Source organism: Phocoena phocoena, chromosome 8, assembly GCF_963924675.1.
Source record: "Phocoena phocoena chromosome 8, mPhoPho1.1, whole genome shotgun sequence".
Lineage (NCBI taxonomy): Eukaryota > Metazoa > Chordata > Mammalia > Artiodactyla > Phocoenidae > Phocoena > Phocoena phocoena.
The window spans coordinates 71,761,883-71,906,061 of record NC_089226.1 but is presented as its reverse complement, the minus strand read 5'-3'; the positions used below and the strand labels follow the sequence as shown (position 1 = coordinate 71,906,061).

Here is a 144,179-nt window from a genome sequence, read left to right as displayed (position 1 = left end):
TTTGTTGCCATAAGCACAATACCAACAGTCTACTAAAAAAAATTGGTAGTAATTCCTCTCTACCATCAAATATCCAACAGTAATCAAACTTCCAATGATCTCAGATATGTTTTTATTGTTTGTTTGTTTGAATCATGATCCAAATTGGGCCTACACACTGTGATTGGTTAATCTTTTAAGTCCCTGTAAGTCTAAACATTTCTCCTCCGTATCTTTCTTCCTTTGCAATCAATTTATTAAAAAACAAAAACTGGATTGTTGGGCTTCCCTGGTGGCGCAGTGGTTGAGAGTCCGCCTGCCGATGCAGGGGACATGGGTTCGTGCCCCGGTCCGCGAGGATCCCACATGCTGCAGAGCGGCTGGGCCCGTGAGCCATGGCCGCTGAGCCTGCGCGTCCGGAGCCTGTGCTCCGCAACGGGAGAGGCCACAACAGTGAGAGGCCCGTGTACGGCAAAAAACAAAAACAAAAACAAAAAAAACTGGATTGTTTAGGGTATTCCCTGGCGGTCCAGTGGTTAGGACTTGGCACTTTTCACTGCCATGGCCTGGGTGTAATCCCTGGTCCAGGGACTAAGATCCCGCAAGCCGTGCAGCGCACCCACAAAAACCAAAACAAACCAAAACAAAATAACACAAAAAAACAAAGTAAAACGACCAAACAACAAACCAAACTGGATTGCTTGTCCTGCAGAGCTTTCTACAGTCTGGAGTTTTCTGATTGCATCCCTGTGGTGTGTTTTGTTGTCATTGTTGTTTTGTACACTAATATAATTTTTAGCCTGAAACATGACCAAGTAGCAGAAGACATTTTCCAGATTCCCTTGCAGCTATCTGTGTCCATGTGAATAAGTTCTGGCCCATGGGGTATGAATGGAAGTAATCTGCAAGCAACTTCTTGTTTATGAAGAGTCTTCTCCTTTCCTCCTCCCCATTGGTTGGAATATGGGTGAACAGCAGGAACTAGAGTAGTCATCTGTGTTACACGGAATAACGGCAGCCAAAGATGTCCATGTTCTAATCCCCAGAACCTGTGGGTTACATGGCAAAAAGGACTTTGAAGATGTGATTAATTTAAAGATCTTGATGGGGAGATTATCCTGGATTACGTAGGTGAGCCCAATGTAATTACAAGAGTCCATAAAGGAAAAGAGGGAGGCATCAGAGTCAGAGTCAGAGTCAGAGAAGAAAATTGTGATTACAGAAGCAGAGGTCAGAGTGATGTGGCCATGAGCCAAGGAATACAGGTAGCTTCTAGAATCTGGAAAAGCAAGGAAAGAATTCTCCTCTAGAGCCTTCAGAAAGAATGCCGCTCTGCCAACATCTTGATCTTAGCCCTGTAAGACTCAGGGCTCTTGTAAGATAATGAGTACATGTTGTTTTAAACCACCAAGTTTGTGGTAATTTATTTCAGTAGCAATAGGAAACTAATATAACCATTTTAGATCATGTGATGGAAGTTGTTTATTAAAGATCACAGAGCAACAAGATACAAAGAACCTGGGTCCCTCCTATTGTTAAGCTGCCATACAAGTCTTTGGCCACCTCCCTGGAATTTTATGTAAGAAAGAAATAAACTGCCTTTTTAGGTGTCTTTATTGTTACCGCAGCTTAACCTACGTCCTAATTAATATGCGTATCTACTATACGTATCTGGCAATGACATGGGTTGTGAAAAATAAAATGTATAACGCACATGGTAAGTGTGGTGGCTGAGATACGCCCAGGAAATTATGTGGACATAAAGAAGATAAGAAATATTTGTTGAACTAAGCTATCTGCTGCTAGGTAAGCAAGGATAGTTTTCTTCATTCTGCAGTGGTGGCCAAGAGGTTGGTGGCTCTCCCCCAGGCTAGCAGATGGTGTGCCCCTGAGAGGGAAGCGGAGATTCTGGGGTAACCTTTAAAGAAGATGAAAAGTAAGAGCCACAGGAAGGGAAGCAGTGAAAGTGATATGGTTAAACCTGTATGCTCTGGGAGTCAAGTCACCTAGGTTGTACTCTTGACTCTGCCACTGACTGTGTGACTTTGGCAAGTTCCTTCATCTCTCTGAGCCTCACTCTCCACATATGAAAAGTGGAGATGTTAATTTACATTTGTCAAAGTGCTGGTGTGGATATTAATAGCCCGCATGAAAAGTGGATTCAAAACTGGGAACACGGTAAGGGCTCAATAAACAGTGCTGTGTTTAAGGTCTCACCTGTCCACAACTCAGTGGTGGGGCCCATCTACTGAATGTTAGAGAGATCCAACACCCCTCAGTCTCTGTATTTAAGCTGGGGTCTCTCACACACAGACTTCTAGAAGAGTTATAGCTGCCATTTAATAGCCATGCCCAAGTAAGAGAGGAAGAAGTGAAGGGGGTCTGCCCTGCCTGCTCCCTCTTCTGTCACCTTCTTTTTTGTCCTACATGAGGATGGAGACTTAATAGCCTAATAGGGAGGGACTATCGGCAAATACGTAGGATCCAGTTGTAATTCTGTTAAAAATGTTTCCCAAGGGCAGCTCTCTGATGACACTAACCGCTAATGGCTCTCGGGAAGAGGGACAGTTTTATCACTTGTTGCAGATGGTTCCTGTGTACTTAGCTCACTCATACATTCTCTCAACAAGCCATGCATTTTTACGTAGTGCCCAGCTCTGGAAGATGTAAAATTGACCAAGTCTTGGTCTTTTCCTTTAAATCTCTTAATGTTCGAGGGAGGAAGGCCGATGGCGAAATATTTCCTGATCCCCAAGGGCAGAATGAAATTAGTGCCAGCTGGAGGGGACAATGGCAATCCTCGCGCTGAACAAGAATGATGGGTGGCAGGTCATCAGGAAACAACTTTTTTTGTGGGGGAAGGGTCTTCCATAATCCCTTTATACCTGCGCTCTGACGTGATAGCTCTTTTCCTGATCCTGGATGAAAACCGGAGCAGTCTCGTGACTTCTCTGGTCTGTTTAAGGTAATAAAAAGTCCTACTGTCATTTTAGATTGCGGTGCTGTGGAAGAATCTAAGATGTCCCCCAAGACTCCCCCTGTTCCCTCTGCCACGAACACATCCTTACTAATCTGTGAATCTGATTATTTTACCCTCATGAATAGGTTATGTTACATGGCACAGTTGACCTTAGGACTGGGAGATTATTTGGGTAGCCTTGACCTAATCACACGAGCCCTTTAAATGCACAGAGGTTTCTCCAGCTTTTGGCAAAAGAAGAAGTCAGGGATTCAAAGCATGAGGAGGACTTGACATGCCATTGTTGGCTGGAAGATGGAGTTGGTCATGTAGAAAGGACCTAAGAGAGAATTTTAGGAGCTGAGAATGACCCCCTTCCGCCCCCCCCCCCCCCCAGCCAACAACTAGCAAGCACACGGGGACCCGAGTCATAAAACCATAAGAAACTGGATTCTGCCAACAACTTGAGTGAGTTTGAATGTGGATTTTTCCCCAGAGCCTCCAGATGAGAACTCAGCCTGCTGACACTTTAACTTCATCCTCATGAGACCCTGAACAGAGAACCCAGCCATGCCACGCCAGACCCCTGACTGTAGAACTCTGAGCTAATGACACCAAGACACCAAGAGTAGACCCTAACATAAACTGTGGCCTTTGGGTAATTATGATGTGTCAATGTAGGCTCACTGATGTAGTAAATGGACCACTCCCTGCAGGATGTTGTGTGGCATTGTGTTAAGCTGCTAAGTGTGTGGTAATTATGTCAGGCAGCAATAGGAAACTAACACAAATACAATCTCAATTCAGAGATTACAATGTCCAGTCTCATGCAATGATCAAAACTCTGAAAACTGACATAAGTGGAGGTTTTCTCCCCTGGCCTCCTGCTTGGGTCTCCTGTGGGTGGGAAATCCTCAGTCAATGAGACCAGCTACTGGAGGAAGAGGAGACAAGAGGGGCAGGGACATTGTTGTTTTTTTTTTTTTTGGCCGCATCACGTGGCTTGTGGGATCTTAGGTCCCTGACCAGCAATGGAACCCGGGCCCACAGCAGTGGAAGTGTGGAGTCCTAACCGCTGGACGGCCAGGGAATTCCCAGGGCTATTCTTTCACTGGTACTATTACAGTATTCCGGTAGAAGTGCTCTCCAGGCTTAAAAGATGTTTTAAAACTCCCTCTTTCCATCTTGGATGCTTTCACGAGTCCTTTGGAGACCCTTCCTACCCTCGCTGCTGGGAACCTCTCACCCACATCTCTGTTCCACTAATCTCTCGCTCCTCTAGGATCTCAGTGGTCTACCTCCAGTTTTCTCCTGCTGAGGCCCCACTGCTCTCCAGGTGGCCTCTAGGGCAAGTTCTAAGGCACCCCATAACGGTTCTTTCTTATGTGGCGCACATATAGTCCACAGGAATCCTTGCCCAGACACTTCTGGGAAGGCAGCCTTCGACTCTGCAACTCCAGGCCATTTGAGCCATCTTATCACTCTTTAGGTTTTGTACGCACGACTCAGATGTCAGCCTCCTATGTCCCCCAACTGCAGGGGAGACGTGTTAAGATCCCCATGTGGTCTCCTTAAAGCCCCTCTTTCTTGACTTGAGGTAAAAAGGAAAGCATACCCCCATTCTACCCCATGGGGGAATCTTCATGGTCCCAAAAGCTCTCCCCAAAGGAAATCCTCCCTCAAACCCTCAGTGCCCTAAGACGACTGGTTCTCAGCCTCCTAGTTAGAAATGCTTGCATCTTAGTTTAGGATCTCACTCTGGAATGTGCCCCAGTGAGAACTTCCATAAACATCTTCATTGCAAACAACCCAAAGTGGAGACCTAGAGAAGAACTAATGAATACTTCGGCTGGATTGGGGAGGAGGGGTGTGAGGAAGGTCTCAGAGAGATGGACTCTGAGTTAAACATAGTTGAACAGAGAGGGAAGGAAGAGCATTCTAAGCTGAAGGACCAGAATAGGCAAAGGCAGAGAGCTCTAAGAGGGCAAAGTTCTTAAGGGACACTCCGACAGAACAGTAGAAAATTTATGATTTCTGGAATAAAACCTAAATTTGAATCCCAGACTTGTCACTTATGACTGTGTGTTTTTGGACAGACTACTTAACCACTTTGTGCTTCAGTTTCCTCACCTAAAAAACGGTGTACCAAAACTAGAAAGCAACCAAGGTGTCTTTCAGCAGGTGTATGGATAAACTGTGGTACATCCAGACAATGAAGTATTATTCAGCGCTAAGAAGAAATGTGCTGCCAAGCCATGAAAAGACATGGAGGAAACTTAAGTGCATATTGCTAAGGGAAAGAAGCCAGTCTGAAAGAGTTACATACTATGTGATTCCAACTATATGATAGCCTAGAAAAGGCAAAATTATGGAGACAGTAAAAAGATCAGTGGTTGCCAGGGGTTATGGGGAAAGGAGAGATGAATAGGCAGAGAACAGGGTTTTTAAAGCAGTAAGACTATTCTGTTTGAAATTATAATGGTAGATACATGCCATCATACATTTGTCTAAGCCCATAGAATGTAAGACTCCAAGAGTGAACCCTAATGTAAACTATGGCCTTTGGGTGATTATGTGTCAATGTAGGTTCATTGGTGGTAACAAATGTACCACTCTGTGCAAGATGTTGATAGTGGGGGAGATTGTATGTGTTGGGGGGACAGTGTGCAGACGGGAACTCTCTGTGCTTTCCACTCAGTTTTGCTGTGAACCTAAAACTGCTTTAAAAAACAAAGTCTATTTTTTGAAAAAGGTGTGTATCTGTTACCTATTCCCATGATAATGCTTATATGTAATGATTCACCTCACAGCTCAGTGGCTTCAAACGATAAGCATCTATTTAGTTTATGAATCTGCAGTTTGGCTATTTAGATTGGGCTGTTCTGGGTTCAGCTGGGCTCAGTCACCTGTTGTGACTGACAGGATCTTAGCTACTCCAGGCCGGCCTTGACTGGGGTGACTGGGGCAACTCAGTTCTTCCACAGGTCTCTCATCATCCAACAGGCTAGCTTGGGCATGTTTTCACAGTGATAGAAGTGGTGCAAAAGTGCAAGCAGAAGCACACAGCAATTTTTCAAACCTCTGCTTGAGTCATGTACGTTAATATCCCTTGGGGCCATGACAAGTTACCTGACTGAACCAAGAACTAAGGGATGGAGAAATATGCCTCTTGATGTTAAGAGCTGCAAAGTCACGTGACAACGGGCACGGACATAAGAGGAGTGAAGAATTGGGTCCATTAATGTAATCAGTCTACCACATGGGGACAATAGTGTGCCTTCCCCACAAAGATCAGATGTGGTCATATATGTGTTTACTATAGGCCTGGCCCATGTTTGGAACTTATAATAGCCCGGAATCTTAGGCTATTTCCGGGACTTGTCGGATAGACTAGAAGACATGGAGGATTCTGGAGACACAGCAGCAAGGGTAACACAAAATTTATGTTTTGCTCAGTAGAGCTACCAGTGGGGCCCTCCATCATGTACCTGCCATGGCTGTTATCAAGTTTGGTCTTCAGTCATAAGTACACAATGCCACTGGTTGGCAGACATTCGCTCATCATTTGTAGCATTCTGTTCATCTGAATAGACTCCTATCAAATGAGAGGAGTCACTGAAAGCCTTTCAAACCATTAGCTTCCCTACTACTACAGGGACACAAGTCCCTGACAAATATAAATGGATTCTCCTGCCTTCGGAGCAATAATGATGATGATGATGATATCAATAATAATATTCATAGCTCCCACCTACTAAGTAGGCAAAACAGAATCTCGTCTGATTCTCACATTAACTCACCAAAGTTAGTTGCTATTATTCAGCCCATTTTATAGATGAGGGAACTGAGGCTCAGAGAAGCCATTCAGCTAGCAAGTAGCAGAATTGGGACTTGAACTCGGCCGTCTTTACAACTCCGAGGCCAACAGTCTTAACTACTTCACTTTTTCTCCCTTAAAGATCTTGAATTTATTCTGCTCAAGTTAGAGGCCATCTGACATTTGTGTTACTTTTTGCGAGCCTGTTTCAGCCATTCCCCACAGGCTTCATGTCACACTCTGACAGGGAACAGCAGCTCTGCGGTGAGGGTGTCATGGTTGAAGGGATTTTTCCAGGTCTATACCCCCAGTTGTAGGGCTTCCTCTCCTCGCTCCCAGAGTTACACCTGAAACCTCGCCCTTCCCTTGGAGGCCAGTGCCTGCTAGTCATTCCTGGGGACAGCCTGAGGCCGTGGCCAAAGCCAAGGCATGGGGCTGGCCCTCCTCCCAGGGCCCCAACCTCTCATGGCTCGAATCGAGGGGTCAGTGAGGAACAGGACTCCGGGAGGGAAGACAAGGCCCCAAAGATCAGGACTGAGTTGGAGAAACCCGAGAAGGCCCCCGGAACAGCTGACCCTGGGCGCCACGTTTTGGAGGCGGCTTCCCCCTCCCCCAGACGTCACGGGTTTTAAGCTGAGCACTCTGGGAGATTAACCAGCTTTGTGACCAGCTGCTGGAGGAGGATACTTGGCCGAAAGAAGCAAGATAAAGTTACCCTCTCAGAAGTTTATAGGAAGGCCCATAAATGCCCCCAACTGCTTTGGGGCCCATGATCTGGGGTGCTTCTGCATGCTCCCCCTGCCCAGGCCCTCAGTGGCTGTACTCATCCCCCCACCCTAATCTGGCACCCATTGGGAATGCCTGCCACTTAGGGTTCCAAGAAGGGTCTTGGGTAATGCATCTTCCTTCCCCACATGACACACATTAGGAACAGAGCCTGGACTGGAGTCAGTGGGAAGGGCCTGGCTCCCTCCTGGCTCAGGCCTGGGCAGAGGTTGGTGGGAAATGCCTGGAACAGGATGGTGGGTCACTGGCACACAGGGCAAAATGAACAGGAAGGACCGTGTTGCATCATGGCCCCAGAATGCATCATGGTGAGGGTTTGAGAGGCTGAAAGGGAGCCCTGCGATGGGGAGTCAGGAGTCCTGGGTTCTAGCCCAGCTCTGCTACTGACCCTCTGGCCTTAGTGTCCTCATTCGCCAAAAGGAGGGCTGGTGTAGACAAGTTGTTTTCAAACAGTGCTCTGTGGAGTCCTGGGCCATTCAGTAGTGCTACAGAGTTACTACAAATGCTGGATTAGCGTTTCAGGCCAGTAGGATTCTCCAACTATCCTCATAACCCTTCCCCCCATTTCACATATTTGTATTCATCAAAATAACCTCATTTTTTTTCACCAATTAACTATCCATTCAGTCAACAATTATTTATTGAGTGCCTACTATGTACCAGGCTCTGTTGTAGCTGATAGAGAAAAATAGTGTTCTTTATAGAAATAAGAATTATACGTTTGAACTAATAAAATTAACTTATGACAAGAAAATGGCACTTCCATCTGCCTTACGTATCTGAAGGTAAGATTCTACTCCTAAAGAAGTTTGGAATGAGCTCCTGAGTGCCTTCCCATCCACCTGACTCCATTCCCAAAGCCCTAAGCTGCCAGTTCCTTGGGGAAGACCCAGGAAGGGGTGAGGAGGGGCATTTTGGCCCCAGAGTAGCCATTGGTATGGGGATTTCTCCACATGGTGGTGGAGGCACCGTCAGAGTGAAGCTCTGTCTGCCTCTGTACTGGGGCCTGAAGAGTATGTGGCCGGGGACTGTGCTGGTTGCAGCCCCTGCCCTGGATACAGAGATGGGGTGTCCATACTACTTCATATAAAATAGTAAACAACAAGGTCCTACTGTATAGCACAGGGACCTATATTCACTAGCTTGTAATAACCTATAATGGAAAAGAATCTAAAAAAGAATACATATATATATATGAATCACTTTACTGTACACTAGAAACTAACACAACATTTTAAATCAACTATACTTCAATGAAAAAAAAAAAGCAAAGATGGTGTGTCCAGGAAAGCTCCACCTGGCCCATCAACTTACCCACAGCCCTGCTGGTGCCACTACCAATGCCAGCCTCTGGCCAGCTGTTTTACATATAACCCTTTAATCCTGGAATTTGGATATCTTAGCCATGTTTTACAGATGAGGAAACGGAAGGACCCACTACAGGCCAGGCTAAGTGCTGGGGGTACAACAGAGAATGGGAGAGAGCTCATTCTAGTCTAGTGGTAATATCTAACACGTATACTACCTACTATATGACAGGAACTTTTCCTGCGTGAACTCCATCTCCTAACACCACCATACAATTATCTCTCCCGTTTTATAGATGAGGAAATAGAGACAGAAAGATTAGTGTCCCAAGGTCATAGAGCAAGTAAAATAGAGCTGAGACTTGATGCCTAGCACTTGCTGTGCTAAGAGCCAAGGCAACATCATCCCATTAGCATTTCTTGACACCTCCACCAGGGCAATCGAGAGGGAGCCCTCCCACAGGTCCCACCCTACTGTGGAGGGCAGAGGTCTAACAAAGTCACCACCCACGGTGAGGAGAGCAGCAGCCGGGGTCGGCACTGGGGGGCAAGGGCATGGAAAGATCTGGGTGGGAATGCCGGCTCTGCCTCTGACTAGTGAGGTGAATTTGGAAAGGGCATATGACCTCTCCGAATCACTACTGTGTGGTCAGAAAGATGGGGATGGTAACACCCACCTTTCGGGGTTGATTTAGGATTAAGTAGTGTACCTACAGCATCAGACACTGTGTAAAGCAGACAATAAGCAGGAAATGGTAACTGTTCTTATTAACAATACTAAGGAGGGGGCAGGGAGAAGGAGGAAGAGGAAGATTGTGGCACTTGTTTCTCTATGAGTCTGTTCTTGGCCAGAGGCTGGCCCGCTGTGCCCAGCCCTTCTCTCCAGGCCCACGTCTGTCCAGGCACCTGCTGTGGGTCCTGGCTTCCCCAGGCAGGGAAGGGCCAGGAGGGCAGATGAGGACAGCTCAGCCCAGCCCAGGACTGCTGGGGTGGGGGTAGGGCTGCTCCTGGCAGCTTGGTGCCTCCCTGGAAGGAGAGAGGACATGAGTGTAAGTGGAGGAGTGAGCCAGGCTCTTCTGCCTGTTAGAAATGAAGTCCCTAGCAGGCTCTGTCTAGGTGTTGGTGGGCAGGGGCAGGGTCCCTGGCTCTGCCCGACCAGTGCCTCCGCTCAGTGACAATTCTCTGCCACTTACCATGTGTCCAGACCTCTGTTCTCAGGGAGCTCCTAAGTCCAGGAGATGCAGATGATATTGGAATAGCCTAAGCCAGGTGTGACCCAAGGTTCTGCGAGCAGAGGGAAGAGTGGGCTGGGCTGGGGGTTCTACGGGGAAGGCTTCTCGGTGGAGGTGGCTCCGGAGCTTTAGGAAAGGGAGAGGCCTCCTTCCAGGCAGAGGGAACCGCAGGTGCAAGGGCCCAGAGGCTTATCTATGGCATTAGATAAGAAGAATTTTCAATTCTAACTTTGTCCAGATCTGGTTATTTTGGTAGAAAATGGGCACGTTAAAGCAAGTCTGGGGGCCCTGGGCTAGGCCTGAGTTCAGGATGGGTTTGAGGGGGCAGACCTGAGCTTAGGGAGCCCCACTCAGCACCAGAGATTCGGGGCTGTACAGGATACATGGCTGAGACACTGCTGTGGGGAAATAGACAGCTTGAGGGAGGGGGTTGTTCCCCAAAGTCTACATCTGCAGAGGGGACTTGGGCAGCCGGCCCCCGGAAGGTGGGCGTTCTTCCTGATATTAAAGGCGCAGTCAGAATGGAGGCATCCCATAGAGTCTGTCCAGAGACTCTCAATCTCACAGTAGCCTTAAGGTCCTGGACAGTGACACACAGCCAACCTAAGGTGATAATAGGGACTGTCATATCAGAGAGACACCCCCAGTCAGAGCCCCAGTGACACCCTCACAAGGTGGTAATTGCTCACAGTGGCACACAGTCAAGTGGCCCCCACCTGACCCTCAAAGCCCCGACACACGGCGGGACACCTTCAAGACACTGGCCCTCGGCAGCCTTACTCCAGAGACCCTCTCAGACCCGCGCAGCCGGTGGCCATCAGCGACAGCCCAGGGCCCCCAGCGGCACACGTGCGTACTCCGCCCACAGCCCGCACACCCCCTCGCACATGCCGGCGCGGGCTAACGAGTCCACAGCCCTTCTCGGCGGGAGGGAGCCAGTTGTCGGGCGGGGCCGCGCGGTCACACAGCATTAGCCCTGCGGCCGCCCCGCCAGGTGCGGCCACTGCCCCTAATCCCTGGCCCTGGCCCGCTAAGCCGGGCCTGAGCAATGCCACAGCTGGGGGCGGCCGGCCACGCGCCGCCCATCACCGCAGCCCCGGGCCGCCGCGGGGCCCCTCCCCACCCTCCACCCCTTTCGCACCTCCCCGGCCTTGCGCAAACTTCGCAGGCCTTCCGCCGCCACTGACCTTGGGCTCCCACCCCCGTGGATCTCCTAGCCCCGCACTGCCCCGCCCCCAGATCCTCCTGCGGTCTGCCCATCAGCCTCCGTGTGGGTCCTCAGGCTGGTTAGAGCCCAGCCCGCATCCCAGCCTCTCCAGTGCAGGACCTGCAGTGTCCCACCCTGCCCCAGAGGCAGCCACTGCCAGCTCCATGCCCACCCCTCCGCCGGCTCATGACTTGGGCTCCAATCTCTTCACTCTCCACCTCTTGCCTTTACCTGCTCTGACCGTCTCTCTGCTGTGGCCAGAGCTCGGGCCCCCTCCCCTACCTGGATTTGTAAAGTTCCAGGGTCCCCTCTTCCCCCAACACACGTATTTCCAGCCTCCAGCTGCTGCTACTGTTCCCAGGCAGAAGTCATCTCCCCCCAGGACAGCCAAACTTCAGTTCCAGCCTTCTGACTCTTGCTAAACCCTGGGATGGATCCCAGGACCTTTGGAGGGATTCCATGGCCTCTTTGCACCTCAGTTTTACTCGTCTGAAAAGTAAAGAGGTGTGATTCAGATGACCTCTGAGGACCCTTTTGTCTTTTCCTCTCCCATCACATTAGAAAGGTCATGGACTTCCCATCCTGTGAATGTTGAAGACAGATGAGCGTGGGAGGGCACCCACTGGCCATGTGTCCCCGCCCTGTCTCATCCCATCACTTAGCTCTCAGGGTCTGAGTCGGCCAAGGCAGCTTTTTAGCCTCTGGTGTGGAGGTGGTTAAGAGAGAACAAGGTGGAATCTGGGCGCCTAGGTCTTGGCCAGGGCTTGGGACTGTCTGTGGGGGGTCTCTGTCACCTTGGGATGCCCCCTGGAAGTGTGCGCATCTGGGACTGGCCTGCCGGGGGTCCTGGCTTCAGTCACTGCCAGCACTGGTGCTGACGGACAGCCTGGGCAGGTGGGAGCCGGCTGGTCACCCCTGACAGCCCTGCCCACCTGTCACCCTCCTGCTCGGGTGACCGGCTGCCTGACCCACTGACCAACTTCCTGCTGCTTCCCAGCACACTGGGCACTGTGCGATCAGGGCTGCAGTGCCCTGCCCCCTTCCCTTCAGGTTTTCCCAACAACCTACTGGCCCAGAGCACGCAGGCCCACGAATATCAGGCATATATGCACGTTCACACTGCACACACAGACGCACGGGGTGGGGGGTGCAGGCATGCATGCTTCATACGCATGCAAGCTGAGCCAAGGTGCTTCTCCCCAGGTGGGACGATATGTATTGCCTGCTCTGTGGTAATAGGGCCATGTGACAAAGGCGAAGGCATTAAGTCTGGGCTGCCAGCCCTGTGATATACTAACTGGGTGACTTTGTCAAGTGACTTAACTTCCCTGGACCGCAGGTTCCTCACCTGTTCAATGGAACTGGTTATAATAAATAACCATCTTATAGGATTGTTTTGAGAATCAGATGAAACAATCCACGGAAAGTAGTTAGAACGGTTCCTAGTACAATGTAAGTCCACAATACATGTTAACTGTTAATATTAACATAGAGTGGGGGCTGAAAGGCTCCTGGGACACTCTAGTTGATAATTTTCCTTTAATCAGTCATTTCTGGCCATAACTGTTCAAAATCTCCCTAAAAGTCTTTTTATTCCACTTTCCACATTATGAGGAGATGTCAACTGGCAGATGAAATCGGGATATGTCATCTTCACAGCCTTCCCTCGAGCCCAGTCAGGTATGATTGCTCATTTTTTGCTGTTTAAAAACTAAGAAAGCCCACGAGGCTAGACCTAAGTTGTTTAGGAAACGCTGGGCTGGGGACTGGGGCTCATACATCATCTCTTCAGAATCTATTCTAGACCCTCTTTCTGGGTCAGGATCCCCAGTCCGTGTGTCTATGGATCCTCCTCCTTCTTTCTGGAAATGAGGACAATGTCTGCCTCGTCCAACAATACGACCCCTTCCATCCCCCAGATCTCCCGAAGGGCCACCAATAACACCTCAACAATCTCACTTCACACCCTCTTGGGCCCTCAGAGTGGGATTTCTTGGTGCCTAAAGAGAAGACTGCCCTTGGCAGAGCTCTGAATTCTAGAAAAAAACCTCTTCAGCATCTCCTTCTTCAGTCTGCTCCAGCCAGACCTAAGTCTGCCCTTGGCAACATTTGCGCAATGAACGAATGAGGCTCACGTCCCCAGTGGAGGCAACAGAGGCAGGATGAAGTTGGAGGGGTTTTCCTGCTTTTCCACCACCCTCGGCCCCAACAGGAAGCCTTCTTTGTTCTGCTTCTAAACAAAACTCTTAGAAATCCTGTTTTCTACCTTTAGCATTTTCCCAAGTCTCACTCCGCATGGGTCCTCTCCCTTCCCGACTCCCTCTTCTGGAGCCCTCTCTTTGGTTTATCCTCAGGTGTGTGTCCTGCCTCTGATTCAGGCTATATTCTTTATTCATATTCTTTATCATAACTATTATAAAGTACTGTCACCTACAGTATAAACCTTCCTGTATTAGTTATTTATTGCTGCATAACAAAGTACCCCCAAACTTAGCAGCTTAAAACTATAAACTTTTATTATCCTGCCATTTCTGTGGGTCAGGAATCTAGCAGCAGCTTAGCTCAGGGTTTCTCACAGGCTGTAACTAAAGTGTTGGCTGGGGCTGCCGTTATCTTGCAGCAAGACTAGGGGAGGATCTGTGTTCAGCTCACTCATGTGGCTGTTGGCAGGCCTCAGGTCCTTGGCTAGCTGTTGGCTGGAGATGTCAGTTCCTTGCCACGAGGGCCTCTCCTTGGGGCAACTTGCAACTGGCAGCTGGCTTCTCTCAGAGCAAGTGAGCCGAGAGAGAGAAAGAGACAGAGAATGCACCCCCCAAAAAAGACGCATCTTTTTATAACCTGATCTTGGAAGTAACCACCATTACTTCTGCTGATATTCATACTCAAAGGGAAGGGATTATATTAAACCAGGAGGCAGGGATCATTGGGCACCATCTTAAGGGCTGCTTACCACATTTCCCAGCAGGGTTTTTCCCTGTATTATCCCACCTATCACTGTGCCCTCAGTAGATATTTGCTGAAAGAATGAGTGCAGTCACCAGAAGACACTCTGCAGAGGTACTATTATTCTATATTGTTCTCTTTGGATACTACCCTATCCCCTCTCCCACCTCCCACACTTTTCTTCTTCATGGGAGTCATTTGCAATTAAACTTAAAAAAAAAACGTTACCTTTGAATAACACATCTGCTCTTGGGGGTCTGTCTTCTCTCCCACTTTCTATAATTTGTCTTCCAAAAAGGGGTATATGCTTGGCATTTATCTCATGCAGCTAATCTCTATGGTTATCATAAGTTCTAAGGTGACTTGGTTACCTTCCTTCAGGGTTCCTATCTCTTTTATTCATCTAACAGGTCAAAACTAGTTTCAAAGAAACGACCTCCTGTGTGCTCCTAGCACTCGTACCCTCCTCTCACGGCAATCAGTCAGCTCCTGAAACTTTCTCGTGTGTGTGTATGATTCTGCCTTCTCAACTGAACAGAGACCTACCATAGGGTAGGGACAGTTCAGCAAACACTTGATGAGTATCCGTGGAGCACACATCCTGTGCTAGGACTGGGCTAGGGACCAGGGAGACAGGAGGGTCACTCATGGAACTCCCAGCATCGGAAGGGAACAGGTGCTCAGGAATGCTTACTCCTCTGGGAGATCAAACTGTCAGCAAGTCCACCCCAAATAGTTATCAGGTGCTGTCATGGCAGAATTTCTAGGAATGGCTCCCGAGATGCCACATCTTAATCCCTGGAATCTGTGAATGTGATACCACTCGCCTGATTGTATTATGCTATGTGGTACAGTTGACCTTAAAAGGGGGTGATTATCTGAGGGGGTCTAATCTATTCACATGAGTCATTAACAGCAAAGAACTCTCACACCCTGGGAAATCAGAGAGATTTGAAGCATAAGAAGGACTCGGTGCACTGATTTGATATGATTTGCTAGTTTGGAGATAGATGAGGCCACATGAGAAGGGATGCAGGTGGCCTACACGTGCTGAGAGACAGCAGGGAACGGGGACTCCAGCCCCATAATCACTAGGACTAGACTCTGCCAACAATCGAATGTGTTTCAGGTTCTTAGAATATGTCTCATGCCACCCTCCTACTGACACCTTCATTTCAGTCTTGTAAGCCCTTGAGATTTAGAGCCCAGCTAAGCCCCTCCAGACATCTGACCTACAGAACTGTGAACTAATTAATGGGTATTTTTTTAAGCATACAATTCAGTGGTTTATAGTATATTCACAAAGTGTGCAACCATCATCACTATCTAATTCCAGAAGATTTTAATCACCTCCCCCAAACAAAGCCTTTCCTGTTCCTCACTTCCTCCAGCCCCTGGAAAATACTAATCCATTTTCTGTATATATGCATTTGCCTATTCTGAACATTTCATATAAATGGGATCATGTAATATGTAGCCTTTTGTGTCTGGCTCTTTTTGCTTAGCATAAAGTTTCCAAGGTTCATCCAAACTGTAGTATATATCAGTACTTCACTCCTTTTTATGGATGAGTAATAGTCCATTGTACAGATATAGCACATTATATTTTTCCATTCAACTGTTGATGGACATTTGGGTTGTTTCTACTTTTTGGTTATTATGAAAAAAGCTGCTCTGAACATTCGTGAACAGGTTTTTATGTGGACTTATGTTTACATTTCTTTTGGGGTATATACCTAGGAGCAGAATTGCTGGGTCATATAATAAGTCTATGTATAACTTTCTGAGGAAATGCCAGACTGTTTCCCAAAGTAACTGCACATGTTTATACTCCCACCAGCTGTGTATGAGGGTTCCAATTTCTCCACATCCCCACCAACGACTGTTACATCTAATTTTTATTAAAACCATCCTAGTGGGGATGAAGTGTTGTCTCACTGTGGTTTTAATTTGCACTCCCTTAATGACAACTGATTTTGAGTAGGTATTGATTAAAGCCACTGAGTTTGGGGTAATTTGTTATACAACAGTAGAAATCTAATAAAGGTGCTTTCTCAAACCCAGATGGCAAAAATGGAAATGGGGAAAAAGTTGAAAACAAAATAAGCCATTTGAGTTGAGTGGCAAAGGAGTCAATAAATGACGTTCTCATAAGGTGGGCCTGGACTGCCCTGGGTGGGAGGATAGACATCTAAAGTTAAGGGGTGGGACTAAATCAAGAACCAAGACAGTTATCCCGTTACAACAGGGCAGCAGACATGGAGTAAACCTGAGGAATATTGCGAGTAAGTTGTTTCCAGATTTTGCCCATTTCTGTTGGATCAGCCATAATGGCAGCTGTGTTGAAGGCTCCTCAAGGCCTGCCTTTTAACCATAAGTCCCTTGTAGGAGGCCATCCAGATGAATGAAGACCTCTTCACTGCTTAAATGGACCTCTGGGACAGCCCTGGGACACGTTTGAATATGCCTTTGTAACATGCAAGTTAGTTCTTTATCATTCTTCATAGTTCATAATTCTTCTGATCAAAATTCTTCAAGCCTCCCCAATTCACTCAAACTAATATCCAAGGTCCTGGCAATGCCCGCAAGGCTCTGCATAAACTCGATCCATCAGCACTTGGCCCTCATCTCCTGCTCTCTTCCTCCTTCTCTGCTCCAGCTACACTGACCTCCTTGCTGTTTCTCAAACCTGATAGATAGGCTTTTGCCTTAGACCCATCTTTGTAATTTTTCTCACTGCTTGGTATATTATCTGGCCAGGTATCTACCTTCCTCACTCCTCACTGCCTTCAAGTCTTTGCTCAAATCTCACCTTTCAACAAGGTCTGCCCTGATTATCTTTCAATTGCAATTGAAGTTTCTCTCTTCCAGCTGCCTGATTTCCCTTACCACAATCAACTTTTCCTTTTTTTTTTTTTAATATTTGTATAACAGTAACACACTTAGAGTATATAATCCACTATTTATTACTTTTATGCCTGTTGACCATCTCTCCCAGCTAAAAGGTAAGCCCCACAAGAGCTTATTTTGTTCACTGCTGTATCCCAAGTACCAAGAACGCAACTTGGCCCGTTCGTGAATGAATCAATGAAATCAATGGTAAAGGGGAGAGGAATGTCCCCTAAAGCTCTCTGGCTAGATTATAGACATTTGGCTGCGCCAGGTCTTAGTTACAGCATGTGGGCAAAAGCATGTCTATCAGGTTTGAGAAACAGCAATGAGGTCAGTGTAGCTGGAGCAGAGAAGGAGGAAGAGAGCAGGAGATGAGGGCCAAGTGCTGATGGATCGAGTTTATGCAGAGCCTTGTGGGCATTGCCAGGACCTTGGATATTAGTTTGAGTGAACTGAGGAGGCTTGAAGAATTTTGAGCAGAAGAATTATGAAGAATTATAAAGAACTGACTTGCATGTTACAAAGGACTCCTCTAGCTGCTGTGCTCAGAACAGGTGGGGTGGGGAAGCGGGGGCAGTGGAAAGGGGCGGAGGTTAGAAACAAGAGGTCTTGCATGAGATTTCTGTGGTGAGACATGATCGTAGCTTGGTGTGCAGTGGTAGCAGTGGAGAGAGTAAGTAGTCAGCTTTCTGATACAGTATTTGAAAGTAGAGCCAATAAGATCGCGTGACAGATTGGATGTGGGAATGGAGAGGAGAGACAGAGAAGATTCAATGATAGTGGCAGGGTTTTGCCTGAACAACGTGAATGATGGAGTCACCACAAGCTGAGATGGGAAAGGTTTTATGTAGAGCAAGTTTGTGGGAGAAGATCAGTTCAGTTTTGAATAGGTTAAGTTTGAGAGCTCTTTTGGGTATCCAAGTGATGATATCAAGCAGGCTGATAGATAGAAGTTTAGAGTTTAGTTGAGAAATCTGGTCTGAAGGTAGAAATTTGATAGCCAGCAGCATATGCATGGTATTTAAAGTGAGACTGAAACACAAACATTCATGTTTTTGACACATAGGATTGTTTGTCCTTCTCTCTGAACAGACCCATTTTCTTTGTGCACATGACATATTTCCATCTGGTTTCTGAGGGGTGAGTCCTCATCCCACTATGCCTCCGTGAAGTCTAAAAGATGGTATTGACTTTGCTGACTTAACATCGCAAGCTCATGGGATTCATCGCCCAACTCTGATCTCTACGTTGAAAGCCATTGCGATATTCGCCAGCCCCTCCTCCCGCTATGCATCTCTGAAAAGCTGGGTAGCTCTTCTTTCTAGGTCGTACCAGTAGATGCCACACCAGTTTTTATCTGGCCATCTTTCTCCCTCTTCCTCCATTTTCAGTTTTTGGTAGATCAGGGTCAGACCAGGAAACTCTTGGTGTGAACCTCAATACCTCATATGCGTAGAGAGTCTTAGATGGTGTTTCTAAGTCAGAGAGTAATCGAATTTTAAGGTTGGTCCTCTAGATCATGCTCTCAGGGGCAGGAGGCGAGTATAGCTCCTCAAAATGCCACTTCCTCCACAGCCCCTCCACACAGGGATTCGGGCTGTGTCCTGGAGCGAGGTGTTCCCTGTTCTTGTCAGCTGACTATTCTCTGTCCATTTTAGGGATGGAGACACTGACAGTCAGGGGTGTGGCATGTGAAAGAGATGGAATTAGGGAGTCAGGGCATGACAGAGAAGCTGATGTGTGGGCTCCATGCCCTATCACTCTGCTGTATGGATTTGGGGTCTCACACAGGGTGACAGGGAAGGTGGTTGAGCTAGAACGCCTCTAGGAGCCCAGCCTGGTTCTTCTCTATAAGGCCTGCACCCTTCCTGGCTCTGGGCTCCTGCTGCCCTCTTCCCTTAGGCCTGGGTTCTCCCTGCCCCCTCCTCCCTCACCCCAGGCAGAGAGGGGCCGGTTCAGGGCCCTGTGACTCAAGCACAGGGTGGTGGCGGATGCTTCGGATGCCGCTCTGCTGACGCTGGTGCCCTCTGTTCTTACATCCTCCTTAATTTACTGCCTGAGGAGGGGGCCAGGGCTCTGGAGAGGGGATTAGATGGTCCACACTGATCTGAGGCAACAGCTGCTGGGCTGGCGGCCGAGGAGCGAGGAGTGAGCAGGAGGCGGGGGAGGCTCATGTCTCCGCCAGGGCCGGAAGGGAACTAGGCGGGCATCTGGATGGGGCCCCTAGGTGAGGTTGGCTCTGGAAGAAGCTGCCCTTGGTCTGAGGGGTAGGGCTGCAAGGTCGGCCTGTCCAGTAAAGTCAAATCTAGGAGTTACACAGGAAGTCGAAGAGGGCCATCTTGTCAACCATCTTGCCAGCTTTCTGGAGAAAATTAGGAAGTGTTTTCTTTAGCTTCCTGCAACCCAGGGAGGGAAAGATTGGCTCTGGGGCCTAAAAGGCCATCTTATCGAGCCCTAAGTTGCCACATAATTGTGTGAGACGCTCCCTAAAGTTAAGGGCGCCCCACATCAGTTGGAGCAATCCCTTACAAAGAGAGAAATCTCTTTACCCTCACTCACCGTCCACTCACTTGTTCCTTACAAGGCAGAAGGCACAGCAGTTAGCAGCATTCCCATGTGACAGCTGGGGAAACTGAGACCCACAGAAGTTCAGTGCCTTGATCCAGGTCACACTTGGGGTCAGTGGTGTGGCTGTGATTAGAGTCCAGTGCTCTTAACTAAATCAGTCTACATCTTGAATACCTGGGCACACATGTTGACATTTAGCACTGAAGACTGGCCTCTTTCCTTCCTTCTAGTCTGTAATTCCAGGTGATAGCCTTGTCTAATGGAAAATGGCCCAGGCATGAAAGCCATAAACCTGGACTCTTTGGATCAGTTAGTGTCTCCTTTTGGGGACTTTGGTTTTCCCATCTGTATAATGGACAATATCTTGAATAGCCCCATGACTATTTCTAAATGCCTAACCGAGTATTGTTTTAGTTAGCCAAAGGACAGGAAAAGCTTTGGGGGTCATTAAAGAAGTAAAGATTTGGGGTCTGGAGTTAAAATATCTGGGATCAAATATAATTTCTGCCACTTAGCATAATTTCTAGTAAGTTTCCTCCTCTTTTCTTTTTTTTTTTTAATATTTATTTATTTGGCTGCACCAGGTCTTAGTTGCAGCACACGGGGTATTCATTGCAACATGCAGGATCTGTAGTTGTGGCATGCGGGCTCTTAGTTGCCACATGTGGGGTCTAGTTCCCTGACCAGGGATCGAACCCAGGACCCCTGCATTGGGAGTGCGGAGCCTTAGCCACTGGACCACCACGGAAGTCCCAAGTTTCCCCCTCTTTGAATTCAATTTACTTCTCTTCCGTAGTCAAGAGAAAACAACACCTACCACAAATGGCTATTATGAGGATTGAAAGAGATCATCTATTCTAAAAGCCAAGCGTTATTCTTGGTGTCTAGTAAATGTTAAATAAATTACAGAAAGAGCAGTAGCAGTAGTAGTTGTTGTTTCTGGGTATTACTTATTGCTTGCTGTTACAAGCAGCCACTGAGATTGGGCCAAGAGATCCTGGGCTACTGGATAGCTTAGGGCAGTGGTTCTCACCCTTGGCTGACCAGTCAGGATCACTGTTTTGGAGATGGATGTTTAACAAGGTTCCTGGGTGACCTTGAGGATCACCTGAGGTTGGTAATCACTACCTTAGGGGACCTGCTTTGATGGTTGAATAATTGACATATCAGTTGTTTGTAAGTAAACAGGTGCTTAGCTATTTAATAGTTTAAACACTTTCCCCCGATTGGCACTCTACTACTAATTAACTCCTAACAAGCCCTTCCTTCTCTGGATCATGAGCAGGAATTCCCCACTGGGGGTTCCCAATTAATGAGGTTTACTTGGCTTGAGGGCCTCTGGGAAGCAGGCAGGACTAATTATGCTCTAGTCCCCCAACCCCCTGGCCAAATCCTCTCCCTGTCCTTCATCAATCTTGTCCTTGCCTCCAGCTGGCTTGCATTAGCTCTGGTTTTCCAGCCCCCATGGTTGTAGCTGTAGCTGAGAGATTGAACCAGTCCAGGCTGGATGGATCTGTCACCCGATCCTGGGTCTGTGCTGCAGCCAGTCCTGGAATCTGGGGCAATGTGATCCTGCCCTGCGGGAGCCCCTAGCCAAGCCAGGGACGCCATGGCAGGGCTCAGAAAATCCCATCTATCCAGGGACCTCTGCCTAGGTCCACAAGGATCACATCCACTGATTCTCAGAGCACCTCCTGTCTAAGTACCTTGCCTTAAAGAACAGGAAAACGGGGACCTAGAGATGTGAGGCACCTGCCCAAGGTCACACAGCCTGTTCACAGCAGAGCTTGCAATAGAACTCTGATCTCTTTGCTCCTAGCCCAGGCTCTTTCCCCGGATCCTCCTGGAGAAGTTCTTCTGCAGACCTATTGTCTGGGTGATGGGGTCTGATATGGGGGCTCCTGTCCAACCCCTGACAACAAGTAGAGGAGATCAGGGGAGGGAAGCATTTGAACCAAAGCACATGATCCTTTTAACCCAGATTAAAGAAGTCCAATTTCAGGTCATTTGAAGCTGGAAATTTGAGGAGTAGCAGGAATAAAAATATGGGAATAATTGAAATAAGGGCAATAAATACGTTTTAAAAATGTATTTTACAGACATAGCACTTTTTAGCACAATTGAGGAACACAGATGGCTGGATTGGACACATAGGAACACTCACCTCTGGAATCTGAGTTTGCTTATTATCATGTTCATCCAAAGGTATGGAAACCTAGACTATGAAACAGAAAATTTTATAGAGAAAAGCTTGCACTTTTTCTTTAGTAGTTGAGAGAAAAGTCAAGATAGTTTTCTACAGACTGATTTTTCCTATATATTTCCATTTTTTTATATATATATATTTTTTTTTTTTTTTTTTTTGCGGTACGCGGGCCTCTCACCGTTGTGGCCTCTCCCGCCGCAGAGCACAGGCTCCGGACGCGCAGGTCCAGTGGCCATGGCTCACGGGCCCAGCCGCTCCGCGGCATATGGGATCTTCCTGGACTGGGGCACGGACCTGCGTCCCCTGCATCGGCAGGCAGACTCCCAACCACTGCGCCACCAGGGAAGCTATATTTCCATTTTTTTAATACCCAGATTTTACACATCTCACTCAGACATGCTTCCCTTGTACCTTCTAAATGATTTGAACCAAATCTCTAGGATAAGAAATGATTCTGTTAAGGTTCTGAGGGTGGGGACAGCAGAGGCCATATAGCTATCTGGTCTTGGCCCTCAAAGCGCCAGGATGTCAGGCAGCTCTTGCCTAGAGATGAGACAGCCACCTTCTCTCAGAGACAGCCTGGGGCTCAGAGATGGCTGAGGGTGTGGAAAACATGCCAGCCCTTTGGTGAGAGTTGCCATATGTTGAGAAAGGGCTTACTATGTCCCAAGGGCTTTGCACACTACTGTTTTATAAGGTAAGTATTTTTATCCCTATTATACATTTGCGGAAACTGAGGCTCAGAGCAGTCAGGTGGCACACCTAAGGTCACTAATTTACTAAGTGGCAGAACCAGGGTTTGAACCCAAATTTGTAGGATTCAGAAGTCAGTATGTTTTTCTCCAATGCCTTTTGGGTAGAAGTGTGAAATACTATAGGCTTCAGTTTGGATGAAGTAAATTGGTTCACATTTCGTGTTCCTTTTCAGTTTATTTCCCTGTCACTCTCCCTCACAGTTCATAAAATCGCTCAGGAAGGCTGCAGTCATACCACAAGCGCCTGGCCCACCTCTGATTTCAGCCACAGCCGAAGAGGACAGACCTATGCAAGCTCAGACTCATTCTCAATGTCCTCCCTCAAGCAGAGCCAGGGTCTTTCCGATTCTGCTTCAGGGTTTCTCCTACACCACACAAGCTTGCTCACAGCCTGCAAATACTGCCCGGAAGGATAAGGGAGCTAACTTCCCCAGGAACAATTTCCAATCAGTGAGGGGGGAAGACAGAGACTCCAGCTATTATCCGTCTGGTGGACACTTCCAGGGGGCATCTGCACATTTCTGGGATGTTCCAGTGGACTCGAGCCCTCTATGCCTACAGACCTCAAGGAAACACACTCTCATCTCGGCTTTTCCTACTTCCCTGGTTCACTCTCCCTACTCCACACGTCTGCTTCCTGGGCTCGCCTTCTGAGTAGACCACCTCCATCAAATCCTTGCCTTGTTTGCTCTGCTTTCAGGGTGACCCAAACCAACCCTGTGTGGTGTCTGGAAGGCTGCTGTGAATTGGGAGCAGTACCTTGGTGGGTGTGCGGGGGCGGGGGGACACACGGTGACAGAGAACTTTGAACAGAAAGTAAACTTTGAGGGACACAGCAGCCAGGATCTCCTTTACTTCCCTGGAGATTCTCCATATGTAAAATAACGGGTGCTCCTGAAGTTTCTGTCTAAATGGGAGGCATCACCTGGTTTATGGGAGCTGGCAGAGACATGTGATCTCTTGAATTTGTGGCCATGGGCGGGGTCATCACTCAGTGGGGTGTTTCAGGATGGGGCTGTCCCTGTGTCTAGTTAGGGCTGTACCTCAGTCATTGGTGGTGGCTTCCCCAGACTGTCACCAGTGGGGCTGTCTCAGCTGGGTCACTACCTGGCCACAGTTTCAGTGAGCCAGTTTCACTGGTCACAGAGGCTGGATCTTGCATGGAGTGGGGGACTCTTTTACCTGGTAATATCTTTGGAGCTGCTATCTAGCCACATCCTAAGTCTCTGTATAGAAACCAAGGGGAGAATTTAACCAGCTGTAAAAATCAATTTAAATGCTTACAGAGAAACAGTAAGGCTCGACACTGCCGCCTCATTTTCACGAGGTGAGTCACTGAAACGGTTGACCTCACGGCTAATCTATGAGCAAAGGCGCGCTGGCCCTTACTGCTGGCATGGGAATGGCTTCAGACCTGTTTCCTGGAACCCTGGCGCCAGTCAGAGCCCAGAGTGGCCTTTCGCCATTTGTTAGTCAAATTACCTCTCCAAGGAGCAAGTTCCCAGCTCAGAGATGTAGGTCTAGCCGGTGCCCTTTTCGAAGTTACTGATTGGCCAGATCCACTGCCCACTCCTCAAAATATGCAGCTTTCATTGGTCGAGTCCACCATGTGCTCACCAAAGATCACTTCCTCTGGTTGGTAAGTCCCACCAGCCAGTCAGTGGAAATGACTCTGCTCTCACACACCTTCTGAGCAATTTCTACTTAAAGGCTAATTCCTGCTATGACCTTCTGCATTTATGCTACTCTAATAAGCCTGCCTTAAATATGCTTGCTCCCTGTCCTGTAGGGTGAAGAACAAAAGTTGGAGATGGATGAGATCTGGATTTGAATCCCAGCCCAGACACTTATTAGCTTTATGACTGTAAACCAGCTATTTAACTTTTGTATGCCCCAATTTTAATAGCTAAGAGCACTACAGTTAGATGGGTTCAAATACAGCTTTATTGTTTGCTGGCTGTGTGATTTCAAATGGGTTACTTCACTTTTCTGAGCCTCACTTTCCTCATATAAAATAGGGGTAGTAGTAGTACATACTACCCACATGCTGTGAGGATTAAATGAAATAATGAATGTAAAGTATTTGGCACGTAAGTTCTCAACAAATTTTAGCCACTCCTATTGTGTATTTAGAGGGAAGGGAACTTGCAAAATAATAAAGACCCAGTCTTGTCCTCGAGTGGCTAAGGATTTGGTCCAAAGATCAGCCAGTGTGCAGAACTGGGTGATGGTCAGTGATCTCAGGGATGCAGTTCTTATCTTCCTGGGTGAGGACAACCCCAGTGGCTGGTCTTACCTGGGCCTGTCCCTCCTGAGGAGCAGGCAGAGGCTTCATGTGTGAGCTAGAGGTCCAGGAGGGAGAGGAGGAGGTAGAAGAACGTTGCATTAAGACCAGTGCTCTGAGAGAACCATGTGAATCAGATGTGACAAGCATATTAATTGTGGCTATTAAATACGCTAAAGCATTTTTAAAATAACAGAAAAGCATTAACAAAGGAAGAAATGCATATTTACATAGGATTCAAATACAGGATAAAGGATCTGGATTCAAACACACAACTACAGTATCATGATGTGCAACAATTATAACAACAGAGGAAGAAAGATCTAAGGTGTTTTAAAGTGTATCTTTGCACTATTCCATTAACATGATTTTCTGCCAATTGCCCATTAACACTTAATAACCATTCTCCTGGTCTTTACTTGGCTAAGCAGTTACAAGAGCAAAAATGCATTGTACAGTACTGATAAAAATAAAAACACCCGTAAGTTAAAAAAAAAAAGGGTACAGGAAATTGCTGTATTGGTCAAATTCAGCTTTTGGAATTCAGACTTTGTCAAAGAATGTTTCACGTATATTTATTACTCTAAAATCTTAGGATTAGGTTGTCCTATGCAATTATTTTCATATGCAAAAATAACATACATATATCTGGTCAGGATATTGGGAGACCCTAAGTAAACTGGTCATCGCCTGCCGTCTGCCGGAAAAACCTGGAAGCTTGTGTGAACAACGACAAGGATAGACTGCTGTGTCAGTAGTTGCTGACAGCAGTTGTTGTGACTTGGCTGATTGTTAGCTGACAGTATATGGAAATCTGTCAGAATCATTTGTCAGGGATATATATACATATATATATATTTTAAACACCTCCTGATATATTTTTCTATTCTAAGTGGTTTGGGCTTGTGCCCTACAGCATTTCCACCATCAGCCTTCATGCTGTGGGGCTGGAGTGGGAAAGGAGAAGGAGATGATGTAAGAACAGCATTGTCAGACAGGAAGGGGAAGCTGAGAGCCCTTCAGTTGCTAGAAAAAGATGCCATAAGATCAGGGTGCTGCCTTAGCCCAGGGATACAGAGGAGAGGGAAGAAGAAAGATGCCCCAGAGGAAATACTCATCTGCCACCAAGTTCCGGAAATGCTGCAGGCATTCATGCCATTGTTGTACTTTCTTCCAGCCTCACCCTCTTGCTGCAGGATGTGTCTAGACTGGTAGCCTGAAGGGGTCTTTATGTGCTATGGAAGAGATCCAGAAGCCTCTGCATGACTATGGCAAACAGAGAAGGTGGCTGAGAATTGAGAATCGGCGGCCATGGCGTGGAGACACAAGGACACCCCCATTGCGTGGAGGTACATGGACCCCCATGACAAAAGGCTGCAGGTAGTAGCCCAAAGCTGGAGGTCCAGGCAGCAGCTGGAGCAGGAACCCAAGAGCAGGGTGAGAGGACCATCTCCCAGAAAGCAATCACTGAGTGATTTGCCTGTGCTGAGAGCATAGACTGTGAGATCTCCAGCCTTAGACTCCTATGGATGAGGCTCATGTCCAGAAACCAGGTGGATTGAGCTCCCCTTTTTCCAGGTGAGCAGAAGCCAGACCAGAGATCTTTCTTCCTCTGGGTGTCCCTGTAGCACTCAGGGAGCAGAGAGGCAGGTATGAGTGGGGAGCGCCTTGAAGGACTGAGTAATTACTGCAGAGAGAACTTAGGTACAGGCTATTTTAACAGTTGAGTACTGTTGAGTAACTGTTGAAGAGTTGAAGTACAGTTTTTCCCCCACCAGCATTTTGTTTGGAGACTTTGAAGCAAGATAAAAAAATATTTAGAGAACAATAAAGAAAAGTATATTTTCTTGCATATCTGAACTGTAATGCATAAATTGTAATCCAGTTACCAAAGTGTACAGTGGCCAGTGGCATTGTCTTAAAGCCTATGCAAAACCCAACTGTTTTAAATCACGTTTCCCACATTGTAAAACTCTCTTGGTTGAAAGGATAATACTTTAAACATTTTTGTGTCATCTGCTCCAGAGCATATGATGGTTCTCTGATCTGCAGATTCTTTAGAGGAAAGGATTATAGTTCATCATTTTTCATCCTGTAATTGATACATTAACTGCCTATTGAGACCCAATATTTCAGAGGCAAAGTACAGCTTTGTTTGCATGTCTTACTCCAAACCCACTAAAAATGGGTGAAAAATCCAGTGTGGCAGACACACTAACAATGTAAAAGGACTTCTCAAGTGATCCTTCGGAGGTATTATCAATGCTGCTTCATTAAATGCTAAACCGGCAAAAAATTAAGACTGAATTTGCTGGGATGGTTAACTATGAAATGCTACAGCCCAAGTGCCTGCTCTTCTGAAATGTATTCTGCAGTTTGAACAATTTCTATCCCTTTTCACTTTGGCAGAATGTTCCTTCTCCAAATTAAAAATAATTTGAGACCCTTTAAAGAACTATGGGAAGCAGCATCATTTGTGAGTGTAGCACAGCTTATCAAAAAGGCTCAAATAGCTGAACCCTCTCTCACCCAGAGGCACTGCAAAATCAGAGCGTACCCTTTGTAATTTGTATAAAGTTCTTCATAGCAACAGAATGTTGTTTGATCGTTATATTGTCGAGATTTGTTTTACATTTTCAGGGTTCTTTTTTCATGAGGCATATTTTTGTTTTAACCAATTATTGGTCATTAATAAAGTTACGTGCCTAGTATTTACAATAAACCTTTTTTATTGTGCTCAGTCCTGGGTGGAGGCACATGAGGCTTTGCCCTGGGGTCTATTTTTCCTGCCAGAAGGTCTTGTTATTCCCCAATATCTGCCTGGAATTCCCACCCTTGGAGTCTATGGGTTAAGGCCCCTCCTTTATGAACTGTGCTTACCTGGGCGGTGGGGACAGCACAGGATAGAACCCGACTGAAGAGTAAGACAGGAGACAGTCACAGACATAGAGAAATGGTCTTCCTGAGCCTTTATAGTACACTGGGCACTGGGCCAAGTTCTTATGAGCATATCGTTACTTCTTTTTCTTTTAAAAAACCCCTTTTTATTGAAGTATAATATACATAGACAAAAATACACATAAGTGTACAGCTTGATGAATTTTCACAAAATGAACACACTTGTGTGGTTAGTCCTCAAACTGAGAAACAGAAACAAATTGAGAAATGACAGCACTGCAGAAACCTCTTAGTGTCCCCTCCCAGTCACTGTGACTCTCCCAGGGGAAACTACTATCCTGACTTCTAGCACAATTGATTAATTTAAATAATCTTAGACTCCTAAGAAGTCGCAAAAGTAGTACAGAGAGTTCCTGCATACCCTTTACCTAGCTTCCCCCAATAATATATTACAGAACCGTAGCACATTAACAAAACCAGGAAATTGACATCAGTACAATAATAGTAACTTAGCTACAGATCTTATTCAGCTTTCACTAGTTTTTGTGTACACATTTTTTTTGGGTGCATACTTCTATAAGATTTTATCACATATATGTAATCACCACCACAGTCAAGATACAGAAATGTTCCATCCCTGCAAAGAGTTTTGCCTGGATTTGGACTTGATCTGAATGGTACTATACAGTATACTTTTATTTCTGGCTTCTTCCATTGAATATTATGTTTGCAAGCTTTATTTTTGTTGCTATGTGTATGTTAATTTGTTTATTCTCATTGTTGTGTTCCGTGGTATGCATAGCTCACAATTTATTTACCTGTTCTATTGTTGGTAGACATTTTTGGTGGTTTCAATTTTTGTGTGTTATGAATGGTGCTGTTATGAACATTCTGGTTTATCTTTGGGTGAATCTACGTAAGCATCTCTGCTAAGCGTATACTAAGGAGTGGGATTGCTGGGTCTTAGGGTAGGCATATGTTTGTCTTTGATACATATTGCAAATCAATTTTCCAAACCGATTCTACCAATTTACATTCCCATTAGCAGTTCACAGAGTCCTGGCTTTCACATCTTTACCAAATCTTGTTATTTTCTGTCTTTTTCCGTTTAGCCATGCAATGGAATGAGTGTGGTATTGTGTGATGGATTTAATTTGCATTTTCCTGATGACTAGTGGAGTTGAGCACCATTTCATACATTTATTGGCCACTTGGAAGTAATTTGTTTGAGAAGTGCCCATTCAAGTCTTTTGTACTTTTTTGTAAAAATTAATTTGTCTTTTTTTTCCTCATTGATTTGTAAGATTTTGTACATGAGTGCTTTCTTGGATATATGTGTTGCAATATCTCTCAGTCTCTGTGTTGCCTTTTTTTTTAAGACTTTTTTTTTTAGAGCAATTTTAGGTTCTCAGCAAAATTGAGTGGAAAGTACAGGAAGTTCCTAAAACCCTCTGCTCCCACACGTGAGCAGCCTCCCCACTACGAACATCCTGCCCCATAGTGGCACATCTGTTATAATCAATGAACCTACATCGACACATCATTATCATCTAAAACCCATAGTTTACATGAGGGTTCACTCTTGGTGTTGTAAATTCTATGGGTTTGGAAAAATGTATAATGACATATATTCATAGTATCATACAGAATAGTTTCACAGCCCTAAAAATCCTCCGTGCTCTGCATTTCTCCTTCCCCCCAACCCCTGGCAACCACTGATCTTTTTACTGTCTCCATAGTTTTGCCTTTTCCAGAATGCCATGTTGTATGTGGCCTTTTGAGATTGGCTTCTTTCTCTTAGTAACATGCATTTAAGTTTCTTCCATGTCTTTTCATGGCTTGGTAGCTCATTTCTTTTTTAATGCTGAATAATATTCCATTATCTGGATATCCCATAGCTTACTCATCCACTCACCTATTGAAAGACGTCTTGGTTACTTCCACGTTTTGGCAAATGAATAAAGTTGCTATAAACACCCATGTGCAGTTTTGTGGTGTGGGCATAAGTTTTCAACACATTTGGAGGAATACCAAGAAGTGTGATTGCTGGATTGTATAGTAAGAATACATTTAGTTTTATAAGAAACTGCTAAACTGTCTTCCAAAGTGTTTGTACCATTTTGCATTCCCACCAGCAATGAATGAGAGTTCCTGTTGTTCCACATCCTCACCATTATTTGGTATTGTCAGTGTTTCGGACTATGGGCATTCTAATGTTATATAGTGGTATATCACTGTTGTTTTAATTTGCAGGTCCCTAATGACATATGATGTTGAGCATCTTTCCATATGCTCATTTGCCATCTCTATATCTTTTTGGTGAGGTGTCTGTTGAGAATTTTTGCCTATTTTTAAAATGAATTGTTCATTTTCTTATTGTTGAATTTCAAGCATTCTATGTATATTTTGGTAACAGTCCTTTATCAGATATGTCTTTTGCAAATATTTTCTCCCAGTCTGTGACTTGCCTTCTCATTCTCTTGATGTGTTGCTTTTTCACTCTCTTAATAGCATCTTTTGATAAATATTCTTAATCTTGATATGGTCTAATTTATCAAAAAATTTTCCCTTTTTGGTCAGTGCTTCTTACGTTCTATTTAAGAAACGTTTACCTATCCCAAAGTCACAAAAATGTTCTATATTTTATTCTAAAAGCTTTGGTGTTTTACATTTCATATTTAGATTTGTAATCCAAATGGAGTTGATTTTTGTGTATAGTATGAGGTGGGGGGCAGGGATTCAACTTTATTTTCTTTTTTCTCTGTGGATATCCAAATGACCCAGCACCATTTATTGAAAATATCATTATTTTCCTGTTGCACTGCAGTGGCGTCTTTGTCATAAATCAGCTCTCCTTATATATGTGTGTCTGCTCATATATATCTATTTTATTCTTTGCAACAACTCTTTGTGAGGTGGGGGGTCTGCACTCAGGACTCCCGCCTTCCAGAGCTGCTCAGCAGATACCTGGCCTGAGACTGGCTGGAAGTTGGGAAACTTCTGTCATTGGACTTAATCCTGTAGACTTTGTAGTCTACAGATCTGCATTTGAGTCCTTGTCGTGTGGCTTAGAACAAGTTGGCTGACTTCTTTGAGCTTGTTTTCAAATGTGTGAAATGAAGATAAGAATAACATCGTGGCTCAGAATTAAGAGGCTTAGACAATGTTTATCCTTGTTGTTTATAAATGTTTATTATTGTTATTATTACTATGTATTATCTGAAGAATGATGAAGGACAGGGTGATTCCACTGCATCCTTTAAGTGCCTTAGTTCCCACCACTTTTCCCTCTGCTATTCCTGTCTCCCTGGGGAAACCCCTAGTTAACATCCTTGTGAGGTCAGGGGAATGGAAAAGGTTTTGGAGGTCTGCCTCCTAGGGGGAGCCAATTGCTCCCTATCCTCAAGACTTCTGCTTTCCCCAGAGCCTCTACTCTTTCTTGAGACCATCTCTAACCTTCCCCTGGGCACTTGCTAATTGCCTGCTATTCCAAAGAATGCATGAGACGCAACAGCAAGGTGTGGCAGTCAGGAAACCCTTGGTCTCAGGCATGGCCCTGTCTATCAGGTACTTGAACAATCTTGGAGGAGCTGCTTTTCTTCCCTGAGCCATACATTCTCACCCACGGTGCCATGGAATCATTCTATCATGTCCCCAAGTCTCCTTCGCACTCATATTCTGTAACTTTTTTTTTAAACATCTTTATTGGAGTATAATTGCTTCACAATTGTGTGTTAGTTTCTTCTGTATGACAAAGTGAATCAGCTATACATATACATATATCCCCATATCTCCTCTCTCTTGCGTCTCCCTCCCACCCTCCCTATCCCACCCCTCTAGGTGGACACAAAGCACCGAGCTGATCTCCCTGTGCTATGTGGCTGCTTCCCACTAGCTATCTATTTTACGTTTGGTAGTGTATATATGTCCATGCCACTCTCTCACTTCGTCCCAGCTTACCCTTCCGCCTTCCCATGTCCTCAATTCCATTCTCTACATCTGTATCAAAAATCTACAAACAATAAATGCTGGAGAGGGTGTGGAGAAAAGGGAACCCTCTTGCACTGTTGATGGGAATGTAAGTTGGTACAGCTACTATGGAACACAGCATGGAGGTTCCTTAAAAAACTAAAAATAGAACTACCATACGACCCAGCAATCCCACTACTGGGCATATACCCTGAGAAAACCATAATTCAAAAAGAGTCATGTACCCCAATGTTCATTGCAGCTCTATTTACAATAGCCAGGACATGGAAGAAACCTAAGCGTCCATCAACAGATGAACGGATAAAGAAGATGTGGCACATATATACAATGGAATATTATTCAGCCACAAAAAGAAATGAAATTGAGTTATTTGTAATGAGGTGGATGGACCTAGAGACTGTCATACAGAGTGAAGTAATTCAGAAAGAGAAAAAAAAATGGTTTTGAAGAACCTAGGGGCAGGACAGGAATGTAACTTTTTAATGAGGCATGATACCAGTGATTCCTGGTTGGTGGTACGTTCCAGGGTATGTTTCCAGAGGACCTGCAAAGAAGGCTTACCCCGCTCTTGGGGCCTATCCTTTCCCAGAGAAACTTGGGTAGTCTGATTGCTGTTCTTAGTTGTCCCAAGGAAACAATCCAAAATACAGAAATAGCTTTATGTACCAAGATGTTCACCATAGTATTGCTTATGCCAGTGAAAACACCCAGTTTGGAAGTAATTGCTCTGCCTATGCTCTATCCAGGGGCAGCCATACTGGTCCTCAGGATCCTACATTCAGCACAGTGAAATCTAATGTTGACTTGGTTTCAAGAAGGCAGCCACAATACCTGATATAGAATCATTTAGTCAAATATCAAATAGTTTTTCATCACCCATTAAGCCCTGGGCTACAGAATGGTTATATGAAGATGACGCAAACATTATTTCTGCTCTCAAGGAGCTCACAGTTTAGCCAAGGAAGGAGAAATCTAAGAGGTGAAATAGAAACCAAAGTAAATACTGCATTAGGGACATGTGAAAGATGCCGTGAGAGCTCATAGCAGAGAGTCATTTTTCTTGGGAAAATAGGGAAGTCTTCCTGGAGGAGGTGGCATCTGGGTTTTCCAGATGAAAAGCTGGAAAGTAATTTCAAGCAGTGTGAGCCAACGCATAGAAGGAACAGTACATCCCTGTGGCTGGATTGTAGGGTGCATGGGAATTGCATAACGGGTATGCAAGAGAGGTAAGATATCAATCAGGACAGTAAACTAGAGGCAAATATGTAGGGCCTTGAATACCAGAGTAAGCGGTGTCAGCTGCATCCCATGAATTGGGGTAGGGGCAGGGGTCCAATACAATAGCAATAGAGTGACGATCCAGTGTCGTTTTTGAAAGAGGGTTTGGAGAAGGCCAAAAAAGTTGTTTAATGGCTTTGGAGGAGAAGACATGTCAGGGAAAGTGTCTTGAGAGAAGGGAACTGAGGACAGTGCCAAGAGGAGCCCCCACCTCTAATGGAAGGGAAAGGAAGGCACTGGAAAGACAAAAGGAGAAAAGCCAAAGAAGAAGACAGACAAGGGACAGTCAGGAAACTAGGAGAGCTCCTCTGTAAGGAGAGGGAGGCTTGAGGAGGGAGCTGCCAATTTGTCTTACAATGTTGAGAGGTCCAGACCGTTGAGGACTGAGATGTGACGTGTCCCTTTAATTTAGCAGTGAAGTGGTCGGAACAGAATAGTTTCCATGGGATGGGGAGAGTGGAATCCAGACAGCAAGGAGCTGAGCGAGCGAGGAGTGAGGAAGTGCGGGACCAGGAATGGAGACAGCTCTTCTGAGGAGCTTGGCTAGAAAGAGAAGGAAAGAGGCGGGGCAGCGACTGGGCCTGGGAGCAGATGGAGGGAGGGTTTGAAGCTGGGATGGTGGCCACAACCTTCTTTCCACCAACTTCCAGCTAGAGAACAAGGGAAGAGTCTTCTTTGGGACCTTTCTCCTCTGGGCCAGGCTTCCCATGGAGGACAGAGCCTGGGTCAGCTGACTGTTCTCTTCCCCCTTCTGTGTGCGCGGGTGTCTGTAGTCATGTGCGTGCCCTTATGTATGGGCAGCTGGAATGAAGAGCCACTAGGTAGAGCTCTGACTCCCCAGCTGGTCTGGAGCCAGCCCTGGGGTAGCCCCAAGGTTCCTGAGGGGGTGAGCCTGCATCTCTTTCTCCAAGATGAGGGTGAGAAGTAGGAGGCAGGCTGTGGACCATCAGGATCTGTCAGCGAGCTCGGCAAGTCTGCCCACCACCTGGGCCCTATCAGATGAGCGGGGCTTTTCCTACATTAATCTCTGATGAGCTTGGCCCGGCTTTCACTTCAAAAGGCTCCACTTCTTTTCCCTCTTCCACCCAGCCCCTTCTTTATATCCCCTCCCCAAAACAGGACTAAAAATTATGCCTTCTCCCTTCCTCGGTCTCCCAACCCAGCTGGGGCTGGAGAAAGCTTTGAAATTGGAGCAAGGCTCAGTATGGGGAGGGAAGGGATGCTGATGTAGCTGCTGGGGAGGGGCTGGGGGACGAAATGGGCCAACAGAGCTCCCAGGTGATGGGGAGAGGACAGAGATCTCTTGAATGATCAGCCCTGCCCCCTTGGGATCCCTAATCCTCTCCTTCCCATCTCCCAAGTGTCCATCCATCACCATAGTCTTTCCTTTTCTCATCCCACGTCCCTGGCAATCATTTCCTGGCACATCTATTTCTCTCCTGGGTGTCTCTATAGACTAGGGACAACCCTCTTGATGTCAGGGAGTGAATCCTGGCAAAGCCTGCCCTGTTATCAGCTGCCTGAAGTCAGGGGCTTCCAGGACCATGAGCCAGGGGCTTTGGGAACCTGCTCTTCTATCTTCCTCCCTCCATGTTTGTCATATAGTGCAGGAGACCAGCGCTGAATGGCCGTGTGCCAAAAGCAAAATGGGGTACTGGGCTAACCAGGATAGGTAGAGTTTCCCATATCTCAGAGCGCAGAAATCCTAGAATGTCAGAGCTGGGAGAGACCTTGAGACATGTGGTCCAGCCCAATTACTGTATGTAGAGGAATGCGAGGGCCCAGAGAGAGGAGAGAGATCACACAGGGCCAGGATGAGAAAGGGCAGTGAGGCTCTCACTTATGAGTCTGCCTAGTGTGGAGCCCTACAACAGACATCAAAGATGCTTTACTTTCATAAGTCAGGGCCTGAATTGGCTTCATAGTCAGTGGGGGCCAGTGTTGTCCTGAAGGTGTTTCATGACAGTTCTGAATTCCACAGACTGGAGGTGAGGAGTGGGTGGGAGACAAAGTCAAGGACGAGTTTGTAAGGGGGGGGGAGTGAGGGGAGGATAACTGACTAAAGATAAAAGGTAAGGGTAATGGGAGTCTATTCTTTTTATTTTTTAAATTGAAGTATAGTTGATGTACACTGGTGTATTAGTTTCTGGTGTACAGCAAAGTAATTCAGATATATATATATATTCTTTTTCATATTCTTTTCCATTATGGTTTATTACAGGATATTGAATATAGTTCTCTGTGCTATACAGTAGGACCTTGTTTATCTATTTTATATATAGTAGCGTGAATCTGCTAATCCCAAGCTCCTAATTCATCCCTCCACTTTCCTCTTTGGTAACCATAAGTTCGTTTTCTATGTCCGTGAGTCTGTTTCTGTTTTGTAAATAAGTTCATTTGTATCATATTTTAGATTCCACATATAAGTGATAGCATATGATATTTGTCTTTTATTTCTGACTTAGTATGGTAATCTCTAGATCTGTCCATGTTGCTGCAAATGGCATTATTTCATTCTTTTTTATGGCCGAGTAGTATTCCATTGTATATATGTACCACATCTTCTTTACCCATTCATCTGTTGATGGACATTTAGGTTGTTTCCATGTCTTGGCTATTGTAAATAGTCCTGCTATGAACACTGGCGTGCATGTATCTTTTCAAATTAGACTTTTCTCTGGATATATGCCCAGAAGTGGGATTGCTGGATGATATGGCAACTCTATCTTTAGTTTTTTAAGGAAACTCCATACCGTTTTCCACAGTGGCAGTACCAATTTACATTAATGGGAGCCCATTCTTTTTAGGTTCTTCCCTGTGTGAGTCTGTCTCTTTATGTTTTCATGAAGCAGGGATTCACTCAGTAATGGAAGACTGATTATATGGGTACAGGATGGATCTGGTTACAGGAAAACCCAGCTCAGACTGGACCAAACAATAAGAGCATCTAGTAACTCACTAACAAGAAGTTCAGAGATCAAATGGGCCTCACGATTGGTTGGTTTAGCAGCTCAACCATGTCATCAAGGACTCAGGGTCTTTCTGACTCTCAGCTTTGCTTTACTCCGTGTCGTGAGATGGTTGTCTCCTCACAAGTGAGTATGCCAGTGAGTATGGACCACTACCTCACAAGGTAGCTGCCAGCAGAAAAGAGGAATTTTTACCCCTTTATTTAATTTAATGGGAAAGAGGAAAATAATCTCTCCTCAACTGTAGAAGGTAAGTCTTTTTCATAAGTCTAATTGAGCAACTTCGGGTCACATGCCCATCCCTGGACCACCAGCAGTTACCAAGAACCTGCATAAGTGAGCCTATGTAGTACATTCAAATAGATTTTTTTTAAAAACCACTCAGGTTTTTTATTTCTTGGAAATAGCAACCTGATTGGTGGGAGAAAAATAATGGAAAGCCTGATGGACATACCCAAGACAGAATCAGTGAACTGAAAAATAGTGCCAAGGAATTCTCCCAAAATACAGAGCAATAAGACAAAGAGGTGAAAAGCATAAGATATGAGTTTAAATATAGAGAGACTCAAGGCTTCTGCTTTTGCCTGGGATGTAGAAAGCTGGAAAGAGAGTCACTCACTGTTCCTGTACCAACAAAAAGAAAAAGCTGCATAAACTACAAAACCATATTTCTTGAACCTGTCTGTAGTGGCCACCTTCCAAGACGGCCCCCAGTGACCCCCTACTTCCTGGTATTTACACCTTCGTGTAATTGGCTTCCATATTGTACCAGGGTCAGTCTGTGTAAGCCATAAAATGCTACAGAAGTGATGATATGCCACTTCCAACACTAGGTTATAAAAGAATACAGTTTTCTGTCTTGGGTTCTCTCTTTCTCTCCCTCTCATTCCCTCTCTTTCACTCTCATCGCTTGCTCTGCAGGAAGGGAGCTGCCATGCTGTGAGCAGCCCTATGGAAAGATCCACGTAGCAGGAGACTGAAGTCTCTGACCAACAGCCAGCAATGAACTGAGGCCTGCTGACAACCGTAGGCATGAGCTGGGAAAAGTTCTTCAGCTCTATTCAAGTCTTGAGCCGTCTATAGCTCTGGCTGACAGCTTGACGGTAACCTCATAAGAGACCCTGAACCAGAACAGCCCCATTAAGCCACTCTCATATTCCTGAGACATGGAAACATGAGATAATAATTGTGCATTGCTTTAAGCTGCTTCGTTTAGGGATAATTTGTTATGTAGCAGTAGATAACTAATAACCCATCTAGAGTGGAAGTTTCAGGGTAACGAAGCAGTCTGAAATCTAAGGAAAGACAGGGGTCTCCAAGCAGAGGCAGGTAGTGAGCATTTGCTTACCTATGGTAGAGTATGAGAAGAAGACATCTAGGTGCCAGAGAAAGAGGTAAAAAGAAGTGAGATAATTTTTTATTTTTTTGATACATCAAATGATTTTATTTTTAATTTTTAAAATAATTTTATTTTATTTATTTTTTATTTGTGGCTGCATTGGGTCTTCGTTGCTGCGCATGGGCTTTTCTCTAGCTGTGACGAGCAGAGGCTACTCTTCGTTGCGGTGCATGGGCTTCTTATTGCGGTGGCTTCTCTTGTGGAGCACGGGCTCTAGGTGTGCGGGCTTCAGTAGTTGTGGCTCGCCGGCTCTAGAGCACAGGCTCAGTAGTTGTGGCGCACGGGCTTAGTTGCTCTGCGGCACGTGGGATCTTCGCAGACCAGGGCTCAAACTCGTGTCCCCTGATTGGCAGGCGGATTCTTAACCACTGTGCCACCAGGGAAGCCCCAAAATGATTTTATTTTTTATTGACGTATAATTGACATATAACATTATATCAGTTTCAGGTGTACAACCTAACGATTCAATATTTGTATATATTGTGAAATGATCACCATAGTAGGTCTTGTTAATATCTGTCACCATATATAGTTGCAAAAGATTTTTTTCTTGTGACGAGAACTTTTAAGATTTACTCTTAGCCACTTTCAAATATGCAATACAGTATTATTAACTATAGTCCCCATGACATTTATTTTATAACTGGAAAATTTGTACCTTTTCACTCCCTTCACTCATTTCCCCCATCCCCGTTCCCCCACCCCTGGCAACCGCCCATCTATTCTCTACATCTATGTACCTGAGTAAGATTATATAGTATTTGGCCTTCTCTGTCTGACTTATTTCAGGAGATAAAATTTTAAAACTGTTAAAGGCCAAATGTGGGTTAATGTGGAAGTATAGAAATTGTGGGAGCTGCAAACAAAAGGGTGGTTCATACTCACTGGCAGGCTCTTCTCCATCAACCTTCAGTGGTTGCCCAGGACAAAGATTAGGAACAATGCAGGCGAATGGAGAACCAAATTATCCTGCACCTTGATCTTGGGCTTCCCAACTTCCAGAACCATGAGAAAATAAATTTCTGGCTTTTTGTGTGTGTGTGTGTGCGGCACACGGGCCTCTCACTGTTGTGGCCTCTCCCGTTGCAGAGCACAGGCTCCGGAAGCGCAGGCTTAGAGGCCATGGTTCACCGGCCCAGCCGCTCCGCGGCATGTGGGATCCTCCCAGACTGGGGCACGAACCCGTGTCCCCTGCAGTGGCAGGCGGACTCTCAACCACTGCGCCACCAGGGAAGCCCTAAACTTCTGTTATTTAAGCCACTCAGTCTATGCTGGTCCCAGCTGATGCAATACTTGTTTTAAATTGTAATTTCAAATTCCTTATACGTTGACCTTGCATCCTACAGCTTTGCTAAACTCACTTATTAGTTCTAACACTTCTTGGTTGATTCTCTGGGATTTCTGCAGAGACAATTATGTCATCTGTAAATAGAGACAGTTTTATTTTTTCCTTTCCAATCTGTATAACTTTTATTTCTTCTACAATTTTCTTAAATTATATTTTTATTTTTTAATCTCAAACAATTTTTATTGAATGAAAGATTCTTTAAATTCTATAGTGCTTTACAGTTTTCAAAAGTTTCACACACATGATTTCATATAATCCCATAATAACCCTTTTTTCTTTTATACTCACCTCTATATTTCCTCTCCCTCCCGTCTCTCTCCCCACTGATAACCACTAATTTGTTCCGTCTGTGAGTTTGTTTCTACCTTTAAGTTCTTTTTCTTGCATTACTTCAGTGGATAGAACTTCAAGTGCAAGCCTGAATAGAAGTGGTGAGAACAGATATCTTTCCTTTGTTTTCAAATTTAGGAAGAAAGCATCGAGTCTTTCATTATTAAGTATGATGCAGTTTATACAGTTTATACGGTTCTGTAACCATCATTACAATCAGTTTCAGAATAATTCCATTACTTTAAATTTTCCTCCTGTCCATTTACAATCAATTCCACTCTCATCCCAAGAATCAGGTAACACTGATCTGATTTCTGTCTCTATAGTTTCATCTTTTCATATAAATGGAATCACAGTGTGGTTCTTTGTAGTTGGCATTTCACACTTAGCACTGTGTTTTTGAGGTTCATCCGTGTTGTATGTATTAATAGTTCATTTTTTTTATCCTTGAGTATTAGTCCATTGTATGTGCATGCCATTAGTTTATTAATTTACCTGTTAATAGACATTTGTGTTGTTTCCAGTGTGGGGTCATTATACATAATGCTGCTATGAACTTGTACCTACAAGTCTTTAGGGTACACAAATTTCCATTTTTCTTCTGTATCTACCTAGAGATGGAATTTCTGGGTCCTATGGAAGTATATGCTTACTTTTTTTTTCTTATTGGTCACCATCTGTTATCATGTTGTCTGTGCGTTTAATTTAATTTAATCAAATCCCCCGAGGAGCCTTAGGATGGAAGGTAGTACAATGGACGGAAGGGAGAATAGTTAACATGTTGAACAGTATCCCCCCTTAAAAGTCATAACGTGCCCTGGCTCTGTGCATCCTCAGATCCAGGTCTGCTCTTTGCACCCCTAGTCTAGGTTACTCAACCTTTGTGCTCAGCCCCTGTTCCCCACACCCCTGGCTTCATCTGGAACCCTCTCACATGGAGGCTTGTACTCAGCCATCCCTTCTCCTTCCACTCACAGAATTGTTGTTTTTTGTTGTTTGCTCCTGCAGTCGGATCCACACACTTCCTTTTCCTCCTCCTCGTCCCTAAATGATGTCTAAAACCAAGTCCTGCAGGAAGGCAACTTTCAGTGAATTTGATCTCCCTGAAGTGAATTATTTTGGAATTAAACACATGGTTGGTTTTGAAATCAAAACTCAGGAGCTGCTAAAAACTTCCATGGATGGCTCAATGTTCCAGCCCTGAACCTCAGGCCTCTGGACAGTGGCGGGAATCTGTCAATCCACTCTGAGGGATTAGGGCTTCCTTTTTTCAACTTGTGTATGTTTGTCTAAAACCTTTTCCTTCTCCTGAGTATGTAAAGCAACCTGAAAACCCAGGTCAGTCCCTGCAGGCTAACTTGAACTTTAAAAAGTTGGTGCAGATAAATTGACGTACAGATTACTACCAGTTAGAAGTCAGTCGAGTGGATGCAATGAGAATTTTTCAAAATCCAATGGATTTTAACATACCAGAAGGTGCTGCCGGCAAGAAGCGTAGCGTTGTGTGAGCCAGCTTTTTTTGCATGTGCATGTGCATGTGGGTAGGTGCACACACATGTGCTGGCTAGTGATGTAGACTGTATGTCAAGGGTGTTCGAAGATCACTGAGGCGTTGAAAGGTGGGTTGGGGAGTTTGGATGGACGGGAAAGAACAAATGTTCTTTTTTTTTTTTTTTTCCCCGGTACGCGGGCCTCTCACTGTTGCGGCCTCTCCCGCTGCGGAGCACAGGCTCTGGACGCGCAGGCTCAGTGGCCATGGCTCACGGGCCCAGCCGCTCCGCAGCATGTGGGATCCTCCTGAACCAGGGCACGAACCCATGTCCCCTGCATCGGCAGGCGGACTCTCAACCACTGCGCCACCAGGGAAGCCCAGAACAAATGTTCTTGATCAAGCAAACTGATCAAGGATTGTCTGTGCTTAACCCTTTTTTTCCCCCCAATAAATTTATTTATTTATTTTTGGCTGCATTGGGTCTTTGTTGTTGCGCACGGGCTTTCTCTAGTTGCAGTGAGTGGGGGCTACTCTTCATTGCAGTGTGTGGGCTTCTCATTGAGGTGGCTTTTCTTTGTTGCGGAGCATGGGCTCTAGGTGCACAGGCTTCAGTAGTTGTGGCATGCCGGCTCAGTAGTTGTGGCTCACAGGCTCTAGAGCGCAAGCTCAGTAGTTGTGGTGCAGGGGCTTAGTTGCTCCGCGACATGTGGGATCTTCCCGGACCAGGGCTCGAACCCGTGTCCCCTGCATTGGCAGGCGGACTCCCAACCACTGCGCCACCAGGAAAGTCCCGAATTTTTAAAACTTTAACTTTTCTAATTTGTTGGCGTAAAGTTATTCATAATACTCCCTTATAATTCTGTAGCATCTATTGTGATGTTCCTGCTTTCATTTATTCCTGATTTTGGTAATTTGTGCCTTCTCTCTTCTGTTCTTGGTCAATTTGGCTAAAGTTCATCAGTTTTGTTGATCTCATCAAAGAATTAATTTCTGGCTTTATTTGCTTTTGCCATTGTTTTTCTTTTTTCTATTTCATTGGTTTCTGCTCTGGTTTTTATTATTAATCTCCTCTGCTTACTTGGAGTTTGATTCAGGCTTCATTTTATGGCCTCTGGAGGTAAAAACTCAGATTATTGACTTTGAAGCTTTCTTTCTTTCTAAGATATATTTAAAAACTATACATTTTCCTCTAAAGACTACTTTAACTGCATCCCATAATTTAAAAATACATTTTGTTTTCCTTTCCATTCTGTTCAAGATATATTCAGTTTCACTTGAGATTTTTTGTTTGTGTATTTAGAAGTATGTTGTTTAATTTCCATGTATTTTGAGATCTCCCAGATTTTTTCTTTGGTTGATTTCTGACATGATTCCATGACTGGGGAAATCATCTGTATGACTACATTCCTTTTGAATTTATTGTGGTTCATTTAATAATATAACATATAGTCTTTCCTGGGGAATGGCCCATTTGAACTTGAAAATTGTTTATGTCACCACTGTTCATGGAATGATATATATATATACATCATTTAGGTCAAGTTGGTTGACAGTGTTGTTCAAGTGCTCTTATTGATGATTTTCTGTCTAATTTTTCTATCAATTTCTGAGGGAAGGATATTAACATTTTAAACTATATTTGTTGAATTGTCTATTTCTCCTTTCAGTTATGTCAGGTTTTGTTCATGTATTTTGGGCATCTGTTGTAAAATGCTTCCACATGTATAATTGTTGTACCTTCCTGATGTATTCAGCATTTTATCTTTATGAAACATTCTTCTTTGTCTCTAAGAATATTTATTTTCTTAAAGTCTATTTTGTCTGATGTTAATATAGCCTTTCCAACTCTATCATGGTTACCATTTGCAGAATATACAAATTTCCATTCTTTTCTTTCAAATTATTTGCCTTTTTGAATCTAAAAGTTGCCTCTTGGAGTCAGCATATAATTAGTTCTTGCTTTTCTTATCTGGTCTGACAATCATTGCTTATTGTATTTGAATATATATATATCAGCTTTATCTAGATATAATTCACATACCATACAATTCACCCCTTTAAAGTGTATCAATAAATGTTCTTTTATTTCCTTCACAGACTTGTGCAACCATCACCATAATCAATTGTAGAACATTTTCATCACCCCCCAAAAAGCCCTGTATACATTAGCAGTCATTCCTCATGTCCCTCAACACCCTCCAGTCCTAAGAAACCTCAAATCTACTTTCCATTCCTATAGATTTGTGTATATGGACAAGTCATACAAATAGAATTACAGTACATGGTCTTTTGTGACTGACTTCTTTCACTTAGCATACTATTTTCAAAGTTCATCCATGTTGTAGCATTTATCAGTATGGCATTTTTATGACTGAATAATATTCCTTGTGCGAAATTATATTTACTCATTCATCAGATGATAGACATTTGGGTTGTTTCCACTTTTTCACTATTAAGTATAATGCTGCCATGAACATTGTTGAACATTTTCTGCGTGACGTATATTTTCAGTTCATTTGGGTTTATACCTAGGTGAGGAATTGCTGGGTCATATAGAAACCATATGATTAAAATTTTGAGAAACTACTAGACTGTTTTTCAAGGTGGCTGCATCACTTTACATTCCTGCTAGCAATGTATGAGGATTTCAGTTTGTTCACATCCTCTCCAACACCTGTTATAAGAGCAATAAGACTTTTTGATCATAGCTGTTCTAGTGGATGCAAAGTGGTATCTCATTATGCATTTTATTTGCATTTCCCTGATGGCTAATGACCATGTTTTCATGTGCTTATTGAACATTTATACATATTCTTTGGAGAAACGTCTATTCAAATTTTCTGCCCATTTTAAAAACTGCATTTTCTGGATTTTGTTGTTGCTGTTTTTGTTGTTTACTGTTGATTTGTAAGAGTTCTTTATTTATTATGGATACAAGTCCCTTATCAGACATAAAGTTTGCAAATATTTTCTCCCATCTGTGAAGTTTTGTTTGTTTCTTTGTTACTTTTTTGATGTTGTCTTTTGAAGCATAAAATTTTCATTTTGATGAAATTCCAAGTATCTGTTTTGCTTTTGTCTCTTGAGCTTTTTATGCCACATCTAAGAATACTTTACTTAACCCAAGGTCATGGAAATTTACTCCTATATTTTCTTCTAAGAGTTTTATTGTTTTACCTCTTACATTTAGTTCTATAATCCATTTGGAGTTAATCTTTGTGTATAGTGTAAGGAATGGGTCCAACTTCACTTTTTGCATGAGTTGTTCCAGCACCATTTGTTGAAAAGATTATTCTTTCTTCATTGAATTGTCTTGGCACCCTTGTCAAAAATTAAATGACCATAAATGTATGGGTTTATTTCTGGGCTCTCAATTCTATTCCATTGATCTATGTGTTAGCCTTATGTCAGTACCATGACTGAAAATTTGAGTGCACTTGTCAACCCACACATAGGTTGATAAGCAGAGTACAGGGCCTTGTGGATTTTGAGGTATTTTTGTTTGTTTGTTTTTTGGGTTTTTTAATATAAATTTATTTATTTATTTTTGGCTGCGTGGTGTCTTCATTCCTGCACGTGGGCTTTCTCTAGTGGCAAGCGGGGGCTACTCTTTGTTGCCGTGCACGGGCTTCTCGTTGCAGTGGCTTCTTTTGTTGTGGAACATGGGGTCTAGGCACGCAGGCTTCAGTAGTTGTGGGGCACAGGCTTAGTTGCTCCACGGCATGTGGGATCTTCCTGGGGAGGGCTTGAACCCATGTCCCCTGCATTGGCAGGCAGATTCTTAACCACTCTGCCACCAGGGAAGTCCCGATTTTGCAGTGTTTAAGCATAACTTCTGTCCAATTCATTGGCTAACCACAAAGCTAAGCTACTCTAAATACCATGTAAGTGGCATCATACAGTATTTGTCCTTTTGTGACTGGCTTATTTCATTTAGCATAATGCCTTCAAGGCTCATCCTTAGCAAGTGTTAGACTTTTCTTCCTTTTTGAGGCTGAATAATATTCCATTGTATGTATAAACATTGAGTGTTTATCCATTCATCCATCAATGGACAATTGGGTTGATTCTGCGTTTTGGTTATTGTGAATAAAACTGCTGTAAACATGAGGGTACAAACATCTGTTTGTGTCCCTACTATCAAATCTTTTAAATATATACCCAGAAGTGCAATTTCTGGATCATATGTTAATTCCATTTTTAATTTTAAGGGAAAACTTTGTTTTCCATAGGGGCTATACAATTTTACATGCCCACCAGTAGTGAACAAGTGTTCAAGTTTCTCTGCATCCTCACCAACACTTGTTACTTTTTTTGAATAGTAGCTACACTGATGAGTGTGAAGTTGTGTCTCATTGTGCTTTTGAGTCTCATTTCCCTAATGATTATTGATGGTGAGCATCTTTTCTTGTGCTAATTAGCCATTTGGATATAATCTTTGGAGAAATGTCTGTTCAAGTCTTTTGCCCTTTTAAAAATTGTGTCGTTTGTTTTTTAGTTGTTGAGTTGTAGGAGCTCTCTATATACTCTGGATTCAGCCATTATTTCTTAAGATAACTTTTTTCTTTCCCTTCTTCTCTCCTTCTGGGCCTTAAATTACATGTATTTTAAAAATCTCTTCATATTCTTTTATAGGTCACTGAGGTGCTATTCATTTTTTTCAGCCTGTAATTCATTTAGGTTAGTTTCTCTTATTATGTCCTCAAGTTCACTGATCTTTTCTTCTGAAGTCTCTAATCTATTCTTAATCCCATTTTCATTAAAAATTTTGTGTTTTCACCTCTAGAAGTTCCATTTTCTTTATTTATATCTTCCATTTCTTTCCTCACTATGTTCATATTTTTCTCTGCTTCTTGAGCATATTTATAATAGCTATTTTTAACTCCTTGTCTGCTATTATCATCATCTTTGTCATTTCTATGTCTGTTTCCATTGGACTGACTGTTCTCATTGTCATGAGTCAAATTTTTCCAGCCTCTTTGCATGCCTAGTAATTTTTTATTGAATTCTAGACATTATTATGTTGTTGAGTATCTGGGTTTTTTTCTAAAGAATATTTAGACTTTGTTGGGTCTTATAGTTAAGTTAGTTGTGTAACAGCATGGTCAATTTGAGGTTTGTTTCAAGGCTTAATTAGGGTAGGTTTAGGATAGGATTTACCCTAGGGTTAGTGTTTACCTATTCCTATTTCTATTTATCCAGTCCTATTTCTAAGGTATGACCTTTTCTGGAGACTCAGTTAAGTGTGCTGATGTTCAGTGAGGTCTCTCCACTCTGACCGGTAAGCACTTGAATGTCTCCCAGCCCTGTGTAAGCTCTAGGAACTGCTCAGTTGACAATTACTCAGTAGTTCTTTGCCCAGCCTTATGAATGTCCACCCTACACCTGTGCACTTAGTATTCAGCAACAGATGTAATCTACGCAGGTTTCTGGAGCTCTTTCTCTACATAGTTCCCTCTGCTTTGGTAGTCTGCCACACAAATTCCAGTTGCTTCAGACTTTCTGAATTTGACCTCTGTCTCCTCAACTCAGTGAGACCATCATGCTCTTCTGGGCTTCCCCCTATCTGCACTTTGTTCCAGAAAAGGCCTTCAGGCAGATAGTTGGAGATTTTTAGTAAGACTCACTTCATTTGTTTCCCTTGCCTTGGGGGTCCCAGCCCTGCACTGCCTGTTGTCCGATGTCTGAAGACACATATTTCATGTATTTTGTCCAATTTTCTAGTTGCTTATAATTGCAGGGTAAGTATGCAATTTGCATAGTACTCTGTTATGAGGTCATGTATGTTTTCAATTTCTAAAAACTCTCTTTCGTTTTTTGACTATGCTTTATATATAAGCCTCCTATTTTATGGACACTTAAATATCCTGATATGAATCATCCTGGGAATGTTAATGAGAATAGTATTCATGTTTTTCCTGTTTCTCGAATTAACGGTATTTCATTGAGGGAAATTTCCCCTGCCATCGCAACTTGGACACTATTTTTGGGTCATCCATCATTTTCAAATAGCCAGTGAGTTTTAATTGACTGATAATATTTATAATAAAAGTCAAGATTAATTAGATTTGGTACCCTGTGGGGTTCCTCAGCAACCATGTAGGTGGGAGGTGGGGAGAGACATACCACAACCATTTATTCATTGGGTGACACTGGTTCTTCTTCTTTTTTTTTTTTTTTTTGCTGTACGCGGGCCTCTCACTGTTGTGGACTCTCCCATTGCAGAGCAGAGACTCTGGGCGCGCAGGCTCAGCGGCCATGGCTCATGGGCCCAGCCACTCCGCGGCATCTTCCCGGACCGGGGCACGAACCAGTGTCCACTGCATTGGCAGGCGGACTCTCAACCACTGCGCCACCAGGGAAGCCCACGCTGGTTCTTCTTATGAAAGGATCACAAAGATGTCTCCCACATATGGACTCTTTTAACCTTTGCATAATTCTCACAACTATTGTAATTATTATTCCAATTTTACAGTTGAGGAAACTGAAGTTCAGAGAGGTTCAGTAACTTGCCAATGTCACAGAACTAGTAAGTGAAGCAACCATGATTGGAACCCAGGCAGTCTGTCCAACCTATACACTGTGCTCTCCCCCATTTGCTTCATAGCTTCCAGAAATTTCATATATCTGGACTATCGATGGAATTGTTTCCTGTTTTTCAATACAGGTACAGAATTTTCTAGTTTAAAACTTTTCTTTGACGTTTCATATGGCTTTTTTAATCTCGAAACTATAGCCCACAATATTTTTTCCACATTATAAACTATTTAAGTTAAATTCTTCTTTAAGTTAAAGTCCTCAGTGGAAACACTGAGACAAAGGAATAGACATTTTTGAAGGACTTCATACTTTGTCTAATAAAATTTTCATAAAATTTATCAAGATATTTCCATCAAGCAGTGCGTAAGAATGCCAGCTACTCCATGGAATGTAGTTTTTAACTGGTGTCTTTGGAAGACCCAAAGTTTCCAAGATGTCTAATGGTGGAATTTGAGGCACAGTGACATATGGGCAGAGGAGATATTTTTGGGAGCAGTCCCTTCCCTGTACCTCCCAAATCCCTTACAGACCCCCTTCCTCCTCAGGCGGCCCCTCCTGCACATGTTGGGGGCAGGGCCCGGGCTGGGTGCACCTCGGCCAGGATCCTGCTGATCTATGTTCTTGCCTGACACTCAGCAGCTGTCGCAGAGGCGTGGGCTGCAGGCGCTGTTCCCCATGGGCCGTGTGCAGGCTGCAGGCCGGGGATCCTTTCCCGCCTAATCCAAGGGGCACTGGCGGTGGGGAGGGAGACAGCTGGGTGTAACTGATCTGCAAAGGAATGGAATGGTGCAGGCCTCCCAGTGCTGGGCTGGGCCGTCTGCAGGCTGCCCTCCCCAGCTGCCAAGCCTTTAACCCTTCCCTCTCTTACCTCTCTCTCCCCTCCATCCTGGGAATTGATGTCACCTAGCTCAGCCAGGTCCCAGGAATGTCCCTGGTTGGACCTGAACACCTTGCAGAGGACCCAGCCTTGTGACAGTTACTTCTGGGGAGGCTAGAGCAGGAGTAAGAGGCTCGGGTCCTGTCTCAGAAGGAGACAAATCCTGTGGAAGGCCCAGCAGGTGAATCAGACAGTGGAGACCATGAGGTCAGAGCAGTGAGGCCCGGCCTGGATTGGAGCTCAGGGAAGACTCCCTGGAGGATGCAATGAAAGGAGCACTGGGTTTGGAGTCTGGTGCTTCCTCCACTGTTGCTCACTTTGCAGTGAGTGCTTGGGTAGGTCACTGTCTCTCTAGGATCTATTTTCTGCTCCTGAAAATGTGGAATTTGAAGATGATCTTTAAGGTTCTGTCCATAGTGGTAATAGTAGCTCCACTTATTAAACGTCTACTATAGGCCAGGGACTTTATCGATAAACATTCTCACCATCACTTTGTCAGATTCTCCCATTTTAGTGAGGAGGAAACTGAGATTTGGAGAGAATAAATCACACAGCTGTTCAGAGACAGAGCCTGAGCCCATAATCCAGGCTCTTCACTGCATCCTGCTCCATCTTCAGCTCCAACAATCTGGAAATGGTGGTCAGGTTCAGTAGAATGGAGGCTGGATGCACAGCGGTCTGGGGCCCAGCAGAGGCAAAGGCTTAGAAGTGAGCCCCAGAGCCCCTGCATGAAGGGTAGGCTGGGACTGGGTTGGACTCTTGGCCTCTTCTTTTCTCCTGTCCTGGGCACAGCTGGCTCAGCCAGGCAGCCTCACACACAGCCACAGCCTCTGCAGTTGTCCAGCCCGTTCCCATCCATGATGTCATTTGACCCTCATGCCAACCCTAAGATGCAGAACCTGTCACCCCTCTTCACAATGAGGGACTGAAGCTTGAAATTTGCCAATGTTCCTGTAAATGGTAACTAGCTGAAGAGAGACTAGAGCCCTCTTTCCACTGTCCCCTCTGGCCTAATGGAGGAAAAGGGGCCAGAATCCTAGCTACCAGGCACCCAGCAATCCCCTTCATGCTACTGCTCCTCCTGGGTGGAAGAGGAAAGTATGAGTGTGGGCTCTGGAGTTAAGCAAGCTTGGGCTCAAGTCCTGACTCCCTCAGGCTCTAGCTGTGCAGTTGCTTAACTGCTCTGAGCCTTAGTTTCCTCCTGGGTTGTCAGTGAGATGTGGGTGAATAATGAGTGAATGCTGGAGCCTGGCCTGCATCCCGCTTCCCTGAGCACAGCATAGACACAGGCTGGCATGGGACACCCCAGAGAGGCAGAATGTAGGGCTGGGGGTGGAGGGCGGTGCTAACGGCCAAAGAGAAGGATCCTGTGGGCTGGGGTTTTGCGGTGAGGGTGGGAGCCGGGGCTGGTCTAAAGGGTAGGCAAGAACTGCCTAGGGAGAGGGAGGAAAAGGACATTCCAGGTGAGGCACAGGCCACAGGCCATGCAGAGGCAGGAACAGACACGGTGCAGGAGGAACAGGGACTGAGTTTGGGTTTGAGCTGCCTGGGGACGACACTGGCCCAGAGGGAGGTGGGGCTTCATGGTGAGTGAGGGCTGAGCAGCAAGCCTAGAGAATGCTCGGCTCTGGAGAACAAGTTCTCCAGGGGTGCAGGGGCTGGACCAGTTACCCTCCATGTTGCCCACCCATCTTCCCCCCCAACCCCACCCCAGTCCCTGGGTTGCCAGGACCTCTGGGCAAAGGGCCGGGTTGGGGTACAGTTCCAGCTTGGGAAGGACAGCTGTGCAGGCTTCCTGCCTGCTGCAGGGGATTAACTGGCACTGCCACGGTATGTGGGGGGCACCTGGCCCCCCACTCTGCCCACCCCATACCCTTTAACTGCTTGCTGCCCAGGCCCCCTCACTTTCACGTTTAAAGGCATGTTCTACAAAAATTTTTTTAATTAAAAAAGTAAAGGCATGTTCATTCTCAGTTTTCAGTGCCCTGTGTTAGACACTGGGGAGACAGAGATAAACAGATCTAGGGCAGGGTCTATCCAGCCAGAGGCACCTTTATCCATCACTGGCCCTCCTCATGCCAGCCATGGGATCTCTGAGACCCTTGATCTCTCTCCTAGCAAAACCCTACTTCTCTCTCCACTGGCTCCTTCCAGGACATATGGTCAAGTCACTGCCTTCCTCAAACCAGCAAACAAACAAACCTTCCCTTGACCTCACGCCCTATCTCTCTTCTGTTTTCTCAGCCAAACTCCTTAGTGTTGTCCACACTATCTCTGCTTCCTCACCGAGAAGACATTGTCCACCAGAACCATCTCCTCTTCTTCCCAGGCACACAGCTGGACTACATTTCCCAGCCTCCCTTGCAGTTAGGTGTGGCCATGTACATGAGTTCTGGCCATTGGGATGCACGTGGAAGAGAGCCGGCCACTTTCAGTCCTGCTCCCCCAAACCTGCAGTGCATGCTTCCTGCACTTCCCCGGGGCTGGCTTGCTGCAGAGGAGCATGGCACTTTTGGAAGGCTCGTGCTAAAGATGGTGGACCCTCCAGACAGAGGAGCCAGGGTGTCTGAATCATTTTGGATGCAAGGTTCCAGCTACCCAGGAACACCATAAAAAAAAAAAAAAAAAGAAAAGAAAGAAAGAAGGAATTTCGTCCCCCCACTCCATCACCCCATGTTGGACAACCCAAGAAATCAGGGAAGAGGGGGACTGGAACTCTGAAAAGAAGATTGGAAGGAGGAGACACTCTGCTTTGAGGAGATTTCCTGGGGCAGGACATGGCCAGTGAACTTACACAGGCAGCGTTTAACCTTCACCTTGAAGTTGTTCCTGTTTGATTGAGTACTGTGGTTGCCATCTGCCTTCCCCAAACCACCACGACAAGGTCGTGACACTCCAAGGCCTGTGGGGTCAGAGCCTTGGGGAGATGTAAAAGGCAGGGCCACACATGGACAAACAGACCCCAGAGACCTAGGCCTGGAGGAGAAGGCTGAAGCCGGCGCGGGGCAGGTGCTGACACAGCAACGGGAGTGGTGAAGAAAGGGTTAAGGGGTCTGTGAGCAGGATTGGCTCTCCTTTAAGTGAGGGCAGTAAAATCAGCATGTCGCCTCCAATTTGCTCCGGCCTGACCTTGAACGTGAATCATTCCATCACAATGTCCTTATTGATTTCCACAGGAAGAGGATTAAGCCCAGAAAATCAGGGCGGGAACTTGAGCCTGAAGCACGGAAAATGGGATAGTTCTGGGGCTCAGAACCCCTCGTGTTGGCAAATACGTCACAGGGGGCTGCAGACTGGGCAGCCGCCCAGCTTGGCTACCAGCTTTCTGAGCGGCTGGGTCCTAGGCTTCTGTTTCCTTACCTGTCTGGTGTGTGGCCTCCAGGGTTCCCTCAAGCTTTAAGTTATGTGCATAGAGTGGATAGGAAACAAAGGATGGGGAAGATGCTATAGATATGCCTTGAGTCTATTCTGGGGTGGTTACTTCATCCTTCTGTACACAGCGACAGATTTTGGGACCCTCAGAACCAAATAGGCTGTTCTAAGACCAATGCTGCCATTGAACCAGCTGGCCCAAACAGCCAGGAAGGGCCTCCTCAGTCCTGAAAACCCTTCAACAGAATGAGAGGGATATAATGGGTGTGTGTGTGTGTGTGTGTGTTTGTGTGTGTGTGTGTGTGTCCCCACATAGAAGCACAAAGGAAGCAGGTCATTCTATGGGAACTGATCCACAATTTCCTTTCTTCATTTAACATATACTGGAGAGCCTACTGTATCAGTTTACAAAAGGGCTATATAATATTCTACAATGTGGCTGTACCAGGTTATTTAATCATTCCCTACTGATAGGCATTTAAAGTTGTTACCAATATATATATATATATATTTTTTTTTTAATATTTATTAATTTATTTGGTTGCGCCGGGTCTTAGTTGCGGCAGGCAGGCTCCATAGTTGTGGCATGCAAACTCTTAGTTGTGGCATGCATGTGGGACCTAGTTCCCTGACCAGGGATCGAAGCCGGGTCCCCTGCATTGGGAGCATGGAGTCTTAACCACTGCGCCACCAGGAAAGTCACACCAATATTTTTTAACTTAAGACAATGCTGCAATAAACATCCTGGCACATGTCTCTTTGTACGAATTATTTCTTTAGATGCTCTATTAGTTTCCTGTTGCTGTAACAAATTACCACAAAATTCAGCCTCAGCTTCTGTCATCGCATTTCCTCTCTCTGATGCTGATCCTCCTGCCTCACTCTTACAAATACTCCTGTGATTATATCGGGCCCACCTGGATAATCCAGGATCCTCTCCCCACCACAAGATCCTGAACTTAATCACATCTGCAAAGTCTCTTTTACCATGGAAGGGACATATTCAGAGGTTCCTGGTACTAATCTGTGGACATTTTTGGAGGTCTGTATTTCAGCCTACCACAGCTGTCTAGAAATAGGATGGCTTAGTCAAAGGGTGTATGTATTTTTAATGTAAATCAACTCTGTATCAATGAACACTCATATCAACGTTATGGGTACTGGCTTTTTTTTTTTTTTTTTTTTTTTGTGCGGTATGCGGGCCTCTCACTGTTGTGGCCTCTCCCACTGCAGAGCCCAGGCTCCAGACGCGCAGGCTCAGCAGCCATGGCTCACGGGCCCAGCCACTCCGCAGCATGTGGGATCTTCCCAGACCAGGGCACGAACCCGTGTCCCCTGCATCGGCAGGCGGACTCTCAACCACTGCGCCACCAGGGAAGCCCTGGGTACTCGCTTTCTGAGGGCAATTGGGCAACACTGATTTAGGTTTAAAATCCTCATCCTCTCCTATTTTCCCTCAGTGCAGAGCAGGGTAGCATGCTAGTTGGTGATTTGCTTCTTGTTACTCTTTCACTAGTGTCTTAGCCCAAAAGAGTTGGCTCCCCAGCAGGAAGCTAGGGGAACAGGACTGGGAGTTTTAGCCAAAGGGTTGGTGTGTGAGGTTAACTTCCAGGAGTAGCAGGCAGGAGGGGGTTCCTGGGTGGGGATTGGAAACCTACAAACACTGTGATTCCAGCAGTTGGTGTGACCATCAGAATCTATGGCCACCTGTGAGTATATAGTGAGGGTGGAGCAGGAAGCCTGGAAACTGCTGCCAACTGGAGCCACGAGGGCCAAGTCAGCAAAACTGGGTCACCAGTTATAGATAGGCTATGAAGAACAGGCCTCTGAAAGTCTGAGGCCACCCTTCCAACTAAGGCTGCAGGAAGACATTTAGGCTGAGACTGGCTGGTTTGAGCTGGTGCCCTCTGCCTGTTTACACAACAGCTAACAAGGAGTGGTCCTGTTCAAAGTCTGCCTGCTTATACATGAATGTAAACAGATGGGAGTAGTAGTGAGGTGAGGGCTGAACAGCCAGGAAAACTGGGGTGCCAGCAATGACTAAAGAGCCACCTTTGTCTTAATCTAAACATCTTGCTGTATGATAGAATTAGTATTTTAAATCAGGCTGGTTTTAAAGGCTGGTTTAAAGTCATGTTCTGTTGAACTCAGGGTTCAAAACTCTCTCTGAAAGCTGTTGATATGTGACTTAGGGAATGTGTTGTGCTGAGAAAATGACTGATTACAAACCTTTAATTATCATCAGTGATGGAGAAGCTTTGCCCCACCCCACCTCTAGCTATAACGATAGGAAATTAAGGAGTATAAAGTATGTATTTAAGGCTATAAATGTCCCTCTAAATACTTCTTTAGCTGCATCTCACAAGTTTAATGTGTTGTAATTTCATAATCATGAGGATCATAATATTGTTTAATTTCTACTCTGATTTATTCTTTTTTTTTTTTTTTTTTTGCGGTACGTGGGCCTCTCACTGTTGTGGCCTCTCCCGTTGCGGAGCACAGGCTCCGGACACACAGGCTCAGCGGCCATGGCTCACGGGCCCAGCCGCTCCGCGGCATGTGGGATCTTCCCGGACCCGGGCACGAACTCGCGTCCCCTGCATTGGCAGGCGGACTCTCAACCACTGCGCCACCAGGGAAGCCCTGATTTATTCTTTGATCCACTGCTTATCTAGAAGTGTGTTTCTTAAGAGGCTGTAAAGCTTTCTTTTCATTAGGAAAAGTCCCAGGGCTCATGTTAGCAGACAGATATACCATGAGGAGAGACACATATTTGTGAAATAAAAACTAAGCTTTCCAAGTGTTAGCTTCACAGGAAATGCTCTACCCCTCCAGGCTGAGTGGAGCCCTTGCATCCAAACATTGAACCAGGCCCTAGGAGTATCCCCCTCTTATTGGCTGGTGCTTCCTCAGGCCGCCCCTCTCCTATTCCTTCCCAAATGGGACAATCCAGGAAAGCATTCTCCCATTTGCCCCTTAGATGTGCCAACAGTACTTTAAAGTTGAAGCCTCACTAACCACCCGATCCCTGGATTCTCCCTAACCTTAGTATAGTCAACAGTAGCTGCAAAGCTTACCGAGCTCTATGAGAAAATAGGGAAATAAATACAGAAATGTTGAGAGACCAACATGAAGCATACTCTCAGGGCCTGACCCGTCCACATCTTGTGTGAGAGGCATCTGTCCCTGGCCCCACAGAGCTCAGACCACTCCTCAGGCCCCTCACCTGGGTGCCAGTTTTCCAGCTCCCAAAGTCCTTCCTTCTCCCCACCCCTCCTCTAGGAGCCAGCCTCCTATCAGTTCAATTCAAACCAGCAGATGCCCGTGGAGGACCTGCTCTGAGTGGCGCACAGTGCTGGGCACGGGTGGGGCAAGAGAAGTCAGGGTGACCTCCACGGACATAAAATAGGATTTCGTCTTCACAGCTGAAATTCCTTCAGATTCAAAGCAAACCTGACACCTTCAGAGATGCTCAGAGGTCTGATGTCTTCCTGTGGTTTATTGGATATATAAACAGAGCACAGATACAGGAACAAAGACGCTGCAAGAACAGCTGGGGGCCATCCTGGCACTGGGCCCCAACCCCAATCCTAGGGGTACCAGGGCAGCCACACATCTCCAGACATATAGGGCAGTGCTGGCGTCTGAACAACCTCATGTTCATGCCCTTTGGACCCAGCAGCACAAAGTGGTATGTAGGGTCAGAGGGCTACAGGGTGGGGTGTGGAGGGGGCCCCAGGCTGGCTTTAGGAAGGACACACTGGTTCAGAGGCAAGGCTCTGAGAAATGCTCAGAGGCGGCTGCACACGCACAGGGTCTGCATTTTCCACTGACTATTGCTCTCCTGCTGGACAATCCCATGAAGTAGAAAGCTGGGAACTGGCTGAGCCACAAAACTCACACTCGGGCCCCTCCAGAGACCAACTCTGCTATGTTCTTGGAGAAGAGGCACATTGTAAAGCCAGGGTCTGCCCTTGCAAGCTGAAGGTATCATTAAACACCCTAGGGCCCTCAGAGGGGTGGGCTGTCCACCCACATGGGGATGAGTCGGACCCTCACTGAGGAGGGTCCAGCACAACTCATCCACCACACCTCAGCAGAGCCAGCCCACCGGCCAGGGAGGCCGGTTTTGAGGGATGGGAGTAGGTGGGTATGGAGCAGCCGTGGCCCTGCTCTTCTAAATCCTTTCCTGAATTGCAAGGTCAATAACAGAATACCAGGGCATCCCTCTTGGGGCTACAGGGGGCTTGAAGCTCACTGAGTCTACTCCCCAGTCTCCAGAACTGACCTCACAGACAATGGTGAAAGCACGTTGCCTGGGAACCCACCCTCTTTGCTTCTGGGAAGTCCTCCTGGGCAGCGATACACAGACCTGGATGTTTCAATTTAAGCTCCCTTTCCTTTTACTGAGTCTGTGGTTCTTCCGTGGTCAAAAGGGCCGAGAAAGAGAATGGGCCACCACATCTGGCCCCTCCACTGGGTCTTGGGTCCAGCCCTGATCCCGGCTTCTCAGGAAAACTCTTACCCCCTCTACCAAAGCACTGCAGCCAGAGTCCCAGATGTGCAGGGGCTGATGCCCCTGACTGAGGGCCCTTCCCAGACCTCAAGCCAGGGACAGAGCTGAGTTCCCTGAGCCCCAAGCTGTGGCACTCTCCCATATGTGGAGGAGGGGGAGCCCAGAGAGGGAGCCAGGATGGGCCGGTGTGGCCCGTTCCAGTCACTCTCTGTGTCTCTGCCCGCCATTCCATGCTCAGCATGTACCAGCTCTCCACACCTTTAGTGCCCCCCGTCCACCCTACACTGGGTCAGCTGGAAGCAGAAAGTGGTCCAGCCCGCCCCACCCCCAGGCCTCAGGACCACTGGCAGGTACAGTCAGTGGGCTCCTGCACTATGTAGGGCACCCAGGTGGCGTTGGCGGCACAGAAGAGCTGCACAGGACGCCGCTGCAGGCCCACCTCGCGGCAGCACCTGCAGAAGCGGGCGAAGATGTTGATGTTGTAGTTGTAGATGCTGGCGGACGGACACCTCCCATCGCAGGACACTAGGTTCACCTGGAGACGGGCAGGCCAGTGAGGCAGCCTGTGTGGCTTCCATCCCCCAAAGCCCCCCATCCCCATCTTCGGCTGCACCCCGCCCCCGCACCGCCTTGCTGGGGCCACGCACAGGGGTGTTGCTCCTGCAATCATTCTTGCGGATGGTCATGCGGATGGTCACCTTCTTGCAAGAGCGTCCATCCTCTTTACCTGGGGGGACAGGGTGGGTGAGGCAGCTGCGGCTGCGTAGTGCTCCCGGGGCTGCAGGCTGGGCCAGACTGGGGCAGTTAGTGTCATGCTGGAGGGTCCCTCTACCAGAGTTAGTGCCCATGCATTAGAGCCCCTCCCTTTTAGCTCAGTGCCCTGGAAGGAGGTGGAGGTGACAAGGCAGGGGAGATGGGTGAGATAGGGAAGGATGCCAGGGACGGCCTGGGGACTCTGGGCTAGGGAAGACGAGGATTTGGGGACAAGGCAAGCTGCCTGCCCACCCCAGCCCCAAAGCCTGTCTCTAATCCACTGGCGACCCTGGATGTATCCTCTCCCCGCTCTGAGCTTCAGTTCAAGCATTAAGATCCCGCAATTGCCTGAGTGAATAGAAACCCCAGTCCCTAGCACGATGCTTGCACATAGCAGGATCACTCGGTTTCCACAGCTATCAAACAGGACAGGGCCGGGAGTCACCCACCTCACACGGCTGTTACAGAGATGGAAATTGATAAACACGCAGTTTCTTCTGCCTGGACCATGCCTCCCAAAGACAACCAATCATATGGCTCATTTACACCCTCACCTGCTCAAGTATTGCCTCACCAAGGCCTTTCCTGATCTTCTTCTTGAGACAACAACATCCTCCCTCCACCCAGCCTCCCTCCCTGACCCCTCCCTTCCTTATTTCTATCCAGGGCACTGTCACCTTCCTGAGAGACACCCTTGTAATGATGCTCTTGACATGTAAGCTTTAGGGTCTTCCTTTGCACAGCTTCCTTCCACAATTTGTTGTGAGTTCTCTCGTTCTAAATAAATCTTCACTTTCATACCTCGGTATGGATTTGTAAGTTTGTGTTCTTTTTCTTAATGAAGCCCCCCACCACCAACTGCATAAATTTCAGCGCCCATAAAACCAGATGCATCCATCTTATTGAAATTTCACTTGCTCTTCTGTCTCTCCTATTAGAACGTCAGCTCTATGGGGCTGTGTCATTTATGCTGTGTCTACAGTGCCTAGAACAGGGCCTGACGTATTGGTGCTAAATAAATATTTGCCAGACGCATAGACTCCCTCTGTGACACTGGGGTGCCTGTGGGAAATGGGGTGGAATCCCCTCTTCTGGCCTCTGGGTTTCACCAAGTAGATTTCTGACCACACCAGCTGGAGGTCTCCTGGCCAGAGCTAAGTTCACTTTTTCTTCCCTCTCTGCTCCCAGGAGACAGGAGAACTGAGAACTGTCTTGGCCATGGCCTCAGGGTCCTGGACTGAGACCAGCTGAGTAACCAGCAGTAGCAAAGCAGTGGTTGCATTGGGCATTGGTGGGCATTGGGCACCAAGAGAGCGGGCACTGCTGAAGCATTCCCATGCAAGCCCAGGGGTGCAGCGTGCTACCCAGCATGCACTGCTGGCCCTACAGCCTTTGCCAGAGGCAAGGAGCAGGGGCACCACACTCCGCTCCCCCACCCCCAGAGCTCAGGGCCACTTAGCAGAAGGGACATTGGCAGAAATAGCAACGCGGCTACACGCCTCCAGTCCCGCGGGCTTCCGAGAGGAGTACCTGGGTGGCAGTGGACACTAACCCATGGAGGAGAGGCGGGGCTAACGGGGACCACCGGAAACAGGGTCCCCGGGGAACCTGGGGAGAGGGACACGGGTCACAGGGAGCACACGGGACATTCAGGGAACATTGAGGTGTGGGTCAGAGATCAGCCAATGAGGCACTGAGCCCAGTTTCCTTGGAATATGTGAAGTGAACATAACAGGGTCCAAAATTCTCCAAGGAAAGGTTGAGGGCCCTGGGGGATGGGAGGCATGTGGGCAAAGGTCCTAAGGCTGATTGGAACATGCACGCACATGCAGTTGGGGCTGCAGGTTCCAGGGGCCAGGGGTGAGGACAGACGCACCGAGCTCTCACTCAGACTCAGTCTGGGAGCCCATGGGTCTGAAGCCACCTCCATGACAAGGCTCCTGACCACAGGGAGAATTCACGTGGGGGGCATCGCGGCTGGAGGTCATGGCAGGCCACGGCAGGAGGTGGCAGAGCAGCTGGTCAGTTACTGACCTCCTGGACCCAACATCCCAATGTCCCGTCTCCAACAGGAGCAGAGGCCTTTTGTTGGGATAGGGATGTGAGCATGGCCCCTGCCCACCTGTAGATCTGTGTCTGTGCCATGAGCCCCATGGCGGGGGTGTTATCCCTTCAACCACTCACCCCTGAAGAGCCACTACTGGAGGCACCAGGCCAGGAACCTGGTCCTCTGAGCCCCAACATGACACCTTGTCCCCCCCACCAGAGCCCCTCACCCCTGGCCTCCGCCATGCTCACTCACATGTCCTGCAGCATCCTTCCAAGGAAGGTACCACCGAGCCCCCAGCCTAGAGGGAGAGGAGGAGAGGTGGGTAGGAGACCACATACTAGGCCAGGAGCCAAGAATCCCAGCAAGAGGCAAAAAGACTGCTAGAGTCTAGACTCCTTTCCTCCCATGATGCTCCAGGGCAGGAGTTCCAGGCCCCATTGCCCATCAGGCCCTGGCCAGAGGGGGAAGGGGCCCCTGAGCTGGCCACTGAGAGCCACAGGGCCTAACGCAATTGGTTGGGACACTGGCACTGAGGCTGGAGGCTGGGTAAAGATGGTGAGGGCGCCAGGGTCTCCTGTTTTTCCAGTGGCAGCTCTCCTTATGCACCACTCCACCCACCCAGTACCGTTGTCCGCCTTAGTGTTTCCTGCACAGAGGGTCAGGGAGGGAAGGGGTTAGGGACTGACCCACTTGGGTCAGTGGCCTGGGCTCTATCTCAGCCCTGGATAAGCTACCCCTTTGCTCTGGACTTAGTTTTCCCATCTCTAAAATGGGGCAATGATTCCTAATAGTCCTCCTCCTCTACTGTGAAACTGATAAAACGATGGATGTGACAGTTCTTTGTAAATAAGTGTGTGTGTGTGTGTCTGTGTGTATGCGTGTGTGAGCGTGGGTCTAAGTATATGTGTGTGGTTTTGTGAGCACATACATGTGTGTACATGTGTGATTTTGCATGTGTGTGTCTGTGTGGAGAGAATGCTTGGATGTGTGTAATTGTTTTCTAAGTGAGACCAGAAATCTTTAAATGCCCAATATTAACGTCAAGAACTCTAATAATTCAACAATAACCCCAAACCCTCCAGGAAGTCATTTTCTTTGAGGCGTGCCCATAGTGACAGCTGTCCATGCTAGTGCTGGACCCCTGTTAGCCCATCGCAGGACTGAACTATGCGTCTGCGTGGTGTGTGCATGCAAGTGTGCCTTGGCGTGTGACAGTGCGTGGTATGTGTACTCGCTTGCCGAGGTGTTAACGTCCCTGTGGAGTGTGTGGTGCCTGTGAGCGGCTGACTGCCCATGTTGGTGTGTATGTGGGTGTGCCTAGAACATGCGACAGTGTATGTTTGCGTGCATCTGGGCATGGCCCTGTGATGATGCGTGAGGATGTGGTGCGATGTGGTCAGAGCAAAGATACATGGAAAGATGTGGAGTTGGGGTGACAGGGCAGGTCCAGGCTCCAGGGGAGCCCTCCTTCCACAGCCCCCCACACCACAAGACACCCCTGCCCCTACCCACCACCACCACTAAGACAGCTGCTGCGCCTGGCTTTAGGCCATGCTGCGCGGGAGGCGGCCAGCACTGACCTTGGCACACTCGGTCTCGTTGAGTGGTGGGCAGCTGATGGGCGAGCGGACGAGCACGGCGCCCAGGGGTGTGCTGCTGCAGTGGTGGCGGGTACAGTCTGCGATCCAGGATGCCCCGGGCTAGAGGGCACAGAGGTAGCCAATGGGGGCCTGTGGCCGATGGCCCTCGTGAACTGATAGGGCACAGCTCCGAAGACAGGTGCAGCCCAGGACCTGGCACTGCCCAGGACCCCATCTGTTCCCAGCCCTGGGCCCTGGTCCTAGGCGTCCCCTCCTGGGATGCGCGGTTAAGGGGCTGCATACCAAGAACAGGGAGGTGGTGCCATTGGGGAAAGTGAAGAGGCAGGACACGTTCCTGCAGGAGCCGCAGCAGGCCGCCAGGTCCCTCGGGTGCTCATACTCCTGGTTCTGCAGGACAGGGAGAGTCGCGATGGGCCTCAGCCACATACCCGCCTCCACCCTCCTGCCTCTCCCACTGTCTGCTTGTCCCTGAGCCCAGAACCCAGAGAAAGGCCCCCTGTAGATGCTCAGAAAGGAAATTCCCAGCCTCCTTGTATCTCAGGCAGGAAGGTCATCCTTATATCTACCCTGAGCCTCAGGGTAGATATAAGAGTAGACAGCGGGTCCTAAACCCAGCCCCAGTGGACAAAGAGATGACCTTGCTGGTAATTAAGGATGGCAGTTTTGATTCCAGATAGACTTTAGTTTGAGTCCCAGTTCCTGTGGCAATTTTGACAAATGGCTGGACTTCCCTAAACCTCAGTTTTCTCATCTGAAAAATGGGAATAATTCCAATCCCTTTTATTCAACTCATACTTATTTAGCCCTTAATAGAAGCCAGTCACTGCCCTAAGTACTGGGCACGTATCAATAGAAGCACTCAGCAAACGGTAGCAGTACAAACCAAGAGGATAGGGACCGTGCCAGGCATAAGCAGGTGCTTAATAAAGGTGAGTTTTCTCTGTCAAATGCTCACCCTTGCCAGGCCTTCACTTTTGCTGTTCCCCTCCTGGCCTCAGCACTTTCCACAGAGGTCTCAGAGGTCCCCCCAATGCCCACTCTCTAGACTCATCCGAAGAGCTTGGTGGAGCTTGAAGGGCCCCTCTGATTCCCAGAGCACCAAGGGTCTGCAGGCCAGCTCCCCATGGCCCCCCACAGCCCATCCTGCGCCGCTGCCCCCTACCGCCTCGCAGTGGACGTCACACAGCACGGAGGTGGTGTTGATCTGGTAGAAGCCGGTAAGAGGGTCGAGCACGGTGGTGCAGTGGGATGTGTGGCACACGCCTTCTGCCGAGACCTCCACCACCGTCTGGCCCAGCTGCATCACCCCCAGCTCGCGGCTCAGACACACGGGGGCCTTCACTGGATGGGCAAGCAGGGCGGCGACAGTCACCGAGAGCCCAGCGCCCACACCGGCCCCAGGCCGGCTGGCCACCCCTGGCTCACTCAGCTTGCCCGACCTCCCCGGCTCCCCTCCCCACTCACCGCACTCGTATTTGGTGCAGCCACACACGTTCTCCGCGCTCTGCATAAACGCCTCGTCCAGCTGGGACATCTCCCACTGGGTGGGCAGAGGCTGTTAGCACCCCAGGTGAGGAGACCCGGCCCCACCGTCGGGAGCAGCCTGCCACCTGGGGCCCTCTCTTGCCAGTCGTCTCCTTGCAGTGGGCGGGAGTCGGCGGCGGGGAGGGGCTGGCAGGCCTGTTAGCCGGGGGGGCCCTTGGCACCCTGTGAGCTCAGTCACCCTCCCTCAAGTATGCCCATGTGGCTCCCGAGCCTCCCCACTGGGGAGCGCTCCCGTGTCTTCTCCCGGGCCTCAGGACTCCCCTGTCATTCTGAGCACCCACTGGCCACATCAGCGAGGGCTCCCTGCATGGCTGCCGGCCCTGCCCGGCTCATACGCTTCCCTTCCTTCTTACCAGTTAAAAGGAGAAGAGGATGGGATGGGGGACAAAATGAGAGAAAATGTGGGCTAGGTGGGAAAGAGGGAAGACTTATAATCCAAAAAATCATGTAGAAAACATAACTTTAAGCATAACTTTCCATTTCTTAAAGTATTTTCATTTCTCTCAGTGGCCATGCAGCCTGGTGGTTAAGGGCATGTTCTCTGGAGTCAGATATCCTGGTTGCAATCCTGGCTCTGTGATCTACTAGCTACATGACCTTAACCTTAGTTTTCTTGTTTGTATAATTGAGATAACCATAGATGCAATCTCATTGGGCTGTCGTGCGAATTAATATGATAATAGACATAAAAGGCCTAGGAAAGTTCCTGGCATATAGTTAGCTCTAGGTAAACATTAGCTACCGTCATGAGTATCACCATCACCATCATCCCTGCCATCCCCAGCAGCAGCAGCATCTTCTTCACCACCACCGCCACCATCCCCACCATCATCATTACATCATCACCATCATCATCGTTCCCACCATCCCCACCACCCGCACCATCCCCACAGCATCATCACCAGCCTCCCCACCAGCGTCAGCATCAGCGTCGTCATAGTCCTTAATCCTCACCGCAACTCTGAAGCATGACCAGGCCCACTTTACAAGCGAGGGCACTGTGCCCAGACAGCAGAGCTTGGGATGAGAATGCTGGCTTGCAATTCAAGGCTCATTGCACTAGATTAAAGGAATAGGGTCTCCAAGAGAAGGGAAAGAGAAGGAAAGAAAAAGGGGGAGGCAGACCAGGGGGAGTGGGGAGGAGCAGGGTCTTCATACCAGATGGCACCGGGGCACTGGGATTGTGTCGCAGTCACACTCTGAAAAACAGGAGGGGACAGGACCCACCTCACCAGAGGTGTCCAGGTGGGAGCCCCCCTGAGCCTCCCAGACCCCTCACTGCAGGTGCAGCTCCTCCTCTAGCTGCCCTCCATCCCGCATAGGGGCTGCAGCTCCCCTGGTTGGGCAGGTGGGGCATGATGGGTCCAAATGCCGAGCTCCACATAGAATGTGCAGGGAGGATAAACAGGTAGATGGATCAATACCAGGTTCCCTTCCGTCACCTGGGCTTCATCCTTCCCCGTGCTCCGGAGCACATTCTAGAGCAGAATGGGGCCTCTCCAGGAAGGAACAAGGCAAGGGTGGAATTTCTGACCATCTGCATTTCCTAAATATATATATGCTCAGCCAGCTGAGCTCTACTCCAAGCCTTCGCCCGTGAGCAGGTCCAGTTCTAAGCTGCGAGGGAGCTGATTGCCGAGGCACCGCTGACTAACTTAAGGGCTCCAGCAGTTCTAGCTTCGGGAGGAGGAGAAGTCAAGGTCACAGTGGCTGTGAAACACACTTGGGAGTCACCTTCATGCAGCAAATAGTTTTAGGTGCCTATATGCCGAGATTTTTCTCTGTTCTGGGGACAAAGCCATGGATACAACAGACCAAAATTCCTGCCCTCGTGAAGTTTACATTCTAGTGAGGCCCTGAAAAAGCAAGCTGAGAAACAGAGTTTCTCAACTTCTTTTCGAAAAACATCTTTTTAAAAAGATTTTTTTGATGTGGACCATTTTTAAAGTCTTTATTGAATCTGTTACAATATTGCTTCTGTTTTATGTTTTGGTTTTTTGGCCCCGAGGCATGTGGGACCTTAGCTCCCTGACCAGGGACTGAACCTGCACCACCTGCATTGGAAGGCGAAGTCCTGCTAACCATTGGACTGCCAGGGAGGTCCCTGAAAACCATTTTTATACAAAGCTCACAGGTGTTCATTACTGATCACTGCCACTCCCTGCCTGCTTCTCAAGAGGATTTGAGGCGAATTTGAACAAAATCATATTTACTATCAGATGGTTGCAATAAAGACTTTTTAAGGTGGAGAAGCTCCTTTTTGGAACAGGAAGTTGTTTTTTTCCTTCTTTTATCCTGGGGAGGCAAAGAATGTCCAGCACTCAGGGAGCGGGTGCAGCGGGAGGGCCATTGTGGCGGCTTCCCTCTGGTGACTCTGGAGGGGTCGAATCTGAGCCGAGTGGACAGTGGTGGCCCGGCTCCCCCTCCCCCCAGGGGCCTGGATCTCCGCCTTTGGGGAGGGGTGTCCCTGTGTGGGGACTTACCACAGGACTTGTAGGGGCAGCAGCGGTCTGGGCTCCACACCTCCACCAGGACAGTGCCCATGACACACTGTATGTGGGGACAGCGGAAGCTCTCACACACTGCATGGGCAGGGAGGCAGGGGACACGTCAGCCACAGACACCTTGGAGCTGGAATCCTCAGAAACACACTGGCTAAGGAGGGGTACCTCCTAGCTTCTCCGAGGTCCCCCCAGTGTCCTCAGACACCCTCTGGGGTCCAGAGGAGAAGACTGGGCTACTGAAGTCTCCCTGTAGAACTACATCAGGAGGCCCTCGTTCTGCCCTGGGAGGCACTAGCGATCTGACAGTGTCAGAACCTTAAATTCACTCAGCTGGGCCTCCCTCCCTTGGATGCTGTGTCACCCTGAGAGAAGTGGTCAGAGGGGAGCAGGTGACCAGGTGAAGCTCCGCTGATGGGACAGTTTCTCTCTAAGGAGAACACAGCTTCTCCTATGCTGTGGAGACGTCATCCTCTTGTAGCCCACCTGGAGCCTGCTCTGCTTCAGCAGATGCTACACTCTAGGGCTCACACTTCCCTCCTTCCTGCTTTCCAGCCAGTCCCCTCTTAGTTTAGGATTCCTCGGCCATTCTCATTTATTGAGAGACCAAGGCAAGGAGCAAGGAATCCCTGGACACAACTTTTTGGTGCAGAGGGGAGATGCCAGGGTCAACGCTGAAGGTGAAAGATTGTAAAACTTATTTGATTTACAAAAAAAAATTATTGGCACAGGTAAGGAGTATTAATCAGTGTTTCAAAAACATAAGAGGTAGAGGGAGAAGGACATTTGTATAATGTCCAAATAACCGGTTACTTTCTGGTTGAAAGAGGAAATTTGTAAATGTAAGATGGACAGATCAGACAGCTACCACCCTAATCCAGGGCCAACGTGAACCTCGGTTAGAGTGGCTCAACCACAGAGCACGCGTCTCCTGGTGTGATGTCCTTTGAAGCTCGAGGACAGTGTAGCCAAAGATTTTTAATTTGAAGCCACCAAGTCTTGGATCTAATTTCCAGTTTACAGGAAGCACAGTGGACAGAAGAGCAAGGTAAATGGTTCCAAGAGGAAGAAACGAGACAAATCCAGAACATGAGACCTTCTGCAGGACCATAGCCCAAACTCTATAATTTAGTATCATACAGAAGAAGGAACATGTGCTAGATTAAAAGACATTTAAGAGACATAATGTTAATGTGTGGATCTGGATGGAATCCTGGATTGAACAGACCAGAAAAACCATGGACTGGTATGCTATGACTTGAAAATGTATCAACATGAAAGGTAAACATCATTAACTGAAAATACCTGGCTAAAAAAGAGCATGTACAGTATGACCTCATTTTGGTAAAACAGACTTACCTAAAGGGGGAGAATATCTAGAAGGATCTGTACTGAATTGGAGGATACTGACAATGAAATGGCTGGGAGGTAGGAAAATAGTGTTTTCATTTTCTTGTATTTACTTGGATTCTGTACTTTCTACAAGGCTTTGGTAGTGCTTTTGTAAGAAAAGTATAATGAAGACTGGGACAAGGTAATAATATCAATGGCCTCTGTTTATTGAGCACCTACTGTATGCCAAGCACTGTTATATTAAGGTACTATGTACACAGCACACACTCTACATCTATTATCTCTAACCTTCACAACAGCCTCTCGAGGTACATACTATTATCACCATTACACAAATGAGGAACCTTGGCTCAGAGAGGTTGTACACTGCCCCAGGCCACACAGCTAGTCAATGGCTGGGGCTCAAAACGCTGACTGACTCCCTATGCCTGTACTCAATCCACGTTGCCGGAGTACTTTCTGAGAAACAGGAAGAGGGAGGCTGAGGAGGAGAGATGAGGAGAGATGCTGGAGAGGAAGGACACTGATCCTCTCCTCAGATGACCTTTGTAAACCCTTTATGACAAGCGGCCTCTGAGCCCCCAGGTGAAGCTACTTGGTTGGGTATGGCCAAGCCTTTTGGGCAACTCTCAGTGGGAGCCTACATTGTTTCAAAGTTGGTTCTTGACATTGAACCAGTCGGGGTTGCCCTTGGGGTATCCTGGAGGAGGCCCCGCCCTACACTGCTCTGTGTCAGTGCAGTCTCCCTCACATCTTTCCTACAGTCGGTAGGGAAAGGAATTTTTGTAAATTAAGTCATATTGAAATTTAAACACTTTGTTAATTTTCATCCATTAGGTTTGCTTAAAGTCCATGATGCTGGCTGTACTATGCTTATTAGGCACAAGTAAGGTACAGTACACTGTACACAGTACACAGTACTATGTTAAGGTACATCCTACATACAGGTGTTATGTCTTGTAAAAATATCAGAAAGGGCTCACTTTCATTCATCATTGCAAAATAAAAGAGCTTCAGAGGCTTTAAAATACAGCCTCGTGCAGGTACTATGGTAACAGTGGTGAAAGGGACCACGAGGCAGGGGCCTTGGGTCAGTCAGTGAATGAGGACTGTGGATCTAGGCCGGGAGAATGAGAGTAGACTAAGCATTTGTCCCTCAACCCAGGCCTCCCCCTGGCCCCTGGGAGCCTCCATGGAGGGAACAGGGACTTTCCTTAGGAAGCCTCAGAGCCACCTATGTGACAGCCTGTACCCCTGCCATCCAGCTCCCAGGACCTGGCCCAGCTTCCTTGGGTGGGGCCTCCTTCCATTGCTTCCCCAGAGCTCGCCACCTGGGGGCTCCCTGTTGCCCCCTGTTGAACTCCCATTGGTCCTAGGGTGAGGACTCTGTGAAGGTTCCTGGAGCCCCTTCCGGCCCTGGCCCCCACATCCAGCAGGACTCACCACACTGGTACAGAGGGCAGCAGAGCTCCGTGGTGTTCCTGTCCACGGTGAGCGCCTCCCCTTCCTGACACTCGGGGATGGGATCTGGACAGTCGCCACAGACTGAGGGGAGAGAAGGGCACCGCTGTCAAAGGAAGTACCTCTCCTGGGGAGCATGGTACAGAGCAGGTTGCTGGGGGAGGCACCTAAACCCCAGGTGTGACAGGAGTCAGACTCATAGCATTACCGAACCAAACTTGGGTCTGCTCACCTGTGTGCAGTACCGCCAATCTCCTGACACTGGCACGGGATGAAGGAAAGGGCAGCGTTTATCGCAGGCGCCAAGCAAGGAATTTGGGTCTTTTGAGCATTAGCCACCCGTTCTCCTTGCTTGGCACCTGCAATAAACAATGCACTTTCCTTCATCCCATCCCAGTGTCAGTAGATTGGCTGTACTGCACGCAGATGAGAGGACGCAAGTTTGGTTCGGTAACACTAGCAATGTTCCACAGTCCTGTGTGACCTGTCCTGGAGGCAGAACCTGGAAGTTCTCTCTCACATCCACCTGAACTCTTACACTGAACAAGCACCAATTTTCTTGTGCTCAGTAATGTATGGGGTGAAGCGGTGGTGGTTTCCTCTTCTTCCCACACTTCCTTTTGGACAGAGGTCTCACCCTTCTCCCCATGCCCACTCCACCAGAAGATCCCCACCCTTTCCTCCCAGCCACCCAGGGAAGCAGGGGTGAGGAAGGAGGTGGCTGTGATCCAGGCATGCATATTAACATCTGATGGCATATCGACCCACCACAGAAGTAGAAGATGCAGCACGAATCCCCCAGGCGGCCCGCAATCAGGGTCTGGTCCTGGCGACAGCTGGGGACCAGCGCTGCCTCACACAGGTCTGGGTCACACTCTTAGGAAAAGACAGAATTTTGGCACTGGGAGCAGACCCTGCATGGCCACACCTGGACCCCCACCCTAGCTCTGCTTTAATCTCCAGCCAGAACCCAGTCCCCAGAGCTGTCCTTGCTCCCCTCGCCCGGCTGCAGGGCTTCCCTGCCCCTGGGTGGTAGGTATCCTCCCCTATCCCCCATGCTGGGACCTCTCACCACAGCTGTAGCTGGGGCAGCAGGAGTCCTCCTGGAAGTGGGTGAGGAGTCGGTGGCCTGGGCTGCAGGTGGGGGCGAGGCCCTCACACAGAGTCTGGTTACACACTGGCCCAGGGGCCACAAGGACTGTCACCTGGAGGCTGGGACTCCCTCAGCCTCCAGCAATGCCCAGCCCCTGGACACCTGGCCCCCAGTACTTCCCCTAGCCTCCAGGACCCATGTTCTTGGAGGGGGCCTCTGAGGGTCACACAGGGTCCAGGACTGAGACAGAAGAGCAATCAGAGTTAACATTCATTAAGCTGGGCCATATGCCCACTGCTGTTCTACTAGATCAGTATCAACTTCTGTCATTCTCATAACGACCCAGAAGGTGGGTACTATTATCAGCCTCATGTTACAGAATCGACCGAGGCACGGAGGATGTTAAATGATCTCCTGAGGTCACAAGGCTGCAAGGTGGTAGGGGGAGCATCCACCAGGCTGCCTGGCTCCAGAGCCCGTGCCTTTAAGCCGTGCCCCACACTGACTCATAGAGCACAGCTCCCCTACCCCACCGCAGGTCCTCCACTCCCCCCAACACACCCCCATAAGACATTTTCATTTCTCCAGGTCTTATTCTATCCATCAAGGTTAAGAAGCAGAGCTGGAGCCTTTTAACCATCTTACAGTTGAGGTCTAGGGAAGTGCAGGGTGGGACTCACCGCAAACAGTCCCCAGGCAGCAGGGATCCTCGGTGGGCAGGAGCAAAGCCACCTCCCCGAAGCGTGGGCAGATTTCAGGGCGGGGGTCTGGGCAGCCTGGTCCCACTGGGACGATGGTGTCCGGAGCTTGGCACTGGTGCTGAGAGCAGCCACTGAGGGAGCTGTTCCAGGTCTCCCCCAGGGCCCGCGGCACCCCCGTGCCGTCCGTGCAGGCTGCAGTGGGCATGGCGGGGTGCAGGGGACTGAGGAAGGTGGGGAGACCCAGACTGTCCCAGGCCAGACCCTCCCTGGGAAACTGACCACCCCCATAGTAGACCTGGAGGGATGCAGGGGGCCTCAGCCATGGGTAGCAGGAGGGTGAAGGAGACCCTAGGTTGAGGAGAGGGCCCTGCCCAGGGAGGGCAGGAACCTACCGCACTTCTCCTCGGGGATGCAGAACCCCGAGCGGCGCCGGTGCAAGATAGTGCCCTCAGAGCAGACACAGGCCTCGCCCAGCACCTGGCACTGCTCTGGGTCCAGCGGGCCCAGCAACCCATCCTGGCACGTCTCAGGGGGCTCACAGGCTGCCACACATGCCTGGTATGTGGAGTCGCTGGGGCACAGGAAGGCTGCAGGGGCACAGCAGCGGGCACCAGCCTGAGCTCAGACCCCAGGCAGAGTGAGGAGGGGGCTCAGAGCATCATCTGTGCCTCGGCAGAGAGTGCAAAAGGTTTTAGTGTCATTGCCTCCTTCCTCTAGATCAGGAGCCAGCAAAGCACAGCCCACAGCCCAAATCCAGCCTGCTGCCTGTTTCTGCAAATAAAGTTTTATTGAAACACAGCCACACCCATTCATTTACCTCTTGTATCTGGCTGCTTTTGTACTACAAGAGCAGAGCTGAGTAATTGTGACAGAGACCATATGGTCCCAAAAGTCTCAAATATTTACTATCTGGTCCTTTACGGAAAACATTTGCCAACCCCTTGCTATAGATCAGTGTTTCCAAACTTTTTTTTTTTTTTTTTTTGCGCAGTTATGCGGGCCTCTCACTGGTGTGGCCTCTCCCACTGCGGAGCACAGGCTCCAGACACGCAGGCTCAGTGGCCATGGCTCATGGGCCTAGCCGCTCCGCGGCATGTGGGATCTTCCTGGACCGGGGCACGAACCCGTGTCCCCTGCATCGGCAGGTGGACTCTCAACCACTGCGCCACCAGGGAAGCCCTCCAAACTTTCTTGATTGTAAAAACTAGATCTCACGTTGTGGTCCGATATACACGTGCATGTAAACAGTGCTCCTCAAGCCACTGTAAAAGAATCACTGAGAGCTTTTGCAACACCATGGCTGGGATCCCACCTCAGACCAACTGAATTAGCATTTCTGATTGTGGGGTCCAAGCATGAGTACTTTTTGAAGTTCCCTGGGTGATTTCAAAGGGTAGCTGGGATTGAGAATCACTGATATATTGAAACAAAAAACCTTTTCACAAGACAATACTTAATCATTCTAGGTGCAGTACACACTAGTATTTTTTATTCTACTGCATCTTAAAAATGCTGATGCTGACGCCCAAATCAGTGGGTATGCTGATTTCATACCCACTGAGTTGGGATCCACAGTTTGAAAAACACTGCTCTAGATGATTTTGTCTTTTCATCTTCTATCTGTCTTATTATAGGTGTGGCCTTCCTTTGAGCTGTTTCCAGCCTTTCTGGATGTGTTCACATTTATAAATCAAAATACTCTAGGCTGGTCCACCCCTGCCTACCCGACTAGTGCAAACCTAATGGGGGTGCGGAGGAATGGCTCTCACGTCCATCCTCAACGAAGGAGAGGACAGACGAAAAGTGAAACATGACTAAAAGTTAAGAGAAAGGAACTAATATTTACTGGATAGTAACGTGTGATGGGCCTCTGTGAGGCACTCTGTACACATTATCTCATGTCATCTTCAAAACGACCCTCAAGAAAGTGCTATGACCGCCCCCATTTTACAGAGGAAACTCAAAGAAACTAAATAATAAACATAAAACATGTATTTGATGTATTTATATAAAGTATAATAAAAGTTAAAATTTTTAATTTGTTAGTATGCTTATAGATTTATTTAGAAAATATTTATAAATTTATTAATTAATATCCATTAGTGAGTGAACGACTATTAAATCTGGGAAAGCCTAGACCTGGACTCAGGTCTGTGAGCCCTTCTCCCACTCTAACAGGGGTGAGGGGTGACAGTTACAGCAGCCACGGAGGAGACACCCCCCGGCCCTTCCCCTCTCCTCCCCCTCCCCCTCCCCACCCCTGCAACTCACGGCAGTAGTCGGAGCGTCGCCACTTGATGCACACGTGGAACTTGTGGCACATGGCCACGTACACGGTCAGCGCCACGCAGGGCTGCTGCAAGTACTTGGTGTCCCGGATCCACAGCTCACAGAATGACTCCGGGGTGACCTGGGCCGTGCATCAGACGGTGCTGCCTACCCACATCCCCCATCTCTCAGGGCTCAGCTCCTCCCAGCCCGGCCCAGGGGCAACACGGACTTTGGCAGGCTCCCAATCTGTCCCAAGATCAACACCTCTAGGGAGCTTGCCCCCTGCAGGTAGATGCTGCCATTCTCAGCCCAGGAGGTCCCCCCATGCTGGACCCAGGTGACACCTACAAAGCGGTGGCAGACGCTGAATGTGTGGTTGGACACCATGCGAAGGCAGGGAGAGCAGTCGGCCGTGGCACAGCTGTCCGGGCGGAAGCGGGTCTGGCCCACCGAGGTCAGGGAGCTGGGCACCTGCCAGCTGTCCAGAAAGGGAGCAGGGTCCTCGGCCTCACCCACCACAGAGCCATCCTCCAGGGTGAGGTCATTGGCTGCGTCCCCATCACAGATACCTGAAAGGGGCAGAATTACCCCAGTGGCCATAATAATCACCACTCCCAGGTCCCCAGCTGTCACACTGAATATTCCTCACAATAATTCTTTGAGACTGGTATCACTGTTATCCCCATTTTATAGATGAGAGAAATAAGGTACAGAGAAGCTAAGAAATGCACTGTGTAAGAAACTGTCTTTGTTTAGGAAATAAACACCAAAGTATCTAAGGATAAAGGAACACAATGTCTCAAACATACTTTCAAATGGTTCAGAAAAAATGCATTTATGTAAAAGGCATATGCATAGAAAAGTGAATATATAAAAAGGCATATATACGTATATAAATGCATATATACATGCATATGTACATATATAATATATACATATATATACACATGGAGAGAGAGAGAAAGAGAAGCAAATAGGCAAAACGTGAACACTTGGTAAATCTGGGTGAAAAGCACATAGGAGTTCCTTATACTATTTTTGCAACTTTTAAGTTTAACGTTATATCAAAATTAAAAGTTACTCCAAAAAATCTGCTTTAGCAGAGATTGCTAGCTAATTATAACACCTGTTTCCTCTTCTTCCTGGGCGGTCCACTAGCCTATTTCTCCCAGGCTCTCCTGTGGTTGGTGAGACCATGTGGTAAGTCCCCACCAACAGAACGTGAGCGAAGGTGATGGGCACCACTTCCAGGTTGGATCCTTAAAACCTGCCCAGCTCTTTCCCCTTCTGTGCAGTTGGAAGCTTGTGTTGAAAATGGCAGAGCCACAGGATGGAAGGAATCTCCATTTGGGAATTTATGTGTGCAAGGAATAAACCTCTATTGTGTTAAGGCACTGAGACGAGGGCAGGGCTGAAGTTTATCTGTCACAGCTTCTAACATGACCTTAACCTCCACCTTCATCTCTCACACTCTAGGCTCCAAACACCCACTTCCCCGCCCTTGACTTTGCTTATGCTGCTCCTTCTGTCTGAAACACTTTCTCAAAAGTCCTTCCTTCACGTGCCCCTCAGATGCACCGTCCATGACTGTCCCAATTCTGTGTAACAGGTTCAGTTTGCAGGTCTGGTTTGCTCTCTGAGTGCAAAGATTCATTTTCCCTTATAGTCTCACTCTCTCAATATTCCCCCAAGTTGCCTAGCAGGTGCCCAAGATACCAATGTTAGTCTGGATAAAATAGAAGTAAATTCGCTGACTTCTGCTCTGACACCTCCAGGCACCAATTTCGTGAATAAAAAGCATGAGTTACTACAAAATCCTCAGATTTTTATCAACAGTCCCAATGGTCAGATTTTTGGTCTTGGCATTGAGTCACTGAAGGGTGTCACAAAGGCATCCTGGGGAGGAGCTGGCCCACCGGAGGCTGACCACAGCACTCTGCATCAGGCACAAATAGTAGAAGGAAAAAATGGTGAGAAAGGGATAGCAGAGGAGGTGGTAATGGTGGTGTGTGTGTGTGTGTGTGTGTGTGTGTGTGTGTGTGTGTAAGGAGAGATGTTTGTGCCAGTAGGAATGGAAGCTTCATAAGACACATTTTGTCTTTTTTGCCTACTGTTCTGTCCCTAGTGACTGGTACATAGTAAATATGTGTTTATGTGTTGCACAGATGAAAGAATGAGCAGGGAGCAGGCTCACACGTTAGCTCATGTGTAGAAGGCATTTTGAACACAGAGGCATGAGTGTGAATAAATAAAATGGGTGCAGATTTACGGATGGCGGGCGTGCAAGCATGTGTGTGGAAGTATTCCTATGTCACCCACCATCATAATCACAACAGTTTGTCATGGAGCACCTTATGGGGGCCCACATCCTTCTGCACCTGCAAGGAGCAGCAGTCCACACTTAGACTCCTCCTGTACCCTTGTTCTTATCAAAATACATCCAGGCCCTGAAGGCATGCTCTCTGCAACCATGCTGCGGTCTGAAGAGCACTAGTTCTGTGTTGTGGCAGCTCTGTTGTGTGATCTTAGGCAAGCCACTTAACCTCTCTGAGCCCCCTTTCTTCTTTAGTTCGATGGCCATCCCTCAGGGCTATTGTGTGGATGACCTGGAATAAGTGAGATCAGAATGTAGAAGTGTTTTGTGAAGTGCCCAGGCATATGCAGACAGGGAAGATTATCTGGTGTTAGGAAGCGATCAGGGAAGCTGACAATCTCGGCTGAAGTGACAACTGGCCAAGGCCAGAGCCCTGCGCCACCTCCCTGCTGGCAGCTTCAGCCCTAGAACACAAGACACTAGGTCTCTGCCCTGGCAGCTCTGCTGGTCCCACCTCTGGCCCAGCACTCTGTCCCAGCTTTCCCTGTTCCAGGGGAACCTGTGTCTGGGGGCAGAGGTGGATCCAGGAAGCATCCCCCTCCCCCCCAGCTGGGTCCCACCTCACCGCAGAGTCCACGGCCCTGGGCTTGGCTGGCTTTGCTGGCCTCCAGGATCATGAGTCCTGAGCTGTGGAGCCACTGGATCTGGATGTGTGATGGTGTCCGGATCACATACATGTGTCCTGTGTCCTCAACTGTGAACCCGTACCTGCTCACAGGGGGCCACACAGGCTGCAAGTCCACAAACACCTTGTGGGGGAGGGTGTTCAATGTGAGCACAGCTTGTCTGCTCGTCCATCCGTCCCTCCCTCCCTCCATCCATCCATTTATCCCACTAGCAGTTATGAAGCATCTGCTACATGGCAGGCTCTGTTTCAGGCACACGCAGCCCAGACACAGTCCAAGGTGGCATGGAAAAGTCCTAAAAACATGTTATGAGCACAAAACAATGACACAAGAAATGCAACAGCTGGAGGCAGGCGACATCTACACGCCCAAATAATCCTGAGCCCTTCTAATCACTCTCTTTTTTTCTGATTCTGCTCAGATCATTTCTTCTGGGAGACTGACCCTAAATCCCCAGCCGCTGGGTTGGGTACCCCTTTCTCTGGGGTCTCCCAAGCTCTGTGTTGTCCTTTAAGACAGATTTGTTCCCTCATCAAGGCCCTCCATGGGCTGTGAGTTTCTTAAGGGCAGAAACTGTGTCTCACTCACCTTTGAATCCCCAGCACCTGCCTTTGGGCCTGACATGAACTGGGGGCTCAAGCAATGTTTGTTAAATATGCAACACTTTAAACTCAAAGCTACAACCCCTGCTACTCACAGACAAGGTTAAATTTGTATGTATTATCAGTTTTACTATGTGGAAATGGGAGATGAAAATATTAGGATTTTAAAATATTTATAATGACTTTATACCCTCCCATCCAAGAATCACTGTTTTATTAATCACTTTGCAAATTATCCAGTGCATAAACTACTGTGTTGAATAGAGGGAGCCCTAGCCCGGTAGTCAGAAAACTTTGACCTTGGGCAAGTCCCTGGCTCTCTCAATCTAGCCTTCCGAGCTGTACAGACAGGGCCATGGGCTCCACAATGCTGGAGCACCTGGGATGAAACCCAGGGAGTTTTATGCTTAAGCCTCCATCTCATGGAAAACCCACTGCCCTAAGCCTTGTTCCTGAGAGTCTCACAAGGTGTGGCCCTTGTGTTCTATGTTCAAGAGCAGATTCTAGTAACAGGGCTGCAGGTCTGAGCTCAGGAATAGGTGGGGAGAGCCGACACTTTGGGACCTGAGGAAGAGATGAGTCAGCCCTACTCACCCTCCCCCTGGGAAGAGCTAAGGCAGAGCCTTCGGGGTGGGTACCCCACAGAGGGTGGGCTGTGGCTGGGCACCAGCCTCCTTGACAGAGGTGGGCTTGATGTGAAGCCGATGCATCTTAGTGTGTTCACATGGCCTTATATTTTTGTAAAAATTGCAGAAGTGAGATATTTTAACCACAATCATTTAAGGCTACTGTCTCTCGCCATTTAACTTCTTTTCGGTCGCAATATTCCTCCTGGTACACTTCCTCCCCTGACATGAAGAGTGGCCACAAATATTCTAATTAAAATCACCTCCTAATATACCTAATTTTGCATTATTTTTCTTTTAGAGGATCCCTCCCTTCCCTTACTCCCAGTTGTGAATAAGCCTCAAAGCCCCTCCTCCCCTGATGCCCCGCCCCTCGCCTGACTCCTGCCCTTCCCTGGGGGCTTGCTCTTTGATGCACTCACCTTCCGGTTGAAGCGGTCAATGGTGACCTGATGGGTCAGGTGAGTCACATTCAGCATCACCAGGCAGAATGGCGGCCAGTTCAGGTGCCCCTGCAGAGAGAACCCAGCCCTCATCTACCTGGAGCCCTGCTGCCGCCTCCTCCTGGGGAGCAACTCTTCCCCCCCAACCCAACCTTGCCTCAGTATGCTAGGGGCACCCACTGGGGTGGTGCAGATGGTGCACAGAGTCCCACAGAACATTCTGCTTCCACTTGACCTCCTGCAAGCCCCCCAGAAAGCTGCCTCCTTTCACCTGGCTCATGGGAGCATCCTAGTAGGCGGTTCCCTGCAGCCAGCACCCTTGACCACAGGCCATATCCCAGGGGTGGCATCCCAGCTCCTCTGCATTTCAGTGCCTCTCACAGGGGCCTAGGCAGCTGGGAACGGTGCAGGCCCCAGGAAGGGCCAGGAGGTGGCGCTCCACTCACTCTTTCCCCAGGTGCTGGTTCCAGAAGAGCCCCATGACTGAGACAGACGGAGCTGCTGCAGGGGCCTCTTCATCTGTCCTCGCCTCTGATAACCCTCAAAACCCAACTCACTGCTCAATCTCCCCTCCAAACCTAGTCAGGTCTCAAGGCCCCAGCAGGAAGGGAAGCCAGGGACAGTCACCAGGTTGGCACTTTTGCAGTCGAGGACGTGAACAGTGACCATTTCATCGGGGCTCTGGCTGAGGATGTAGATGGCCTCCTTGAACAGGGCTACATAGCTCCCGTCGAAGGTGACAAAGCTCAGATCAGGGAAGATTGAGCACCGGCCTGGGGAGGGCAGGGACGAGAAGAATAAACAGATGCCCCTGGGGGCCAAGGCCACCCAGGAACATGAGGCCTTCTCCTGGGTGATCCAGAGGCCTTGGGGGGCTGGACGGTCACACAGAGATCAGAGGTCACAAGGGTAGGAAGGTCAGAGGTCCCACAGGGGGTTCATGTCAGGGTTACCCTGAGGCTGGAAAGCACACAGGAGAGGGGCAGAGACTGTGCCGGGTTCAGGGTACGAGAAAGACATGGGAGGCGCCCGCGGACCCCACGACTCACAGGCACACTCCCAGAAGGGGCAGCAGCGGTCACCGCCCACCCTCACTGCGAGGCCCAGGACCCCACAGCTAGGAGGCGCAGTGCTCTGGGGACAGTGCTGGGACTGGTTCACTCGGATCAGTTGGCCCTCCAGGCAGATGTGGCGGACGCAGTCCTGCTCGGCGATTGGCTGGGGCACAGGATGGAGGAACAGCCTGAGCAATCCCCTTGGGACCACGGTCACTCATTCCCCTGCCCCACCTACCCCCAAGCCGTGAGGGCACAGATCCTTACCCCATAGGTTCTGGCAGGTAGGGGACCCTGAGGTACAACGACAAGGGAATGGTGCCTTCATCCTCCCTCCACCCACCCAACACACCACTGGGGGCCTAGGGCTGGGCTAAGAGTGAGACTGGGGTCAGGGGACTGAGTCCCAGAGAGTCTGCACATCCACCTGGCCCTGCAGAGAGTTCTAGGTACGTAGCAGGTCCACTAGCTCAGACTCGTAGAGACCCAAGCACATGCACGCACACACAGTTTATCTCTCTCCTTACAAACGCAGACATACACCACCTTGCAACACCACACATCACATGCATAAGAACACACACACACACAGATGAGCGTTCACATGGGGTCCCACACACGTAAACACAAACGAGTTCACACACAGTCCCATATGGGTACACACACACACGCGATGCACACAACAGCACACCAAGCCAGCCAATGGGCCCCTGGGTCCCAGGTGGGGCATGGAGGGATCTGCTATGGCATCAGAGGCCCAGAGGAGCTTGGAGAATTTGCAGGCTCCAGGAGCTTGGGGCAGGGGTCAGGATGGTGACTAAACGGCCATCTGGCAGCCTGGAAGCTGGCTAAGGAGACGCTGCCGCCGACCTTGAGGATGTGAGAGCACGATGGTGTCCAAGCCCCGGGGCACAGGAGGAGGGAAGGCATGGAGGGTTCACATACAGGGGCAGAACCCTGACAAGTCACTCACGACACAGATTTCAGATGTACTGGCTTCAGTGGTGGTGGCCAAGGACTCGGCCGGACCTGCCGAGATGCTCTGGGCTGGAGCCGAGCGCCCAGACTGCTCAGTGGTAGCCTCTCCCTCCGGCTCTGCTTGGGGCTGAGGTCCTGCCGAGGTGCCATGCACCTCAGCCAGCTGGGGGAGCAGAACCAGCGAGCTCTCTCGGGAGGCCGTCCTGGCTGAGACTCTGATCAGCGGGTAGGACGTTGGCACCAGTGGTACTGTGCCAGCCCAGGGGCCCTCAGCCTCCGTCACCAAGGTAGCAGCAGTGTGGGCCACAGCAGGCGTGAGCTCTGTGGGGCCCCCCTGGGCAGAGCCATATATCCAGGTGGGCTGAGACACTTGCTCGGACAGGATGGCCATCTTCTCCGTGGTGCTCTTTCGTGGGCCAGCAGATACTGTGGAGGCCGCCCCCCCAGCCAGAGCCACAGCCACGACCCCAGAGGCTGGCAGCGTGGCCCCCAAAAGCAGGTCTGGAGCTGTGCCTGTTGCCTGAGGAACCACATGACTGGGCGGGTGCACCTGGGCCAGGACAGCCTGGGTGAGAGGCAGTGCGGGGCTGAGTGTCCGAGCAGGCAGAGTTGTGGCCACGGCGGGAGATGCGGCCTGTTGCTGCAGTGGAGGGGGGATGGCAGAGACGCTGGGGCCGGGCGTGGCCACTGGGGCGGACGTGCCCACCTTGGCCAGGGGCAGGCTGGTGTCGGGAGGCAGACCAGAGAGGAGCTGGGGCTGCCGAGTTGACTCCAGAGATGTGAAGGGTGTGGCCCCCAGCCCACGAGCGACTGTGGACAGGCTGGCGGCAGTTACAGGCCCCGAGGGCAGAGCGGGAGGCCTGGCGGCGGCTGCGGTGGCATGCGGAGTGGGGTGGGGCGGGGTCATGGGGAATGGGCTTGGCAGTGGGGATGCTGGTGGGCCCGTGGCCTGGCTGGGCCCAGGTTGGACCTTCTCTGTGGATGGCGCTGTCTCCACCATCTCAGTCACCAGGGGACTGGCAGGAATCTGTTCTGCGGCTGTTCTAGACTCAGCTGGGGGGCTGCTGGGACTGGAAATGCTCTGGGACTGTACGGGACGGGGGATCCCTGTCCCCGTCACGACCTCCGTTATTGATGGTGTCGGCAAAGCCTCGTGGGATCCTGAGGAAGTGGGAGGCCTGGAGGTCACTGCAGGGGAAGCCACAGGCCTGGAAGAGGGACTTGCGGGCAACTCCAGGCTCGGGGAGGGCTGGAGGGGTGTCGTCTTAACAGGCAAGGAGCCAAGGCCTAGGACCGTCACGGCTTTGGTCACAAGAGGGAAGCGAGGTGCAGGGGGTGACAGGGAGGAGACTGTGATGTTGACGCTTCCCGCAAAGATCACAGTCACCCTGGTCGTCTCCATGGCACCCGACCCCATGCCTGATGTGGGCATCTGCTGTGAAAGGGGAAGGGATGAGGGCTCTGGGACACGAGGGGTGGCCAGGTGGCTGGCGGTCACTCCCGTGCTGGCTGGGGCCTCTGTGGGGTGCTCAGGGACGTTAGATGCAGTGACCCCCGGTGGCTGCTTCTGAGTGGTCTGGGTGGGGCCTGGAGACAGAGCAGGCCCCTCAGTGGCAGCCACGGGTGGGTTCAGGGCCGTGGTGAGCGGGATAGCCGGTGTGGGTGCTGGCCTGTGGGTTGGGGCCCCGGGAGCTTCCTGTGGAAACTGCAGCTCCTCGTCACTGGGGGTGGGCAGCTCTTGACCGGGAGGCAGGGTCTCGTTGCCAAAGGCCTCCGTGGGAACCAAAACCATAGGCTCCACACCTGGGGCAGACCAGAGAAGAGGCTCAGCCAGCAGGGCGACTGCTGCCGCAGGGGTCATCACTGGGCAGGGCTGTGATGTGGGGCTCCTGGGCTGGCACCCTTGGTGAGGGGGGTAGGCAGCTTCTGACAGCTGGTCAGGGACTCTGTCACGTGGTGTTAGATGGCCCAGAGAAGTCAGCAGGTCTGGACCCTGTCCCACACCTCAAACCCTGAGCCCAGAGCCCAGAGCCCTCAGGTCTAAGTCTGGCCGCATCTCAACACGTGACCCCAGCCAGTTCCCTTCCCCACATGGGCCTCATTTTTTCTGTGAACTGGGGGGAATGGACCAGATGAGGTCCCTGCCTGCTCTAGAGTGCTCTCCTTCCAGAGGCCCCTGTGCTAACCCTGTTTCACCAGGGACCCGGGGGGTTTACAGGTACAAGGAGGGATGAGAAGTCCAGGCCACTCACAGTCCTCCAAGTAGACGCATCTCTGTGTGACTTGATCCAGGACCCTGGGGGTGGGGCACACAGGCACACAGCCTTCCACCCTGAGGACAGAGCAGGGGGCCAGTCAGCGGTCTGGAGCACCAGGAGGGCCACCGCCTTTCGCCCGGACGGAGCACAGACCTCATCCTTTCTCATGACACACGTGTGTGTGTGCATCTCATGTACACACTCACATGAACCTCCGTGGAGACAGCATGTACAGGAGCACACATACCCAAACATGCATGCTGCACACTCCTGCCCTCAGGCTGAGAGGAAAACACGAACAAAGTCTGGTTATGTGCACACTTGTGCCCACACTCACACATGCACACGTGTCTCCATTTACGCGCATTCTCACGTTCCTCCTCCACACCTGCAGGACTCAAAGCCATTCACGTGGATACACATACGTCCACACAGTCCGCCAAAACATCAGCGTACCTTATGCACGCACACCCAGCTGCACCAGCACCCAGATACATGCAGCTCATACGCATGTACATACACACAGCTGTGTACAGCTGTGCACCCCCAGCTACCCTTTGTACGCCCACAGGGCTCAACTATACACACATGTGCACAAACTGACATTCACATATGCCCACATCAGGCAGGTTCACTCTGGTTCACACACATCCCCATACCCAGTACACAAAACAAACCTACACAAGTACGTGTGAATACACACACACCACAGTACATGCTCACGCCTAAACCCACAGACTGCATACAAAGCCATTCACTCAGGTGTATGCTCAAATACACTGAGGTACACACCTTGAATCCATGCCACCTCACCTGGGCACATCCTGGCAGCTGGCTGCCCGTGGGTCCTGGCAGGTTTGGAAGCAGGGGCTGGCACAGGTATCGTAGTGCCACTCACAGGTGGGGTAGGGAGCCCCCGAGCGCTTGGCATCTGGAAAGGTGGCCCAACCCGAGACAGTGAGACTGAGCCCCAGCTCCTGATCAGGTGCCAGAGCACAGAGGTCATCCCACCTCAGCCCATGCCCATCCTGCTCCGCGGAAGAGATAAATGGACTCGTGCAAGAAAAGTGAAGACCGAAATGAGATGAAATGAAACAAAACAAAATCAAATCAAATCAAATCCAACCTGAGGGGAAACCATATTCCTGAGAGCTGAGGTCGGTGGCTGGGGGATCTTTGGGTCGGGACTCTGGGAACTTGGTGGAGGGGCTGAGGACCGGGGGTGGGGTGGGACTATGGAATGGGCAGTTGGAGCTGGGCTTTCAGAGGCGGCCAAAGAAGAGGCTGGGACCCCTGATCTTTCCATAAGGCTGCCTTGTCACCCTGACCTTCTGGGACCTTGGTGGCCAGGCTTGCCCCCTTAGACCTTGCTAGCTAACAATAATAATAACAACAGCCAACTCTTAACACCAAGCGCTACACTCAACATTTCACAAGTATTCACTCATTAATCCTCACAGTAATTCGATGAAGTAGCACTATTATTATCCCCATTTTACAGAAGAGGAAACTGAGCACAGAAGATGCCGGGAATATTAAACTTTCCCAAAGGAGATTTCCTCAAAAAAGGCCTTGTGGCCAGTGCCTTGACAAGTGAAAGATCCTCAGGGAAAGTCTGGAGCCCGTGGGGGGCTTCGAGGCAGACAAGACCCCAGACCATGTTGGCACAAGTGATCAGTCTCTGAAACCATGGCCTGAGCTGGGAGGCGTGGGCAAGCTCCCCAGCAGGCTGGAGGGAGCAATCCCACCCAGGCAGCCCCATCCTAACGAAGCCCCATCCCCAGTCCCCAGCCTGCTGCTGACTGTGAAGGAGCCTGCTTTTGTAAGATCCTTGAGACCAGAACTAGGAACTTACATCTGGGGAGCACCTACTCTGAGCCAGGCCCAGAGCAAAGCCCGGGAGATACGGTCAATCCTCGCAACAACCTTCTGAGGCAAATACCCCCGTTGCACAGATGAAGAAACAGGGTCGAGGAGAGGGGGGCTGGGGCTCCTCCGAGTGCCAAGGCCCGGGATCAGGACTGTCTGCCTTCAGAGCCTGGGTGTCTTCCAGCAAGGGACACAAGTCCTGCCATCACAGCCAGTGGTGAATCTGCCCTGGGTGGGGTTCACTGGTGGACTTGATAGGTGACCACTGAATGTCAGAGTGAGCTGGCCCAGCCCTGGGCTGGGAGCGGTGGGGGATGATAAACGAAAGGCTGACTGGGGACATATTTACACATGTGTACGTGTAAATGGATCCATTCATACAGCACAAACATACATGTGCACGTGCAGGACAGAGAGGCCAGCCTGGAGCAGTAAGGAAATTGCGATCACTGTCTCCAGGGTTTAGGCAGAGGACAACTACTTTTGGGGCTCACCCACCTGGCAGGGAGATGGCAAAGCCCTGGAACCCACTGGTCTCAGCTGGAAAGGGCACGAAGCTGCCCCATCACCGCCCAGGTTCTTGGGCCTCTCATGGGAGCCAGGGGGGCTGTGGCCTCCTCAGGCTGTGCCCCAGTGGGCAGTCTTTGAGCTCACAGGGCAGGCATGTGCCCCCATCAGCAAGAAACCTGAGCCTGCGGGCCGTCAAGCTGAGGCCACAATGATCACTTTTCTCGCTTCCACAAAGGCCGCCCTATTTTTAGACCTTGTAAATGGCCTGTGGGAGTAGGCAGGACCCAGGAAGCTGGCTGGGCCCCAAGTCACAATGCCCAAGGCTCCCTAGGCCACCAACAAGGAGGCCGGGCCCCCTCCCATCTCAGGGGTGGCACCCACGTGGCTTCCCTGTGTCAGGAGAGTGAGGATCTCGTCTCTTGGAGGCAACTGGAAGGATGAGGTGGGAGGGAAGCTGAGTCAGGGGCGGAGGAGCTGAGGGCGATGCAGGGTGGACACCTACCCAGAAGGCGGAACAGCGTGCCCCGGCGGAATGCCTCCGTGTGCTCGTACAGCCGGAGGACCAGCACTGGGCCCAACACGTAAAGGAAGGCCCCAGGCTCCGCCAGGGACTCGAGGGCCACCAGGCCCGCACGCCACGAGTGCAGCGAGAAGGAGGCATGGTGGTGGAAGGCATCGCTGGCCTGCCACTTGGCCAGCTCCAGAGACCCGTTGGCCATGACATGGAGGAAGAAGTTGGGTCTGTCGGCTGCCTCCAAGGATATCACATCTGGGTCTGCAAAGAGCCACGAGGGTGAGGTCAGCAGAGAGAGGTCCGGATGCGGGGAGGGGACAGACACCCAGGCACCGTCTGCAGTCTCAGCGACTCAGGACTGGGTCCTGCTCCTCCAAGCTTGCCCGCCTCCCCTCAGCCCACCCACCTCTGCCTGCTGGCTGCCCCTTGGCACACACCACCTCCACCCGAGGGAGGGAAGGTTGGGGGTTAAAGCCCCAACTGCAGAGCCTTGGGGAGGTGACTGAACTATCCCCTCCTCCCTCCCTCCCTCTCTCCTTCCTTCCATTCCCTCCTTCCTTTCTTCCTCCTTCTTTCCCTCTCTCCACCTTCCCTCCCTCCTGCAAACATCTCTGAGGCCCCTCCGTGTACCATGTGCTAGTCTAGATGCTAGGGATACAGCAGTGAGTAGGACAGACAGAAACAGCTGTCCTGGTGGGGTTCTGTTCTATGGGACGCACTAGACAAGCTGGGGTTTGCTGATTTGTCAGTTTTCTTGGTCCCGCTCCTCACAGAATCCCAGAGGGTCAGAGCTGGGGGACCTGAGGCTGAGCCCAACCCACGGCAGGGACACTGCCCCAGAGGTGGAAAGGGGCCTGCCCAGAGGCCTAAGAACTGGGCTCCGCTGTCCTCTCTCCTATCTCCACGCTGCTGGGTGGATCTCCCCTGCCCCCCACCACAGGGCCCTGCAGGGTCAGGGCCCAAATGCACAAGCAGGTGTCCAGAGTCCCGGCCCACCATGGCTGGCTGTGCTGTGGGCAAGTGAATTCACGCCTCCAGGCTGTGAGGGACGAACGGTGTGTGAAAGGCCCAGCACAGGGCCTGGTGTGTCTCCCCCTCCCCCCATCACCCCTCCACCCCGTGGCCCCAGGAGATACTGCACAGAGCTCCTGTTAGACCTCCCTGGGCAGCTGTGAGAAGAAATGAGGTAACTGGGGGAAGAATCAATTCTTCATGTCAACGACAACTGCTATTGATCAGGACTTAACCCCGTGCCGGACACAGTGCTGAGCAAGCTCTCTACCCGCTGCTTGTAGTAAATTCCAAGAGAGCCCTGTGAGGCGGTGAATTCATTCATTCAGTAGCTAACACTACTGAGGCCCCCACCAGGGGCCAGGCACTGTTCCAGGCACTGGGGACACAATAGGGGACAAAACGACAAATCCCCTGTCCTCACGGAGCTGACATTCAAGTAGCGGGTGGTGGGTGGGGAGTAAACATAATGAACAAGCAAATTCTATAACAGGTTAGAAGGCGATGACATTGCATCCCCATTTTACAGATGAGGGCGGTGAGGCCTAGAGTCACACTGACAGTGGAAAAAGGAGGCAGGATTGGAGCCCAGGCTCTTAACCACTGCGCAGTCAGCCCCAGGGATGGGATCCAGGAGTGGGCATGGGGCAGCCCAGGCGGGTAGAGTGCTGAGTCCCTCACTGGGTGACCTCAGGCAACTCACTTCCCCTCTCTGGGTCTCGGCTTTCTTGTTTGTGAAGACTGGAGTTGGCCTAAATCAAGGTTCTCAACCATTTGTCCTGAAGTCCTCCTAACGGGGGGAGAGGCTGAAAGCCAGACCTAGAGGTACAGTTGTTTCTCGGTACACCCGCCCCGGTACCAAAATCCAAGGATGCTCAAGTCCTTTACATGAAATGGCCCAGTACAGTCATCCAACCGTATTCGTAGGTTTCCATCTGAAGTTCCACCCGCGACTGGTTGAATTCGTAGATGTGGAACCGTGGATACAGAGGACTGACTGTACAAAGTCTCGTGTTTTACCTTAAATAATCAAATGATTTTTTACCTTCCATTTTCTAAATTTTATTTCTCTTTTAATATCTCTGTTTGGGAGGAGCCTGACAAAAGTGACAGCCTGGTTGCTGTCACTTGCAAGTGATGTCCCCTTGGGTAAGTTACCAAACCTCTCGGGGCCTCAGTTCTCACATCTGTAAATTGGGAAAATAATAGCACCTACCTCCTAAGATTGTTGTGAGGGTTAAATGAGTTATTATATATGAAGCACTTAGAACAGTGCCCAGCACACAGCAGGTGCTACAGAAGAGTGAGGTATTGTTAATAATAAATCAGTAACCTCCTCCAAAAATCTTTAAGTAAAATTGATACTCCAGGGAGATGTACCAGGTTGTGGCTTGTGTCCCTTTAGTACATCCTATAGGACATCAAGACCATGAGAGTGAGAGGCTCAGGCCAAATGACTGCTGAATCCTCCTCTCTGTGGCATCTTCTGCTCTCCATTTCTTCCCATCACAACCTTACGCATCCTTCAAGGCCAAATTCAAGAGACACCTCCCCGACGCAGCCACCCCAAATCTTACCTGGAAGGTATGTTCTCTTCTGTTGTCCAGTACTCTGGGCACAGCACAGGGAAGGAACACAGGATGGGGTGGGAGTGGGAGCCTGGCCTTCACAGCCTCTGGGCATCCCATCCACAGTGACATTCTCCAGGGCCAGGCTACTCTAGGGTTTGCTTAACATGCCATAAAACCACTGGAAAATCAACACCCCCTCTAGACTAGACCTTACTTACTGGGCTAAAATACTGAATGGAGAACAGAAAATTCCCACTAAGCAGATGGTCCATTACATCTGGAATGTTATAAGACACCCTTCCTTCTTCAAGCAGGACCACACAGATCTGGGGGTCGGGAATGTCTAGGGAAGAAGTGTTCCCTTTTGCGGCAGTGGGGATGCTCCTGGCCCTCCTGTGGCCCAGTCCCTGGCTCCTCACTCCCAGGTTTCCTCGTGCAGTGACGTGATTCCTCCTGGCGCCTCCTACTGTACCCCTGGCTCACCCCACCATGGACATCCCCTTAGCTGTGCCTGGGATGTCCCTCCCCTCCTGAAAGCCCTTCCATGGCTCCCCACTGCCCTCAGTATAAAGATCTACCTCCTGAGCTTGGCTTACGAGTCCCTTCCTGGCTCCTTTCAACCCTTCAAGGGACAACACTTATTCTAAGAAGCCTCTCCTGACTCCCCAAGACTGAGTTAGGGGCTCCTCCTTCCCACAGGCATTGTAACTGCCTTTGACATGTCTGTCCCCTGGATGGGACTGTGGACTTCTGGTGGGCAGGGGTCGTGGCTCTGATGCCACTGATTCCCCAGTGCCCAGCTTGGTGCCTGGCATGGGAACAGGGCTCAATGAAAGGGAGGGAGGCAAGGAGAGAGGAAGGGGAGGAGGAGAGGAGGCAGAGAGAGAGAGAAAGAGAGGATGATCCTCGTAACTAGATAAACCACAGACGTGAGAATCTGAGAACTTAAATTCTTAGCCTGGAATGAACTGAGATGTGTGTTGGTTCAAGATTCCGGTCGATGCTGGGATTGGCTTCACGGACCATCCCTGTGATTAGGGAGATACTGACTAGATGGGACCAACAGGATTTGCGGGGAGAAACCCTGATCAGTGATCACAGTGACCACACACTGGGACACACACAAATGGCCACAGAAGAGAAGGCTTCCTAGCACTGGTGAACTGAGGCCTTGGCTGGCCCAGTGCCCAACACAAACACCACCGGTGGTCACTCCCCACCGGGCAAGGTCCTGCCACCCCTCAGGCACTACTGAACTCTGAAGAGAAGATGGTGCCCACTACAGCTAAGCCCTTTAGGTCTGCTTGCAGTCTGAGACCCAGGAGGCTGGCTAGTTCCAGGTGTGCCTCAGTCTGTGTAACCCACCAGACCAGAACTCAGGACCATAACCTGAGCAAATCAAGAGCCCACTCCTCCATTCACAGGAGAAGGTCCCACTGGAGTTAATATAACAGCCAGTTCCCCTCTGGTATTTACAGTCTATCCAGTCTTAAAAATAGAGAGGAGAAGTGGGGAGGGGGGTAGGAAGAGGGAGAATAAGAAGGAAATTTAGGGAGAGGGATGGGAAGTAGTAGTTATTGCCACCCAGCTTTTCTGGAATACAGCTGCTGTGTGAAGCAAGGTCCAAAGGGACATCTGGACCTTGGCCTCTCTGGTTTTTTCAAGAAGAAGACAGAAGGTGTTTCTTGAAAGAGGCTAAGAGGCTGACCCAGAACCCTGTCTCAACTGGGAAAGGGGTGCCTGCTGGAGCCCCACATTTCTCCAGCTACTATAGCTGGCTTAGGGTCGTAGCATCCTCCCCTCCTCCAGCACCTGCTTCCCTCCACCAAGTGCTGGAGTGGGGCCAGAGGGTGGGCCTTACCGTGGGCCTTGGCCTTGTAGAGGGCAGCCGTCAGCAGGAAGTTCACAATGTCCCCCGGCGCCACATCCTGTGCTCTCACTAGGACTATGGCAGCGCCTGCCACCTTCATGGCCACCAGGGCACCACTGGCTGCCAAGCTGGCCAGCTGGTAGGGGCCCTTACCTAGTGCTGGAGAGAGGGGGCCCAGTCATAAGCCCTGCCGCCATGGGACTGTGCCCGCCTCCCATCACTACCTGCCCAGCCCTGCCAGAAGCGGGAGGAGAGAGGATGCTAAAGAGCTCCTCTTGGTCACGTCCCTCACCCCCGGCCCCGGGGACCTTGATTCCCATGAAAAGGAAGGGACGGGAACCCCAGGCTGCCAGCCCCTGATGGGAACTGACCCTCCGCACAGCACCTAAATCACTTCACAGGAAGCCTGGAAACAAGGCCACCCCTGGGGGGCATCTGGGCCCCCAAACGTCTCTCCATGGGCCTTGACTGAGACTCTACCATTCCAGCTGCTGCACTATTCAGAGTTGCCTCTGGGAGAAGATGCCAGACCCGGTCTCTACCCACCTGAGGTCTGAAGGGTAAAGACCAGGAAGCCTTGGGCTCAGCATTTGTGTTTATCTATTTATTTCAAACACGCGTCACTTCTGTGTCTCTTGGGTTCCTGCGGTGGTTGGTTGTCAGTAAGCTGGACAGTGGCATGGGTTTCCTAGACCACTGCAACAGCCCTCATAACTGACCTCCCAGCCTCTGGTGTGGCCCGCCCTCCAGTCACCCTCCTAGCCACACTCCCTTCGGTGACCCCTCAGTGGCTCCTCTTTGTCCTCAGGATAGACTCCAAGAGCCCAGCTTGATTCAGGGGCCCTTCACGCCCCAACCCCTGCCACTGTCACACTGAATTTCTCTCGCTCTTCCTTGTAAGAGCTGTGCTGTGTCCTACCTCCTGTCTCACTCGCGCTGTCCCACCCACTCAGCGCAGTCCCCCCCCCCACACCCCGTTCTGTGCCCGGGGCCAACGCCTCCTCAATCTCTGGGGCCCAGCTCAAATGTCACCTTCGTGGTGAAGCTCTCCCGGCACCCTCTCCCACTGCACGCAAGCGTCCTCCCTCCCCTGTGCTCCAGCGGTCTCGGAGCACGGCTCATGCCGATCACAGCTCTTATGAGGAGGGTCTCGATCGGGGGTCCACGTCTGTCTTCCCTACCAGAAAGGACACAGGCAGTGCTGTGCTGGCTTAACAATCAGCTCTCACAAAATGAACAAGCAAACAAAACCCCATTTGGTAATGTTTGCTGATTTCCGTGAAAAAATACTCCCACCAGTGGTCAACTTCAAACTACCGACTGAATGTGGAGTGAAGAACACACACTGGGTTCTAGAAAGCCAGGGTGGACCGGCTCCAGAGCACCACTGGGACAGGTCTCATTAACTGGTGAATCCCCAGCGCTCGGCAAAGGCCTGGACCAAAGAAAATGTTGGTAGAAGAGCAGAGTAAGAATGGGTGGGTGGGTGGGTGGGCGGGTGCAGGATGCTAGAAACAGCTTGTCCTTTGCCAGTTACTGCCACCCAAAATGCCACAGAAGGGAGAACACTCTGCTCAGAGCTGTCTTGCTGAAATGTCTTGCCTGGTGTCAGACAGACCCCGCCTGTGCAGGGACTGCAATCCTCCCATTGCAGATTCCTGCCGTCAGGGGTTAAAGGTTTGGGCCATCAGGAGCCCCTTGAGGCTAGCATTTTGGTGGGACTGAAGGCACTGTAAATGATCATGTTGTACCCTGGTCCAGCCCTCATCTCACGGATCCCCTAACTGGCATCCTTGTCTCTCTAGTCAGTCCCCCCACTATTTCACCCACTATACTCTCGCCAGAGGACGTTTCTCAAACCAAATCTGATAATGCAGTTATGTGAGGACAGAGCCTTGGGCCTTTACCTGTACAGGCCTGCTCCTGGCAGGATGGTGCCTGGAAGTGGGGGCAGAGGGGACCTCAGAAGTCAAAGGTGAATGGCACCAAGGACTTGATGAGTATCTAATTCTGCCAACCTGGCCCCACCACACAAAGATCACTGCTGAAAACTACTCCTGGGCAGCCCTCCAATCCCACCCAACTCCAGTGATTAAATTGACTCATGGATTCTAACACTGGTCATTAACCTCCCTGGGGTCTTTAGTCATGACCTGGTTAATGCAGAAGTTGGAGCGTATCCCGGTGCCCTGCAACACTGGCTAAACTTAAAGATGAATCTGACAGGCTGTGCCAGACTGTAAGTTCCGCCCCAGCAAAGGAAGAGCAGTTTGCATTTGCCTTTGCCAACTCAAAACTTCAGGAAACCCAAGACAATGTCCTGTGGGCCTGATGAGCTAGATTATGAAAGCTATGGGGCAGCACGTTGGTGCAAATGGGGTTTTCACTTCCTGGTGAAGCTGCCCCGCATGAGCACATCCCCAGGAAGCTAGCCTGGCCTGGGCTCTGGACAGAGGCTGCAGGAGCTGCTGGAGACAGAGTTCCGGGGCATCCCTGGGCCTTGCACTGTCAGGGCTCTGTCTGCATGACTGCTCCTCCAGGGCCAGCAGGGCCTCAGGATGGCTGCTACTGCTGTGGCCCCAGGGCAGGGATGGCAGTGCCCCAGCTTTCAAGGCTCCACCTGGGGAGGATGAGCTTACCTTTGTTAAAGAAGTCACAGTCATATGCTGAAAGAGAGAGAACAGAGACTTCTTGAGAAGCCTGGAACAGATGCGCAGGGCCAAAGCCCCATCCCAGCTCTCTCTCCTTCCCCAAGGGGTGGACCTGGCCTGTCTCCCAAACACCAAGATTCAGACATGGTCATTAGATCCAGATATCTTAAGGTGTAGGAAATACAATGGCTCCCTCTCTGTGCCCCTAACACAAAGCTCAAAGCCTGGCCCAGAGTAGGCATTCGGCATGTACCAAATGAATGAATGAATGAATGAATGCTGGGACAGAAGGGTATGTTTTGTGTGACCTCAAAGGGCAAGAATTGAACCAAGGAATGGAAGTTCCAATCGGAAATGTCGTGGAAGGTCCTGGAGGAATGCAAGCACAAGATAGAAGTCGGTCTTTCAACAGCCTTGAGTAGGAAGGGACCCAGGGCCTCCAGAATCCAAGCCTTTTTCAGGCCCCTGGGTGCAGTCTCCATCAGGTTTTGATAAGCTCCTCCAAGTATGTGCTCCATACGCCCCCTAGTGGCGCAGCACAGCACCACAGCTTGTTCCCCTGGCATGTAGGCCACGGATTCCTTAGTCCGCTGGGATAAGCTGGGGATTTTGTAGGGGGCACCTGAAGCCAGGAGCAAGACCATGAAAAGCCAGTTGACCGAGTAGACCTGGGACAAAGGCTGAGGAGGGGTCTCCCTCACTCACAGGCATGGTCTGAAGACAGTCACCAACTCCACCCCACACCCCCAAAGCCCCATGATGAACACTATTCCTTTGCATTTGGCATTGCCCTCTGGAAACAGCACCAGGAACCAGTAGGCTGACCCACCACGTGGCTATGGGTAAGTATGTGCTTTTCCTCACTTGTGGACTCAGAAGACTGAACTCGAAAATTAAAAGATCTCCAAGTATCTGGTTTCAACTGTGTACCAGGTTAATGAGAGGTCACCCAGAGAAGTCGTCAAGAGCCAACTCTCTAGAGCCCCGCAGACCTGGACTGAAATCCCATCTCTCTCATTCATCAGCTGTGCATACTGTGACAAGTTTCTCAACCTCTCTGAAATGTAGTGCCCTCCTCTGTAGGACGGGGACTACCACTACCATCTGCCCCACAGACTTGTGAGGCCTGGACTGGGGTAAGGCAAGTGCTCACCTCAGGTGCAAAATTTAGGGGGACCTCAAAAATCTCAGTAATCAGGATATGTAATATTTTAATACAATTTTTTAATTGCAAAATTAATGCGAAATATCCATGATGGACAAAATATCAAAATTTTAAAATAGACAAGATCAGTGACAGCACCTTGCTGAGCCATACTGGAGCCTGAGGCAAAAGGAAAAATCAACAATATTGAGGCTGTCATTACTTAAAATTGTGATATTTTGTTCATCAGAGATGTTTCTGCATTAGTTTTGATTTCTTTTTTTTTTAATATTGCCTTAAAATATTGCCTTGGGGCTTCCCTGGTGGCGCAGTGATTGAGAGTCCGCCTGACGATGCAGGGGACACGGGTTCGTGCCCTGGTCCGAAGATCCCACATGCCGTGGAGCGGCTGTGAGCCGCAGGCCCGTGAGCCATGGCCTCTGAGCCTGCGTGTCCAGAGCCTATGCTCCACAACAGGAGAGGCCACAACAGTGAGAGGCCCACGTACCGCAAAAAAAAAAAAAAAAAATTGCCTTTTTTGGTACCCCCTTAAATCTTGTGCTCCAGGAACTGGCCTCACTTGCTTCACCCTAGGCCTGAATATTAAGTGAGTTAATGCACAGAAGGCACAGGGCCTGGCACACAGTAGATTCTCAGTAAACGTGTGTTCCCTTCTCCTTCCTGACGGATTTTTATCAGAGAAGTAGAAGGAGAAGCAGACTGCATGAGGACCCAAGGCTTCTGTGACAGAAGAGGCTCACGGTAAAATGGGCAAAGAAAAAGGAAGCCAAAGGCAGATTCTGCTCCATCTTCTTCCTGAGGTCATCCTTCCTGGAGCTGTCGTGCCAGCACCCATGTCCCCACGAAAAATGACAGCAACCTCAGCTCTGGCACAAGCACCGTGCCAAGTGCTTTACCTGCATTTTCTCACGTAAATCTCACAGCTCCCTGCAAGGAAGGTACAGTTCTCTTAACTCTCAATTACTAGTCAGAGTATAAGGAACATGCCCCAGGCCACCCTGCTTTGTGGAACTGGAGTCTGAACCCAGACAGTGTGGCCCCAGCACCTGTATAATAACCACTGCACCACAAAGCGAGGCGTCTTGCACCAGGAAGATGTTTGGTATGCAGAAACAAATAATAATTAATCATTTAAATTTCTATGAATTTTATTTCCTCTTTTAAATATTTACTTTTGTATCTGTTTTGTGACATACATTTACACTACTAATAGTACATATATACGTACATGCATCTATGTGTATGTGTGCGTGTGTGTGTATATATATATACACACACACATGTTGTGTGTGCTCAAAATGTTTTCACTTGATAGGAGGGTGCAACCAAAAGCATTTGCAGACCACCAGTGCTCCAGAAAAACTGCTATTTTGTGGTGCCTCTGATGGACCCCATGAGTCTCTCCTGACAAAGGGCTTTCACATTCACTATCTCGTTTGACCCTCACAATAAACCTGGTGGGACATGTCTATTCCTATTTTTCAGATGAGAAAATGGAGCCCCAGAGAGGTTGGGGGACTTGTTCGTGGTCACACAGCTTGCAAATGGCAGCTCTGGGTCTGGAACCCAGGGCTCCTGACTCCTCTGGTAAAGTGGTTAAGAGCATGGGTTTGCAGCCAGACCATCTGCAATGGAGTTGAGCCCTGGCTCCTCCACCAACCTGTGTGACCTTGAGCATGTTACTTAATCTCTCTCTTTCTAGCCCATTTCTCCAACTGTAAAACAGGAATAAACAGTCCTACTTCACAGGGTAGTTATAAGAATTCAATGAATGATAAGCACAGGCCAGAGTGATGGGACCCCACAGGCCTGCCCACAGAAGGGGCCCCACTCTCCCCCTCGGGTGACTGGTCTGGACACTCACGGCAAAGGTGCGGGGTCCTCCAATCGACGGCCACCCCATGCTGGCAGCACTGGTGGGCATAGGCAGACACGCTGGCACAGAAGCACTCACAGTCACCGCCCCGGCTGCACCCACATGTGTCTGTCAGGCAGTTTGAGTAAAACCAAGTGACATCGACCTAGAGGAGGTCAGAAGTCAGATGTCAGAGGACAGACCCTGAATGTTAGCCCTTCAGCTTCTGGGCTGATGCCACTCAGCCTCAGGCAGCAGCATAAACGTGGAGGGACCACAGGATGGGGCGAGCTGCCCATGTGGGGGTGAGGACAGAAAGGCAGGCAGCTGAGAGGAAACGTTAACTCCGTGACCCAGGTAGACCCTGCTTTTGAGAACTAAGCTTTCTCCTTCCTCGGGCCTAGGCTATTGGATCCAAGGGCTTAGGGTGTGGCTGAGAAACAGACGTGAGGTGTGAACCCCCAGCCAGGGCCAGAGACAGCCAAAGCCCATCTGATGGCAGCCTTCGAGGCCCTGGAGGGGGCCATGCAGAGCTGAGCACCAGCTCTCCTCTGTCTCCACTGAGGGCTGATGCCACAGCATGAGGGGTCTGTGTTCACCATTCAGAAGAACTTCATGATTGGGAGGAAGAGCCAGATTGAGATAGGCTTGAAAAGGGCACAGAAGCTGTTTGACTGTGTCTGTCCCAGGGAAACAGGGCAGACTCATCCGAGCAGACCAGAGGCAAGGGAATGGCAGAGGTGAATCTTTCCTCTAGACCTGAGGTGTCTCTCCAAGGCATGGAGGGTCTGAGAGCAGAAGGGATTCCAGGGAGGTGGGAAGGGGGCCCAGGAGTAGCCAGGCCTGGCGTCCACTCACCACAGGGTGGCAGGTCTCAAACACCTCGCTGAGCAGGATGCTGCACTCCTTTTTGGCAAAGGGTTCTCGGAGAGGATTCAGGACACATGTGTCTCGGGGGTCGAGGGTGTCTGGGCACTGAGGGGGCAAAGGCAGCGCTGTTGATCTCCCTACCCCTCAAATGCCTGTTGCCTGATGTGGTGGAGACTCTTAGAGTGGCTCCCTTGATCCCGGCCTCCTGTGTTCACATCCTTGTATAATCCCCTGCCCTTGAATGTGGGAGGGACCAAACTGACAAGTCGACAAAAGACAGCAAAGGTGACACATGGATGGGGTTATGTGCCAGTGACTGCATTGTCATGTTATATAAGAGTGCAGAGCCCATCTGGCTGGAGTCTCTCCCTTGCTGGCTGTGAATGGCACGTGGCAGGAATAGTGGGTGGTCTCTAGGAGCTGAGGGTCGTCCTGGGCCAACAGCTCACAAAAAACCTAAAGCTCTCAGTTCTATGACTACAAGGAATGGCTGTCAACACCACATGAGTGGTCAGAGAAGCAGATCCCTCTCCAGTCGAACCTTCAGATGAGAGCCCAGCCCTGGCTGACACCTTGGCTGCAGCCTGTGATACTGTATGCAGAGAACCGAATCAAGCTGTGCCCTGACTCCTGACCCACAGAAACCGTGAGATAATACATGTGTGTGGTTGGATACTGCTAAGTCCGCAGTTATGGTGTTACACAGCCATAGAAAACGAATACAGATTTCCCTGATGTCTGCTGAACCTCCTCCCCCGGCCTACATTGTCACTAGAGCCCCTCAGGGTATGCCTAAGCGGATTATTGAGAGAGAAATGACAGTGAAGGGTGAGAGGAGGGAAGCAATAAAGGTGAGTCACCCACTCAGCTTCTCTAAAATGGAATGGGTTAGAGCATACTTTTCTGAGGCTGTGAGAACAGCCTTGCCCCACCTCAGGATTACATTTAGCTCCAGGCCATGACTAACTGCTCCCCTGACACCAGTCTACATAGGCTTATCTCCACCTACTCCCCAACAGAGAACTAGGAACCTAAGATCACTCGGTCCAGGAAAGGAAAATATCTAACACTCATATCACCACTCTCTAATGCAGCACCCATGGCAGACATAACTAATCACTCACAGTTCTTCCAGCTGAGCCTGACACAAGTGTTGGTATTTCTCAACATAGCTGCCCAGGCAGCCTCATCTGACTGATCAGATTTGTCACATGAAGTGAAATCTATCCATTATCCCTCTCCCAGCCCCTTCACTTCACAGAGGACCACAGAGAAGATGGGACTTACTCAAGGTCACCCAGCAAGTCACTGGATGATCTAACACAAGAACCCCAAATAATAAAACAAACAAAATAAAATAACTTTTTAAGTAAAAGAATAAGACAAGAACCCAGATCTCCTGCTGTCAGCTCAGTGATTTTTCCTCCCATCGCTCACAGCTTGGCAGCCTCAGACATCTCCCAAACCTCAGAGACATCCCCTATCATTTCTGCCTCTGCTAATATTGTCCTCCCTCTCTCTGATACATTCCTCCATCCAAATATGGTCTGTCTTTTAAGTACCACACTAGTGCCACCACCTTCAGGAAGCCTTCTCTAATTGCCCCAACCTATGCCGGTCTCTCTTGGTCTCTCCTGTGTGCCAGACCTATCGCCAGGCACCAGGGGCACAGAGATGGGTAAGATGGTAATGCTTCAACAAGACTCATCTTCCCTACTAGGTGGTTATCTCTCCTAGGACAGAGACTTTGTCTCCTTCTCAGCCTCAGCCCTCCTACCAGGGCTTGGTCTGGGGTCTGATGTGTGAGATGGGATGGTGCATGTCCTCAGGCCACAGGACAGAGTCCAGGGCTGAGGATGCTGGGTCAGAAGCTGAGAGAGAGGTTGCAGGAGCAGCCTTGCACCAATGTCCCTCTCCCCTGACCTGTGGCCAGTTTCTCTCAGTGTGACCAGGGTCCATTTGGGTGAGAGGAGTGAGCCAGCTTGGAGAGGTTTTACCTCAACTGTAGCCCAACTGCCACCAAACTCCTGGGGGTTAGTTAACTCTAACTTCTCTGGGGTCCTCATCTCATTGATGGTCTTTAAGTCAAAGTTCCCACAGAGTCCTGCCAGCTGGCCCTGAAAGAAGAGAGAATGGTCAGTTTCAGGCATTCCGAGGGTGAGCCACAGGCAGAGGGGTCGCCCTGAGCCTAGGAGTCTGTCGTGGGCCCAGAAGCAACTACTGGGGTCACAGTGTGCAGAGAGAGAAGAGTCAGAGGAGAAGGGGCCCAGAGTCGGGTGGGGCAGATAGGACAGCAGGCATGAGGCTCCTGGCTCTTTGGTGAGGGTACAGCTCATGCAAGGACACCCAGTGGGCTGGCTTGGCTCTAGGAAGGAGCACAGGGCCCGTGAGGGTCACTGATCACATGACTACCTGCCACTGTGGCCCCGCCTGAATGTGCACCGTGGTTCTCTGGTCCCATAAGAGGGTGATGTGTTCCCGTGGGAAATGTACCAGCGTGAAAAACCCTGCTCGCCACGTGTGGACCTCCTGCTTCTCATCCAGGAAGCTCTCCGGACTCTAGGGGGACAGAGGTGGCCATTCCTGAGGCCAGAGTGTCCCCCAACACCTGGGTCAGCTGGGCCTGGCTACAAGTCACTGCCCGGCCCCAGGAGTTCACCAATTCCTCTGCCTCCCTCATGCCCTGACATTGACCTCTGGGCTCCTGGCCGTGGCCAAGGAATTCAGTCTGGGCTGCGGACTCAGTGGCTCCAAGAGAAAGTGCTGTGGTAAGGAAACCAGTCCTTAGCCCTCTTCTGCCCTCTATTAACCAGCAAATTGTCCATACAACCTTCACCTGCACCAGGCCTTACGGGATTTCCTGAGTCGTCATCGAAGATGATGAGTGAGTTCCCAACGTTGATGGAAATAAATTTCCTGCAGATGATGCCAGAGCTGTAGCAGTTTACGTTTTCTACAATCACAGAGAAGCTGAAATCTGATGTGCTCTGAGGAGAAATAAGTTAGTGCAATAAACCGGGGAGAGAAGAGATTCTGATGGGAGGCATGGGGTAGGGGGACACAGACTCTGAAATAGTTTTCAACCCACTTCTACTTCATATGAGCTGTGACTCTGGGCAACTTACTTCAGTTCTCTGAAGTTCAGTTTTGTTTTGGGTGCCTGGTACAGTGTTTAGCATGTAGGGATTCTCCAAAAAGTGTCTGATGAGTGAATGAATGAATATATAATAGGGATGACTGGTGTTGACAGGGGTGTAGGGGAAGGGGCACCGTCTTACACACACTGATGATGGTAATGTAAGCCTTTTTGGAGGGCAATTTGCAGGCACTGGACAACAGTTCTAAATGTATAACTTTTATAGCAATTCTACTTCGAAGCATCTAGAGACACATCCACACAAGTATTCACTGAGCATTTAAATATTGACAACAACCGAAATGTCCATCAATGGCGAATTACAAAACAAACTGGAGTACACCTTTTCTGTGGAATTCTACAAAAAGAAGAAGAAAAATTTACTGACTATATGAGATAATGTCCAAAATACACTATTAAGTGATAAAACCAAATTGCTGGATTCTATTCATAGAAATTAAACAAAACGTGTGTGTGTCTGTCTGTCTGTCTGTCTTATGGAAAATGATCTTGCAGGATTCACACCTAGCTGTTATGAGTGCTTATTCAGCAGGGAGTAGGAACAGAAGAGATGTGAAGAGGAATATTTGTTTTTAATATATGCTTCTATATTGTTTTAAATGTTAGTGAAGAGCATGCAAAACCTTTGAAATTTAAAAAATAAAACAAGGTCTACAATCTTTGTCTTGTGGAGTTATTGAAATTATGTGAAAGACGCCAGCACAGTGCCTGCCCCATAGATAGGACTTATTCCACAGAAGGTTTGTCATTATTATTATTATTATTACTGTTACTTTTACTATCATATAATGAGATGGACAGGCCCTTAGCAAAACCAAGGTCCCTGAATGTGTCTGAGGCACTCTCCCACCCACTCTGTTGGTACCCTTTTCTCCTTCTGGAGGGGATCCTGCCTGCACACCAACTCTCCAGTCAGATTTCTTGGTTCCAACCTGACCCCAATTCTGTCCCTGACTAGTTGTGTGGTCTCAGGTGAGATACCAACTTCCCTAAGCCCAAGTTACTCCAGCTATAACATGGGCTCAATAAACTCTGTCTTGCTGTAAGAGCTAATTGAAATAATGCTTTAAAATGGCTTGGTAGACCACCAGGGGTATAATAAAAGCCCAGAAAGCATTTGCTTTTACTATTACAGACAGAAAAACCACTGGCACCCAAGGGGGCAAGGTTATAATGGTGACTGGCAGGAGGACAGGCAGACTGGTGGGCTCTGTCCAGCCCCAATCTTGCGTCTCTAAATTGCCACACACCAGGGCTCAGATCCTCCCACCACCTAATTATGTACCAGCTGCTCTGGGTCCCTGTAGAGCCAGCTGGTACACACCCAGGCACTAACCTTGACCAGGTGCACTTTGCATGCTCCCACGAAGTCAAATGGGAGCCCATCAAACGTGCGGTAATGCCGGTCGCCATAGGCGGTGCAGGTGGAGGCACAGGGGTGGAGGGCGCACTGGAACGAGCCGTGCTGGCACACACTGAAACACACATGCCCAGACCCCTGACAGGGCATGCCCTGCCCCCACCCTGAATGTCCAAGATGGAGCCACTGCCCATCGAGCGCCCACTGTGTGCCCATTGAGCGCCCACTGTATGCCCCTGGGCCAGAGGTCAACAAACATCATTGACCTCCAACAGATGCCCAAAGGGTGGCAGGGTGCGTCCCCGTTTTATGTAGGACACACTGGGGCTCAGAGAGGTTAAGCCAACAAATAACAGAGCCAAGACTGAATCCAGATCTATTTGACTCCAACGTCCACACTCTCTTTACCACTCCAATCGTTCATTCATTCACTCGTTCATTCAACAAGTCATAAGCATCTACCATATCCCAGGCATTATTCTAGGAGTTTCAGATACATCAGTGAACAAAACAGCAAAAACCCTCTGCCCTTGTGAAGCTTATATTCTAGAGGAGGAAGCTACACACTAAATAAGTAAGCATGAGTAGGTAGTAGAGTGGGTAAGGTGATGAGTGCTGTGGGGGGGAAGAAGCAAGATAAAGGGGATTGGGGGGGCTTCCCTGGTGGAGCAGTGGTTGAGAGTCCGCCTGCCAATACAGGGGACACAGGTTCGTGCCCCGGTCCGGGAAGATCCCACATGCCGCGGAGTGGCCGGGCCTGTGAGCCATGGCCTCTGAGCCTGCGCGTCCGGAGCCTGTGCTCCACAACGGGAGAGGCCACAACAGTGAGAGGCCCACGTACCACAAAAGAAAAAAAGAGAGGCAGGAGGAAAAATCAAGAGGGTGGGGAATCCCAGAGTCACATGAAGAAAGGTATGACGGTAGAGAATGATAACAAATGACTGACTGTGTCAAATGCTGCTAATAGGTCTAGGAAGATGTGGACCAAGTGATAAACACTGGATATAACACCATGGAGATTATCGGTGACCTTGGTAGGGATAGTTTTTGTGGAATGGAAGGGAGAATGGGAGAAGAGGAATTGAAAGCAGCAAATATAGACAACTGTTTTGAGAAGTTCTGCAATAAAAAGGGAGCAGTGAGATGGAGCACACACTCATTAATGCGAGATGAATCCCGAAGTCTAGGAGACCTTCCTCAGCCTACAAGAGATGTAGGGCTCAGGGGAGCTGAGTGGCTGGAAAGGGCTCATACAGAACACACCCATCTCCGAAACACCAGACCAGGAATCAATACACCAAGCCTGACCTGAAGTTACTTTACACAGGGTCTTGTGCCCAGCCCAACCCCTTGGACAGTCACTGGAATGTGATGTGGGGCTAAGAAGGAATAGGTTCCAATGGGTGGGGACCCCCACTGGTATGAGCTGGCCAGACCTCTTTGAGGGGTCCTCGTCCTGTTTCCTTCCCCTCTTCACCCTAGCCCCACTAGTCTAGCTGATGTGCTTTGGCCATTTTCCAGAGAGTTGTAGGAGCCAGGGCTCAGGGGGTCCCTGATGTGTCCCCTGACGCCCTGGGGCAGTGGCAGGGCCACCTTGATCCTGCAGACACATCAGGGCTAGAGCAGCACTTGGATTCTCAGAGCCCTGGAAAGCCCAGGTCGGGCCCTCTGCAGGGGCGCAAGGGCACAGGGGGAATGTCAGGGAGGCTCCCATGCCTCTGTGTGCCAGGAACACAGAGGACATCTGGCAAAGGAGCCACAACAGAGGCCGCCCAGCCTGGAAGGCATGGGTTGAAAGGCCTCATTAGCTGTTTGGGTAGTTATAAGGCCTTTGCAGGGGGTGGGGGGGGTCATTGGGGAACCTCAAGATTTAGGTGGTTACAAGGTGGGAGAGATGCTGAGCTCTCCCAGAAGCAGAGGACAGGTGGAGAGTGGGAAAACAAGTTAATTAAAAAAAGAATCACCATAGACACCTCCAGGAACCAAGCCTTTGGAAAGTGAATTAACATGAGTTAGGTACAGCAGCAGTGGAAGCCTGGGAGGATATTTAGGAGGTTGAGTCTCTACCCACTTCCATTCCCTGCTGCTTGGCCCAGGGCCGGCTCTACAGAACTGGCCCCAAGCCCGTTTTCAAAGAATTCAATCCAGGTACACACACTCTCACGTATGTATACTTATATTAACAGATATACAGTGTGCAAATATATTCACATATAAACTTACTCGCACATATAAGCACGTACATATTCATAGGAAATCACAAATGCACATTTTACATATTGTTCACTTACATGTAAATACAAATATGCACACCCAGTGCGTGCACATATTCACACACTTTGCACATACATGTCCCCACATACTAAATGGATGGAGATGCACACAAATGTATATAAATATAGCTGTATACATACACAAATTCATAACTGTATGTATTCACTAACATATTCAGGATTATGAATGCCCAGCTCTTCATATATATGCATGTGCATATACATTCACATATGCAGTCTATGCGGTTTGGACACATGCCCACACTTGCACATCCATATACATATGCAAACACATCGTCATGATTACAAATACACATCTACACACACTCATATACATGTTTGATCAAACTCACATTCGTGTAAATACTCACAAAAACACTCCCCAAAATTCTATGTGTACACTTGTATATATACACAAACCCCTACGTAGCACAGAAACACACAACATGAATATGAACATGGTTGAGGGGGGATGCTAGATTGTACTCATGATCATGCGTCCCATATCCATCCTCACCCCCAGCAAAAAGCAGAGCCTGGATGGGGCCCTCACTTACCAGGAGTGGCAGGGAGACATGACCTGGTCCCCAGGGAAGTACTCCTTCCCCTTCCAAGTGCATGGGCACTCCTCTGGCAGGAAACAGGCATCCCCGTGTCTGAGCAGGCTAAAAGGACACAGCAAGCAGGTGGTCAGGAGAGCACCCTTCCCATCTCTGTCACCTGTGGAGGACCCTGTATCCACACAGATGCCCCGGAGTGGCTCTCAGCATTTACCCTGGAAGAGAGTGGCCACGTACCCACCAGCATCCTGCTGCTGCCCAGTGGGGTTCAGAGGTACCTCGGTAACTGGAAAAACCAGAGACGGACTTGGCCCAGCTCAGAAGTCTCTGCCATACATCAGGAAGCAAGGCTCATCTCTACCAGCCACATGCTGCCCCCCACCCGCGCCAGGCTGGATGCCAGTTGTCCCATAGGCACTAGATGTATACTAATGAACAGACCATGGACATGGGCATTGACCCTTCCTACCCAGGTGGCTCACAGAGTAACTAGTAGATTGCACTGAAAAGAAATGTTAAGGGGAATTTTTCAGGAAGATGGAAACTCAGATTCACATGGAATGAAGAGCTCCAAAAGTAGAAAATATGTTGGTAAATATTTTTAATTATTTTTAATTTCTTTAAGAGATAACTGAGCATTTAGAACAAGATTAACGTCAATGAATTGTGGGGTTTATAACACGCGTAGAAGTAAAATGTATGACAATAATAGTACAAATGACAAGAAGGAAGTAAATGAAAGCAGACTGTTACAAGTATTCTACCTAAAGTGGTGAAACATTAATTCATGGTAGACTGTGATAAATGAAAGATACATATTGTAATCTCTAGAGAACCACAAAAATAAAAAATACCAGGATATATACTTGAAATGCAATAAAGGAGAAAAAAATAGAATACTAAAAAATACTGAACCCAAAAGAAGAAAGAAAAAAAGAAAAAACAAAGAAAGGACAAACAAATAACAAGATGGTAGTATTAAACTCAGTCCAATTACATTAAAGGCAAATGCATAAACCCTCTAATTACAAGGGAGAAACCGCAACACTAGTGAAAAAAGCAAGACCCAACTATATTCTGTTTACAAAAGCCACAGTTGAAATATAAAGGCACAGATAAGCTAAAAGTAAAATGATGGGGAAAGATATCATGCAAACACTAGTCACAAGACAGAGTGGCTATATTAACATTAGACAAAGTAGACTTCAAGATAAGTAGTACTAACAGCAATAACGAGGGCTATTTCATAATAACAAAAGAGTCAATTTATCAAGAGAACATAAGAATCCTAAATGGGCATGCACCAAGTATGAGAGCTTCAAAAACAGAAGCAAAAACTCATAGAACTAAAAGGAGAAAGGAGACAAAAGCACAATTATAGTTGGAGATTTCAACGTTCTTCTCCATTACTGATAGACTAGGTGAAAAATCATCATAGATGTGCCTATAAATTTGACAACTTAGATGGAACGAAAGACAAAAACACCAAATATCTATAAATAAATTCAATGACAAATGTGCAAAACCTTAGGTGAAAACTATGAAACACTGCTGAGAGAAATTAAAGAAGGCCCAGTAAATGGAGCAATAATGACATGTTTGCAGATCGGAGGACTCACTAGTATGAAGATGTCAGTTCTCCCAAAGTGACCTATAGATTCAGCACAATCCCAATCAGAATCCCAGAGGCTGTTTTGTAGAAATTGACAAGCTGGTCCTAAATTTACATTGGAATTCAAAGACCTAGAAGTGCCAAAAAAAACTTTGAAAAGGAACAAAGTCCGAACACTATCAATTTCTGATTTCAGGACTTACTATAAACCTTCAAAAATCAAGACAGTGTGATATTGGCCTAAAGATAGACAAATAGATCAATGGAACAGAATAAAGAGTCCTAGGAATAAAGACACAGAGGTAGAGAATGGACTTGAGGACACAGAGGGAGGAAGGGTAAGCTGGGGCGAAGTGAGAGAGTGGCATGGACATATATACACGACCAAATGTAAAATAGCTAGTGGGAAACAGCACAGGAAGGTCAGCTCGGTGCTTCGTGACCACCTAGAGGGGTGGGATAGGGAGGGTGGGAGGGAGACACAAGAGGGAGGAGATATAGGAATATATGTATATGTATAACTGATTCACTTTGTTATAAAGCAGAAACTAACAAACCATTGTAAAGCAATTATACTCCAATAAAGATGTTAAAAGAAAAAATAGAGTCCTGAAATAGACCGACATTTATATAGTCAATTGATTTTTTTTTTAAGGTGCCAAAACAATTCAATAGGGAAAGTAAAGTCTTTTTTTAAATGCGGCTAGAACCACTGGATATCCATCAGAAAAAATAAAATGAAACAACTCCATTTTACAGCATATACAAAATACAATAATTTTAGATAGATTATAGATCCAAATGTAAAAGCAAAATTTATAAAGCTCCTAGAGGAAAACATAGAGGAATATCTTTGGAACTGTGTCAAAGATTTCTTAGGACACAGAGAGCACTAATCATAAAGAAAAAAGTGATAAGGTAAACATCACCAATATTTTAACCTTCTGCTCATCAGAAGTTTTTAGACATATTAAGACACTGTAAGTAAATGGATAGGCAAACCACAGACTGGGAGAAAATATTTGCAATACAGATGTCTGACAAGGGACTTGCATCCAGAATCTGTAACTTCTGCAACTCAATTTTTTTTTACAAGCAAAGTTATTTACTTATTCATTTAGGCTGCACCAGGTCTTAGTTGTGGCACGTGGGATCTTTAGTTGCAGCATGTGGACTTCTTAGTTGCGGCATACATGCGGGATCTAGTTCCCCAACCAGGGATCAAACCTGGGCCCCCTGCATTGGAAGTGTGGAGTCTTAACCACTGGACCTCCAGGGAAGTCCCTACAACTCAATTTTTTAAAAAATCAGCTAAATAAAAAGTAGGCAAAAGACTCGAATGGACACTTTACAAAGGAAGATATACAAATGGCCAAACAACACATGAAAAAGTACTCATCATTAGTCATTAGGGAAATACAAATTAAAAACATAATGCTATTCGGCTATGTTCTCACTAAAATAACAAAAATGAGAAAGACTGAAAACATCAAGTGTTAGTGAGGATGTGGTGCAGGCAGAACTCTCGCGCAATGAGAAGGTGAAGTCATACAAATGTTTTAGAAAGTAATCTGGCAATTTCTTACGTAGTTAAACATACATCTACCCTAGGACTCACTTCCATGCTGAAGTGTTCATCCAAGAGGAAGCAGCCTTATTTAAAATAGCCCAAACTGTAAATAACCCAAATGTGCATCAACATTTGAGTGGATAAATTAACTACTGTATGTTCATACAATGGAATACTACTGAGCAATAAAAAGAAACAAACTACTGGAAAATGCAACAACATGGATCAACCTCAAAGACATATGCTAAGGAGAAGAAGCCAGACATCAAAGGGTAGATACTGCATGGTTCTACTTTCATGAAGTTCTAGAACAGGCAGAGATTATCTATGCCAAAATAAAGAACTATGGTGGAGGGATGGGGGAGGCACTAACTAGGAAAAAGCATAGGGCTCGAAGGAATTTTTTGAGGGGAAAGAAGTGTTCTCTGTCTTGATGGAGGTGTGGGTTACAAGAGGGTATAAATTTATCAAAGCTTAGCAAACTGTATACTTATAATCTGTGTGTTTTACTGTATATAAATTATGCCTCACTTTTAAAAAATTAAAAGGAAATAGAGTGAGACACAAAACATTGATTGGAAGCTCCATATTTAAGGGGGGGGCATCATTTTTGTTGTGGAACTCCCAAAATGTCAGTTTCTAGAGTTTTTTTTCTCTTGGCCCAGCCAATTTGCAGGAGAAGAATCATCTTTCATTTCTGGCCTGGGAGGCAAAAACTTTGATGCCACCATCCTGGGAACCAAGCTAGGGAAGAAGGCTGGGTCCCAGCAGGCTTTCAGTCAATCTCCCTATTTTCACTCTACATCTCATCCTTTCCTGTGTCCCTGAGATCAAAGCCTCTGACTTGACATTTCTAGAAACTCTTACCACCTTTCTCTGCTGGATGGGGTTAGGGAATCCAGGAGTTTAACTGCTCCTTACCCAGACTTGCACCTCATCCTCCTGTCTTGCTCCCACCACCCCTCTTTCTGAGATGCCTGGAGCTTCCTGTTCCTCAAGCCGTCAACACCATGTAGGCTGTTTCTCCTTGGCCTTCCTTCTCTACAAGCATCAGCTGTCATCCTCTGCTCTGCAAGGTCAGTTTCTACATAGCCACCCTCGTTCCTTCTTCAAAAACTATTGACCCATCTCATGCCACTGTCATCCCATCCCTGCTCCCTTTGTCCCTGGTGATTTATACTTTTTTTTACTCCATTACCAACATTTCATCGCGATAGTCAGAGGAAGCAGGAAAATAATAAAAAAGCATGTGCTTAATCCACAGTGCTCTACCTGAAGCCGCTTAACCTTTCTAAGCCTCCGGTTTTTCATGTGTGAAACGGGGATAATGATGCCTTCTTCCCAAGATCATTACGAGAATTTAATTATAGACCTGGGCACACTGCCTAGCACTTAGTAGATACACAATAAATATTGGTTTCTTACCCTTCCTTTCTCCATAATTGCATGAGACACCAGTGATGGGCTGGCTCACCGCCTTCCATCTTCACCCCCAGGCCCTTCCCTGGCCCCCACCATCCACCCGGGGAGGGGACCTTTCCTGCCACCTACCATCCACTGCTCCCTCCTGGCCTTTTGCAGACCTGCCTGCATCCCTAGCACCTTCTGTGTGCCCACCACAGACAGGAGCATGCAGAGAGAAGCTCTGGCCTCTGTCTTCAAGGTGCCCTCCATTTGTGGAGCACCCTCTCCTTAACTGTGAAGGGACTCTCTTGTTCCAGATCCCCCTCAGGGAGCATTTGCACATGCATGGGATCCAGGTGAAGGAAGACAATGCCATCACTCACATAGAGTGCTTATTCTGTGCCATTTTACAGGTGAGGAAACTGAGCCTCAGGGAAGTTAACTGACTCACCCAGTAAGTGGTGTAATCAGAACTCAAGCCTGACTCCAGAGTTCGTGCTCCTAACCACTGTGCTACACTACTTAGTGGCCCCAGAGCCCTGGGCTCAGCACCAACATGCAAAGGAACTTGGAGCAGCACAGACAGCCCCAGATCCCTGCAGTGGCCCAGGAGGATTACACACACCCAGAGATTCTAAGAAACACCATGGGGAGGGGCACAGGGACCAGAGGCCCAGAGGGCCCCAGGCAGGGGTTGTTAGGTATCACTGGGAGCCCTATCCCGGCTCCCAAGAGAATGTTCCACTATGGCAGGAAATGCCTGTCCTTCCTTTAAAAGTTGAGACTGTAACAATTTCCCTTTGACAAGCCCCTATGGAGTGTGTATAAGCTCCTCATAGGGCATTTGATACAGCACGTGAGCCACTAGGGCAAATACCGCAAGAGGTGATGGGGGTTCAACACTAAGAAGGGGAAGAGGACGAGTTTCTCTGGAGCACTTATTGTGCCCGGCTCCTGGCAGCCACTGTCTTCTTTAAATCTCACAAGAATCCTGCACCGTAGGTGTTACTGTCCTCAATTCACAGGTGAGCAAATTCAGGCTCATAAACATTAAGTGACCTGTCCGACATCACACAGCTAGTGACAAACATTAAGTCCTCTGGACCCTGGATGCTCTTGGCACAGCACCAGGACCTGGATTGAACTTTGGGAGGCCAGAAGCAGAGGAAGAGGATTCAGGTACTGTCCTGCTCAGACTGGTCCTGCAAACAGCCAGCCGGGCCTCACAGACAAGAAAACTGTGGCCCAAGTGGTCATGTAACTTGTCAAAATCACCGAGCCCTTAGAAATCTTCACATCCTATCCTACCTTTTGGAGCCTGGGGACTGAAAAGGGAGCCCCACTCTGGCTTCGGGATCTTCTGAGTTAAACTAATCCCTCAGGTTGGACATTGCTTTAGAACCTTGCTACTCAAAGTGTGGCTCCTAGACCAGCAGCATCAGCAACCCCCGGGAGCTTGTTAGAAATGCAGAGTCTTGGGCCTAGGGTCCTGTGCGAGTTCTCCAAACCTCACAGGGCTCCCTTGTGGATGCCCTTGCCTGGGAAAGGGCAGGCTCATAAACCACATCATGACCTCTGTGTAGGGACCAGACTCCAGGCCTCACAGAGCCAGCACGCTCTGGCCAAAGGGCAGGGTTTGCAGTAAGCAGAGTTGGGTTTGAGTCATGGATCTCTGGGCAGACCACTTCCCTGCACCCCACCCTTGGCCTCAGTGTCTTCATCTGCAAAATGGGAATAATGATCCTCCCCTCCTTTCTCCCGAGGATGCTCTGAGATTGAAGGAGATCATTATATCAAGGTGTTTTATAAACAGCAAAACTCCAACTGACTATTCCCTCCCTTTCCGACCCTAGAAGCTCTGACCCCCTTCTCACATCCTTTGGCTGCCGGGCCTGGGCTGGGACTCCCAGTTTAGCCCTGTTCTCCGCACAGGCTGAGGACACAGCCCAGTGCTACCAAGTCATGGGACGAGGTACCCAACTGTCTTCTCAGCCTAGACCTGAAGCAAGACCAGCATCAGGAACGAGAACTGGCAGAGCGGGGCGCTGGGCCCCTGCAGCCACCTCGGCATGCAGAGCACCAATGAGGCGACCTACAAAACTCAGCTCATGCAGACCACCCAGCTGTGATGGCAGCATCTCGGGCACCCAGGAGGGAGACTACTTCCACAGGGTGGGGCCTTTCTTTTTCAAGTATTACAGGGGCCTGAGCCCTCCACCTGGTCAGAATTTTGCAGGGATGAAGGTTGAGAGCTAAACACGGGTTTCCTCTCTCATAGTCTTCAGTCCACGAGGCCTCTAGGGTATGCCCGGCACCCAGCCAGTGGTTGGCACCTCACTTAATCCTCCAACAATCTCTTGAGGTGGTAGGAATTATTATTATTCCCATTTTACAGATGAAAAACTGAGCCTCAAAGGAGCTAGGCCCCTTCCTTGTCCAAGGCCACATGCTGGTGAGAAGCAGAGGCAGGTGGACCCCCCTCCAGCTTGGCTCCCCACCCTCCTGCTCTTTCTCAGATTCTCGCTAGTCATTATACTGTCACTGGCCAGCTGTGGGCTGGTGCCTCCCTGCAAGGCTGTGTGAGGTTTTCCCTGCCCCTCACTCCACGTTATGGTCCCTGGTTCTGCCAGCCTTTGGAAGTGGTAACCCATGGCAACACAGATACATACCCTTGGGGACAGGCGCATCCTGAGAGGCAGGGGCCATGGGCTGGCACGCTCAGGCTCAGGTTCAGCAGCTGCTGCTCACACGTCCTCTCTCTGCTCAGCTCAGGGTCGGTGTGCAGGTCACTGCAGTTCACGAAGACCTGGCCTGCTGGACAGGCAGCAGCTGGAAGAGGAGAGGGTGGTGCTGGCAAGAGCCTGGACACTCAGCAGGGTGCTTGGAACACCTGGGCCTGGGGTGGGTTCCTGGGCATCAGGGCGGGCCAGGGAGACCTGGGGACCAGCATCTGGAGGATGCAGGCAGAGATGGGGCTCCGATGCTTTCTCGTGCCCTTGCTGCCCCTGAGGCATTCCTTGGGTTCCCAAGCGCACATCACAGTGGGCGGGAGGGGTATGTGCTGTCCCACAATAGGATAACCACCACCAGTACCAATTACTGGACATGTCCTTTCCACCAGGTACTGTTCCAGGCCCCTCATGTGCATTTTCTTATTCGATCCTGCAACAACTCTGTGAGGTATTACTATCCCCTATTTTCCCATATAATGGAGAGAAGTCACTTCTGCTTTCAAAGGCATGAAAAGGTGAGAGGAAGTGCCCCAGAGGGACCAGAAGAGGAGCCAGAAAGAGGATAGCCATGCAGTGTGGCAGGTGGCCAGGGGACTTTTAACAACATGGAAGTCAACTTCCCATTTACCTGTATTTCTGTGACATAAACCCGCTCTCTCTCCCAGAGCCTTCAGTCATGTCGGCCGTATACACTTATACCATGTGAGCGATCTTTTTTAGGAAAATCAATAAAGGGGGTCTGAGTTCTATGCCCACCCTGGGATGGAACAGAGAGAAAGGGATAGCTACAGGAGATGAAATAAAAGTCCTAAAGGGCAGAAACCTGAAGCCAGAAACAACAAAAAGAAAAACACTCTCAGGGACATACACGAAATGTGGGGAGAACATAGGAATCTAGGTTATATACAAGAGAGGAAGTGAAGGTTCAGAGAGGTGAAGTGAGTTACCCAGGGCTGCACAGGTAGTGAGTGCTGGGCAGGATCTGAACCCAGGGCTACCTGAGTTTGGAGGCCCTGCTCTTTGCCACCTGCCATATGATTATTCTCTGATCTCCTCTGTGCCAATCTCCATACTTAGTGGCATCATCCACCCCAGGAGGTCCTCCCTGAAGGCTCCAGCCTCCTTGCCCTACCACCTCCAAGGCCCTCACAGGCTGATCCACCAGTGTGCCACCCTGATGCCCCCATCTCTACTGCCTGTGAGCGTCTCAAAGGCTCAGCCTATCCTCCCCACTGCTGTGATCCCACATCCCGCACTGGACACAGTCAGCCTCAGTAGACACGTGATGGTTCAGACAGAGGAAATCCAGGACCCAGGGGAGGTCAAGGGACTGTCCAGATACCCCAACTGGTTACCCCTGAGGGAGATGGAGTCTCAGCATCTCCTTGAGAAGCGGGAGGGACAGCCACTTGAGTGGGGCTGAGGTTGGGACAGGATTTCACAATGCCACCCTCCAAGCTGGAACCTTTCCCGAGAGGGCAAAGAACACAGAAGGCTCGGTGCGGCACAAGACCTGGGGTGGGGTGTCCCTGTCCTGGTCTGTCCTCGAGCTCTCCACGCCCCTCTCCACAACCCCACTACCATGAAGGAGGCCCCACCCTCCCTGTCACCCTTACCTGGGGCTCTGCTACCACAGCTCATGACCCCATCTTTGCAGTGGCTGCAGAGAGAGAGAGAGGCACTGGGATCAGCCCACCCAGTCACTGCAGGGCCCAGAGACCTCGAGTTACTGCACTCAGGTTACTGCAGGATTCAGAAGGACATGCCCACTTCTGTCCCTGGCTCCCTGTGCAGAGGGGGAGGGTGGGTGTTGCTTCATAGAAAGTTTTGCACTGCTGAATTTTCTTTAGTCAGCAACTTCCATTTAAAGAGAGGATAATAGGACTTCCCTGGTGGTCCAGTGGTTAAGACTCCACGCTTCCACTGCAGGGGGCGCGGGTTCAATCCCTGGTCTGGGAAGTTCCCGCATGGCCTGCAGCGCAGCCAGACTAAGATTAAAAATAATAATAATCGGGCTTCTCTGGTGGCGCAGTGGTTGAGGGTCCGCCTGACGATGCAGGGGACACGGGTTCGTGCCCCGGTCCGGGAGGATCCCACATGCCGCGGAGCGGCTGGGCCCGTGAGCCATGGCCGCTGAGCCTACACGTCCGGAGCCTGTGCTCCGCAACGGGAGAGGCCACAGCAGTGAGAGGCCCGCGTAACGCAAAAAAAAATTTTTAAATAAAATTTAAAAAAAATAATAATAAAGAGAAGATAATAATGCTGCTGTCTAGGGAGCTCACCAGTGGCCTAGAGATGGGATGTCACTGTCTCCAGGGGGATAATCCATTCCTTGGAAGTGGCAGGAGCACTGGTTCCTATACAAGCCGGGAACAGAGAAAGGTGGGCCAGCTCAGGAGCTGGGGCAGGAACAGCCAAGGACAGGGACCCCACCCCTCAGCCAGCCAGGGGCATTCAGACCCAGCATCCGTTCTGATGGGTCAGTGCCTATATCACACAGGTTGTTAAAATACTGTGAACACCAGGCTAGGCCCTCCAAATACGTCATCTTTCTAGCATAAGGTGGAGAACCTTATGCTACTGTCTCTGCAGGCTCCTCTTTGTAGGTCATCTGAGGCCAAAGACTGTGTTGCCTTCTCACATACCTCCCATGGCACCTGTCGGTTACAGCCAAGTGCAGGCCTTGAAGCAGAGCAGTCGAGGGCTGGAAGGGATGTCTGAACTCATCCAACCCCAGTGCTTCTCACCACCTTCTCCCTCTAAATCCTCCTCCACCCCATATAACCCTCAGAGGCTCCCTTCCCTGGCAATGCTCAAACTCAAGGGGTCGGGGCAGGGCACACATCTGGATCTCAAGGGAGGACTGTAGCTACAAAAGGTCTCTGAGTGAGTGAATCAAATATGCTCCCTAAAGGGGCTTCTCTCCAGTTCCCCCATTATTCAGTTGAATGTGATACCATTTTACAGATGGAGAAATAGGCCTGGAGGGGTACAAGGACCTTGGCAGTCAGCCCCAGGATCCTGTGAGGTGAGGTCACCACCTCCCACCTCCCCCACAACTCTGCCCTCTAGCCACACTGAGAATGCCCACAGGCAGGTCTCAGGGCCTTCCCCTTGTGCCCCTCCGCCTGGAGCACTCTTCACTCAAATCTCTGCTCAAATGTCACCTCATCAGAAAGGCCTTCCTCCCACGCTCACTTCATATGACATATGACATAACAGTAACCCCTCCCTGTCCCAGGACCCTCGGTTCTCACTCTGCTGTATTTGGCTCTTGTTACCACCAGACCCATGAAGGATCTGTTTATTTGCTTATTATCTGTCTCACCACCCAGAATGTGAGCTCTGTGAGGGCAGGACTCTGTTTTGTTCGTTGCTGAATTCCCGCGGCCTAGAAATGTCTGGAACATACATGGTCAGTAAAGATTTGTGGAAGGAGAGGAGAGATGAGGGCAGAGACCCTGTTGGCTCTGCGGGTTGTTCTGGGCTGGAGCAAAGAGCCAGCGCTGAGAAGAGAGGCCAGGGAAGGGGGAGGGGTGTCTAGAAGAGGAAGCCCACCCGACCACTGACCCAGCTTACCCTCCAAGCTCTGCCCCGAGATTGTGAGATGAAGTAGGGACATGAGAGGCCCAGTCAGGCACCCCAGTTTCATATGCTCTGGAGAGCCCCAGCCTCATCACCACCTGACACAGAGCTCAAGCCAGCCTGCTCACCTGGGAACACAGAGGTCAGCCTGGGTGTCCAGATAGGTGTCTGGTGGGCAGGCACAGCCCTCCACACACTCGTCCCCGCTGAGGCTGCTGCCACCATCAACTCCACAGGCCTCAGGGCCGGCTAGGTCCTGGCAGGTTTGTCCACACGGAGCCACACAGGGGCTGTACTCCTTGGTAGCCTCACAGGACAGTGCTGTAGTGAGGAATGTAACTGTGCTTTGTTTCTCTCTTACTCACAACTGTGTGGGGTGGAGTCATCAGCATAAAGAGGAGAACTGAGAACCAGAGAAGTTAAGACATTTGTCCAAGGTCACACAGCAGGTCAAGTTCACAGCTGAGATCTGAACCCAGTCTGCCTCCCACTACACCAGAATGGCAGAGCCACAGAGGTGGGTCCCACCTCCCAAGTTCAGCCTGGACCCTGCCATTGGTATTTCCTTTTCTCTGCGGGGCGTTCCTCTTAGGTAGTGATACTGCGGAAGGAGTGGAAATCACTGCCCCCTGACAGCCCTGCACTCACCCATAGACACACATGCACAGGTTTGTAAATACACACACACTTCTGCCTCTCTCGCTTCCATGGGTTATGAAGATCAATTGTGCTCCCTCCAGCAGCCTCTCAGGGCCCTTTGTCCAAGACTCAGGGTTGCCCTCTCCTCATCTGGACACCATCCCACTCCCCTGGGGTCTCCCACAGTCTGTCAGGGCCAGTAGAGCCACCTAGACCGCCAAGCCCAGTTGTTCTCACCCTGGCTGCACATCAAAGCCACCTGGGAGCTTTTAAAAATGCTGACCCCTGCCCCTCACTGCCAGATACATTGTTTTAATTGATACTGGATATGGCTCAGACAGGTGCATTTTTTAAAAGTTCCCATGATGATTCTAATGTGGTCCTATCCAACCAGCTCTGGAGAAACTTTGACTCAGAGACGGGCAGGGCCTTGTCACAGACACACAGAAAGTTACCTGCAGGGCTGGAATAAAACTCAGGTCTCCTGACTCCCAGTACAGTAAGCCCCCTACATACGAACCTTCGAGTTACGAACTTTCAAAGATGCGAACATATTATAAACCTATTATAGTACAGTACTATACAGCCGATTGTGTTAGTTGGTTACCTTAGGCTAACTTTGTTTGACTTACGAACAAACTGAACTTACTTACGAACATGCTCTAGGAACGGAACTAATTCATACGTAGGAGACTTACAGTGAGGCCCTGTGCTGGGGCTGGGGGCACAGAGATGACCAAGACATGGAGAGGTGTGTGGCCTGGCGTAGGAGTGGGGGTGGGTACGGGCCAGCCCAGGCCCATTGAGCCACATGTGCACTCAAACCTGAGGGCCACACAGCCAGTGATCTTTAGAAAGTTCACTCTGGCTGCAGTGAGAAGAGGCTATAGGGGCACCTGTTAGGTAGCTGTGAGTAGGGTGGTGGCAATGGTGGTGGTGAGAACTGGCTGAATTTGCAGTTGACCAGACTTACAGAACTTGGAGAGGGACTGGAGGTGACACGTGCCCCAGGTGTCAGGCCTGGGTAATCCATGGATGGGGGCCCTCGGCAGAGATGGAGAGCACAGGAGGAGAAGCAGTTTGGGAGGAAAGAGTGTTAGGCTGGAGGAGACTGTAGGACGTCCCAGGGGAGAGTTCAGGGGGGCAGGTGGACACTCAGATCTGGAGCTCCGGCTCCTCCAGCCGTCCTCACATGGGCACACAAGCGTGGGGCGCTCACCACAGGCAGGCAGGTGGGCACGGAAGTCGACGGGGAGCCCATGGCGCTGGCACAGGTGGGCATAGTGGGCTAGCGTGGCACACAGGCAGGGCTGCCCACAGCGGCAAGTGTCCCGGCGGCACTGCTCAAAGTAGGGCACAGGGCTCAGGTACGCGGAGCAGGGCGCAAACAGCTCCCCAGTGAGCACGCTGCAGGACTGCAGGGCGTAGGAGGCTGCAGACAGACAAACGGGCCGAGGGTCAGAGGTCTGGTTTGCCTGGTGCCCCAGGCCCCAGTCTCTCCCTCCCTCCTTCCCCACAGCTCAGGGGACTCTGTACACGGGAGTGTGTGTGTACGTGTGTGCGCATGCACAGGCACTCGTGCAATGCATTCCTCATGCCAGGCATGAATCCATATGCCAGGCATGAATCCATATGCCAGGAGGAGTCAAGGGAGTGAACGAAACAGACAAAAGTCCCTGCCCTCATAGAGCAGACATTCTGGTTGGAGGAGACCATCACTAGACGACTTACATAGTAAATTAAACGGGAAGAATCTAAGGAGAGAGAGAAAGCTAGGAAGGAGAATGGGGATTGCAAGTTGGGGCGGGAGGGGAATTGTGATTTTAAACCCAGTGGTCCGAAGCCCTCAGTGGAAAGATGTTTGACCAAAAACTCGAAAGAGGTGAGAGAGTGAGGCATGTGTTTATGAGGGAAAAACATTCCAGGTGAAGGGAACAGCAAATGCAAAGACGTGGAGAGGACCAGGCTGTGTAGGAAGAGAGCAAGGAGGCCAGTGCAGCTGGAGGAAGGGGGAGGGTGGGAGGTGGATGGGGCAGGAGGTGAGATAAGGGGGATGGGAGGAGAGCGTAGAGCCTGGTGGGGCCACTGTGAGACCTCGGACTTTTGCCCTGGGATGGGGGAGCTGGTACAAATGTGTGTGTAGGTGACAGGGATAGGACGTGAGGTTCCCTTCTGCCTGTCCCTCACCAGAAGGGAAGCCCAGTCCCCTCCCCGCACCTTCTCCTTTCTGATCACTCCTACCCAATGTGGTCAACATCCTCATGCCCAGCTTCCCATCTCATCTCTCTCAAACCAGTCACACCCATCCTCCCTCCCCTCCCCGATCACCTCACCGGCTTGCAGGTGCACATCACAGGGGTCCACCGGGGAGCCAGAGACCAGCGGGAAGCAGGCGGACAGTGTTTTCCAAGAATTGCCAAAGAGTTGTGGGGTGCTCTCAGGCACACCCACTGGGGACCTGCAGCCACGGCAGAGCCACATTCACACACTGGCCCACGTGCACCCAAGCGAACGTACAGCATACACCCAGGTAAGCATCCACCTGCCCATGTACACACACGCACACACACCCACAGAACACAAATACATGCCAGACACGCAAACAGCCAAGGGGATCTACACACATTCACACACATACAATTACAGATGTGCGTGCATACACACACCCATCACGTTCAACAGGCTCCTAATGGGCTTGAGGCCATACACTGTCCCACCCTCACCACCCACCCCAGTTCTTCACGTCAGAAAGAGATAAACGGGGACACCATCAACCAAACTTCACCACATTAAGACTCCCTCTTCCCTTCCCCAAGGGCAGTTCCCCCAAACTCCTTTGCCCTCCCTCTCTTTCCAGGTGGGAAATAGTCACATGAGGGGCAATAAAGGGGGGAAGGGGAGAAGCATGTTTCCTAGACAACACCAGTCTCCAAAGGTCACCGAACTGGGTGTAGATGGTAAAATGGAGAGAGATCATAGTGTCCATGAGGGGCAGGTTCTGCCTGGCGCAAACCACAGGCACATTATTGCTCCAGAGCAGTGAGAACCCTCAAGTTACACAGAGCAGTATTGCCACCCAGAGTTCACAGTTAGCAGCACGGCAAGCAGCCCACACCGAACAAGGTCTGCCCTCACCATTCTAACCAGCTGCGCTAACACCAGCTCCACCAGGCAAGGCAGAGTAGAATGCTACATCTTAAAAGGTACATGCATGGAAAAGCTCTCAGGTTTTTCCTGTTCTTGCTTTTCCAAACAAATTCTCATTTCTGTCTGAAGAAAGCCTCTCATGTTTCCTTCTGCATCACCCAACGCATGTAACTTGAAGGACTGGCCAGAACCTTCAGCCGTCAAGATCAACCCTTTGTTCTCCCTTCTGGAAGGTCAGACTCTCGTCCTCTCTCAAATTCCTCAACTGTGTCCATGCCTAGATAGACTTTTCTCTCAACTCTCTGTCAGTCCATGGGAAATAGCCCTCCCCAGAATACTGGGAGGCTCACAGGATGCAAACCACAAGCACCAGGCAGGAAAGGTACGTGAGTTAAAATGGCCTGGTGGGATAGAAAGCAAGGGTTTGGGCGTCATTGGTTTACTGGGGGCTCATATTCATCTAAAAGTGTTCACAACCAGTTAAAACAGACAAAACCGTGAGCCAGATCAAACTCAGCCTGAGGTCCACCCATTTTAAGACCTCACTGTAAAACAGTATTTCTCAAAGTTATCTCTCTAGACCTCACAGACTAGAATCACAGAGGTGCTTATTAAAAATTAGATTCCCGGGCAGTACCCTAAATCAGATTCTTGAGGAGTGGGACCCAGGAATCAGCATTTTAACAAGCTCCCGGGATGATTCTTTGGCGCAAAGAATGCTTTAAAGAAACATACTTAAATTTAAATGTAGAGGACTAAATAATCAATGGTGCACGTTGGGAACACTGAGAGCCCACGGCAGCCCGGGAGAAACGTTCCTAGGCAGCGCCAGCCCGCACACACTCTTAAGGGGCCTGCCTCCCCTTCTCCTTCCAGTTCCGGGTCAGGGCACGTACAGGAAGTCGTCCTGCGTGTTGCCGTTGAAGGTGCCGCAGAGGCCCACAGTGTCTTCTACCCATCGCTGGTCCACCTGTAGGTACAGCCGTGGTCCTTCGCGGTCGTAGAGCACCCGCACACCCACGTTGGTCCTCACGCGCAGGAACACGGACGAGAGCCTCCGGATTTCAAAGGCGTCTGGGCACAGAACCGGAGCGGGGATGTAGGAGGTTCAGACAGTATCACCCCATCCACCGCCACCACCTACATGGCCCACGCTGACCCCCATACCCAGCCCAGTCTTCACACACAGTGAGGCTCTGCCTGGGGGTTGGTTTGGGGAGCCTTGAGAAAATCCTATTCAATGATTAAGTCAGGACCCAGGAATAACCTACCATGGCAGCTCCCGCTGAGAAATTTCTTCTAGCATCGAGTGCCAATTAAAGCTTTGCCTCCCTAAGTCGTGTGTTTCCTTTTCTAGCAAAGGAGAATTCTGTTAACTACCCTTTTTTTTTTTCCACAGTGACTACCAGGAAGCTCACAATATGATTTCTGATTCAATCGTAGCAATTTTAAGTTTTAGATTCAGTTGTAGTGAATTTTACACATTTTGTGGCTTGCCTTTTTTTCGGGGGGCAGGGCTCTTTACACTCTTGCATCTCCCCTTTTCCCAATCTTGAGCCCTTATCCTTTTTTCTTTTTTAATTTTTTTCTGGTGCCATTTTATTTCTTAATGGTTTTGCCATTTTTGTTAGATGTGCTTCCTACGAGCTATCACAAATACCTTGTGAAATCAGAAAGGATAATAATTAATAGATAGTGAGAGTAGGGATGGAAGACAGTTCCATTAATATCCTAATGTTAGGAGAAGCCATCATACTGCCATGAAGCCCACTGTCATGTTGGGATGGGGACAAAGACAATTTTATAAGTCCAGAGTCCATGTTCCTGGGACCAAGGTGTCCCCCTGGCCTGATTCACCCAGTATTAGAATGTGAGCTGTTGCCCGTGTGGCAGTGCCTTTGGCCAGAAGAGCCTGGGCCGCCACCTTTCAGCTAGCTCTCATCCACCATGGCCGTACCGTCTGTGTAGGGTGGGGTGACCTTGTACTGGTCAAACAGAAGGACATCCCCTGCTTGGGTCAGGGTCACCTGCCTCCGAGGGTCCTGATGCAGAATCACTGACACTGACTGGACACAGACTCCATCCTGGTTCTAGAGAGAAAGGAAGGCCAAAGGGCCAGAGTTAGTCTGTCTTGCCTGCTGGTCCCAACAGAGCCCTCCAAAGGCAGGGATTTCAGCACAGTCTGAGGCTAGGGGAAGCCTCCCCACAGTGACAGAGGCCCAAAGGACATTAGGGGTCCTCTAACCAAATGCTTTCATCTGGGGAATGGGAAGGCAGAGGCACAGACTGGAGAAGGTTAGTGGCAGAACTGGGAAAATACAAATAAAAATGATAGTCAACCCTCAGGCTATGACACAGAGCAGAGATGGACCCCAGATGACCCAGAGTCCAGCCCCAGAAACACTGGCCTCCCCACTTGACTGCAATCCAGGACTTTTAATTTCATCCTTTTATGGGTGTTTATGTAGCTCTTTCTATGTGTCACATCTTGCAGAGTATCAAGCTCCACTCATAAGCAGGCAGGAAATGAGCTAATATTCTCTAGGCCTCAGGTTCTCATCTCTGAAATGGGTAGTACACATTGGGCCCGTTCATACCTCCCTTCCACAGAAGATGGTCACACAGTCATACATGATGAAAATGATATAGTCCCTGCCCTCAAGAAGAATAGATATTCGTGTGGGATACAGACATTAAATAAGTAATTACAAAGTTGGTTAATTGTTATTGTGATCAGTGCTGAAAAGAGGTGTAGGGTGCTAGGAAAGCATATAGTGAGGGAAGGAGACTTAGCCTGCAGAGATAGGAAAGGTCATCCTAGGGAATGATAATAGTAATGTAACAATAATATAACAGTTATACTACAACATTATTAAAACATAATAATAACAGCTAACTTTGGAGTTATGTTCAAGTACCATCCTGATATATTTTTTAACATATTTACCCACCTAATCGTTATAGCAATCCTATTCGGTAAGTACTACTAACAACTCCATTTTGCAGATCAGAAAACTGAGGCATGGGAAAAAAGCTCAAGAGCCATGTGAGCTGAGAGCAGAGGATGCATAGAAGCTGTGGGTAACGGAAGAAGGCAATGGGGAAGACATCTAGGCAGAAGGAACAACCTGTACAAAATCCCTGACAGGAAGGCTTTTACTGTATTCAGGGATGTAAAAGAAGACCAGAGGGGTCAGAGCCCACTGGGCAAAGTGGTTTAAGGTTCAAGAGGTAGGCAGAGGGCTTCCCTGGTTGCACAGTGGTTGAGAATCTGCCTGCTAATGCAGGGAACACAGGTTCGAGCCCTGGTCTGGGAGGATCCCGCGTGCCGCAGAGCAGCTAGGCCCGTGAGCCACAACTACTGAGCCTGTGCGTCTGGAGCCTGTGCTCCGCAACAAGAGAGGCCGCGATAGTGAGAGGCCCGCGCACCGCGATGAAGAGTGGCCCCCACTTGCCACAACTAGAGAAAGCCCTCGCACAGAAACGAAGATGCAACACAGCAAAAATAAATTAATTAATTAAGAGTTAGGACTTCAACATATTCATTTAAAAAAAAAACAAAAACGAGGTAGGCAGGGGCCAGCTTAGGCAGAGCTTTGTAATATTTTTGGACTTTATCCTAAGTTCAAAGACAGCCAGAGAAAGTGTAACAGGAAAGTAATACAATCGAGCACTGAAATGAACTGATCAGAGCTTGAAACTTTTCAGAAAGACATTGTACAACCAGTTATGACCTTTCTTTTAAGTTTCTGCCCAAGGGGACAATCTCTGAAACAGCTCAAAATCATCGTGCCTAAAACATCACCTTCTTTGTCAAACCCACTTATCCTCTGGTCCCCCCTGGACATGTCACTGGTGCAGGAAGAAAGCCTGCACCTTTAGTCAGTCTTCGGTTCAAATCCTGATGTCACTGAAAGCCATAAGACCCTAAAGAACGCACTTAAGTTCTACAAACCTCTGTTCTCTCCTCTGCAAAATAGAGATACAACATGTGGTTGGTCCTCCCTATTGGATACATATAAGAAAAGTGCATGAAATACTTTGGGGTTGCATTTGTCAAAGCCACAGAACTTTACAGCATAAAGAGTGAACACTAATGTGTGCAATTTTAAAAAGTTATGTAGGAGGTCAGGGGATCCCGGAAAGGAATGCAGACTGTGACAGAAGAATCTAATATATTACAAATACATGGAACAACCTCACTAAAGGGGTTTTGGGGAAAGCTGTTGACCTAAGTTACTTTGGAAATAAATGGAGTTTGTAAGACTAAGAGCAAAAGGAATTGTGCCTAAGCGCTGTACTCTACTTGATAAAGTTATTTCCCATGGAGATACAGGATAATAATTCTGATACTCTTCTACATGTATACTGGAATTGAACAGTTAGGTAAATGAATAGGTGAATAATGGAAGCCAGGTTTCTTACTGTTGGAGTGGGTGTTTAGAGATAAGCAAGGGGAGGAGGCTAGAATGATCCATATGGCAGTACCTTAGAGTTGGAACATGAGTATGAACTCCTGATTAGCACACATCATATGTTTATTTATAGAAATATTTATCGATATGTGTACATATGTTGGTTAGGCAAGGATATGCATGGGTTATTCACATATTTCCTTTCTCTGTCAGCTGAAATGGCCTAAAAGAAATGATACCCCAGAAGCCATGAGCATACCTAGTGCGTGCCCAGGTCTTGGTTTCTGACACCATTCTCTAATAAAAGGAGCCAAGAAAGCCTGGTAATATTTTTGCAGAAATGGCTGATTCTAGGTCTGGGACAGGAAATATACGAGATGAGCCTGGTACATGTTGTAGGGCCGAAAGGTTAAGGAAGTACGTACACACACACAGAGTGATGGAGGTGTGTCAAAGGGACACAGGAGGCACGTGAAAGACTGCCCAATGTCCAAAGCTGAACAATCTGAGTAAAAAAAAAGTATTGGATTATAAACCAAATTATAAATTAAGTATCCATGAGGGCTTCCCTGGTGGTGCAGTGGCTGAGAGTCCGCCTGCCGATGCAGGGGACACGGGTCCGTGCCCGAGTCCGGGAGGATCCCACATGCCACGGAGCGGCTGGGCCCGTGGGCCATGGCCACTGAGCCTGCGCGTCTGGAGCCTGTGCTCCGCAACGGGAGAGGCCACGGCAGTGAGAGGCCCACGTACCGCAAATAAATAAATAAATAAATAAAATAAATATCCACGAGCGCATGCTGATATAAATGACTGAATAAATATATCAGGGAGAAAAAAACGAATCTGCAGAAAAACTTGCATAAATTCTGTGCCTTCAAGGAGGGGAGCAGAACTCCCCATTCTTCAAGTGTGGGCTGAACATAATGACTTTTCTTCCAAAGAGAAGAACAGTATGGAAAGGGGGAAAAAAGAGTAACTTCTCAGCTAGATGACTGAGTAACACCACCTCAGCTAGATGATCAAGGTCCATATCAACAATAATAAACCACGTTGATAGTGTGTACCCTTGGTAAGATGTGATGAAAATGACACCTTACCTCCGATCTTCCTCCCCCAAACCCACAACCCCACTCTAACCGTGAGAAAAACATCATACAAATTCCAAAAGAGGGGCATTCTACAAAGTAAGTGACTAGTATTCCTCAAAAGTTTCAAGGTCATCAAAAATGAAGTGTGAGAAACTATAACAGCCAAGAAGAGCCTAAGGAGATGTGATGACTAATGTAGTATCCTAGAACAGAAAAATGACATTAGGTAAAAAACTAAGGAAATCTGAATAAGGTATGGCTTTAGTTACTGATGTATCCATACTGGCTCATTATTTGTAATTAACGTAAGATGTTAATAATAGGTTGTGACAGGCTTTCTGGACAACATCCAGCCTTGGATCGGGCTCAGCTCTTCCTCCTGCTGGCTGTGGGTTGTCAGAAATGCCCCAAGCCTCTGTAAGCTTGTCTCATCATATTTAAAATAGGGAGAATAATAGTAACTACCACGTGGGGGTATTTTGAGCCTTAAACTAGATGCTGTATGCAAAAGTGATTAAAGTTCCTAGCACTGTGCAAGTATTTTTCATCATCCTTTCTGTTACTGTCCTCACCCCACCCCATTCTGTTCACCCAGACTGAAGTCACAGCTTCCTCTTTGACTTTTCCTGCTTCTCTCCCACATCCCCCCTAACTTTACCAGCCACAGTCAGCCAGTTGCCAAGTCCTTCTGCTTCTGGGTTAATGCATTCTAGAACATTCCAACCTCACTGCCTTTCTCATGTGCTCTAATCCTCCTGGATTGCCCTTCCTCCCCATCCTCAAATATACATATTTTATTTCTGTTTCTCTTTCCAGGCCCACTTTTTAGGTCACTCAGCTCAAATGCCACCTCTGCCATGAGGCTTTCCCTCTTCCTTTCTTCTACCCCACAGGGGTATTTATTCCTTCACAGAACTCCCCTCTTACAGCACTGATGGTGCTGTATCTCGTACTGAAGCAACCGACCTGAGGACGTGACGGACCTCCCACATCAGGCTGTGAGCTCCTGGCAGGTAAGACCAGGTCAGATTCATTTGTGTAACCCTCACCGTGCCCAGCACAGGACTGGCCCAAAGCTGGCCCTCCATCAGTTCATCAGCATGGATGACGTCACAAGGAGGAGACCCGGCTCATGGTAAAAAGAATGTGCTATCAAGAGGCTCAGGCTGAGGCTGGCCAGCCAGTCAGGGACACGTTAGAGAGAGGGCTGAGTAAGGGACCCCCCGAGGTCCCACAGCCCTCAGGTATTCTAAGACGCCAGACCTCCGTAAGTGGGAAGGAGCCCAGCTGGACTGTGTCTGTCTGCCTTGCCTTTTGCCACCCTCAGGATGTGATGAGAGTGACCCAACTTTTGAGGACAAGTATTCTCTTAACTCAGATAGCAGCCAAGGTCAGGGCCAGGCCATTCTCTGGCAGAGAAAGGGGTGGGGGCCACTGAGCCCTAAAGAGGGAGAAAGCCCAGCCCTCCACCTAGTCCACAGCCCAGCATGGGTCCCCAGGGCCAGCGAGGGGCATGTCCAGCTGATGTCTGCTCACACTCAGGGCCTCAGTGCTGGGGCTGCAGAAACCAGCAGCGAGGAGGGACTGGGGGGTGGCTCCCCTGGCTAGGGGTGTGAGCCCCTGCTCCTCTATTCCAGGAGGGGCTTCAGTGCCACCCAGACCAGGACTGGTGAGGTTGGCTAGCACAGTCAGCTCAGGGACAATGCAGTCACTACTGAGAGACAAACAAGCTCGCATCTACCCCAGACCTGCAGGTTGGCCTTTTGCTCAGTTATGTTCACAAGTGGTTGACACAGCTCAGGGCTCACCTCCTCTAGGAAGCCTTTCCTGATCCACCTCCTCCTCCCACCCAACATCTGGGTGAAACAATAACAGGGAAAATTTCCTCCATGGAGATCTACTCTGTACTGTCCATGTTGTCACAGCTCCTGTAACATAGTAGGTTATGGGGGTCACTTGTCTGCCTCACCCACCAAACTGTAAGGTCCAGGAGGGCAGAGCCAGTTCTAATTCATCCCAGTCCCAAAGACTCAACACAGCTTCTGGAAGACGTAGATGTTCAGTATATGCTGAATGAACGAATGAATAAACGAATACAGGGATGTTGAAGGTACAATCCAAGGAAGCAGAGATTAAGTTGAATTAGACCAATTTTAGAGATTTTTTTTTTTACCATTGCATCAAAAAGAATAAAATACCTAGGAATAAACCTACCTAAGGAGACAAAAGACCTGTATTCTAAAAGCTATAAGATGCTGATGAAAGAAATCAAAGATGACGCAAACAGATGGAAAGATATACCATGTTCTTGGATTGGAAGAATCAATACTGTCAAAATGACTATACTACCCAAGGCAATCTACAGATTCAATGCAATCCCTATCAAATTACCAATGGCATTTTTCACAGAACTAGAACAAAAAATTTTTAATTTGTATGGAAATGCAAAAGGACCCAAATAGCCAAAGCAATCCTGAGAAAGGAAAACGGAGCTAGGGATTTCCCTGGTGGTGCAGTGGTTAAGAATCCTCCTGCCAATGCAGGGGACTCGGTTTCGAGCCCTGCTCCAGGAAGATCCCACATGCCACAGAGCAACTAAGCTCATGCGCCACAACTGCTGAGCCTGTGTGCCACAACTACTGAAGCCCACGTGCCTAGAGCCCCTGCTTCACAACAAGAGAAGCCACTGCGATGAGAAGCCCATGCACCACAACAAAGAGTAGCCCCCGCTTGCCACAACTAGAGAAAGCCCGTGTGCAGCAATGAAGACCCAATACAGCCAAAAATTAATTAATTAATTAATTTAAAAAAAGAAAAACAGAGCTGGAGGAATCAGGCTCCCTGACTTCAGACTATACTACAAAGCTCCAGCAATCAAAACAGTATGGTACTCATGCAAAAACAGAAATATAGATCAATGGAACAGGATAGAAAGCCCAGAAATAAACCTATGCACCTATGGTCAATTAATCTATGACAAAGGAAGCAAGAATATACAATGGAGAAAAGACAGTCTTTTCAATAAGTGGTGCTGGGAAAACTGGATAGCTACATGTAAAAGAATGAAGTTAGAACATTCTCTAACACTGTATACAAAAATAAACTCAAAATGGATTAAAGACCTAAATGTAAGGCTGGACACTATAAAACTCTAAGAGGAAAACATAGGCAGAACACTCTTTGACATAAGTTGCAGCAATATATTTTGTGATCCACCTTCTGGAGTAATGAAAATAAAAACAAAAATAAACAAATGGGACCTAATTAAACTTAAAAGCTTTTGCACAGCAAAGGAAACCATAAACAAAATGAAAAGACAACCCACAGAATGCGAGAAAATATTTGCAAATGAAGCAACTGACAAGGGATTAATCTCCAAAATATATAAATAGCTCATGCAGCTCTCTGTCAAAAAAAAAACCCAATCAAAAAATGGGCAGAATATCTAAATAGACATTTCTCCAAAGAAAACATACAGATGGATAAAAAAACACATGAAAAGGTGCTCAATATCACTAATTATCAGACAAATGCAAATCAAAACTACAATGAGGTATCACCTCACACCAGTCAAAATGGCCATCAAAAAGTCCACAAACAGTAAATGCTGGCGTGGATGTAGAGAAAAGGGAACCCTCCTACACTGTTGGTAGGGATGTAAATTGGTACAACCACTATGGAGAACAGTATGGAGCTTCCTTAAAAAAACTAAAAATAGAACTACCATATGATCCAGGAATCCTACTCCTGGGTATATTCCTGGAGAAAACCATAATTCAAAAAGATACATGCACCCCAATGTTCATTGCAGCACTATTCACAACAGCCAGGTCATGGAAGCAGCCTAAATGTCCATCAACAGAGGAATGGATAAAGAAGATGTAGTACATATATACAATGGAATATTACTCAGCCATAAAAAAGAATGAAATAATGCCATTTGCAGCAACACTGGATGGACCTAGAGATTATCATACTAGGTGAAGTAAGTCAGACAGAAAGACAAATATCATATGATATCACTCATATGTAGGATCTAATTTTTTTAAAATGATATAAATGAACTTATTTACAAAACAGCAACAGACTCACAGATTTTGAAAACTTATGGTTACCAAAGGGGGAATGTGGCGGGGGGCGGGGAGGGATAAATTAGGAGCTTGGGATTAACATACACACACTATTATATGTAAAATAGATAACCGACAAGTACCTACTGTACAGCACAGGGAACTCTACTCAACATTCTGTAATAACCTATATGAGAAAAGAATCTGAAAAAGAATGAATATATGTATATGTATACCTGAATCACTATGCTGTACACCTGAAAATGACACAACATTGTAAATCAGCTATATTTCAATAAAATTAAAAAAATAAAAAACAGTGAGGCCCAGGACAGGGAAGTGACTCTCAGCTAGCAGATGTTCTGGAGCCAGAACCCAGTCTGCTGCTCCCTGGCTCTGCCCAGAAAGAATGGACAGCAGGATGAGTGGGCTGTGGAAGGACCTGAGGCCCTGCCCTAAATCCCCAGCCTCTCTAGGGGGCGGCAGCCAGGGGTGGCTGGCTGGTTCAGGTCTGGGGTCCCAGCCCTTACCAGGCCACATGGGGCATTCTGCAGTGTCACTGTGAAGGTGCCCGAGGAGCGGCTCTTGGCGAGGATGTACTGACACGTGGCAGGGAACGTGTAGCGGCGGCCATCAAAGGTCGTGAAGTGGATGTCGCCAGTCACTGAACACTCGGCTGAGGGGCAGAGAAAGGCAGCTAACCCAGGGGAGCTGCCCCACAGGGAGTGCCTTGCCCTGCAGCTCTGAGCATGAAGAGAAGACGGCACCCTGTCCTCAGGTATGAGGGCAGTGTCTGGAGCCCTGCCTGCCCCCCGCCCAGGCCTGTCTGAAGGGAGATGCAGCCCTGCCCCGAGCATCTCCCTCTGACAGGAGACCAGGCCCCGAGCATGGAGACCAGTCTTGGTCCAGGCCCCCCATGCTCAGGAAGAAGCCCATGAAAAACCCTCCCTAACAGGGGTGGAGTAAAACCCCTTAATCAGGCAAAGCAGCTCTGAGGAAATGAAGAGGGGCGTGCTGAGCCAATGGAACTGAGTGACCACCCCACGCCAGCAGCAGAGCTTCCCTGCCCTAAAAGCTGTAGGACTGGTAGGGGGTGAGGTCCAAGATGGAGCCCGACATACCTGGGCAGACAGATGTGCTGCACAGCCACTTGCCCGCAGTGCATGTGCTGAAACACAGAGACCAGGAGGGCAGGGGCTCACCCCTCCAGGACTAGGATAGATGTCGGAGGGTTGCAGGGTCCGCAGAGCTCCTCCCCGCCCTCAGTTTTCCCAGCTCTAAAATGGGTGATGGAGATTCCACCCATAGAGTGGATATAATGAGATCTCCTGACTCAGAGATGCTGAGTGAGCACTCCCATGTGGGCAGGCTCCCAGATCCTGGAGGGGCAGCCCTGAGGGAAAGTCCCAGAAGTCATCGCCTCCCCCTTCCCCTCTCCCCAACAGTGGACACAGACCAGGTGTTGCAGTCTTCTTTCACCACAGAACCAGTCGGGTACAGGGTCCCGTGGAACTCACAGGGACACTCAGCTGGTGCCACGCAGCCCCCATCCTCGAAGATCAGCCCTAGGGTGACAGCAAAGGCCGACTTACCTCCATTCTTGTTCACAACACTTTCATGGCTCTCCAGGGTCTGTGAAAAACAGCACCTCACCCACACTCTTTCACCATCCAGCTCACTTTCAAACTTTCTCCTGTATAAATGATTAATCCCCTCTGAGCAAATAACCCCACTTCCAGACCTTTCTCAGAGAACAACCCAGCCCAAACAAAAGGCATACTGACTAGCTTCTCCTCCCCACCTCTCGAAAGCCTATCACTGCATCTAGAACCAGCTTAGGTGCCACCTCCTCCAGGAAGCCTTCCCTGACAGTCTCTCTTCTTGAAATGAATCCCTATATCTCTTCTTGTCTGAACTCCTGAGCTGGTCCTCACCAGATTATGCCTCAGACTAGAGTCATGTGTAAGTGTCTTATCACAGCAACCTGATTTTGATCCCTAAAGTCGATGACTGTATCTTTATACTTTTTATCCTAACCCCCAGCCTAGCCACGTGAGCCGCACACTGTAGATGTGCTACAAATGTGTACACCATACATCCACAGTATGTGGATGAATGTTTAAACAAATGCATGTGTGATAAATGAATAAATGAATGACTGAATGACTTGTCCTCATCTACGCACCTTAAAAAGCTCAGTCCCAATGAAATTAAATACCCTGATGAACCTCTCAAGAGCCACAGTTCTGCCCCTACCCTCACCTCCCTTAAGTCATCCATTCATTCATTAATTCACTTATTGTTTTTTCCTTCATTCATTCTGCAAACAAGCATCCTCTGAGCCCTTGCTCCATGCCCATCTGTGTCAGGCCAGGAAGAGGCTGCCAGGCAACCACACCACCCCTCGCATACCGTTGGGGCAGTAGCAGCCATCCACACAGGTTATCTCGCTGTCCACGCAGGATGCCCGGGGCTGGCAGGAGGCGGGGCAGCAGGCGATGCACTCGTTGTAGATAAAGGCCTTCTCCTTGCAGTGCACCGCTTGCAAGGAAGGGAGCAGTATGGCCTGACAGCTCCCTTCTGGCCCCAGCTCTGCCAGGACCCACCCAGGACCCACCCCAAGCCCTGGGGTGGGGGGTGGGAGGGCTTTGATTTTCCTGATTCCCCTAGTTCCAGTGGGAGCACCAGGTGACCAGGAAATTAGTGAGAGCCTGGGAGACGCTGAAAGCCACCCTCATCTCACTCGGTGGCCCCAGGCCAGTCCCTCCCTCTCTGAGCATCAGTTTTCCCATCTATCACATGCAGATGCAAACTTAGGGCTTAACACTCTGATAACTGTGGTTCTCAGCAGGACAGGACATTGAGCTGAGGCCTGGGAATGCCACCCACAGCCCCAGGACAGAACTTGTTGGAATCCCTCCCTGCCCACCGCCAGGCTGCACCTACCGCATGGCCGGAGCTGGTTCCTCCACCCCTGCAGGGGCTGACCTGCCTGGGCACATGCCCGGGCATACTCTGCCAGCGCCCGGCACCAGGTGGCTTCATCACCCGCTGATCTGTGCAGGGAAACCGAGGGTCACACTGGAGTGAGATCCACCCTGTAGCCAGCCCGCCAGCACCCGATAGAGACCGCCAGGGCTCAGGGCACCCTTCCTCGCCACGCAGCTGGGAAAGGGAGCCAGGGAAGGCAGCTAGGTATACAGACCCCTAGGCTGGAGGCAGGAAACCTGGGCTCTAGTCTCAACATTGCCCCTGACTTACGTGACCCTGAGTGGGTCAGGCCCCATTTCTGGGCCTCAGCTGAATGGGGAAGGTCTGTCCTATGCAGATAAGAGTATCAGAGCTTTGGGAAGCATATCTGTTAGGGTCTGGGATCATCAAGCTCAGTGGCCCAAGTGATGAACTCCCACCCCAGACTGGGAGAGGTCTCCCTTCAACCCAATACCGCCCGCCCCGCCGGCTCCCCACTCACTGGCAGAGATCGCTGGTACAGCTGGCCGTGAAGGGCAGAGGGCTGACATAGGCATGGCAGGCATCAAAGGGGGGCCGCAGCAGTGCCTCACAGCGGTCATACACACCCTGGGGCAAGGGCCAGGAGCCAGAGCTGGGGGCTGGCAGGGCCAGGTAAAGCCCTCTGACTTTGCCAGTCCCATACAGCACCCCAACTTGAGCCCGAGGGAGAGAAAGGGCCGGGTAGAGAGCAGACAGAAGGGGCATGGGCACCAACAACCCTGGGCCCCTGCAGCCAATGACTTCCCAAGAAGCAGAAGGAAACCAACCTAAGCCAGACACTAGGGTGGGGGTAGAGGCTGGAGTGGGGGGCTCTCCCCAGGATCCAGACCTGCATGGTTCCCAGGGTCTGCTGCAGGCACGGAGGGCGAGGCAGGGAGGAGGTCGTGGGCCCTGGAGGCTGGTTGGGGGCCCGCTCCTGCCAGCTGTGCACAAATTCAGCCACATCTTCCGTCAGCTTCCCTGTAGGGGAGAACTAGCATGACCACAGGTGGGGAGCCCGAGGGGAGGCAGATGGAGCCCAAGAGATGCCAAGAGGAAGGCAAGGAGTTGTAGGACCCAGCCTCGAGCTCCCATCCCAACCTGCATTTCCCTACGGAGCCGTTCTCCTGAAAAACCCATGTGGTAAGAATAGTCAAGAATGCTCAAGACCCTGTGAGTTCCCTGGAGTAGATCCCTCTGCTCTAAACTCTGGAAAGCAACACCATGCACTTGAAAGAGAATGAACGTGTGAGCCTGAACAAGCTCCCGTACCGCTCTGAGCCCGAGTCTCCCCACGTGTGAAACAGGGCAAAGGGTCCCCTTGTGAATTGATTGCAAGGACTATATGAGACCATGTGGGTAAAGTGTTCAGTGTGTCATGGCTGCTCAAAGGTGTCACTTCCCTCCTGGCCAGAGTCACCATGATGTGGCCTGAACCCTTCACTTTAACTTCTTGCCACTCCTGCTGGAGTCCTTCTCTTCCGGGCTCCCTCTAGCCCTCTGTGCCCTGCTGTCACCCCAGCCCCCTCCAGCCCCGACTCACCTTGCAGGGTCAGTGTCACCTAGCAAAGTGTCCATTAGAGCCTCACACAACCCTGGGAGACATTCTCATCATGGCTGTTTTACAGATGAGGAAACTGAGGTCCAGAGAGGTTAAAAGATGCCTGAGGCCACACACTTGGAAGGGGCCCCTGGCCTCCCAATGGGTCTTTAGTGCCATGACCCCAGGGTTCGGTCTTAAGTCCCTTTCCACCCCTTCCAGCCTGACCTGTCCTCCATCCCCACCAAAATCCCTTGGAGGCCACCTGCCCTGCCCCTCACCGTAGCTGGTCACCAGGTCGTCCTGGGGGTCGGCGTTGTTGTTCCCACACAGCCCGTGGGTCCAGCCCAGGAACTCTGGGCTCATTTTAATGTAGACGGCCGAGGTGCCATCCCAGGCCAGCGTGAAGGCCGACTGATGCCGCACGAGGACATAGCCAGCAAGCCGCTGCAGGCGCACGCTCCCCATCACATGTGGCAGCTGGACCCTGCAGGGCAAAGCCAGAGCTTCGGGGCATCCACACCACCTCCACCAGCCCAGTCCCTTCACCAAGGACCCACCACGTACACGGGACCTGCCTCACCCCACGGCCACTGGTACCACAGGGTGTGAGGTCCTTATTTTCCCTGCCCCTGACTTCTTGGGTGCCTGGAAGTCCACCATCAGAAAGCGGTTCTTTTGTTTTCAGAGTTTTAAAGTTGCTTTTTAAAATTGCAATTTTCTGGGACTTCCCTGGTGGTCCAGTGGGTAAGACTCCGTGCTCCCAATGCAGGGGGCCCAGGTTCGATCCCTGGTCAGGGAACTAGATCCCACATGCATGCTGCAACTAACACATGCGTGCCGCAACGAAGATCCAGTGCAGCCAAAATAAATAAATATATATATATATATTTTAAATAAAATAAAATTGCAATTTCCCTTGCTATCTGGAATCACAGTGAGGGCAATCATGGGATTTTGAGTACTAATAGTGGTGGCTTTTTATACCAAAATTATTGATGTATCTTTTATTGACAGTGCTTCAATAAACAAAGTGCAGTTCGTAAAGCGAAAAATAAAATAAAATAAAATTGCAATTTTCCTGGCAGGGATAAATCTTAGAGTGATTGAATTTGCCAGTTCCTTTCTCCTAGACAGGAGAGGTGGTATAAACAGACACCTATTTTGTTTATATTTTTGGTGGGGAGAAAGAAGGAGTAGGAAGAGAAACAGAAAAAGGCAAGAGAGAAGACAAACAGGGAATGAAAGAAAAGATGCAGGGCTACAGCAGTCTTGACACCTTCCCCATTTTACCGGCACAGGCTCGCCTAGCCAATCTGGAATTTGGCAACTTTCACCCGGCTGGAAATTAGGAGGAAGACAAATGAAGTGTCTAACCAGCCAAAGCTGGTACCAAAAGATCCATCTACCAATGCTTCTTTCACAGGAGAAACCCCTGGGCTTTCACTTCTACACTCAGCCCCAGAAAGCTTGGTTACCCAGTGTCCAGGTCTGAAGCAGGAAATAAAAAAGGGGAGAAGGGTCAGTGCAGGAAGGTCCCCCTGACAACAACATGAAGTGGCAGTGGACAGCAAGGGAAGGAAAGGCCAGTGAAGAAGAAATGCAAGAAAGATTTCAGGGAGGACCACAGTCTGGGGCCTTTTGGTGTACGAAGCTGGGACTTCACCCCTCGAGTGGTCCCTCAGGCATCCCTGATGTCCCAACAAGGTAAGTGACATTCAAAATGAGCCCAGGCCATCAGAAAAGGGTGAAAGTGTGCTCAGAATCTGCTCTGAGGATGCTTCAACTATGTATGATACACTCAGGAAGATTTCCTTCAACTTGTGAAAGAAAAGAAAATTCAGCATGCTTATAGTGGTAAATTCTCAGCGATCTGGGAAACTCTGCTATTTGCCTGAAAACCCACTGTCTAGAAATCCTGACAGTTCCAGAAAATTGTGAGGGACTCTTTCTGCAAACCCAGCTGACTAGAAACCCAGCTGGCCTGCCAGTACGCTTCTGCCCTGGTGTGCTGCTGTTTGCCCCCTGAAAACAATTTCCTTGAGGCTTGAGAAGGGAAGATGCTTACCCATCCACCACCACCCATGCCAGGGAGTAGGGGAGCTCAAGGCAGAAGACATTACAGTTACCTTATGCCTCCATGGGTGACCTCCTTGGCCAGATGGATCTCCTGCTCACCCGCTAAGAAGAGGCTGACAGACCTGGAGCAGGTGTAGGGGAAAGAGCCACACTGCGGGTCGTTGTGCACCTGGTGGGGGAGAAGGGGCGGTTCGGAGGCCAGTGTGCAGGTTCCTGCCATACACCTGGCCCCGAGCTTCGGTTGTGGGCCCAGGGGCACCCTGTTGAGCTTCCACTAATGCCAACAGCCTGACTGCTGCGTGCCAAGCTCGTTTCCTCTGTGATGTCTCCCAGTCCCCACAATACCACAGGAAGGTCAGAGCTCTCATCATCTGCATTTCAGAGAGGAGGCAACTGGCGCTCAGAGAGGTGAAGGGACACACACAGCCAGGATTCTAATCCAAGTGTGCTGTCTTCCTATTTCCAGACTTTTCTGTTTATCCATCCCAGGTTATCTCATTGGATTGAAAGCCCAGTTACACGCTCACACCATCTCACACTCATACAAACCACACACACACACATCTCATATGTATATCACAGGGCACTCTCAAAGCACACACTATAAACACACACTCCTACCACAACCCTGGCAGATACAGCCTAGCCCTTGCCTGCACACACAGGCACACATGTCACGCCTGTGCTGCGTGTCACATACATGTCTCCTCTGCCCCCTGCTCAGACAGAACCTATACATCCAAGGCCATAGGACCCAAGGAGGGGAGGGATGGGGTTCCCAGAGTTTAGGGAAAACTCTGAAAATGTCAATCTGCCAAATGTGGAAACCCATCCCATGAGTGAGCAAACCTTCCACTAGGGGCTTCCCTGGTGGTGCAGTGGTTCGGAATCCACCTGTCAGTGCAGGGGACAAGGGTTCGAGCCCTGGTCCGGGAAGATCCCACATGCTGCGGAGCAACTAAGCCCATGCCCCACAGCTACTGAACCTGTGCTCTAGAGTTCGCGAGCCACAACTACTGAGCCTGTGTGCCACAACTACTGAAGCCCGCACACCTAGAGCCTGTGCTCCGCAACAAGAGAAGCCACTGCAATGAGAAGCCCGCGCACCGCAATGAAGAGTAGCCCCCGCTCGCTGCAAGTAGAGAAAGCCTGCGCACAGCAACGAAGACCCAATGCAGCCATAAATAAATAAAAAAACAAACAAACAAACCAACCTTCCACTAGATTATCATTAAATGTGGTTAAGCAGCCTGGAGCCATTTCAACTAAAAGTGGGACCTGTGAAAGCCATTCCATAGTCTAAATATTTTTCAAACTTTTGTGACCATGACCCATAGTGAGAAATATATACACATATAAATAAAAGTTTTACAAAATAATATTACCACTATTAATGTGTAATGCATCCTTATGATATTTTCTATTTATAGTCTCTTTTTTCTTTCTTTCTTTTTTCTTTTTTCTTTTTAGGCTGGTTATGACTCATTAAGTTCATTTCATAACCCACGAATGTGTGGCATCCCATTGGTCTAAGTAATTGTGACATATCCATCAATGAAATGACACAGCCATGATGTGTGATATCCATGATACCCCGAGGCAAAGCGGGGAGAGTTGGTCAGGGTTCCCAGTGCATCCAGGGCATAGCCCCCAGGCAGCCTCTTGGCAGGTCTATGCCTGAGACAGAAGGGGCACACCCAGCTGGCAGAGGGGTGACACTGAGCACCAGGATCTCCCCTATCAACCAACCCCTTGGCCTTAACTCCGCACTGGCCAAGGTGCCCTCCAGCAGAGCTGACTCCCCAAGTAGACTCTTCTCCAGGTAGAGAGCTGTGCCTGAAGGTGACTGCCCACTTGACACAAAGGGTAAACGTGAAAATCAGGTCTGCCCAACAGTGAGTCTCACACGTGTTCATATACCAGACAACTTTTACTGAGCATTAATCCAGGTACTGGGAACAGCAGTTGAAAAGACATACTTCCTGCCTAGAAAGCTTATATCTGGAGAGTAGGACCAGAAACAGACCTTTGTAAGAGAAACACAATGACAGGGTAATGATGCAGAACTTTGGTTCCACAGAAAGGAGCCCCTGAGCCCACTCAGAAGGTCAGAGCATGCAGAAAGGCTTCTTAGAGGAGATCATCCTAAAGTGAGAATCCAGGACCTCTACCATTTCCTCCGTGGCACCATGCTCTTTCTTATCTAAGGTCCGTAGCACCCAATGTTCCGTTGGCCTAGAATGTTCTCACATCTGCCCCCACCCCAACCCCTTCACTTGGCTAGCTCTAATTCATTCTTCAAATCCCAACTTAAATATCACTTCCTCCAAGAAGCCCTCCCTGATCACCATCCTTCCCAATAAGCAAGGTTAGGTTTTCCGTCACATGCTCTTCTAGCATTTGGAACTTCTCTACTGCACTCAGTTGCACTTGAAATGATTCATTTGACTTGATGTCTGTTTTCCCCGTTAGACTATAAGTTCCATAAGGACAGAGACCACATCTGTGTCTTTGTTCACAGAGCCAGCAACAGGCCTTGTGGCAGGAAAAGAGTATAATTACGCACTTAATAAATACTTGGTGAGTGAGAGACTAAGTGAATGAATGGCCAGGGGCAACCAGTAATGGGTGGGTAAGTGAGAACCGTGGAGCCCTCAGCTCACTCCAGGTGCAGATGTCCTGGGTGGGAGCTGGGAGGGGAAAAGAAGGTGCCAGCCTCTCTAACCATGACAAGTAGATCCCAAGCCAGCCCAGCCTTCAGGGCCTAGTGGAACCTTCCTAGACAGGCAGGGCAGGGAACGCCTCACCTGGACTGAGAAGGTCTGCCCCTCGGGTTCATGGCGCCCCACCAGGGTGTAGCTGCCCTTCCCAGACAGGTAGTAGTAGAGGCCATCAAATGTCTCCACGTGATGCTGTCCCCACGCCCTGCAGATGCTGTCCCGTTCAGGGCCGACATTGTACACTGAGCCAGAGAAAAAAGAAGCTGTCTATGTAGCAGCAGTTGGCACCGAGCCAGAGGCCAGTGGGTTCCAGCCCTGGCGGGGCCACCCCCACTCCCCTCCAGCCCAGAGCCCCACGTCTCAGGCCCGCAGATTTCCCTGTACCCGTGGCCCCTCTCGGAGGTGGGATGGAGCCCAGACCCACCCATCTGGCAGCGCGGCCCAGTGGCATTGAAGCGTCTGCAGTCGCAGAAGGCCGGGTGCACACACTCACCCCCGTTGAAGCAGGAGAACAAGTCTGCAAGGGAGACAGAAGGCAGCTTCCCATCAAGCCAAGATTGGCAGAACCCATCGGGGCAGCACCTCCCTCAGGCTGGGACCCCAGGCCCCAGCCCTCCCAGAGCTACATGGAACTCAAATCCCCATCACAGGTAGCCCCAGCTTTCCTCAGTAGCTAGCTTTAATGGCGGCAGGAGTAGGGCACCTCAGACGGCTGCCCCGCCCCATCCCTAGCAGGCTGTGGGGTGGGGTCTCAGAGTACCTGCCTTCTGTATGTACCAAGTGGCCCCCAGGCCAGCTCCACCTAGGCCTTCAGCTTCCTAAGCTAAAAGTTCTTGGCCACCAGGCAAGGCAGGCAGAACTACGAACATGCAGCATGTGGGGTGAGCAGGGAGACTGCCCAGAGATCTTCATGTATTGCTCTTCCTTGCTGTTCCATAAGCTCCGGGAAAGAGTCCAGGGCATAAACCAAGGTTAGGGGAGGGGCCGCACACGTGGAATGTAGTGGAAAGGAAGGCCACAGAGGATGAGAGGACAAAGCAGAGTGTAGTGAAGGAAGGAGCCATGATGTGAGAAGAGGGGCCACAGACAGAGGCCAGATGAGGGGAGAGGCCATGGACACAGGACAGGCGAAGGGAGAGGCCGTGGGCATAGGACAGGGCAAGGGGAGAGGCCACAGAAAGTAGAAAGAGGCTACAGACACAGGGTGACGTAGAGAAGGAAAAACAACCACTAAACAAGAAGCTCGGTCTCTCTGGAGTCAGACAGTGTGAGGCAGACAGCCACAGAGCCATGGTCATCAGCACAGGACACTTCCTCAGCCAGGAAGGAGAAAGCAGAGTGGAGCTGGAGGCTGGGGCTGGGGTCGGTGAAAAGAGACCCCATGCAGGGAAAAGAGGTCCCAGGAGGCCCCGAGAGGAGTCTGGGCCTGCGCTCACAGGGCTTTCTGCAGGCCAGGGCCTCCCACGGGCCACAGGGAGGGGGCACTTACAAGAAGGTGCACATTTGGCCCGATGGAGTCGTCTTTCCCAGGAAGACATGGCCAAGGAGTCCAGGGCTTCAGCCTCCTTTTAAAGACAGGAGAAGGAAGCGAACGCAGTCAAGGGCTGACCTCAGGGAGCAGCCTTCCCGGCAGTCACAGCCCTTCCTGCCCCTCAGCTGGAGGGAGGCAGGCCCTTTGCCGCTTGGTGCCTCAGTCACCCAACTTCCCCAGACCCCCCTCTGAGAGGTCTGCAAGGCAGGATTTTCAGGCCTGTCCTAGGTCCGGAGGAGTGAGGCCTGGTTTACACCCTCCCAAGTGGCGTCGTGGTGGCAGGCTGGGGAGGCCTGTAGCCTGAACACACCTGCTGCTCTCCATGCTCCAGTGTGTCGTCCCCCCCGCCACCGCCTCCCCAGCGCCTTCCCTCCTTAGTAAACCTCTGTGTCCTCCACGGCCTGGAACAAAACCCCCTTGTCTGGAGAACAAACACGACACCTCCTCACCACAGAAACCACATGGGGCAGAGCTAAGAAACAAAGGCAGCCCCTCACCCCAGGGCAGGGGGGCATCACTCCGACCCCCCCACCCAACATTTTGGACTCTTCTAACAGCAAACACAGTGCCTCACACATCACCACCGGCTGTCCTCAGAGCTCAGCTCTGAGTCAGGACTCTCCCTGAGAGCACACATCCGAGGACACAGGCAAAGCCCTGTGAGACCCTATATCCCAGACCAGAAGCCCCAATGCACGGTCTCCAGAGATACAAAGCATCTGAAATCAGGACTGCCCGAACATCACGTGTGTTCAGTCACCACACGGCTAGCCGCCCTCTCAGGACTCCAGCCCGAGGTGTCTAACGTGACCTCACCTGGGACTGGGACCCTGGGCACAGTAGGCTCCTCCCTCTCAGGACCTCAGCCCCCTCATTAGTACAACTTCCCAGACTGGGTGCCCGGTCCGGCCCAGGGATGGTGAACGGGAGCACGTGTTCTTGCTCACAGGGCCAGCGAGGCACAAACCACACTGAGGGTGCTTGTCTCACATGTTTTCTCCCTCACTGTCACCTCTGCGTCCCCAGGCTGAATCCCCAGCCTCTAGCAAAGGACTTGGAGCACAGGAAGTATGCAGAGCACCTGATCCCTGGAGCCCAACCCCAGCTCTTTGCACCTCCTGCAGGCACCCACCCCCTCCCCCTTCACTGTCCTGCTGACCCCCTCGGAGGTCACTGGCCCTCCTCGACCAGGTATCAGTGTTCTCACTCCCTGGTTCCTGGGTCCTCCCAGTTCTCCTTACTCTGTAGATCCAGGCTGAGCCCAAGGAGTCAGGCTTCCCACCCTGGTAGTAGTCGGTCTCACAGGGCCTCAAAGACCACCGGCAATGGAAGAGAGCAGCCGGGGAAAGGCTCATCACCAACATCCCCCAGGCCTGCAGAGCTTAATTCAACTTGGTCCCTGTGCCTCTCCCCTCCTCGCCCCCCTCTCCCCCAGATGTGGCCCCTGAGATCGGCCTTGTGAGGGTAAGACAGCCTGTGCTGCAAAAAGTCGAGGCCATTTTCTGGAGAAGAATTTTAAATCCTGTCCAGATGATTCACCTTCAGTATAGATCAGGAGCTCTTAATCATTTTTATGCAATGAACCCCTCTGACAATCTAGTGAGGCTTACGGGCCCCTTCTTGGAATAAATGTTTCTAAATACGTAATATGAGACATAAGATGACAAAGGAAATCAAACATATTGCAATGCATTATCAAATATTTTATAAAACTGGGTGACAAAGGAAATCAAACATATTGCAATGCATTATCAAATATTTTATAAAACTGGGTGACAGTAATATTTGTGCTTCTTTATTAATACGCTAAATCACAAGACCCAGCAGCAGGCCGTGTCACTGCCAGAATCTGGGGGCAGTGAGCCAGAAATGAGATGTGGAGATAGCAACAATGATTGCAAGGCGATAGGAAAATATCTGTGGTTTCCACCGGTGACAGTCACAGACACTGTTATCATGCTGTGGTCTGTAGCCTCTAGTAATAATTAAAGGGAAGGCTAAATTTCAGTTCCATTGAGGAACAAATGCATTTTTCCCCCATCCAAGTTCATGGACTCCTGGTCTACACCATCAATTCTCTGGAGAACGGCTGAGCTCTGTAGAGTGAGGCAGCACTGAAATGAAGGGTGGTGGTCTACCGGTCTGAGAAACCCCTCCCTCACTGAAGAGGGCACTCCAGGCAGAAGCCCTCAAAGGATCCCCAGGTTCACTTTCTAACTAGTAGCCTCATTCCTCCCCACCCTCCTCCCACTCCAGCAGCGTTAAAGGAGGGCCATTCTAACCCCTTGTTTGCTCTAAGGAGTAACGTGAGAAACCTACTGGGGTTGCCAGTAGGTTGGTCTAGATGCTTCCCCAAGGAAAAGAAGGGGAGGCCTACCCTGGAATCCAGCAAGGAAAGAAGCCCACTAGGGGAATGAGATGCTTGGGGAAGGATCATTACCCCACTAAAATACAGGGATTCCTGGGGTCTGGAGGGGCATTCATGATACGGGGGAACAGGCTGGCTCCATCTGGAGACCTTGCTCTGCTGTGCCCTGAGGGCCCTGGCAAATCATTCACCTACCTCAATTTCCCCATCTATAAAAAGAATGATAAAAAAATTTTTAAATAAAATAAAAATAAATAAAAAGAGTGATGACATTATCTTTCAATTCAAACTGTACCTGACTGTGATTCTAAAACTTGGGGTCTGAGGAAATGGGCAAAAGAGAAAAAAAAACCCATATAATCCAGACATTAGAAAATAAGCATGCCCTTAGTAGATGCAAACTATTAGATACAGAATAGATAACAAGGTCCTACTGTATAGGACAGGGAACTATATTCAATATCCTGAGATAAACCATAATGGAAAAGAATATGAAAAAAAATGTATGTATATGTATAACTGAGTCTCTTTGCTGTACAGCAGAAATTAACACAACATTGTAAATCAACTATACTTCAATTAAAAAAGAAAAGAAAAGAAAAGAAGTATGCCCCCTCCTACCTTGGGGTCTTCATATCTATTTCCAAAGGGCAGGTATTTGGGGCACACTGTATTCTTTTATAAATGATGCTCCCATCCTACTGGCACAAGGAGCTCCCCACAGCTGATCCCCAGAGCCAGGGTGCGTGAACTGAGGCTCGAGATTCTCTGGGGGACCTGGCTTTGGGTGGGCTGAATTTGTAACGTGTCTGTGGTTGTAGAAAGGAGACAAATGCAGGCCAGGATTAGAAAGAAAAATTGAGTCACCTGATCCAGAGACCGAAGAAGTTTGGCAAAGAGAGAGAACAAAGCACCACCTCTCCCTAATGCACGGAGGAGCTGGGGAAGGTAGGCAACAGTGAATGGTCAAGACTCAGAGGATGGTAGTCAGGGATCTGTTTCTCAACCAACCCTTCCTTGCAAACCCCACCAAGTGGCCCGGCTTTTGTCTCTCCTCTCAAGGCAGCACTCCTGGGGCACTGCTCAGGGATGAAGAAGGGCCTCTGACAGGGTTTAGACCAGGCAGGGAAAAGAGACTACACTCTTCCAAACTCTCACCTTCCTACTTTCACCAAGGGAAGGAAAGAGCTCAGCTGTCTCCTGATAGCACCTTTGTGCCCTCCTCCCCTAAAAAACAATTTTTAAATAAATAAATAGATAAACTGGCTACAGGGCCCCAAGAGATTAGGAAAGTGGGAGTAGAGGCATCCTATAAATTTGCATACTTCAAACACATTCTAGGAATCTTGTTTGTTCCCTCTGAGTAACTGCAAAGACACCCTTCCTGCAACCTACAGAGCTCCCTGCCAGCCTCAAACCCAGAGAGAAATAAGCCCCTGCCCAGTGAAGCCTCCCTTCCCCAGGCCTCCCCTTACCTGGCCTCCCATCACTGTTGTAGCATCCCCTATGGCAAGGATCGCCTCCTGATGGCTGTGGCTAGATGAGAAACAAGCCTGGCATGGGTGAGGGGATAGGAGTGGGCCATGCCTCCCCACCACCCCCAGGCCCATCCCACCCTCTGTGCTAACCCCTGGGGTCACCCACGCCAGGAATAAAGATGGAACCAGTGAGTGGGGCAGCACAAGCTCTTGCCTACTCACCTGGGATCCTGGGCTGGCTCAGGCTGCAGCTCTGCATTGCCCCAGGGTGCGGGTGCTGCGGCTGGGGAGCGGGATTACTCTCTACTCAAGCGATGCCTCCCACCACCCGCTCCCCACCTGCTAGGAAGCCTCTCTCACACCCCATTCTCTCTCCCTGCAGCCTTCTCAAATCCTTTCTCCCCCTCCCTGGCGACTCTTCTCCAACAAGGGTCTCCCTCCTCCTTCCCACTCTCTGTGCCCCAGTTCTCTCTGGTTCCCCCCACTTGGGTCTCTTCCACCCTGCCCAGCTTGAGAGCCATTCCCCTGGTTGTGGCTGACCTTTCTTTCCTTCTGCGGTCCCTCTCCCCCGACCCACTCCCTGGCTGTCCCCCTGCCCTCCCTCAAACCTTCTTTCTTTCCTGCCTCTCTCCAACTTGCTCAGGCCCGTCCCCCTAAACGTTCCCCCAGCCCCCTGGGGTCCCCTAGTCCACACCCGTCTCACCGAGAGACTGTAGCGGCAGGGACTCCCCTGCCGGCTCACTCCGGGGCAGCCAGACGCAAGCGACTAGCAGGCAGAACGCGGGCGCCGGGGCCCCCATAGGGGCACGCGGGGACTAGGAAGCCTGAGCGAACGGCCAGGGTCCCGAGTGCCTCTCCCGCGAAGGCAGGGTAACACCTACTCGTAGGAGGCTGCCGTCCCTCTCGCTCTCTTGCCCTGGGCCTCCCTTCGCCCCGCCTCCCAGGCTCTTGGCTCCGCCCTGAGCTAGAGTGACAGGACTGCCCAGCTCATTACCATAATTTAGGCGCCTGGCCGTGGCCCCGCCTTTGCCCTTCTTGGCGTTAGGCTGCACCTCCCCAGGGGAGGCTGGATTCAGATCGCTCAGCCCTAAGTCCCTTGGGGGAGCAAGGAGGCAGTCTGTGCAACTTCCAACATCCCTTGCTCCTCAGAGATCCCTGGCTCTGGAACCTGGGTTTCCGAAGCCCCTAACACCAGAGACCCAAGATGCCGGTATGAGTCTGGTCCTATGCACTCCTTTTACAAAGGTCCCGGGACATGCTACTCCGTGGTCAGTGGCAGACCAGGGCTCAGGCCTGTGGAGTCCTAGCCTGTGCTCCCACCACTCCCCACTACAGCCTCCTGAGTCCCCAAGTCCCCACCCTACCCCCAGTTTTGAACACCTCTAGAGAATGGATCATGGCTTAATCCTCTGTATGTCCAGCACTAGCTCAGGCCCCAGCTTGGGGAATGTTGACTGAGTGACAGAAGTGCCTCACACTCCCATATTATTGCTCCCATCAAGGCCATACTTTGACAAAACAACTTTAATTTTGTGAACAAGATACCTTCTCTGTCCAGGGGGAATTTTAAAATGGTAGAAATGTAGGCCTGAGAGCCTTGGGAAACTTTATCATTCACTTGGCCAACTAAGTGCTAGAACACCAACTAGATGCCAGGCCATATAGATGATGATGATGATGATAATGACGATAGTGTTGGCCTTCATAAGCCCCTGGCAGCGGTATACATTTGGGATACATTCATTCATTCATCCATTCAACCAATTTGTTGAGCATCTACTCCTCGCCACACATTGTTCTGGGAATAAAGTGGTAAATAAAGCACACATAAGCTATCCCTATTGTGGTCCGTGCGCAGGTTGGAAGAAGAATTTCCAGACACAAAGTATTTTAGAAAACAGTGAGTTTATGGAGAGCAAAGAGCAGAGTTAGTGAGGGGCGCTGCAAATACAACAGGTCAACTTCCTGATAGACCAGGGAGAGGCAACCCCCTTTGTGCGCTAGTAGTCAACTTTTATAGCCTGAAGACAAAGAAAATTCCTGCTCGCAGGATGGCATTAGGTGATTGGCCAGGGTGCTACAAGGTTGCTACCTGGTGAATATTTTACCTAATATGGAGTTGTGGGGGGGGCCCGGCGGTGAGGGGGGCTGTCCTGTTTAGATTAGGAGAGCCCATGTCAACAATTGCTATGGGGGCTCGGTTAATTCCAAGTTTTTATCCTATGTCCTTGATGTAGGGTGTCCTTGGTGTAGGGCTCTACAATCCCCACACAGGGTATTTGAAGCCATAGGGTTCGATGGGAAGATGAAGAGGAAAGAGCAAAGCATGGAGCCTTAAAGAACACTGATTAAGGAATGGGTGAAGGCAGGGCTGTCTTAGAGGAAGCTTGAAAAAGAACATTCATGATGTAATAGGGAAGGACAAATCTGACTCCATATTGAAGCTGTTTCTCTTACTTTAACCTTTGTATTCTATTGCTTTTGCTACAAGTTAAGAATGTTTCCAATTGCCTGAAATATACAGGATAGCCCATTCTCAAGTCTCTGACCTTTACAGGTATAACACTTTCCCATTCATATAGAAATAAAAAGTTTCATTCTTTTTTTTTTTTTTTTTCCGTTATGAGGGCCTCTCACTGTTGTGGCCTCTCCCCTTGCGGAGCACAGGCTCCGGACGCGCAGGCTCAGCGGCCATGGCTCACGGGCCCAGCCGCTCTGCAGCATGTGGGATCCTCGCGGACCGGGGCACGAACCCATGTCCCCTGCATTGGCAGGCGGACTCTCAACCACTGCGCCACCAGGGAAGCCCAATAAAAAGTTTCAGAACAGAGAATAACATTTGTCTTGTTGGACCTTTATAGGAACATTGTGACCCAGACCTACCTGGAGGGCTATAAGAACAAAGAATTCCGGCACCAAGAAATTTGCTACCTCACCCCTACCCCTTTCAGTATAAAAGAAGCCTGAATTCTAACTTGGGGAAGATGGTTCTTTGGGATACTAGTCCACCATGTTTTTGGTCTGCTGGCTTTAAAAATAAAGTTGCTGGGGAAGGGGAAGGGTAAGCTGGGACGAAGTGAGAGAGTGGCATGGACTTATATACACTAACAGATGTAAAACAGATAGCTAGTGGGAAGCAGCTGCATAGCCCAGGGAGATCAGGTCGGTGCTTTGTGTCCACCTAGAGGGGTGGGATAGGGAGGGTGGGAGGCAGGTGCAAGAGGGAGGGAATATGGGGATATGTGTATGCATATAGCTTATTCACTTTGTTATACAGCAGAAACTAACACAACACTGTAAAGCAATTATACTCCGATAAAGATGTTCAAAAAATAAAATAAAAAAGTTGCTGTTCCTTGCCCCAACAACTCGTCTCTCAATTTATTGGTCTGTTGTGCAGTGAGCAGTTCGAACTTGGACTCAGTAACAATGGGAGAGGAGAACCAGGACTCAGTTTTATCCCTAAAACCAAGAGGGAAGCATTTAAAGAAGAGAGTCTGCAGGGGGCAGTGGTCATGTAAAAGAAGGATTGGGGTGCCAGTGGATGGCATTCCCCTCATAAGGGCATTTGCTGCTCGGCCTGGATTCTATATACGAAATAAACAGCCATATGACATAGTTACGAAATGCAGAAAATCAACAAGGTAAGTTGGAGGGGAATATATTTTGTGTGTCTTTCCTGGGCCTCTGAAAATCTCACAATTCTTTTATCTCTGACCTTAACTAGTTAATATGAAGG

At 49.2% G+C, this 144,179-nt stretch overlaps 1 protein-coding gene across 1 annotated transcript; it reads right to left on the bottom strand.

Moving 5' to 3' along the window:
- Positions 1-56,278: 56,278 nt before the first annotated feature.
- Positions 56,279-141,240, bottom strand: OTOG (otogelin). Its single transcript, XM_065882112.1, has 56 exons — positions 141,144-141,240; positions 140,663-140,723; positions 140,438-140,498; positions 136,553-136,628; positions 135,488-135,580; positions 135,151-135,305; positions 132,394-132,512; positions 130,546-130,751; positions 129,575-129,705; positions 129,206-129,312; positions 128,680-128,789; positions 128,146-128,274; positions 127,190-127,298; positions 126,855-126,901; positions 126,264-126,409; positions 118,118-118,250; positions 117,057-117,234; positions 115,347-115,471; positions 114,233-114,445; positions 112,503-112,695; positions 111,072-111,146; positions 110,406-110,449; positions 108,727-108,886; positions 101,469-101,576; positions 98,615-98,753; positions 96,974-97,108; positions 96,534-96,680; positions 96,119-96,238; positions 94,110-94,226; positions 93,261-93,417; positions 90,220-90,246; positions 87,572-87,739; positions 83,117-83,389; positions 81,049-81,166; positions 80,230-80,309; positions 77,973-79,780; positions 76,994-77,162; positions 76,572-76,717; positions 75,924-76,013; positions 74,213-74,396; positions 71,622-71,842; positions 71,274-71,412; positions 69,395-69,589; positions 68,982-69,194; positions 68,281-68,385; positions 67,977-68,084; positions 67,191-67,292; positions 64,377-64,475; positions 63,052-63,092; positions 61,813-61,888; positions 61,511-61,689; positions 60,631-60,735; positions 60,328-60,447; positions 59,000-59,045; positions 56,592-56,671; positions 56,279-56,479 (listed from the first exon to the last, which is right to left on the bottom strand). The coding sequence occupies exons 1-56, from the start codon at positions 141,238-141,240 to the stop codon at positions 56,279-56,281; spliced, it is 8,784 nt and encodes a 2,927-aa protein (XP_065738184.1).
- Positions 141,241-144,179: the final 2,939 nt, after the last annotated feature.

Excerpts from the sequence above, each read along its gene's own strand:
- OTOG (XM_065882112.1), bottom strand. The coding sequence starts at position 141,240 with ATGGGGGCCCCGGCGCCCGCGTTCTGCCTGCTAGTCGCTTGCGTCTGG. Across the intron at positions 77,163-77,972 it reads GTACATCTGAAATCTGTGTC|CCAATCGCCGAGCAGGACTG; the intron begins GTGAGTGACTTG and ends CCTGTGCCCCAG. Across the intron at positions 74,397-75,923 it reads TTGACCGCTTCAACCGGAAG|GTGTTTGTGGACTTGCAGCC; the intron begins GTGAGTGCATCA and ends CTCCCCCACAAG.